At 38.8% G+C, this 144,179-nt stretch overlaps 3 protein-coding genes across 6 annotated transcripts in view; all 3 read right to left on the reverse strand.

The window, feature by feature from the left end:
- The window catches only part of LOC146490087 (uncharacterized), a 6,599-nt gene extending 1,819 nt beyond the window's left edge, over positions 1-4,780 (reverse strand). The window contains exons 1-2 of the mRNA XM_085107580.1: positions 4,733-4,780; positions 468-657 (exon numbers count right to left, since the gene is read on the reverse strand). Of these exons, the coding sequence (XP_084963706.1) occupies positions 468-657; positions 4,733-4,780 (238 nt within the window). The remainder of the gene's footprint in view (positions 1-467; positions 658-4,732) is intronic.
- Positions 4,781-33,714: 28,934 nt separating this feature from the next.
- On the reverse strand, positions 33,715-86,932 carry LOC146490088 (uncharacterized). Of its 4 annotated transcripts, none has more exons than XM_085124218.1 (4): positions 86,854-86,932; positions 79,210-79,402; positions 35,282-35,409; positions 33,715-34,213 (listed from the first exon to the last, which is right to left on the reverse strand). In XM_085124218.1, the coding sequence occupies exons 1-4, from the start codon at positions 86,875-86,877 to the stop codon at positions 33,938-33,940; spliced, it is 621 nt and encodes a 206-aa protein (XP_084980344.1). In that variant the 5' UTR covers positions 86,878-86,932; the 3' UTR covers positions 33,715-33,937. The 4 variants fall into 4 exon arrangements, with proteins under 4 accessions (XP_084980344.1, XP_084979713.1, XP_084981026.1 ...); XM_085123587.1 differs by lacking the exon at positions 86,854-86,932 and adding an exon at positions 85,165-85,257; XM_085124900.1 differs by lacking the exon at positions 86,854-86,932 and adding an exon at positions 82,122-82,175.
- Positions 86,933-102,748: 15,816 nt separating this feature from the next.
- LOC146490089 (uncharacterized) lies at positions 102,749-112,171 on the reverse strand. The gene is made up of 4 exons (XM_085113864.1): positions 112,034-112,171; positions 107,549-107,866; positions 103,565-103,831; positions 102,749-103,196 (listed from the first exon to the last, which is right to left on the reverse strand). Exons 1-4 carry the CDS (start codon positions 112,086-112,088, stop codon positions 102,811-102,813), a joined length of 1,026 nt encoding a protein of 341 aa, XP_084969990.1. The 5' UTR covers positions 112,089-112,171; the 3' UTR covers positions 102,749-102,810.
- Positions 112,172-144,179: the final 32,008 nt, after the last annotated feature.

The following is a 144,179-nucleotide window of genomic DNA, read 5'->3' on the forward strand; positions in this document are numbered from 1 at the left end:
ATTAAGAGGCGGAGTTTGCTTTGGTTTTACTTAACTGCGATCTGCGATTAGCTAGCAATTTCCTTTTTGGAATTCTGAATAACCCTCGTATATAAGATCTACTTCTTCCGCATATTCACAAGTCTTTCAAGGCTTCTATTATACGATAATCGTTTGGAAAAGGAGTTTGGACAATTATATTCTCCGAATCGTTTCATCCTTGTGAGATGGACTCAGGACAGGGTACTATACATTACGTGCGTACTAGAGTGGCTTTCAATTCAGACGCCGGGTTCAGTTGCTTTGGTTTTACTTAACTGCGCTCTGTGATTGGCTGGCAATTTCCTTTTTGGATCCCAATAACCCTCGTAAGATCTACTTTTCCCGCATAGTCATAAACTGTACAAAAATATCTCTTTAAGGAGGCACCGTCCTCAACTTCGAGCACACAAGTTTGTCGGGCTAACCAGTCATGTGCGTGTACTTACCAGTGTTGGTGAATCTTTCCCATTTTAATGTACATTGGCGCTCTCCAGAAGAATCTGTACAAAGTACTCCAAGGGCATTTCCATTTGCGCATTTCAAACGCTCTTCTCTGAAGACGGAGCTAAGATAATACGAGTTCTGAGGTTTAGGGTTGACCTCCAAACAGGCCGTCAACAAAAACATGACCACAGCCTGAGAATAGAAAGATACAACGGCGCGTGTGAAACTTCAAGTCAATTACATTGAGGTTTTTCCTAGTTTCCTGCAAACCACAAAACTCCAAAAATCACGTGACTCCAATCCTGTCGTCCCGTTTGAGGTTTAGGTTTTAACGTCAAGGACACTGTCTAGAGGTAAATGAATTACAGCAGAGTTTTTCGCTGGTTTTAAACCTATAAAGCCACGTTTAAACGTCAAACTTACTGTCTTTAAAGAGTTGTCTCGATGAATGAGAGGATTTTTTGATTCAGTTACGAGATTACAAGAATTAAATTTAAAACAACAACAGCTATCTTAATACTATCCTCCTCGCAGCCGCCATCTTCTTTTCCTAAGAGTAAGCCATGATGCGTATGGGTAAAAAGTAACCCTTAATCTTAAACCCGAATTATGTACATACGGCGAACTCCGAACTGTAAACTGCTGTCGGTCGACGGTTGCGGTTTGCAAAGGAAATCCTTAATCTTAAGGTCCCTACTCACCTCCGGTTGGACGTGTACTTGTTTAGTGCAGAATCTATTCAGATTCAGTGACAGTTGTAAAGTGATTCAACAAAACCAGACAGCCGGAAATACGTCTGCGTTCGCAGCCTGAGTAGACCGTGAATGTATGGACCGCTCGAGCAAATTTCCTGTGACAAGTTTCAGTGACTATCTTTGTTACTCGTGTCCGAATTTTAACTGACAAATGCATTTGCTAATAACAAACGGGCGCACTAGTTTTATGTGTCAAAGAAAAAAATGTCATGCGAAATTTTGTTAGAATTGTTTCCTCTCGGCATTTCGTGCCGTGTTCGGAAAGCTTTAATTTGTTTATCTATTTATTTATTTATTTATTTATTTTTTTCGAAAAAGTTGCCCATCGGGTAACCTTAGCATGAGGCCTTCCTAAGGGGAGGTTGGAGGGAGGCAAAATGGGTAGGAAGGGCTGACTTCTCTCATTCTAAAAAGTGTAAGAGAAAAAGACTTCTGACGAACTGTAATGAATGCATTTATTACAAGAGCTCCTTGGAAAAGGTTGCTTCCGTTGCCTGTAATAGCCGCTGTTCCGGATCCGTAATCATATGAGCTTATCGCGTGCCAGCGAGATAGGCAACGTAAAAGCTGTTTATCTCGAGAAATATTTCTTCGTTCATTTTTTTTAATACTGCTGTCAAAGGAAATGGCATTCGAACTCTAGTGGGGGGTAAGGCTGTCATCATTCGGCGAGGGAATCCGTCAGTTGCAGCTGACAAGATTCAAACGCTTTTAAAACACATTTTTCAATCAAGGCGGTCAAACCCTTATATAGTTTTAATTCTTTGGTAACTACTGAAGAAATTTTTCAGAGCCTGTTGAACTTATCATTGTGGTTGTTGTTCTCGCTTTTGCCGGTTTCGTCGGCGAAGACGACAAACTTGTGTTCATATGTAATATATAATTTATTTTACCTTACATCCTTTACATCATGTATTATCAGGTTTTCACAAAACTCATTTATTTTAAGAGGCAAGGAGATCTCAAGGAAGCTTGTTGAGCTTTTGTAAAGATCCCCCGTAATTAGTTGTTACACAGTAGTTGGCGTCGAGGAAAGAATTGAATTCTTATCATTAAATTAACAAGATTGTCCAAGTTTATAACTTATTACTATTTCTGATACTAATATACAACTTCAGTGACTTTTTTTCAAAAATTCTATATGATTTTGATTCCTTTAGAACAGCCGGTAAGCAGTGTTCCATACGACTGCTCCATAATTTGTCCGTTTGTAAGTAATGTGTACTGATTTGATGCTGATCGTGTATTGTACGTATGAATTTTATCATTGGTTGTGAAATAATCAGTTGCAATTGTAGAACATTAGTAAGCTATCATGAAAATACGAGTACATAAATAGAGCTGTGAAAAACTTGAACTTGAAGCTAGACAAAAATGAGATTGTAGATCCACAGTACTAACGGTGACCGAGAGCAATACGGAGACATAGGGTCGTCTGAGACTTAAGGACGGTGCCTACTTTTGTCTCTGCGCATACGTTCTGCGCATCTGGAGATACTCGGGTTTCCTATGGGTGGTTCCTACTAATACAGCAATGTTTTTGCGCAGTTTAAAACTATATGGAGAAAGTAGAACTTACCAGGTGCTCTTGGTATCCCAAAGGAAAATTGGGGGTAACCATGCATTTTTCAGAGATAATTAAGCTTCAATTTTGGAAAAACTGCCTTACATTGCTTTATATTTTTTCGCTTTTTAGAAATATTGTTGCTTAATTATCTCTGAAAAATGCAGGTCAGTCCTATGGGAGTGTGCAGTGCTGGAACTGACTGATGCATTAAAACAGATTCTCCCAACTTGTGCCTCTAGAAATATACGTAAAACAGTGTGGAGAATATGCATGTCGATATTGGAGCTCAAGAGTTGGCGAACATGTCAGTTTTTTTTTTCCCACGGGTCTTTTCAAACAACTTGTCAACGATCGGAGTCTTGGTATCAGTTAATGAAGGTATTATTTAGTTCCATTTCCTTGTTCTTAGAAGTGGAAGAGACATACTTTCTCAGACAACAATGGATGTGCTCCTCCTGTTGCGTGCAATTGTCACTATTTCGATTGACTTATCGCGACGTCTAAATATTGCGTGCAACTTAAAATCTTGTTATCTCCAAAAACTGATTTCGTGATGTTTTTGTTCTGATATAGTGGAGTAATAGGTTTAGTAATAAGGCTGTAGTGATCTGCCTGAGCCTTGAACCCGTCAGTTGCATCTGACACAATTCCAACGCTTCGCGTGATTAAGGCGCGTGTTTCAATCAAGACGGTCGAACATACTGAAGAAATTGCTTCAGAAGCTGTTCAACACTTCACTAGACTGTCTCAGTGCTGTAGTCCTTTTTTTTTCTTTTTGTTTTTTTATGGAATGTAAACATGCCTTCCAAGCGTGTAGGTCGGTTCTCTTTTCTTTTCTTATTTATTATTTTTTTTTTATCTAATTTTTCTTCTTCTTCTTCTTCTTCTTCTTCTTCTTTTTCTTCTTCTTCTTCTTCTTCTTCTTCTTCTTCTTCTTCTTCTTCTTCTTCTTCTTCTTCTTCTTCTTCTTCTTCTTCTTCTTCTTCTTCTTCTTCTTCTTCTTCTTCTTCTTCTTCCTCTTTTCCTGTTATATTTTTACGAAATCAATAAGCGGATGAGAATTGCTTCGCGCATACGCGCCGCTTACGGGAACAACAAATAATCTCGAAAAGAGACCTGACTATTATTCTGCAAACTGGATAGCTACCGTCAAAAATTCATTTAACTAAAACGAATCGGATTTTTTTTTCCAAATAACATCAAGTGGTCTTTGCCGAGCATTAGCAAATAAGCAAAGACCAATTTCGAAATTATAGTGAACCTACTCCGTGGACTCAGTAAAGAAGTCTTCTAAACACTGGACAGTTGTCATGCAATAAACTTAACTAGAACTGAAAAAGCATTTAAAATACGAAACTAACTTTTTATGGCTTTTTATGCATGCAAGTTTTACAGTAGATAACAAGTTTTTCACATGTTCTGCTGTAGAATGATTAAAAGTTATATCTTTGAATTTTGCCAGTTTATAGTGACCGGAAACCCCGGGAACAAACGGTAGTATTTCCATGACCGTCTACCACATATCATGCCGGACGGCGCAGTCAGTTACTTGACCTAATAGCACGATCAAGGATTGTTAAAACATCTGAAGCTAATCGATAACAAACAACTTTCCTCCTGACCAAAATTTATTATTTGCTTTGGCCCAGCAATCGGAAACAGCAGCATGGCAAAGTTAAAAGGGCAACTGACGGTAGTTTTAACGCCAAGCCACTTCAAACACTTTCTTGAATTAATTTCCGGTATTCTGGCTTCCTTAGAAACTCTGGAACCGAATACTAACGTCACTCGGACTGTCACGAGACTCGAAGAAGTGTGGTCAAAGTGAATTTCTTTGAAAGTCTACCACCCAAGGATTAATTGAAACACGAGAGTGTGGTACGTTAATCAACGAACATGTACTGCCGTTAAACCGCACTCAGTTGAGAAATACACTATATCTCACCTGTTTTCCGCACACCGCAATCCAGCTTCCGATTGTTGATGACCTCATGTCGGCTTATCAGCTTAACGACCGAAAATGGACAAAGCATATCATGATGCACTTATCTACTTATTTTCTAGTGACAAAAAAGTGTCCGCCTCATCCGTTTAGTCAATATCTGCTATATTTACGGTAACTCGGTTGCAGTCGCGTCGGTGCTTAAGCCAAATTGTCCTTCGATTTAAAAAAGAACGGATGAAGTTCCCAGTTCATTTGAATAGGGATAGGTAATAGGGCTAGGTATACAGAACTTTTCATGTGTTGAGCTCCTACATGAAACCTTCCACCTCTTAATCAATTACGTTCGACAAACGGATATGCAGCTTTTCATCTGTCGGATTTAAAACGTAAACCATGAAACTGAGAATTATCAGCCCTGATTTAGTCCAAACTCTAACAACGAGGCCAGGAAAGGGACGCGAATATTGTTTTTCGTTATTAAGAGCTCACATTCGAGTAGTTCATTGCAAAAAGTGCAGAAAAACTTCAGCCTTCTGCTCTTAAATTCATTATGATTCTGCCAGAAAGACAACAGGGCGAATTTAAGGGATCAGTCACCGAATAAACAAAAACAACAACAACAACAAATAAGCAATCAAGATATGATACAGTATAAATCAAATTGTTTTACCCACATGAGTCTTTTCCAACCATTGCGAGATAAAAGAGTTATGTTGTAGGGCGAAATCAGCAACGAAATGAGTTAGTAACCTCTTTTCTTTATTTAGATAATTCTTTCCTTTTAATGCAATGCTCCTAAAAATTATCCAAACCAGATATTGCCTTTAAAAAAATGCCTGTTTTGACTAGCCACTGCGCCTGAGATGTAGGACGTTAGCTTTGGGCCCGGCTTGGAGTTTTCCCGGGAGAGGGGGGGGGGGGTACTCCCTTATATGGGCTATATAAGTATATGCGGCGCCAAAGGGTGTGGTTTTTCGGCTGTTTTGGTCATAAATAGGGTATCGCTTTTAGCCATTTTGCCGCCATTTTGGTAATAAATAGGGTATAGATTTTTGCACTCTAGTCCTGGGTTCGATTTTTTTTAGAAAAAGCTACTTCAGGTCATAAATAGGGTAGGAAAAATCGCAGATTTTAGTCATAAATAGGGAAGGGAAAATCGCAGATTTTAGTCATAAATAGGGTAAGGGTTTTGGGAAGCGGGCCGCACACCCCTACCCAATTTTTTTTGGAGTACCCCCCCCCCCCCCCGGGGGGGTTTCATCTTTTTCGCACAGCAATTGGAAACAACGACTAGACCGCAAAAGGAAGTAGAGAAGGCTTTGTTTCTCCCACTGACAGTCACTGCTTTCTACTGCAAGATCTTTCTTTGTTCAGCGTTCTTTGATCAGATACTGAAGCAAATCAGGATGCAAAGAGCCCAAGCGTTTCCTTCACAAAATTTGTGGCGTCCAGCCCAAATCGTCAGAGAAAAATCACATTCCAATTACGGAGAAAACAGAAAATAAATTTCACTCAAGCATGAGGGCTAAATAACCTCTGTAAACTCCCGAAAATTGTTTGATTAGCAAAAAAAATTTCTCGGGACATTAAGATTATGATGCTTCTGGACACTTTCTCGTTTATTTCAAGGCGTCAGAGAATCCGACGAGAATGAAATTCCTCAATTTTGTTTTATGTTGGTTTTGTGTTGTTTCCCTTTTGCATGTTGTTGAAGTTGTCGTTGTTTTTCAAGTGCGCGCTAATTATAAACTATAAACTAGTATCTGAAAATCTGAAAATACTGAAAATACTTTATGGCGTATGTTCAGTGCTTTGCTGGGCCCAGCTATTCAATTTAGTTAATCGTGGGTTAACGTGAAGTTTGATTTGAGTTTAATTACTTATCAATAAGTATTTTTCCAAAAGACTTTTGGCAATCAGTTTTTACTTAGTCTTTTCTTTACCTTTGGCTTAATAATATCAGCTTTAAAATACATTTCATCGAGCGAAATGAAAACTTCGATTATCTTTAAATCTCCGATTAACGCTAATCGGCTTTCGAACAGCTGAGCCCTTTCCGCAATTGCCTGCCATAAACTCTCAGCAAGGGAAGGAAACGGGAAGCCTTTAAAGCAAAGTCTCGTGCCTTTAAAATAAAACCCGCAGGAAAAGATGCCTAGACAGTCAGCGGATGACACGCCTGTCCAATAAGCAAGAGCTACAGAGTGATGTGGGAGGGTGACGTAGGTACTTATAGTGGCTAGCAGAACGGGGACCTCTTTTTAAAAAGAAGAGAATTTTACAATAAAGCAGGTTTTTTTTTTTTTTTTTTTTTTTTTTTTTTTAACAAGAAACATTCCTACGATCGCGAGCTGGTTTGAAAACTACAAGTGCAAACTATCAGTGATAATTAATAATAAAAGAAAACAATTGTGAAAGGTCAAACGTAGAGCAAGTAGTTAAATTAACCTTCAAAACTAGTAGTTATTGCTGAGATAATGTCTTCATGTCTTATCTAAAATCAAACTTCCCGGGAGGTTCTTACCAGTTTGCGACTAACTGGTCGCTGATAATTAAGGGAGGTCAAAAAAGAAAACAAAAAAAAGATATTCCAGGGTCAGGTTATTGCTAGCCTCCCACGCAGTCGTTTTAGGGTACTCGTATTAAAACTCGTATCAGGGGACTCGTACTAAAATCCCTAGAGGCAGTTGTTAACGCGGAACTGATAAAGGTCAGTGATTGGCTTCATGATAATAAATTAAGCGGATTAATCACCTAGAAATCAAACTATGTTATCTTCCATCCCCACCAAAGAAAGGGTTAATTATCAAGTGCACATCAGTTTATTTGACCCCAATACCACAAGCGTAGCTCACCTGGAACAACAAGATTACCTGAAATATTTGGGGACATTGATTGATAAGAACCTTACTTGGAAATATCACATTGATTATGTCGCTAATCTATTGGTATCATTACAAGACTGAGACATTTTATCCCTCTGAGTACTTTACTAACTATTTATCGATCTCTGGTTGCCCCGTACTTGTCATACGCCATAATCGCCTGAGGACAGGCTGCAAAATCAAATTTGCGTAAAATCCTACTCTTGCAGAAGCGCCCCCTTCGTTTGATGCATTTTTTTCCTAACAGAGATCACACTCTTCCTTCGTTCTTTCCTTCTAATTACTTGCCAATTAATGTGCAGTGCTTTATTTCGAGACGGTTTCGATCTTTATGCTTGACTGTTGCCCATGACTCTGTTCCTTCAAACCTTAAAAATCTCTACCGCGCTTCAAATTAAGTTCACTCGGTTAACACAGGGCGGTTTTCTTCTGCTGGCAATTACTATGTTAAACCATCCAAAACAAACGAAATGCGGGATTCTGTCAATAGATTAGGACTAAATCTATGGAATTCTCTGAATAATACTACACTTGAGATCCCCTGTAGGCGCTTAAAAAAGTAACCCACAATATCTTTCTCTCTTAATTTTCTGGTTTCAGGATGTTTACATTGATTCGCCTACCATTATTATTCAGAAACTAATACGTCAACATTTCCAAATGCTAATTTTGTTGCTATTTTATTATATCTATGCTAAAATTGCGCCACCGACTCTGTTCTTGCATTTGCTCTGTAATGTCTATCCTTGTATTGTATAAGCGATCTATACCTTTCTTACTTTTCTACATGTTTATGTTAATGTCTTAATGGCTACCTTTCATTTTATTTTCTTTTATTTGGTTCAAATTTGAGAAGCCGTTATGACAACCTTCTCTCTATTTCTGTTGCTGCCCTCCTCGGCTCACGGCCAATTCTATTTGCAGGAAGCGACCATTTGTACTTTTTTTTATTATTTTTTGTCAAGTGAAGTTGAAGTATTACCTCCTTCTCTGGGGAGGAGGTAATGAAAGTCCGCTAAAAACGACTGTGTGAGAGGCAGGGATATTGTATACTTCAACGCGTGTTAGTGGTCCAATCCAGGCTTAAGCTATCCAATGAAAAGGTTATCCAGGTGTTTATTTTCCTTTGGAATGTATATGCTATAGACTCCCTTACGTTTGCGGACCGATAACTGCCACGCAACAAATAAACTTAGGACACTCCTTTACTTACGCTTGTCTGAACTTATTAAATGTTTAAGGTATTTTTCATGAATAAAACTTAGGAGATACCCTAGAAAGGTTCTTAATCTTCCTCCTCGAGAAATAACAAAAGTTCGGTTACTGATCTTGAGATATAAGCATGTTAAGCCTTGATAATCACCCAATTTATAATTCTAGGAGATAAATGCTATTCGTATATAGACCTCTCATGTTCTAGTTATTGTACTGACAGTAACCACCTCTTAAATTTTCAAGAAAGCTCTTAACAGGTTCTTTTAAGAAGACCTTCTAGTCTAAGATCTGCCTTTACTTAATTTTTCTCGTTTCTTAGAAGGTGAAAGCAGATATTTTTCACCCGGCAAAACCTAATAGGTCCTGCAAAACAACGAAATAATCGTAAATTCCCAGTAACCAACCCAAACTATAAGCCTTGATTCCGTCGGTAAAATCTAACAGTTAAGCTTTTCAGCTTTACTTACTGGAGAGATGTGTTTTAAATCCATTTAGTTCATCCACTTGTCCTCAGGAACCTCAAATGAATAGCACGGCTCTAATGTTAAATAGGTACGCACACGAAATGCTTTTATAAAGGTCGCCGGGTCGGTATGTTTAAAATGATTCAGATTACCTGTAGCTACGTGACATGAATGATTGTACGAACAGTATTGTCAGAAGATACCGCCTTCCTCAAAATACATCTGAAAACCGGTAACTAAAAAATCCTGACTTGTGCTCACTCTTAAGGTACTGATTTCCGTGTGAATGACAGCTGATAGACTCCTTTACGGTGATTAGGAATACTGAGAGGAGTGATCCACAGACTTGTAGTCCGCTGTCCTAGGAAAATCAAAACAACTTTTGCTTTAATTTTCTCGCCTAGGTGCTTATCCAGTGGAATGAAAACAAATCTTTCGTTTGTTGTTTTTGCCACTGATCGCGCGATGAACAATTCGAACGAAATAAACTGAACTTCATTCGTGTTTTTTTTTTTTAATTTTGTGTGTGATTGTAAATAATTATTCATAAGAGTATGACGTACAAAACGAAGCTCAGCTTGCGAATCAATAACTGTCATACGACAAGTAAACCTAGTTACGCTGGTCATAACTTATTAAATGCGTAAGTTATCGTTCATAAGAGATACTCTAGGAAGGTCCTATATTCCCCTTTCTGTTATCACTTGAGATATAAGCATGTTGAGCCCTGATAATCACCAAAGATATATTTGTAGGAGATAAATCCTATCCTTATATAGACCTCTCATGTTCTAATTATTGTGATAACGGAAAGCACCTCCTAATTCTTTAAGAAGCTCGACAGGTTTTTTTACGAAGACCTCCCACCATTAATTTTTTTTCTTTTTATAGGTCAGCGGATTTTTTTTTTTTTTTTTTTTTTTTTTTCACCTGGCAAAACCTTAAGTACGGCAACACACCAATAACTCGAAAATTCCCAATATAACCAACGTAATTTGCAAGCCTTGATTCTCTTAACAGTTAAGCTATCTAGCTTTAGTTACTGCAAAGATGACTTTTAAATCCATTTAGTTCATCACTTGTCCTCAGGAACCTCAACTGAATAGGTCAATTCGGCTCTTATGTTAACTACGCACGTACACGAAATGTCTTTACTAAAAGATCTCCTGGTTGGTATGTTAAAAATGATTCCGGCAGATTCTCTACAGCTACGAATCACGAATTATATTAAAAGATACCGCCTTCTTCAAAATTCACCTAAAAACCGTTAACTTAAAAATTATGACTCGTGCTCATCTGAAAGTAATTATTTCTGTGTAAATGACACCTGATAGAAGCCTGTTCGGTGTTTAAGAATAATAGAAGAGTGAACCACACACCAGTTGTCCACTGTCCAGCAAAACAAATCAACAACTAGCTTTAATCCTCTCGCCGAGATGTTTATCCAGTGGTGTTTAATTTGTTTGAATGTTTGTTTTTGGTCAGCCTTTGAATCTTTGAAATCGACCCTAAGTAATAACAACTCTAAATTCTTTTTCAGGGACCTGTTAACAAGATTATCTCATCGTTAGCAACATCTCCCGCAATTACCCGTAATTAATTAACAATTATTCACCTCAGTGGAAGTAAAAGCGGTGAGGGTAAAAGGCGGAATGAGTTTGCGGAATGGTATGTGGAATGACGTGCGGAATGGCATAATTATGCGAAATACGAATTACGCGGGGAATAAATTAACTGAAGAGCGCATCCTGTTTTCGGGCCAATTTTATAAGAGCAGCAGTTTTTTCGATGTTGCGGACTATTAAACAACCAAACAACAGATCGAGGATTAGAAAATATACGCCTGGGATAGAACATGTCTGGTCGCTGGTTAGGAAGTGACAGTGAAGAAATCGATGAAGTTTCGCATTCAAGGAACTAAGAATAAATTAAATATCTAGTTGACAAAAAGAACGTGGCAGCGAGTAGCCTAGACAAAAAGCAACACCAGACTGGAGAAATAACATCAGTCCAAGGCCAAAACTATTATGTGAGAAATTTTAAATTTAAACTCGGTCATTTTATCAGACTCTTTGACGGTTACAATTTGTGCAACTCATGGGAAAAATATGTTCTACTTTTTCTCACCTTACATTTTCGTCGAGCGACGAGTACGCAAGTCACTGTTGAGCTGCTGACTTAGCTAGCTAGCTACCTAGCTATTTACACTGTAATACGGCGATTCAGGTAGCTATAGTCAGAGTTTAAAAGTGTTGACGGGCCTGCACGACTCCTGCAGTTCGCTAAAAGATTGGTCTTAAAGTCTTTAAAGCGTATCTCTGCTTCATGAGATGTCAATCTTGATCATGAAGGGAAAAACTCAAATATACTGAATGGAGATTTTCTTTATGATCATTCTGAGCCGTTAGGAGAAGTTCTTCATATGCCATTGGATATGCTAGCTCTGTGGCATTTGTTTAGGTACACCGGCTCGGATTAACTGCAAGATATCAGACAGCGCTAAATAAATGCTATTTATGAAGACATAGCATCCAGAGATTTCTTAACGAGGGGGGTGAATAGGGGTATGTAAATCCGCCGATCCGCTAAAATTAATGGCTGAATCCGTCGATCCGCTCAAAAAATCAACTAAATCCGAATCCGCAAATTGTTTGCCGCGTTAGATGATGCGCGAGATACAAAGCGACTTCAGTTGTTGGAGTTGCCTTTGGTGATATTGTGTTTTAGCGTTGAGGATGACTATCAACGAAATATTTATGTAACCAATGTCTGTATCGAAACAAAATCTTGCAGATACGAGAAAAAAGAGCAAACTTGAACTTCCTAACAACCAAAATCCAGAATCCGGGCCCCAAAACTGGATAAAACCGCGATCCGCAGTGATCATAGGATCCGCAGATCCGTTAAAATTTCGCTCCGAATCCAGAATCCGGGCTAAAATATTTACCAAATCCGCCGATCCGTAGACCTATTCACCCCCCTCCTTAACTGACTCGTGATTTCATGCTTATCTGCAGTGAGATTGCAGGCTGTTCGTTTATCAAGTATATGAGAGTCTAATAGATCCGTGTCTTTAGGAGACAGCGCTAAATATATGTCATCTAGGAAGACATAGGATCCGTGGAATTCGTTACTCGTGATTTCAAGTTGTTGCTATAACCTGCGGTGAGATTGCAGGGTGTTCGTTTATCACGTATATGATATTCTATCAGATCCACGTCTTTACAAAGTTGATTACTGTTGTCTCTCGCTTTCGAGAGCTTTGGCATCTTGCAGTTGTTTTCAGCTCTGTTGCTCAGTTCGTGACTGAAAGACGAGTATTATGTTCTTGGAGCTGACATGTATCTCCATTGTTTTGTGCGTTAGCTCGCATCCGGCAGATATTCAAAGCTAAGACAGTCAGTAACTGTCATGGGAGTCTCTCGGATGCTTCAGCGATTTCTTCTGACAAGTGTTTAGTGTTGTTTCTCAGGCAAGACTGCAGTTTCGATTCTCTATGAATCTCATCAGTTGCCACTGAAAGTTCTGTCAGCGTCGGAGCAAATTATGCTGTTTTGAGTTTATATATCCTCTTTGACCGTTAGGCGGATCGAAATTTTGCGCCTGCTTTCTTATTGGTTCTTGAGTTTGAACCAATGGTGTATCTTTTAAGCGAGCCAATGGCGCAAGAGGATTTTCGATCCTGATGCCAGCTAAGGTCAAAGTGTTTAGTTTCTGACAAAGGCCGGCCACTTTCCAGATATTTGGCTTACTTGCGGTTCTAAAAGAGCATTTTGTGCGTTGAGTATGTGAATCTTTTGCTCTCAGCATTGCTTAAGCCTGTAGTAAAACTGGAAAACATGGTTGTCTCATGCGAGGCAGAACGGGGCCCGTCCATTATTGTCATAATCAGAGTTTAAAAGTGTTGACGGGCCTGTGTTACGCGTTATCGAACTAAACATATCCGTCTTTAATTAAGGTCTTTCAGTGCCAGACGTCCCAACCTAAAATGAGATTTAAAAGCGAAAAAGCCCTAAAGCAAAAAAGCAGATGACAAGTATGGTGTCTAATTATCGACACTGGTTGTTTGAAATGTTGTGAAACTATTCTTATCACAAATGCATTTTGGTCAAATTGTTGTTCATTTCCCGCTCATGATAAATGAATCATCGAGTATACAGGGTACGAGAATTGATCTTTTACCGAGGGTTTAAAAAAAAAGAAAAAAATGTTTATTATTTGCTCTCGGTAAAGGATCAATCTTTGTCCTGAGAAGACTTCACGCTGCCACGTTGATTTTGTCAACCGAAGTCGTATGGAGTAAACTGAACATGAAATTTAATTTACTACGGATTTACTCATAGTTCCTTGAATGCGAAAACTATAAACAGTTTTCATCGCTTTCTCTACCCTCACTTCTTCCAAATCAACAATCAGACGATCAAATCCTTGAATTGTTGTTAATATTTAGCAAGAGTCCGCAGCATCAAAAAAGCTGCTGCTCTTATAAAATTGGCACGAAAACATGACGCGCTCTTCAGTTAATTTATTTCCCACGTAAATCGTATTTCGCATAATTATGCCATTCCGCACGCCATTCCACATACCATTCCGCAAACTCTTTCTGCCTTTTACCCTCACCGAAGTAAAAGACGTGAAAAGTGTCGGATATTTAATCACCGAGCCTCGAAGCGGCGAGGTAAATATCCATTACTTTCACCGACACTGAGGTGAATAATTGATTTAGTATATACCACACAAGCTGAATAACTAGTGGACCAAAAAAATATATTTTACTTCTGACAAGATACCGACAAATGGTATGAAATTTTAAGATCTGGCGCGCCTCGCGCTAAGCGATTTGTTTTCGTAGAAAGTTCCGTCTCGCTTTCCTGCAGACAAATAAAACCTTTGGAGACGATTGTCTAGTTCCCACGGTGTCATTCCTTCAATTTTTCGGTAAAGTTCGTCTTGTTATTAAAACCATGCTAAAAAATATAAGATGTTTCATTGTTTTCATCGTAATTTTAGTGCAGGGCAGTTTTCGTAAACAAGGGATTGTATTTTCATTTTTCGCCTTAAAATACGAGGTTGATTTTTTTTCTTAACACCTACCTCGTCTATCGAAATAATTTCCTCTTAAGGAACCGTGGAGAACGGGGAGCCATCTTATTTCCTGGCCTTCGGCTGCTCGGAGGTGAATTGCACTTGGCTTAAATCACCTCCGAGCTAGCCAATCAGCGCGCCCGAAAATTACTATTCACTTAAGTGGTATATACTAATAAAAATTAACATCATATTGCGCCTTTTAACTTAAAATGATCAAAGACGCATCACAGCATTAAAGTACAATAAAGTAAGATACCGCATTTATCCGATTAACCGCCCTCGTCGTACAAGTGCCCATCCTGCAAGCCCAATAAATTAATAAGCGCATAAAAAGTCCATTAAAAAAGAAGAAAAAAAAAAAAAAAATCTGTACTCAGCCAGCGTGAAGTATAAGAGGGGCGTCAGTTGTTCCAACATTGGTTTTAGAAAATGTAGGCAGTATACTTTTATGTAGTTTATGGCTTGCTCATGTTAGCGTCTGCAATCAGTGTTTTGTTTTGTTACACTTTGTTATTCTCTAAAATTGTCCTCTCTTCTCCAAAATGTTGGGGAAATAATAAGCGCCCAGGGCGGTATATAATCCACTACATACGGTACAAGGCAACAAAAGCTAACTTAAAAATATAACTTTCCAGTGAGGATTAAAATGCTACAGTGATCTAGATTTCCGTATCGCAAGAGGTAAAGCATTCCACAGTGGCGAGAGCCGCAGCGGCAAAACATACACTTATTACCAAATAATTGCCATGATTTTTCCACGAGGGAAGTCTAGTAAAATTCCATCATTTGAGCGTAAGTGATAGGCAGATTGTTTCCTTATTGCGTGTAAACACTTGAGTCATGTATATTACACGGCACTTACCTAAATCATGTAGGCGATCTATGCTTCAGCTCTTTCCGCCTTGTTGACTCTTAAAACGGGAAATAAAATTAACGAAAAATACTGCATAGCACAAAATGTTTTCCAAAACCTGAAATTTGTTGTTGCCATTTTTGCGATTTGCCTTCGATTCTAAAAAAAAAAAAAAAAAACATATCCCAAGGAATACTGATACCTCTCTCAAGATCGTGTTTCCACTAGTACATTGCGAAAAAACAAAACTTTCCAGTGCATGTTAAGGCCTGTGGTTAAATTCACCAATATGTATCCTAAGTATTGTTTGAATAAGTGAACGACCATCGCAGTTATGTAGGTACCTTTTACTTATGCATTTTCGAAAAGAGAGCCTGAACAACTGCCGACTTGAACGCCGGAGATTCGAAACCTGATGACCTCTGCGATACTGGTGCCATGCTTTACAATTTTGTGAATTTGTTCTATACCTGTAGCGGTGATGCGATGAAAGTGACTATGAATTTCGTACATTTGAACTGCGGGTGAAAGAAAAAAATGATTTGCAGCGATCCGGTTTGGTCCTGCTACTCACCATAAATAAGCATCGTTTTCAACTAGTTTAAGTCAAGAGTTGTATTTATTTCAATGTTATTTGATTGGCAGAAACGAGACGTGACTGGGCTTGAAATCATCATGACCGGTAGGGAGAGGAGCTCAATGCAGTGCGCATATTAAAACTGCTTTCCAATTTTCAGGCGAAAAAATGTAATTTTCACGACCCATCGTCAGAATTTAGGAAGCATTCCAAGCCATACCAGCCTAATCTCGTACCCAGATCTCCCACGGTCAGGCGGAGGGGAGATCTGGTAAAGTTCGATTTGAGGCCCGGAATACGGGCCTGCCCATCATCCTTTGTCCACCGTGCTGCTCGTAACTGTGATCATTCCTGGTGAGGTTTTCGCTTTCGAGGGTGCTCTTCGGAACGTTCTTCGGTCGAGAGGACAACAAAACTTGAAACTTAAACCAAAACGAAAAAGGCAACAGGAGAGATTGCAATCAACAAGCGTGGTAAATCACTTTTTTACTAAGATTAGTTCCTACCCTTTGTGACCATCTAGACCATCTTTGTAATGAAAACTGTTCCAAGAACAAATCCATCGTAATTGTGCTTTCTCCACTCAAGATCAACGTGCTTATCGACGATCAATTAAAAAGACTTAAGTCAACCGGAGTAAGCTGTACCAGTTTTCGCCTTAGATGGTAACTGTATTGAAGATACTGTAATTTACAGGCATGGAAATGTCACATAATTTTTGTACACCCCAAGGTAAAGGTAGCAACAGACAGTGCAGAGAGTTTTTGTTGTCGAAGCTTTATCAGAAAAATTTTGTGGTCGTTGTTGTAGATGAGGCACAATAGAGTTACTGATTGGCATCTTGGTGTTAAATTTCGCATTGGAAAGTCAAATGGTTCATGTCATATTTTCATTTGCAAAGTTTCAGAAATTGTGGTCTACCAGTGATACGTAAAAATTATTTCTTCTCTTTGTAGTCTTTCAGCTGATTTGGTCACACAAATTCTCCTTCTTCCATAAGTTAATGGTTTAAATTTCCAAACCAAATGGATTGTGTAAATGCGGCAGGTTTCTTTTACAGACCAAAGGACACAACTCAAGGTCACTGTAATAATATAATTTTATATGAACCAGCTAAACAGGGCCTCCTCCTACCTACAACAACTGTCCACTCCTATAACACCAGAAATTCTGCCAAGCTTAATTTCCACCGACCACAAGTTAGAACTAACATAGGCAAATTTACTTTTAAGTACTCTGCTTCTGTCATATGGGAAACTGTCCCCATGGCATTGAAAAAAAACAAACACTTTTAACAGGTTTAAGAAACTTTATAAGGCCCCACCTGATCTCTTGTCAATCAAATAATATATGTTCTGTTTAATGATCAAATATAACAGTATGTAACTATCTAATAATAATAATAGAGTTAAAAATAATAATAATAATAATAATAATATTAATAATAATAATAATAATAATAATAATAATAATAATAATAATAATAATAATAATAATAATAATAATTATAATAATTGTCTGCTTATATTTTGATCTTCTTTTATTAAGCTTATCCTATTTAGATTTCTTGCTCGGTTCAGTATATCTCGAACATACCTTAATTTACACAATGTAATTCTCTATTGTACATCCTAGGCTCTACAAACATTTCCTACATTTTTTAATATCTCAATAAAGCTCAGTGTCATTTCTTTGTTTACTTAAAAGTAGATGGTGGTCAGCTAGAAAGCCTTTGCTACTTTGACCACCACACACATTTTATAATTTGTACTGTATATATTTTTATCTTGTAATCATTTGTTGTAATACTTTTCATTCTATGTTAATGTTGTGTAAATAGTGTGAAATAAATGAACCATGAACCATCCTAGCCCTAACACCATGCTACTGTCTTGGTTATATACCAGCAAACCAGAAAGACCTGTCCGTGTAAATGGTAGGCGCCCAATTATGTCCAACATTAAAATACCGAGTACACCCTTGCTGTTTTAAAGGGTTTTTTTTTTTCTCAAAAATGGAAGTTTGAATTTCTTTTGGGAAATGGAGGTACCACATCTGGATTTGGGATCTGCAGAATGTTTGGTTACTTGCAACATGTGAGCAAACAGAGCAAGTCCCTATGAGTTTCCCATTAGAGTTTTATTTGGTAGTGATGAGCTTTCCATTTCAGTGGTTCTTGATTCACCTTTATCACATAACACTTGAAAAGTTTTCACCTGAAATTTATGTTAAGTTTAGGGGACATGCCCCCTCGACTGCTTCTTTGATGACAAGTTAATAAAGGTTATAATTTTACACATAGGAGTCCACAGACTCGAAAATTAGAACCACATAATACACAAGTCCAATAATATTTGACTCTTGATATGAAGAACAAAGGTCATTATCTGCATTTGATTTGCAAGGCACAATGAGCTGCTTCAATAATCATTGTTGTACTGAGCATTGCATTATTTGTACATGCATAGAGGATGATACACTAAGAATAATATAAGGTTCTTTAATTATGTCCAAAGCAGCTATCTTGGTGCTTGGACACTCACCTCTGATGGGATCCTTGATTTCAGCAAAAAAAAATAACAATAATAATAGGAAGGTGTGAAGGTCTTTTGGGCTCATAAAAGTAGCAAATGGCAGATAATTAGAAAACAAATAAAAAAAAATATTTCCACTATTTGTTTTCCTGTGCATGTCTGTGTGTTCTAATGAACTGTCACCCATTTCTGCAGCAAAACAACAGCTTTCACAGTAAGCTGATCTTCAGTAACCATGAATTCCTAAGTATTCCTTAACCATGGCCTTCCATAGCCAGGAAACAACATTTAATCAAACTGTCAGACACAAACCCACTGCAAAGAAGTGGTGGGGAAAAGAAACTAATTTGAAAACAGTGTCTGTCTTGGATGAAAATTCCTTGTTGATGCCAATTCCTTGAGCAAAAAAAATTTTCTTGTATTGATATTTGCACCCATGTCAGGTCCTAACTTTTCTTAATATTTAAGACCAGCAACACAAAATTATGTTCAAGGACTTTTCACACAAGTACACAAAAAATATCAGAACATTGAACCTTGAACCTTTAAGCCCCAGTAGTGATCAGTATCAAAATTTCTCCTAATATTTATCAATACACAATCAAGGAGAGGTCATGAGATCACCAGTTGTGAAATTTCTTGATATTTCAACAACCTCCCTATAATGTTACTATGAAAAATGGACATGTAGAGACCAGTAAGGAGAAACTGTATGTTGACACTGAGGCTTAAAGGTTAAAAGCTAATAAATACAGAGCCATATTGTTAGTGATTATCGCAGCTTCTTTTATGCTTCGTCCTTCCACCACCCCATGCGTCAAAAAGGGTTTAGTTACTTGAGAATCCCTTTTTATTCAGCCTTCTCATTATCCATTTTCTGGTAATCATATTGTCTTATTCTAATGGAAAGAATAACAACATCCCAGTGAATGACTACAGTTTTTTCTTAATTAATTGCATCTTTGTTCAGGGGGTACAACTTCAGAGTACAGCAAACGAGGAACACTTTCCTCAGTATTCCCTACAGCGAAGATTGTTGTCATGACAACAACAGCAACAGAAAAACAACCAAACTACAATCATACAAAGTTTGAATATGAAAGATTTATGGAGTACTACAAAGGCCCTCCTATCTTAACACAAAGTAATGTTGACCAGTTTGATTACATATTTTCGCCCATAGCAGATGAACTTATCACCACCAATGTCAAAAATTAAGCCTGTCAGCCTATTATTTACTCATCATTAGTACTGTGTGGATTTGGGGGTGCCTTTTTGAGTGGAAAGCTTGGGGATCACCAGTTCTACCTTACTCCCCAAATTCCTCAAAATGCACTTTTGGCTCAGTCTCATTCTCTACAGACTGACAATGAATATTATTTGCTACAATCTTTGGGAATGGGGTTTGATTCTCATTGTGTTGGAAGGATAATAATTTATTCATTTTGGTCTTCCGCAAACCATGGAAAGTTTTTTCCAAGAAAGTGGAAGAGATGGGAAGCCTGCTACATCAAAACTTTACTTTAACAACAATCATATTGGTGCAAATATTGAAGAAATGCAACCCATCATGACAGATAAGTGTAAATACCCCAGAAATCTGTGCAGGGGAAAATTTTTGCTTATAACCACTTTGGTTTTGGCTTTTGTGTGAGAAATGCAGCTGTTGTGATATCTGTTGTCCGAAATGACTGTCATTGCTCTTAATTATGTGTTGAGCTGTGTCCAGCTGTTTTAGCCCTTGAAGATATTCACATCACTGATAGGAACTTTAGGAACTTGCTTCTCCCTAGAAATCAGGTGGAAGAAATTAAGGCAGAGTTAACAAGAAATAAAGGAGAAACTGAGGCCAGTGATAACTATTTGTATCAAAGAATGTGCTAAGGATTAACAATGGAAGTAGTAAATGAAGTGTGTTTAGTACTTCAAGGACTCCATACTAATGATAAAATAATGGAGAAATTCCCCTATCTTGAAGAAAAGAACAATGGCAAAAAGATTCTAAAAACTATAAGTGATGTCAAATCCAAAGAGGCATGTCCTCCTTTTAAAACTACTTCTTTTCTAAAGCCTATCACAAGCATAGACCTGCAAAACATTAGGTGGTGCAGACATGTAAACCAATGTCCCCATTTTTATTTTAGAGGAAGGCTAGTTTTATATTTTGGATCCAAATTTTTTTTAACTCAGTAGGTGGGAGAGAGGGGATAAAATTAAACTAACTACACTTACATAAAGAGCACTAATCGGTTCAGACAAGGTGTTCTCTGTTGTAGTACGGGTTTCATTACTATTATTTTGGCGGTCATAAGTCGGACATTTTTCATTTCTCTTAGCTGAGGGTTGGGAGGGATATTGATCTCACCAGCAGATGAATAATAATATTGTGTGGACACTCTATCAATTTCTCCAAAGTCCTATGAGAGATGTTGTATGGATCTTGAAGGAATAAGCACACTGGTCTGAAAGGACTAATATTATATTATGAAGTCTCTTACTCAAAGTCCAGTTCAATTTATAGAAGGAAAATAGTCTTTTAGCAGAAGACAAAAACTGAAAATATGCTAGCAAATGCGGCGCGCGTGTTCAGGAACTCAAGGTAAAGTATTTTGGGGAAATTAATTTGCGTTTACTAAATAAATAATCATTTTAAAAAAAATCATTTTTTGTCAAGAAATACCAAAAAAAAATATATGACCTACCTCCATTTTATCCCCAAAAGTAAGCAAGCTTATATCCATCGTGTTGGAAACTTGTGTAATTTGGCAAGGCCGTTTGAACGTTACTGCAAACTCTTTTCGGCTAAAGTCGCTGTTCTCTTCCGAAAAAACAATTTCTCACTGTTCTCTCCCCACACAAAGGGCATGTATGTATTAAACGTCGCATGACAATCTTAATCGGAGCGAAAACTTTTCCGTGTTTTTGTTTCTTCCCCGAACTGAGCGAAAACCAAACACAGAAGGAAAGAGCCAATCACAGAGCAGATTAGAATGAGGCATTTTTAATTCTGGTAACCAACCAGAAATGGCGTTGTATCGAACTTTACCAGATCTCACATTTCGACATTCCCGAACCGACGACTGAGATCGGGGTACGAGATTAATACCAGCCTTCTAAGATCTATGATTATTTTACGAGATCGCTTGTATTTTCAAAACTCCGTATATTATAAGACATGTCTCCAAAGTTAAGACATCAGGCTCATAATTTTTCAGACCAAGGCCGGACGTCCCAAATTTTTAGACACGTAACAACTATTCACAAAACTTCCTATCTCAGGACGTGTTTTTAGTTTTCCCCAAACTTAGGAGGTCAAAATTTGACTTACCAACTGGTAATAAGACCTGTCTTGCTTCTGCCAGAGAGAAATTTGACTGTCTATGTGTTTTCATACCGATTTGCAACGAGGTGATCAATGTGGGGAGATTGCCACAATCTTCTCCACTAAGCAAAGGTAAACTGTTTAAGGCTTTGCTCCGCTCCTTCCCAAGGACAAAATGTCAATTTCCAGTAATTTGAAGCGAAATTTGAAAACAAGTCAATTATAATGAATCAAATATATAGAAGGAATATCGCGGCACAGCTTGAACAAATTAAAACAAATCATTCGTTAGTTATCGTTTTTGCCAATGATTGCTATGAACAATTCGAAGAAAATAAAACCGCTTCATTCATGATATTTATAGATTATTATTCATAAGAGTTCCCTTTACAAAACAATCTTTGCTTGGCCTGGCAAATCTTGCTTGGCCCAGCAAATCCCATTCGTATATAGACCTCTTATGCTCTAATTATTGTGCAACAGAAAAGTAAACACCTCCTAGTTAAGAAGCTCAACAGGTTTTTCACGAAGACCTTCGATTTTAAGATATGCCTTAATTTTTCTTTTTTTTGTTTTTTAGAAGGTGAAAGCTGATATTTTTTTACTTTCAAAACCTTAACCTTAATAGGTCCTGCAACACACCAAAAAATAGAAAATTCCCGATATCACCAACGCAATTTGTAAGCCTTGATTCTTTAAAATCTAACAGTTAAGCTGTCCAGCTTTAGTTACTGCAGAGATGTGTTTTAAATCCATTTAGTTCGTGCACTTGTCCTCAGCAACCTCAACTGAATAGATCAATTCGGCTTTTCCCATGTTAACTAGGTACGTACATGAAATGTTTTTATAAAGGTCTCCGGGTCGGTATGTTAAAAATGATTTCGGCAGATTCTCTACAGCTACGTGTCACGAATTATTGTCAAGAATACAACTTCTTCTAAATACACCTAAAAATCGATAAAGTAAAAATCATGACTCGTGCTCACTCAATCTCGTACCCAGAGTCTTCAGGCTTTTTGGTCAGCGGGGCAACGCCGGGAAGACTCTGGGGACATCAAATTTTATTACCGCAGGATTTCTGCGGTAAAACAATGGAAACCGTTACGGAACAGCCAATCAAAAAAATTGAATTTTTTCGATGTCCCCAGAGTCTTCCCGGCGTTGCCCCGCTGACCAAAAAGCCTGAAGACTCTGGGTACGAGATTGGTGCTCACTCGGAAGTTATATATTTCCGTGTAAATGACCGCTGACAGACGCCTTTTCGGTGTTTAAAGCATCAAAAGCTAATTTAAAAAGATAAGTTTTCAGCGAGGATTTAAAATGCTGCAGTGATCTAGATTTCCGTATTGCAAGAGGTAAAGCATTCCACAGCGCGGGAGCCGAGGCGGCAAAACACTATCACCAAATAGTTGCAACATTTTCCCACGAGGGAAGTCTAGTAGAATTCCATCATTTGAACGCAAGTGATAGGCAGATTGTTTCCTTATTGATATGTATATACATAACAATTGAGTTATGTACTTGCACTTACCTAAATCACGTAGGCGATCAAAGAGTATGCATAACTGACTCACTTAATCGGCCCCGTTGGCTGGCGCAGAGGACTTTAAAAAGGGAAATAAAAACGAAGAGATATATTGCATAGCATGAAATGTTTTGCGAGTTTGCCTTCGATCCTAATAAAAATAAACACATCCCAAGGAATCCTGATACCTCCCTCAAGATTGTGTTTCTACTGGTACATTGCAAAGAATGAAAAACATTTCAGTGCAAAAAGTGAGGATAGCCTGTAAAAATTTCCATATAAAAGCCTGTGGCTAGATTCACCTATATGTATCCTAAGTATTGTTTGAATAAGTGAACGACCATCGCAGTTACGTACGTAACTTATGCAGTTGCTACTCTCCTTGCCAAGGACAAAATGTCTTTTTTCCAGTCATTCGAAGCGAAATTTGAAAACAAGTCAATTAATGAATCAAATTTATAGAAGGAATATCGCGGCGCAGCTTGAACAAAAACAAATCCTTCGTTAGTTATCGATTTTGCCAATGATCGCGATGAACAATTCGATCGAAATAAAATCTTCATTGATGATATTTATAAATTATTACAAAACAATCCCAGATTGGCTAAGCTTTGCGAATCGATCGACAACTGCCAAGTAACTGACGACAAGTGAGCTTCGGAGACGGTTCAGTTCGGCTTGTTATAAGGTATCGTTCATGAATCAGAAGTTAGGATATACCCTATAGGAAGGTTCTAAATTTTCCTCTTTCTATTATGTCTTGGTCTTGAGAATCACCAAAGAAATAATTGAAGGAGATAAATCCCATATATAGACCTCCCGTGCTCTAATTATTGTCCTAACTGTAAGCACCTCCAAAATTTTTAAGAAAGCTCTTAGCAAGCTTTTTACGAAGACTTCCTAGTCTAAGACGTGCCTGCTTTAATTTGTGAAACCAAATATTTTTTTCACCTTGCAAAACCTTAATAGGTCTTGCGAAACACCAAAAAAATCATAACTCCCAATATAACCAACCCAAATTGTAAGCTTGATTCTTTAAAATCTAACAGGTAAGCTGTCTAGCTTTACTTACTTCAGAGATGTGTTTTAAATCCATTTAGTTCGTCCACTTGTTCTCAGGATCCTCGATCAACTGAATAGACCAATTCGGCTCTTGTGTTAAATAGGCACATACATGAAATCTCAGTTTACAAAGGTCGGTTGGTATCAGTTAAAACGGGTTCATATTACCTCCGCAAAGTTCCCCACCCAGAAATCTACTGACAACAAGTTATTGTCGCAGGATTCCACCTTCTTCATCACATCTGCAACCCTTGTTTAGAAAAGAATGCTCACACTGAAGTGCATATTTTTGTGTAAATGCAGCTTGTTGACAGATGCATTCAGTTTAAAAACTAGGATCAAGAACGTGATACACAGAGCAGTACGTGGCTCGCTATCTCCAGGTTAACAAGCTTTCTTTGATTAATTCTCTTACCCTCCTAGTTGATTATCCGGTATTTTATTAATTTGTTTGTTTGTTTGGTTATTTTGAACCTTAACTTTTAAAAGAAATAACAACTGATAAAAAACCGAAAGGATGTTCATACAGGATGAGCTTTAATCTATTCCTGAATAGTACCATCAAAAGAGATTTGATTGATATACTAAATATGTTAAATTTTAAAATAAACATTAAATCAGTACTTTCACTGAAAAGTATGACGGACTACAGACTCAGTTCTCAACTTTTTAATACCCTTGTCACGACGTTCTTTAAAAGTGATGAATTGTTCATTTTCATGTGACGTAATTTCGTAGTCAGATTTTATGACAAATACGTTATTTCTCCGACCCGTTTTCAAGTCTTGCGTATATCATTGATGTCCGTACGTTTTCATCATTTTATCATATCTAATGTATACACTCGATTGAAAAAACGTTATTACGTAAAAGACATAAACTGTGAACGATAAGACCCAACACTTTCCTGGGAAGCGCGTAACTTAATGAGCCTATCTTCATTCTTCTTCTTGTTATAGAAAATAAAGGCATGCACAGCTTTTCGGGTATAAAATTTACACATTTCTCGCGGACACATAGGAAAGAACACGTCTCTTTCTCTCTTTCGAAAGGCGGTCAAAACATCTTGGTTTGTTGTTGGTTCTCGTCCTTTCCCCGAGAGGTTTTTCCCCTGTACTCCGGTTTTCCCCTCTCCACAAAAACCAATACTTCTGAATTCCAATTCGATCAGGAAAGTGTCCCCAATAGTGCTCTGAGCTACTACTATTTTTACTGCGCATACGTTATGCGCATCTCGTGATATTCGCGTTTCCCACGTGTGGTGGATATTTTTGTGCGGTTTAAATCTATTCGGGGAAAGCAGAACTTAGCAAGTGCTTTTAGTATCCAAAAAGGAAATTGGGGTTAACCATGCATTTTTCAGAGGTACTAAATCTTCAATTAAAAAAAAAAAAAAAACATATATTGCCTTGTATTTTAATGTTTTTTAGAATATTGTTGCTTAATTATCTCCGGCTAAAAAATGCGTGGTAACCCCAAATGTTCATTTTGGATTTCCATACTAAGATCGGCTTTTTCCGCATACTCATAAACCTTGCAAAAATGCTTTGGTGTTAATAGGCACCGTCCTTAAATAAAGTGGTTGATTAATTTTATTTTATCAGTACAATCCCTTAAAAAACTAAACCCATGTTTACTAACTGATACGAAGAGCAAAACCATACCCAGTTACACATCGAAATGTTGAGCGGAAGAACCTACAGTACTAGTTAGGTTTGTTGGAGCAAGGAGTAGAATCAACCTGAACAAGTTTAACCCACATATGAATGCGAATCCAGGAATTAAACCCAGGTCACATTGGTGGGAGAAGAGTTGCCTCACCACTGCGTCATCTCTGGTCTCCTCACCGAGCGAATTCTCCCAAGCTCGACTCATAAAGATTGTGTAGTGCAAGCTACTTAATACAATATTTCCTGTTTTTCCTCCCACACTGATATTTTCAAGAATAATATTAAAGCTAGTAAAATTTGTATTTAACACCAGACATTCTTTTATTAGCTTTTTGTAGCAGCCTTCCAGTAATTCGCTTTCTCTGCCAAAACTGACTTGGGTGCATAGTATTGGAACAATTCTGGCTATTTTTATGCGGGTTCAGTTATGACAGAATACACAGAATATCAGTTACCAAAAGAATACAATTCCAGGTCTTCCCATTAAAACGAAAAGCTTTCCAAACGGAATACAACTCCCCCTATTTTAAGCGGACTGTATTCCGTTCATTCCGCTATCAGTTTTCAGCATACTATTCTGTTAATTTCGAAAACCAGAATAGGTCTTGAAAGAACATGAACTCCGTACATTCCGTGTATTCGGCCTATTCCGGAATTACGAGTCTCGAAGAATGCGCCCTTATGCCGACAACAAACCAGGCATAAACCGGAAAGGAAAAACTATTTACCTAGAGCAACACCTGTAAAACTCTGAGTGGATTGATTTTGTTCTTAGATTTCCTCAAATAACAGCCGTCGATCCGCCAACCGGTTTTCTGAAGTACCATTAAAAGGCTAAACTAGTGCTTACGCAGGGATCAGGGATTTGTTTTACAAGTGATACTTGCATGCATACCGAGTGAATCAGTATGCAGAAAACATAAACCATACAACACGTTTACGGATTTACGTAAAGGAAACAAGTTACATGCTTCATCAATGAGTGAATGGGGCGTGATGCACATGCGTAACATTGTAACATTTACATGTAACATTTACATGAGCGTGACGTGTTAATTTTGCGAGAGACAACTAATATGAGAAGTCTACATCAGAGGATATCCCACGGATCTTAATCGATACCACGACTGCGATGTTGGCTCAAGTTCAACTTCCCAGGAGGTTTTTTTTATCCGGAACACCCGTCAATTGCTTCAAAGGATGACAAACTTAAAGCTGACTTTTTGGGTATAACCATCACGCCTGTTACATCAGTGAAGGATTGGGAGACATCATAGATTCTCACTTGACATCTAATGACTGCCATATTTAATAAATTAGTCTCTTCGTGTATGGCTCTGAACTTGTTGAAATAAATCGTGTTAAGCACGTTTTGGATAATTAAACGCGAACGTTAATTCAGTTTACGCTCTTGTAATCTTGTAAACTTGTGTATTGCTAAACCGTGCAGTCTAACACATCTGCTACATGCAAACATAAAGAAACTATACGTATCTTAAAGAATAAGCTTTTGGACAACTTTGTAAATACTTCCTGAACTTCATTTATTTTTAGTATTTTTCTCGATTATAAAGTTTAGACTGAATGTTGTGAATGTTTTCTTAAATTTGATTAATTTTGATTGTGTAGTTATTACTAACTTTAGTATTTAAATTATTATTCTTGAAAACCCCATTGGGGAGGTAACATTAAATGTACGGTATCTAAACTAACTAAGCTGTTCAAAACTCTGCTTGTAACTGATATCTAATATCGAACGTAAGGCACTCCAGCCTTGCACCAGCGTCAGTTGTTGCCAGTCAAATATCTACTAATCTATAAAATCTGGTCAGTTTATTAAACTCCCCCGGGGGGGGGGGGGGGGGGGGTACTTGGGTTTAGTTTTGCTGGGTATGTGCCGCTGGCCTCTCAGAGCCGCTGCCCGATTATAGTCTATTTTGTGGCCAGTTATAGACCCCATCTTGTGATACCAACTAAGTCACTTTCTATTTATGCATCTACTTTATCAATCCTTTAAGTCATCGTAAAATGCCTTGATTGACACATTTTTCAAATTGAATGAAGAACACTTTACTTTTCACATACAGTACAAGCATTCCTAATCTTCCTAGAATTTTCTTACCCCAAAAATCCGAAAATGTGCGACCCCATTCTAGTAACTCTATTGAAAATGCAACCCCATTCTAGTCAATCCAGTTGTGAAAATGCGACCCCGTCCAGCGGCACATCCCCATTAGCCTCTTATAAGGAAGTAACCCCCTGGAATAAAACTGCTGTCAAAAGGGAATTTTACAAACTTTTTATAGCTCCAAAATTTAATCATAGAAAATTTCTATTTTGTTAATTTGTTAGATATTCATTGATAGTGTATTTGAATATGAAATACTAATCATAATTTACAGACTTAAGAGAAACCCTGTAAAAGGGGTACGATTTGTCGATTGAGAGTGAACATCCGATTTCCGATTGCTCTATAATTTTCTGAGTGCTACTATAAAACAACAACAACGACAACAAGAAAAACAATAAAGAAAGAAAGAATGCACGCCCGACTGTATAGGGGGTATACAACAACCATATTCAATTCTGTAACGGCGCCGTTGTCGATTCAAGTTTATATATAACAAACTTCTCGTATCCGCCCTGCGTGGGATGAATCATGATCAGCCGGCTGGCGGGGCGGACGGTGTGACGTCAAAAGAGTAATTAGACTGAGCCGAATAGTTTGAAACTAACGAATAAGTAATTTTGAAGAGTTTCCTTTTGCAATTGCTTAAGCCAAGTATTAGGTTAAAGAATATCATTTTTTCCCAATCCATTCTAGTTTACAAGAAGTAGGGAGCGTGAGAAAGCAGAAATATGAACAAATAATGATGGCGTTCCCTTGATTTACAGTATGATTACTCTAACGCAGGCAAAACTTATTCATTGATTCAATTACCAATTTGAGCTAACCAAAAAAAAAAAAAAAAAACATACGTTATACTTATTTTAATAGACCATTTCCGGTATATTAAAGTTCTAGCTTAGCTACGAGGCTTGGGGGAATAAAACAAAAGCAAAACAAAAAGAAATTTCATAGAATCATGTCTCATGATGGCGTTCCCTTGATTTACAGGACGCTTACTCTAACGCAAGCAAAACTTGTTCACTGATTTATTTGACAATTGAAGCTAAAAAAATAAATGAATAAAAAAACATACGTTATACTCATTTTAATACACCATTTCCGTTGTATTAAAATTCTAGCTAGGCTACAAGGCTCTGGGAAATAAAACAAAAGAAAAACAAAAATAAATTTCATTATATCATATCTTCACGTCTTCATCAACTAAAGAATTCATTTTCTCGATTTGGTGCACGGCTATGGAATTCTTTATCGGATAATATTAGAAAGTCTGACAACAGAAAATTATTCAAAAAACAAATACATGAAATACTAATCAACATTTTAAAAAAAGGAAATCCTTACCTTACACCTTCTTTATTTCTTGAAATAATGAAAAAGCTTGTAACTTTGTAACAATCCTTTAATTTCTATCAGCTAGCGAATCCCTTTTGCGTCACTTGTTTGTTTACTACTTATTTAATTTTTATTTTAGTCAATTTGTAAACACCAAATTTATTTGTGTTAAGTTTAGTACGTATAGACATACCTACCCGCTTCGACTAGTTTCAGCTATTTGCGGGTAGGTATATAACCAGCTTGTAACTGTCTGTTTTAATAAGTGTGTTGTTTTGAGGTTCAGAGATGAATAATTAATTTCTTTTGTTTTATTCCCTGAACCTCGTAGCCAAGCTAGCATTTTAATATACCGGAAATAGTCTATCCACAACCGGTTTCAAAAAAAGAAAATGCGAAACTTTGGTTTACAGTACATAGAAGTTCTTTTACAGCCGTCATGCAACCGATATCCATTGGAGAGAAAGTTCCTCTTTACATCTAAGCTACCAAGCGAACAATGCCCTTCGATCTTCCTAGATAAGTCTAGGAAGATCGAAGGGCCTCTGCTCGCAGGGTACATCTAAGCGGGTCTACCTGCAGTCCAATAACTCGTCAGCTGAGTCCGAGATGTATCACATATTAATATCACTGAAGAGGAACGGTACCATAGTTAAAAGAAGCAAGACTGGAAAGATCTCCTTGGTTCGATACAATCGATACAATTGGAAAGACTGCGCGGCCTGGGTTAAACGTCAAGAAAGACCTTCTTCTTAATCTGCATGGAGGAATATTTTTTGTTACGCTAGTTCAACATGACGGCCGACTGGAGTAACGTATTAACCACAAACAAGAGAAAACAGCTGGTTACACAAACTGGTTACAAGAAAAAAAAAAAAAAAAAAAAAAAATAGCGCATTAATTCAAAGTTTCAAAGACATTTTGCCCTTTGGCTCTAAAAATGCACTCTGAGCTCTTTGAATTTAGAACCTGATTCAGTGACCAATATTTAAAGAACGCGGTAACGTGTGGTGCTAAAATGATACCAGCAATAACAACCAGTTTCTGATTTAATACACCAAATCGTAAGCAAAATATCCAAAGAATCAATCAAGCTCAGAATAATAAAAAAAAAAATAAAATAAAAAAGAACTAACAACTTACCTGCAAAAGGAAACGGTGATTCAGCTAATTTATGGAAGATAAAAATGGCCGTCATCTTGAATTAGGCGTTACTCCTGGCATTTAAGATTGTAACCCAGCGAAATAGCCTTTTATACACGAGTGACAGGTGATGTCACGTGTGCATGTTTGAAAGCTTGAACGTTTGAAGATTCTTGTACTGACACTGAATTAAGAAAATACTATAATAGAAGTCTTTTTGGTAAAGCTGTATTTTTGTTATAAAACATTTGAAATCGCTACAGGTTTATTTTGTAAAATCAGCGATGCGTGCAAGTGAGCGAATTATCACATGGAGTGAAAATAAAAATTTTTAATTCAAAATACCTTTTATTTTCCCTTGATCTGGCTCGGAAATCAATTCAAATTAAGTTTACCTTGTCTTAGTGAGGTAAAATTCTTAGGGTCAGTTTTTAAAAGACAGTTTAGACGGTGTTTAACAAAACCAGGTTCTAAGCCATTTTCAATTTTGCCAACAGTCATATCTAAACATTTTCTGCTGCTGACGGTAACAAGAGGGCTTCCATCCCAAACATTAAAAACTGTTTATCTACGTAAAATAAACCACTTATAAACAGATTTGGAGGTCCACTGATTGTCTTAAGCCGCGGCCTAAGTTAGCCGGGTTACCTTCGAATTTTATCAGAGTTCAAAATATTTCAACAGCTTTTCTTTGATTGACGTCCACGAAAAAGCAACTTTATCCTACTCTTTTGAAGGCGGTAGGTCGCGTGTTATTGGTAACCGCTGTGACTAAAGCGATAGATTTATGATTGTCAATCGCTTCAGTTTTAGTATGCATTACATTTGAAAATTCATAGCAACAAAAGTGTTTTGCAAAAGTTCAGGCTTTCAACTACACTGGCTTTAAACATGGTTTTATTCGAGAATACTGTTAGTATTATGCGAAACTCAAAACATCAAAACTTAAACGTGGATTGTTTTGACGAACTGAGTTTCTTTGTACTTATGGAATAATATATTGATTATTGTAAATCAAAACTTGACTTTAACGTATTATATTTTTAAAAAGAAACATTGATGTACGGGCTGTGCTATTCAGAAGTCAGAACATTTGACATGTCAGACTCGATAAATGAAAAGGCGGTATACAAACTTAGTACTTTAGATGTAAATTTAAGCTAACGTCCCTGCCCTGTCCTTTATATAGAGGTAAAAAAAGATGTAATTAAGATTTGTTTCAAAAAAATTAAATCTGGTTTAAATTGTACTTATAACATTTATGTCTTGTTGCTGTAGCTCACACAAATAGATAAATATACATTTCACAGTAACACTGTGTAAAAGGAGGGTCTCAATGGGGTTAACTGTCAGCCGTCAAACCACCTAAAATTTAGCCAACTGTAACCATCAACCGTAAAAAAACCCAGTTATTATTAGCCGTCAAATGGTTTTGAGGTGTTTCAAATATCACTATCTCAACTATTCATCCCTTCCGGACTAGTTGGCTCTCAAAGAATCGTTTTAACCATTTTCTATGTCCCCAAATATATTCACTTGATGATGCGGCTTTTCCACTTAATTATCGTCCAAACTGACATCACATCTATCTTCGGTTTGGAAGTACTTCAGGGCCCGGTTTTTTCGAAAGCCGATTAAAGTTAATCCACGGTTAAAAGATAACAGAGGTTTCCTGCTCGGTCGTTAAAATTGTTTTTCAACTCTAATTTTAAGCTAGTGGTAAAGAAAAGTCACCGTCAAAACTGTGGGACAAAACTCTTTTTGAAAAATCTTTATTGTCGTGTAATTAAACTCGAACCAAAGTTGCTGTTAATCCAGCATTACCTTAATCAGGCTTTTGAATAACTGGGCCGTAGTTTCAAAATATTAATGATTAACTACATTAATAACGTGTTTCTGACCAAAACTCAACCTCCAGACAACATTTTACAATAACTGCAGAAATTCTCACTCGCGCATTGGGTAATTTTCATTGTCAAATAAGCAAACAGACAGATAAATACATAATTTATGCGATGTTGATGCTGACGTAACGAACGGGATTTTGAAGAAATCCAAACGTCAATCTGTCACTTTTCAGCTAATAGAAAGTCCCCCCTTTTTCCATTAACCAATAAGAGAGCGAGACAAGTTTATAATTTTGGTCGCGTCAGATTTTGAAATGTAAGTTCCTCGCATTTTTAATCCGCGTTTTAACTTCATTTTGTCCCTTCTGGCTCCTTGTTATAGCAAAAAAACAAATTGACGCCAGTTTTTCATGCGTCTATTTTTAAAACATTGTCAAAGTAGTGTGCGGATCCACTCTGCGTAACAGGACAGACGCATAAAAAAACTGACGTCAATTTATTAATTTGTCAATATTAACTGACGCAAAAGTTCGTATTAACTTTAACTCATGGAAGAAAATTCCCCTTCATAATCGTCAACCATCGAAATCGGTAAAATGTAACCGTCAACCTTCAAAATTGTCCCCCCCCCCCCCCCCATTGAGAATCTCACACGTGACTTTCGACACACGCCTCACATGACAAGAAAAATATGTTGTCCTGAACGGGAATTAAGCCGAGGCAACCACGCTTAGCCACTTCACCGGGGAGGTGAGTAGAATCATCCGCTTGCCATTCCACGGGAGGGTTTTTTTTTCCGACGTAGCTCACAAGGTTGAAAAACGCTTAAAATAGCTAGCGGTTCATAAACGCTTGCTCTTAACCGTCAGTCAGTAAAAGGTAGAAATTTCCACAGAAGTTTCGGTTTTGTATTTCTGAAATAGGTGGGATAATTTCCGGGTTGATACGGAAACATTACTGTTCCAATGATTGTGACGGAAGAAAGGTTCAAAAATCAAAGTGACAAACTTTTATGGCATGTCTTTATGTTCCGGTGATGAGCAATAGTCGGTAATAGTTTCAGGCGAAAAATTGTAACGGACTTTAACCCCGAGGACTAAGCAAAACAGTTCCAACGACGACAAGTAAATAAGTCACAGTATTGAGAAAACGTGATACATGAAGGTTTGACTGAAATTAACCTGAAACACCTATTGCATTTAAAGAAAAGTTGTCAATTCAAGTAGACACCGCGCAGTTAAAGAAAACCAGTTAAGGCAGACTAATCTAAGTGCAGTATTATTTTAGAAATAGTGTAAAACTCGCTTGGCTAAACAAAGAGGAGGCACCAGGAATCTCTTTAGCTCTTCTTTATTCTTTAAGGAACTGGTCCTTCCCTACGTCAACTCTACATCAATTTTACTTTATTCTACATCTTTTCTACGAGTATCACTCAAATTACGCCTTACTTTATTTTACAGTATGCTGTAAACATGTTTAGGAGGCCAGATATTCCAAACCAGAGTTGAGAACTGGTTTTGGCAAAGTACATTAACAGGAAAGAACAACACAACTATTCTAAGAAAATAGATAGAAAGGGAAACCAATCAGGCTGATAAAATCCTTAAGTGTCTTGCTTGATTTCAACCTTATAAATCTACAAGATCTTTCTGAATGAATATCATCTGTCTCTATAAGAGATAAGTTTTCATTGCAGTCACGGGTTACTCCAATACACATCGTTTCGTTAACAAGAGTGGGTTGGTATACGAATCGTCGCAGACCTTGTTTCTTGCCGGTCCTAACAAACTTGAACGCAAAAGCCTGGTCACTTGTATTTCTGCATTGGTGTTGCTGTGAATGGAAGTGGAAATGTTATTAAACGTACTTAAGAAATGTTAGAAACAAATCAGTGCTCTTCTAGGTACTCTTCTAGTGACTGAGGTGTTAACTAGTCAACCATCAAACGAATAGAAATTTCACCGTCAAGGGCGATATGTTACTGTGAATTCGATATCTGAGGGTATTTTAACCGGTAATATTTAATCCACTCGAACTTATTAATTACTACCGTGAAGGAAGTTTGGAAATGTGACCTTAATTATCATAAAATTGGCGAGCTCTTACTTTGAATTTACCCAAGAGTTATTTTATGTTTTGAGAAGATATATCACACACTCCAAAGACTGTTTTTTTCCAAGCGCCAAAAAGTTGGTTAAGAAACTTTTTTTCCACCCACTTCTCAATGTCTGGAAATCTGATGAAACACCCTCTCTCGTGTTTTATATTTTACGAGACCGTTTGGCCAAATGTTCCCCATAGGGTCTGGAAGAGGTTTGAATCACTGATCCATGAATTAGCCAAAACTGAGCGCTTAATTTGTGAAATCAGATGCAACCAAGTGGTGCAGATTCCTGGCATTTCACATTAGCTGTCGGTGGTGACTTGTAGTCACAGCCAATATGCCCCAAACTTTTCAAAAGTAACCAGATCAGGCAAATCTTACCTGATTTGTTTTGAATAACCAAAAAAGTTGAACACTGAATGAGCTCACACTGTCCTCTGTGACATTGACATTAGCTTAACTAAGGCTTGCAGTTTACTGTCTTTACTGCCGCTTTCACCCAAAAGCTACGGGGCCCAAGGGCCAATTATTCGAAGCCCTCGTCTTCCTAAATTAAGATGTTTTAAACGTATTGTTTCTTAATAATGGTATTTTGCTGGAATGACTATCGGCTATTGTTAAGAAACATTCCTTAAGATACCCCTTAATATTGGAGGGCTCCGTCAATCTGGACCCAGGCTAAAAAGAATTAAAAAACGTCAGATTTTATTTATTTTTCTTTTTTTTTTTTTTTTTCTTTTTAGAGCTTAACAGTAAAGTAGAAAGGAACAGTGTTTTCGTTCATGAGCGTTACTCACCTCAAACACAAGTTTCCAATCTTGATTTTCTTTAGCTGCTTTCAGTGCGTACTGAATTCCGCTGCGTGGGTCAGTAAATTGAATACACTTTGATCCCGGCCTTCCTTCGAAATTCATTATCTGAAATCCTTAATGAAATAGTATTTAATTGTTATTAAAAAAACATCTTCCAACTAGGTTTCTATTACACCATAATCTTTTGGAGACGGAGGTTGGACAATTATATTCTCCGAATCGTTTAATACCCTTGTGAGATGATCTCAGGACGGGGTGCTGTACATTACGTGCGCACTAGAGCTTTTTTCAATTTTAGGCGGAGTCAGTTGCCTTGGTTTTACTTAACTGCGCTCTGTGATTAGCTGACAATTAATTATTTCCTTATAGGATCCCAATAAATTTCGTAAGATCTACTTTTCCCTGATAGTCATAAACTGTACAAATATATCTCTTTAAGGAGGCACCGTCTTCAACTTCAAGCACACAAGTTTGTCGGGCTAACCAGTCATGTGCGTGTACTTACCAGTGTTGGTGAATCTTTCCCATTTTAATGTACATCGGCGATCTCCAGAAGAATCTGTACAAAGTACTCCAAGGGCATTTCCATTTGTGCAATTTAAAGCCTCTGCTCTGAAGACGGAGCTAAGATAAAACGAGGTCTGACGTTTAGGGTTGACCTCCAAACAGGCCGTCAACAAAAACACGACCACAGCCTGAGAATAGAAAAATACAACGGCGCGTGTGAAACTTCAAGTCAATTAAAGGACCCTAGTCAGCCTCCGCCATTTTCGATGCCATCGAAATTATTGATATTGCATGGTGAAGCGAAATCTTATGTGCTTTACTGTAAGTTGTGTTCCTGAAAGTATGTTTCATTATCTTCAGTAGTTTCACAGTGATTTCGTTCATTTCGACATGCTCCGATTAAAATATAAAAGCCAAACTCTCGCATATAAACAAAAACAAAGGTGTGGCTGACTAGGGCCCCTTAAGATTGATGCTTTTCCTAGTTTCCCGCAAATTGCAAAACTCTAAAAGTCACGTGACTCCGATCCTGCCGTCCCTTTTGAGGTTCAGGTTTCATCGTCAAGGACAAAGTCTAGAAGTAAGTGAATTACGGCAGAGTTTTTCGCGGGTTTTAAAACTATCAAGCCACGTTTAAACGTCAAATTTCCTGTCTTTAAAGAGTTTTCTCGATGAATTAGAGATTTGTTTGATTCAGTTACAAGATAACAATAATTAAATTTAAAACAACAACAGCTACCTCAGAATAATATCCTCCTCGCAGCCGCCATCTTGCTTTCCTAAGAGTAAGCCTACAGACTGTTTACAGTCCCCCTGTTTTTCCGTCGGATTCTCGAGACCGGTACGCTTTGATGGAATCGCCGCCATCTTGGTTTGTAAAAGCGAGCGCGATCTGGGGAGAGTGTCTAAACTACCGAGGGGAGCGGGAGTGGCAATTAGTATAGTGAGGGAGGGGAAACTCCCTTCCCCTCGGTAGTTTAGACACTCTCCCCAGATCTCGCTCGCTTTTACAAACCAAGATAGCGGCAGTTCCATCGAAGCGTACCGGTCTCTAGAATCCCACGGGAAAATAGGGGGGCTGTGAACAGTCTAGAGTAAGCCATGCGTATAGGTAGAAAGTAACCCTTAATCTTAAACCCTGATTGATGTACATACGGCAAACTCCGAACTGTAAACTGCCGCGGGTCGACGGTTGCGATTTACAAAGGAAACCATAGGCCTTAATCTTAAAGTCCCTAATATTCACTTCCGGTTGGACGTGTACTTGTTTAGTGCAGAATCTATTCAGTCACAGTTGTAAAGTGATTCAACAAAACCACACAGCCGGAAATACGTCTGCGTTCGCAGCCTGAGTAGATCGTGAATGTATGGACCGCTCGAGCAAATTTCCTGTGACAAGTTTCAGTGACTGTCTTTGTTACTCGTGTCCGAATTTTAACTGACAAATGCATTTGCTAATAACAAACGGGCGCACTAGTTTTATGTGTCAAAGAAAAAAATGTCATGCGAAATTTTGTTAGAATTGTTTCCTCTTGGCACTTCGTGCCGTGTTCGGAAAGCTTTAATTTGCTTTCCCAAAAAAGTTGCCCAACGGGTTACCTTAGCATGAGGCCTTCCTAAGGGTAGGGTGGAGGGGGGCAAAATGGACAGGAAGGGCTGACTTCTTTCTTTCTAAGAAGTGTAAGAAACAAAGACTTCTGACGAACTGTCATAAATGCATTTATTAACAAGAGCGAGATAGGCAACGTAAAAGCTGCTTACCTGCAGAAATATTTCCTATTTTTTTTTTTTTTTCTGATACTGCTGTCAAAAGAAATGGCATTCAAACTCTAGTGGGGGGTAAGGCTGTCATCATCCGGCGAGGAAATCCGTCAGTTGCAGCTGCTGACAAGATTCCGGCAATCGCTTTTAAAACTTATTTTTTAATTAAGACCGGTCAAACCTTAAATTGTTATAGTTCTTTGGTAACCACTGAAGAAATTGTTTCAGAGCCTGTTGAACTCATCATTGTTGTTGTTGCTTCCGTTTTTGTTTTGTCGGTAAAGGCGACAAACTTGTGTTAACTATATCTAGGGAGGACAAAAATGAGATGGTAGATGCACAGTACTAACGGTGACTAGAGCAATACCGGCGGAGACATATGACCGTCTGAGACTTAGCTTGGCCTTGTGTTTGCTGTACCGTGCCGGGCATTTAAACAGCTCTTCAGTCCCAGCCGTGGGGCATTAGCCGACCTAGTTTTACAAAAATCCGAATAACGGGGCCGGTCAGCCCTGGGGGAGTGTGCAGTGCTGGAAATGACTGATGCATTAAAACAGACTCTCCCAACTAGTGCCTCTAAAAATATACGGAAAACAGTTAGGAGAATTTACTTTTGGATATTGGAACTCAAGAGTTTGCGAACATTTTTTTTTTTTTTTTTTTTGCCACGGGTCTTTTCAAATAACTTTTCAACGATCGTAGTCTTGGTCGGCAGTTAATGAAGCTATTACTAACATTTTCTTGTTCTTAGAAGTGGAAGAAGCATACTTCTCAGACAACAATGGATGTGCTCCTTCCGTTGCATGCAATTGTCACTGTTCCGGTGAAGTTATTGCGAGTCTAAATATTGCGTGTGTTGTGAAGCTAATGTAAGTGTGTGTTTTAACTTTAATTTTAGAATACAGTTGTTATTTCCTTTCGATAATTTTGATGGACATTTTCCAGATTGTTTGACACTTTTCTGTTTTTCAAAGATTAGAGTTAAAAGCTGTGCTGTGGACAGGTTTGCCTACTTCCTTTAACCTTGGCTTGGGCCTCCTCGAAGGGTGAAATCAAAGCAAAACAGTTAAGGAGAACTGAGTTGAGTACAGTATGTAGTATTGTGAAGAATCACCGTCAAAGAATAAAAAAAGAACTACTTAGATTCCTGTTGCCTCTCCGCTGTGTTAAGCGAGTGTCCAACACGAGCAACTTAAAATCTAGTTATCTCCAAAATCATTTCATGATGTTTTTGTCTTTATATAGTGGGGTAATAAAATTGTAGTTATCTGCCCCATCAGTTGCATCTGACACGATCCCAACGCTTCGCGTGATTAAGGCGTATGTTTTAATCAAGACGGTCGAACAGGAGATAGTTATTGTTCTTTGGTAACTACTGAAGCCGTTGAACTCCTCACTAGACTGCCTCAGTGCTGTAATCCATCTTTTTATGGAATGAAAACACGCCTTCCAAGAGTATAGGTGGGTTTTCTTTTCCTCTCTTATCTTCGTCTTCTTCTTCTTCTTCTTCTTCTTCTTCTTCTTCTTCTTCTTCTTCTTCTTCTTCTTCTTCTTCTTCTTCTTCTTCTTCTTCTTCTTCTTCTTCTTCTTCTTCTTCTTCTTCTTCTTCGTCAGTGCAAGCATTTGCGAGAATCGGTGAACATAGCGTTTTCTCTCTTGTTAAGAGTACGAGCATTGTTCAAATTTGTTTTGCGACTCCACCTACTTAAAGACGAGCATGTAGCACTTTTGAGAATTACGTACCTTATCAAAGAGGTCTTTTTCCGGTTCAATTTGGCGAGTGGTCTAGTGTGCTTAGTGGAGTTTCTCACTTTTTATGTTCCCCAGCTGAATTTATCTAACGGACTCCACATCCGAGTGAAGTGAAGTTAACAAAAATTACCGCAACTAGCGCAAGCTTACGCTGAGTGAAGCCAGAAAGCTTTTCTCGCAAGGGAGATAATTAAATCTAAAGAACCTCTCGTCTAAAAAAGGGGCTTCGGAAATATCCCCATGCATATGATTAGCTTCCTTGCAAAACTTAAGTCATGTTCACTTACCGAAGTATTAAGCTGTGTATGCATTTAGTCTGCACTCTTGTTTCCCACGTCGACTGGGAAGATCACTGCGGTTGTAATGCTAAATACATCCCTGTTTAACGGATATTCATTTCCGCTCCATGAAGGCCTCAGTTCAGATCACTTCACAGCTCCTTTAACAAACTAAGGTTGCTACTGCAAGGTATTTTGGTGGGTTAATGGGCTTCTCCACAACCTTTACAGCAATTTTCGATTTCAGTTAAGTGCGTGGCAGAGAGTAGCGACTATTTTTCAACATGCCACCAGCTATGTCAACAGCTAAAGGGCCGTTTAAACTAACAAGCTGGATAACTTTGCGAGTATTGGCAAGAGAAACGGAAAATAAACTAAAATTACTGACCCGAGACTCAGTGGTTGGAGAGAGGTGTTAACCTTACTCGGCTCTTAATTAAAAGGAAAATAAACATTTTTAATGCTTTCGATTGCTCTCCATGAATGATCCATGACTTCTGGTAGAAGTCCGCCACTCACTCTGTTTGCAAGTTTTTCACCTGTCTTAAAGTACATAATAAGAGGGGTTCTCCTGTAGAATGCTTGAAAGTTATATCTTTGAATTTTGCCAGGATATAGTGACCGGAAACCCCGGAAACAAACAGTCAGGTATTTCCCTGACCGTTGAGACATATCAAACCGGACGGCGCAGTCAGTGACTTGACCTAATAGCACGATAAAAGATTTCTAAAACATCTGAAGCTAATTAATAACAAATAACCTTCCTCCTGACCAAAAGTTAATATTTGTTTTGGCCCAGCAATCGGAAACAGTAGTTTTAATGCCAAGCCACTTCAAGCACTTTCTTGAATTAATTTCCGGTATTCTGACTTCAGGGGCACCCAACGACAGTTTTCTCTCAAATCCTTCGAAACGCTATCTGGAGTGCCTTTAAGGCTCTGTAAGTTCATTTTAGGGCGCGCTATACTATTTTTGTCTGTTCGGTCATTCTAGGGCAACTTGAGTCTTTTCGAAATTAGTATGGCATCTTTGTCCATTTCCCGAAAACTTTAGGTCTTTTTTCCTTTCCGAAAATCTTAGGTGACCTTTTTTCGGTACCCGAAACGACATTTTAACAATCCGAAAACACTAGGCCTTAAATTTACCATATCACGAAAGTTCGTGGTAAAATTTCCCTTTAGAAAATTGTAGGGGATTAAGGGCCTTCCGAACAGATAATTTACCGAAACGATCTGTTGGCTTCCTTAGAAACTCGGGATCTAATACAAACGTCACTCGGACTGTCACGAAACTCGATGTAGCCTGGTCAAAGTGAGTTTCTTTTAAAGTTTAGCACGCGAGAATTAACAAGATGCCTGCTATACTGGCATTACGCGTGATGCTGGGGCTGATTCATTTATTCCAACTGTATGCTTCACCGATTGATAAAACTATCCTTGCCAATGGAATAGTTTGAGTCACGACGATCGCGTTACGTTGTTTCCGTTGTGTTACGCTACTCTGGGTTTCAAGGGAAATTGCGGGAATTCCATTGCGATAACGTAAGCTTCTCAATGACCTCTTTTCAGTCTCGCGTCGTGGTCTAAGACTGTCAAACAAAGCACGATTCCTTCGCCAGGAATTTACCAATTTCCACCGTTTTAAATGTCGGGTGCTTCTTAGAAGTTATTCTTTCGATTTGCCGCTTCAAAATGGTGAAATTTCCGTTTGAAAACGGCACACTTGAGTCCAGAACACGTTAACAATATGGTGCCAAATTTAATCTGTTTTTAATAAATAGATCAAATGATGCGTTGACGTCACACAGGTAGGGGTGAGTGGGTCCCCTCCATCGCGATGTAAGCGACAAGAATGGATTTTGATTGGCCTGCTTCTGCTGAAGACAATCAGAACAATACACCCCGAGTAGGAGAGGGGTGAGTTTAATGAATAAACAAGATGCCTGCTACACTGGCATTACGCGTGATGCTGGGGCTGATTCATTTATTCCAACTGTATGCTTCGCCGATTGATAAATCTATCCTTGCTAATGGAATAGTTTGAGTCACGACGATCGCGTTACGTTGTTTTCCTTGTGTTACGCGACTCAGACTTTCACCGGAAATTTTTGAAATTCTATTACGATAACATAAGCTTCTCAATGACCTCTTTTCAGTCTCGCGTCGTGGTCTAAGACTGTCAAACAAAGCACGATTCCTTCGCCAGGAATTTACCAATTTCCACCGTTTTAAATGTCGAATGCTTCTTAGAAGTTATTCTTTCGATCTGCCGCTTCAAAATGGTGAAATTTCCGTTTGAAAACGGCACACTTGAGTCCAGAACATGTTAACAATATGGTGCCAAATTTAATCTGTTTTTTATAAATAGATCAAATGATGCGTTGACGTCACACAGGTAGGGGTGAGTGGGTCCCCTCCCTCGCGATGTAAGCGACAAGAATGGATTTTGATTGGGCTGCTTCTGTTGAAGACAATCAGAACAATACACCCCGAGTAGGAGAGGGGTGAGTTTAATGAATAAATTAATGTACCGATTTGTAGCTACGAGGAAGAAAAAAAAAAAAAGAAATCGACCCGTTTTTAGACACGGTATGCCCCCTCAGGGCATCCCGCGTAATTAATGTACCGATTTGTAGCTACGAGGAAGAAAAAAAAAATCGACCTGTTTTTAGACACGGTATGCCCCCTCAGGGCATCCCGCGTAATTAAAACACAATAGGTTGTACGTTAATCAACGAACATGAAGTACCGATTGTAAAACGGCAATCAGTTGAGAAATACCTGCTTTACGTAAACCACAATCCGGCTTCCGGTTGTTGACCGACATGTCGTCTTATCAGCTAATTAAACGACCGTAAATGGGATTTACAATATGAAGCATATCATGATGCACTAATCTACTTTCTTTGTAGTGCCAAAAAGGTGCCGGCCTCATCCGTTTAGTCAATATTTGCTATATTTATGGTGAAGTTGTAGTAGGTGGGCCGAATTGTTCTTCGATTTTACAAAAAAAGAATGACGTTCGCAATTCTTTTAGATAGGGCTAGGTATACGCAACTTTTCATATGTTGAGCATAATAATTAGACTCGGCTCATGCATGGAGGCTTCCACCTCTGAATCAATTAAGTTTGACAAATAAATATACAACTTTCCATCTGTCGGATCTAACGTGAACTATGAAACTGAGAATTATGAGCCCTGATTAGGTCCAAAGTCTAACAACGGGGCCACGAAACCAGGACGAATATGTGTTTTTCCTAAGCACTTACATTGCAGAAAGTGCAGAAAATTTTCAGCTTTCTGGTCTGAAATTCATTATGACTCCCTCCAGAAAGACAACAGGGCGAATTTAAGTGATCAGTCACCGAAAAAACAACAACAACAAATAAGCAATCCGGAAAGATATGATACAGTATAAATCAAATTGTTTTACCTACGTGAGTCTTTTCGAACATGCACACGATAAAAGAGTTATGTTGTAGGGCAAAATCAGCAACGAAATGAGTTAGCAACCTCTTTTTTTTAATTTAGATTTTTCTTTCCTTTTATTGTAATGCTCTTAAAAATTATCCAAGCCAGAAATTGCCTTAAACAATACCTGTTTTGACTAGGCACTGCGCCTGAGAAGTGGGACGTTACCTTTAGGCCCGGCTTGGGGTTTTCATTTTTTTTTTTTTTTTCGCGCTGCAATTGGAAACAGCGACTACATCGCAAAAGGAAGTAGAGAAGGCCAGACCGCTTTTATTAAGCTTAGATTACTTTTAAATATTTTACAATGTTCTAAAAAACGGCCGATATCAAGCAATTTACCAGCTTATATTCTTGGCATTTCATGTATGGGCTCTATGAACCTACTGACGCAGATATCACGTATTGTTTCTCCCACTGACAGTCACTGCTTTCTATTGCAAGATATTCCTTTGTTCAGCTTTATTTGATCAGATACTGAAGTAAATCAAAATGCAAATTAAGAGCTCAAGGGGTTCCTTCACAAAATTGGTGACGTCCAGCCCAAATCGTCAGAGAAAAAAAAAACACATTCCAATTACAGAGAAAACAGAAAATAAATTACACTCAAGAAGGCTAAGCTCTGTAAACTTCCGAAAATGGTTTGATTGGTAAAACAGTTTCTCGGGACATTAAGATAATGATGCTTCTGGACACTTTCTCGTTTATTTCAAGGCGTCAAAGAATCCGACGAGAATGAAATCCCTCAATTTTAGTTTCATATTGGTTTTGTGTTGTTTTCCTTTTGCGATGTTATTGAAGTTGTCGTTGTTTTTTAAGAGCGCGCTAATTATAACCTATAAACTAGTATCTGAAAATCTAAAAAAAATTAAATGGCGCATGTCTAGTGCTCTGCTGGGCCCAGTTTCTCAAAGCACGATTTAGCTAATCCTTGGTTAACGTGAAGTTTGATTTGAGTTTAATTACTTATCAATAAGTATTTTCGAAAGGACTTTTGGCCATCAGTTTTGACTTAGACTTTTCTATACCTTTGGCTTAATAATATCGGCTTTTAAATACATTTTCATCGAGCGAGATGAAAACCTCCATTAACTGTTTATCGGAGATTAGCGTTTAAATCGGCTTTCGAACAACCGTGCCCTCTCCGCAATTGCATGCCATAAACTCTCAGCGCGGGAAGGAAACGGGAAGACTATGTAGCAAAGTTTCGTGCCTTTACTATAAGACCCGCGGAAAAAGATGACTAAGCAAGAGCTACAGAGTGATATGGGAGAGTGACGTAGGCACTTATAGAGGCTAGCAGAACAGGAAACTCTTTTCAAAAAGAAGAGGATTTCACAATAAATCATTTTTTTTTTAAACATGTAACAGTCCTACAAGTGCAAAACTAGAAGTGCAAACTATAATTAATAATAAAAGAAACAATTGTGAAAGGTCAGACGTAGTGTAAGAAGTTAAATTAAAACTCGTATAATGGGACTCGTACTAAAATTATAGTTGTTAACACGGGCAGTTGTTAACACGGAATTGATAAAGGTCAGTAATTGGCTTCATGCTAATAAATTAACATTTTAAAAACACCAAGAAATCAAACTTTGTTATATTCCATCCCTACCAAAAAAAAAAAAAAACATTAATTATCAAGTGCAAGTCCATTCATTTGATCCCAACACCAATAGCGTAGCTCAGCTGGCCTTAACGACTTGCAGGATTACGTAAAATATATGGGGACATTGATTGATAAGAACCTTACTTGGAAATATCACATTGATTATGTTGCCTCTAAGATTAGCAGAACTATTGGTATCATTGCGAGACTGAGACATTTTATCCCTCTAAGTACTTTACTAAATATTTATCGATCTCTGGTTGCCCCGTACTTGTCATACGGCATAATCGCCTGGAGACAGGCTGCGAAATGAAATTTGCGTAAAATCTCACTCTTATAGAAGCGCACCCTTCGTCTGATGCCATTTTTTCCCTAACAGAGATCACAATCTTCCTTTGTTTATTTCGTCTAATATCTTGCCAAATAATTTGCTTTACTTACTTCGAGACGGTTTCGATCTTTATACACATGTTGCCTATGACTCTGTACCTTTATAAACCTTAAAAATCTCTACTGCCCTTCAAATCAAATTCACTCTCATGACACAAGGTCCTCCTCTGCTGGTAATTACTATGTTAAACCATTCAGTCAGAACAAACGTAGTGCGGGATTCTATCAGTAGATTAGGACCAAATCTATGAAAATCTCTGAATAATACTACACGCGAGATCCCCCGTAAGCGTTTTAAAAAAGTAACCCACAATATGTTTCTGTATTTTCTGGCTTCAGAATGTTTACATTGATTCGCCTACCATTATTATTCAGAAACTAGTACATCAACATTTTCACAATGACTTCCAAATGCTAATTTTGTTTTTATTTTATTATATCTATGCTAAAATTGCACCATCGACACTGTTCTTGCATTTGCTCTGTAATGTCTACCCTTGTATTGTATAAGCGATTTATACTTTTCTACATGTATACGTTAATGTCTTAATGGCTACCTTTCATTTTATTTTATAATTTATTTTATTTTGTTCCAATTTGACAAGCTGTTATGACAACCATCTCTCCAGTTCTGTCGCTTCCCGCCTCGACTAGCCAATTCTATTTGCGGGAAGCGACCATTTTTTTATTTTTTTATTTTTTTATTTTTTTATTTATTTATTTATTTTTTTTTTGTCAAGTGAAGTTGAAGTATTACCTCCTTCTCTGGGGAGGAGGTAATGCAAGTCCGCTAAAAACGACTGTGTGAGAGGCAGGGATATTGCATACTTCAATGCGTGTTACTCCAATCCAGACTTAAGCTATCCAATTGTTATCCAGGTGTTTATTTTCCTTTGGAATGTATATGCTGCCACGGAACAAATAAACTTGGGACACTCCTTAACTTACGCTTGTCTTAAATCGCTCAAGAATAAAATTAGGAGACACCCTAGAAAGGTTCTAAATCTTCATCCTCGAGATATAACAAAAGTTCGGTTATATCTTAAGATATGAATATGTTAAGCCTTGAGAATCCCCAAAGATATAATTCTAGGGGATAAATCCTATTCGTATATAGACCTCTCTTGTTCTAATTATTGTACTAACAGCAACTACCTCCTAAATTTTCAAGAAAGCTCTTAACAGGTTTTTTTAAGAAGACCTTCTAGTCTAAGATCTGCCTTTATTTAATTTTTCTCTTTTCTTAGAAGGTGAAAGCAGATATTTTTCACCCCGGCAAAACCTAATAGCTCCTGCAAAACACCAAAAGATAATAAATTCCCAGTAACCAACCCAAACTATAAGCCCTGATTCCGTAAAATCTAACAGTTAAGCTGTTCAGCCTTACTTACTGTAGAGATGAGTTTTTAATCCATTTATTCCGTCCAGTTGTCCCCAGGAACCTCAACTGAATAGGTCGATACGGCTGTAATTTTAAATAAGCACGTACACGAAATGTTTTTATAGAAGTTTCCGTGTCGGTTTGTTAAAAATGATCCAGATTACCTGTAGCTACGTGACATGAATGATTCTCAGAAGATACCGCCTTCAAAGAAAACCGATGACTAAAAAATCCTGACTTGTGCTCACTCTAAAGGGGCTGATTTCCGTGTGAATGACAGCTGATAGACTCCTTTACGGTGATTAAGAATACTGAGAGGAGTGATCCACAGACTTTTAGTCCACTCTCCGAGGAAAATCAAAACAACTGTTGCTTTAATTCTCTCGCCTAGCTGCTTATCCAGTGGAATTTAAACAAATCTTTCGTTTATTGGTTTTGCCACTGATCGTGGTGAACAATTTGAACGAAATAAACTGAACTTCATTCATGTTTTTTGGGTGTGTGTGTGTGTGAATTATTATTCATAAGAGTATGCCGTACAAAACGTAGCTCAGTTTGCGAATCGATAACTTTCATACGACAAGTAAACTTAGGAGTCTCCTAGTTACGCTGGTCTTCACTTATTAACGTGCTTAAGTTATCGTTCATAAGAGATATCTTGAGATATAAGCATGTTAAGTCTTGAGAATCACCAAATATATAATTGTAGGAGATAAATCCTATTCTTATGTAGACCTCTCATGTTCTAATTATTGTGCTAGCGGTAAACACCTCCTAATTCTTTAAAACGCTCGAAAGGTTTTTTTACGAAGACCTCCTAGCCTTAATTTTTTTTTTTTTTTTTTTTTAGGTCGAAGCGGATTTTTCTTTTCACCTGGCAAAACCTTAAGAAAATTCTAATTCTACTCGAAAATTCCCAATATAACCAACGCAATTTGTAAGCCTTGATTCTTTAAACAGTTAAGCTGTCTGGCTAGCTTTACTTACGGCAGAGATGAGTTTTGATGATCCATTTAGTTCGTCCGCTTGTCCCCAGGAACCTCAACTGAATAGGTCAATTCGGCTCTAATGTTAACTACGCACGTACACGAAGCGGTCTTTACTGAAAGATCTCCGGGTTGGTATGTTAAAAATGATTCCTGCAGATTCTCTACAGCTACGTATCACGAGTTATTGTCAAAGATACCGCCTTCTTCAAAATTCATCTAAAAACCGATAACTTGAAAATCATGACTCGCGCTCATCTGAAAGTAAATATTTCCGAGTAAATGACACCTGATAGAAGCCTTTTCGGTGTTTAAGAATCATAGAAGAGTGATCCACAGACCAGTTGTCTACTGTCCAGCAAAACAAATCAACAACTTGCTTTAATCCTCTCGCCGAGGTGTTTATCCAGTGGTGTTTAATTTGTTTGAATGTTTTTACTTGGTCAACCTTTGAATCTTTGAAAGTAACGACTCTAAGTAACGACTCTAAATATTCTTTTTCAGTGCCCTGTTAACAAGCTTATCTCATCGTTAGCAACATCTCCCCCAATCGCCCGCAATTAATTAACAACAAGACGCATATGTGCGTGAACTTGGGCTTCTTTCCTGGCATATCCAGCTGTAAACGACAGGAAAATGACATGATAAAATCTCAGTTGTCATTTGTCGATTGTTTTACAGCATAGTACAAGCAAGTATATTGAAAGCAATGTATATTCCTGGTCTAAATTGTACCCTCTGTCCGTTTTTTACGCCCGGTCTGTAGTCTGCGTTTTACACTGACCGATTAAGTAATAAATTTCAGAATCTAATAAAGGTTCTGACAGTAAAATCCGAGCTTTCAACCTATGTGTGCATCTATCTGACCAACAGGATTTAGCAAAGTGGGCAGGGATATCTTGTGTTGGCTTCATCCTCCCCTCGCAAAAGTTTTTGATTTTTGAAATGAGGGAATTCTGATTGAAATTGGTGTTTCGTGGAAATTTCTGTATGTCAGTATCTTTAACCCATTAATCGATGAAATTTGTCCTCGCGTCAAATAGGCGAAATTTGAGCCGTCTCCAGTGCATGCGTTTGTTTACGCAAGATTACGCAGTTGTCACGTTTTGGCAATTAAAATAGAGAGAAAAACAGACAGAATGCTTTCCTAAAGGAAAAATTTCTTCAGAAAAGTCTTCGTTTACGCCTAAGAAAGAAACGCTTATAACTCTAAATGCGAGACGAGAGACGCGAAAGCGATTTGAAGGAACTATCAGTCCATTTCGAAGCGAATTTATCAACCCGTGCGTGCGTGGCACGTTTTTCAAATTTTTGCTAAAACTGTTCAGAATATAAACAATCGGTCAATTAGAATAGTATTTCAGTACAAATTCACGATCAAACCTGTAATTTTTCAGCCGTTGAATTCCCAGAAGTACTAAAAAATTTTGTAGAAAGTCCGTGGCCTGAATAAGGATTTGAGATGTCCGCGCTCCGCTAACAGGCTAACTCGTCGCCTGGATAAAACAACAATTTGTACTCGACGCACAGTTTCTTCGCCGTTATTTCTCGGATTTCCACTATCGAAACTGTTGAGTATTCCTACGTAGTTCTTCTTTCGATGTACCATTCCGAAAAGTTGTGTTTTCCTTCGGAAAACGCGAAAATCGTCGACTAAAAAATGGCCGACCCATGCAAACCCATGCAGCGACATGATTACCTGCGCATGCGTTGTAAGGCCCAGACGGCGATTTGTGACTGAATGAGGAAAACAAAAACAAAAAAAAAAAAACGAAGGGCAATTTTCAACTTGGTCTCCCTTTGAGAAGCCCAAGTAATTATTCACCTCAGTAGAGGTGAAAAGAGACGGATAAAACCTTTGGAAACGATTGTTTAGTTCCTGCGGAGTCACTTCTGCAGTTTTTCTGTGAAATTCGTCTTGTTGTTGAAACGATGCTGAAAAATATTAAATGTTTCATTGTTTTCAGTGCAATTTTAGTGCACGGCAGTTTTCGTAAACAAGGGATTGTAGTTTCCCTTTAGAATATGTGGTTGAATTTTTTTTCTTTCTATCACCCGCCTCGTTTATCGAAATAATTTCCTCTTAAGCAACCGTGGCGAACAGGGAGCCATCTTGTTTCTCTTCGGCTGCTCGGAGGTGAATTCGATTGGCTTAAATCACCTCCGAGCTAGCCAATCAGCGCGCGCGAAAAGTACTATTCACTTAAGTGGTATATACTAATAATTATTAATATCATATTGCGCCTTTTAACTTAAAATGATCAAAGACGCATCACAGCATGAAAACTAAAGTACGATAAATTAAGGTACCGTATTTATTCGATTAAGCGCCCACGTCGGACAAGCGCCCACCCTGAAAGTCCATAAACTTAAAAAGGCGCCTACTCAACCTCCTTTCCAAAAAACAAAAACACATTTCTGTACTAGTCCAGCGTGAAGTGTAAAAAGGATCGTCAGTTGTGTTCCAAAACTGGTTTTAGATACGGTAGTCAGTGAACTTTCATGTTGTTTATGGCTTGCTCATGTTAGCGTTTGCAATTTGTTTTGTCTTGTTGAAGCGAAATAAACTTGTTTTCCTTTGGTTTGTTCTTCTCTAAAATTGTCCTCGCTTCTTGAAAATGTTGGGAAAATAATAAGCGCCCAAAGCGGTTTATAATCCAATACAAACGGTACAAGGCAACAAAAGCTAATTCCAGTAAGGATTAAATGCTACAGTGATTAGATTTCCGTATCGCAAGAGGTAAAGCATTCCACACAGGCTAAAGCCGCGGCGGCAAAACGTACACTTATCACCAAATGATTGACATGATTTTTCCACGAAGCAAGTCTGGTAAAATTCCATCATTTAAGCGTAAGTGATAGGCAGGTTGTTTCCTTATTGCGTGTAAACACTTGAGTTATGTATATGCACTTACCCAAATCACGTAGCCGATCTATGCTTTAGTTCTTTCCGCCTTGTTGACTTTTAAAACGGGAAATAAAATTAACGAAAAATACTGCATAGCACGAAATGTTTTCCAAAACCTGAAATTTGTTTATGCCATTTCTTCGATTTGCCTTCGATTCTAATAATAATAATAATAATAATAATAATAATAATAATAATAATAATAATAATAATAATAATAATAATATTAATAATAATAATAATAATAATAATAATAATAATAATAATAATAATAATAATAATAATAATAATAATAATAATAATAATAATAAAATCCCAAGGAATACTGATACCTCTCTCAAGACCGTGTTTCCACCGGTACATTGCGAAGAAAAAAAACTTTTCAGTGCAAAAAGTGAGGACAGCCTGTAAAAACGTTCCATATTAAAGCCTGTGGCTAGATCCATCAAGATGTATCCTAAGTATTGTTTGAATAAGTGAACGACCATCGCAGTAATGTAGGTACTTTTTACTTGTGAAGTTGCGAAAAGAAAGCCTGAACAACTGCCGGCTTAAAAGCCGGAGATTCGAACCCTGATAACCGCCGTGATACTGGTACCATGGTCTACAATTTTGTGAATTCATTCTATACTTGTAGCGGTGATGCGATCGAAGTGACTATGAAATTCATACATTTGAACTGCGGGTGAAAGAAGAAGAAGAAGAAGAAGAAGAAGAAGAAGAAGAAGAAGAAAAAAAAAAAAGATTTGCAGTGATCCGGTATGTTTCTGCTACTCGCCATAAATAAGTAGAGTTTTCGACTAGTTTAAGTCAAGAGTTGTATTTATTTCAATGTTATTTGACTGGCAGAAACGAGACATGACCGGGCTTGAAATCATCATGACCGGTGGGGAGAGGAGCTGCATGCAGTCCGAATATTAAAACTGCCTTCCAATTTTCAGGCGAAAACATTTAGTTTTCACTGCCCATTGCCATAATTTAGGAAGCATTCCAAGCCATACCATGGCCAGCCTTCTAAGATCTATGATTATTTTACGAGATGGCTTGTATTTTAAAAACCCTGTATATTATAAGACATGGCTCCAATGTTAAGACATCAGGCTCATAATTTTTCACACTAATATTTCAGACTGATATTTTCTCACTTTCAAAACCTTATCCATAATAGGTCCTACAACTCAGCAAAACAATCGAAAATTCCCGGATATAACCCACGCAATTTGTAGGCCTTAATTCTTTAAAATCTACCAGTTAAGCTGTCCAGCTTTAGTTACTGTAGAGATGTGTTTTAAATCTATTTAGTTCGTGCACTTGTCCTCAGCAACCTCAACTGAATAGGTCAATTCGGCTTTTCCCATGTTAACTAGGCACGTACATGAAATTTTTTTATAAAGGTCTCCGGGTTGGTATGTTAAAAATGATTTCGGAATATTCACTACAGCTACGTGTCACGAATTATTGTCAAGAATACGACTTCTTCTAAATACACCTAAAAATCGATAAAGTAAAAATCATGACTCGTGCTCACTCAGAAGGTACATATTTCCGTGTAAATGACCGCTGACAGACGCCTTTTCGGTGTTTAAGGCATCAAAAGCTAATTTAAATAGATAAGTTTTCAGTGATGATTTAAAATGCTGCAGTGATCTAGATTTCCCTATCGCAAGAGGTAAAGCATTCCATGCGGGAGCCGTGGCGGCAAAACACCTATCGCCAAATAATCGCAACATTTTCCCACGAGGAAAGTCTAGTCTTATTGATATGTATATACATAACAATTGAGTTATGTACTTGCACTTACCTAAATCACGTAGGCGATCAAAGAGTATGCATAACTGACTCACTTGATCTGCCTCGTTGGCTGGCGCAGAGAACTTTAAAACGGGAAATAAAAACGAAGAGATATATTGCATAGCATGAAATGTTTTGCGAGTTTGCCTTTGATCCCAATAAAAATAACCATATCCAGTGGAATACTGATACCTCTCTCAAGATCGTGTTTCTACTGGTACATTGCAAAGAAAGAAAAACTTTCCGGTGCAAAAAGTGAGGACAGCCTGTAAAAATTTCCATATAAAAGCCTGGGGCTAGATTCACCAATATGTATCCTAAGTATTGTTTGAATAAGTGAACGACCATCGCAGTCATGTACGTAACTTATGCAGTTGCTGCTCTCCTTGCCAAGGACAAAATGTCAATTTCCAGTCATTCAAAGCGCAATTTGAAAACAAGTCAATTAATGAATCAAATTTATAAAAGGAATATCGCGGCGCAGCTTGAACAAAAACAAATCCTTCATTAGTTAACGGTTTTGCCAATGATCGCGATGAACAATTCGATCCAAGTAAAATCTTCATTGATGATATTTATAAATTATTACAAAACAATCCCTGATTGGCTAAGCTTTGCGAATCGATCACTAACTGCCAAGTAAACGACAAGTAAGCTTAGGAGACTCTTCAGTTCGGCTTGTTATAAGGTATCGTTCATGAATCAGAAGTTAGGATATACCCTATAGGAAGGTTCTAAATTTTCCTCTTTCTATTATGTCTTGGTCTTGAGAATCACCAAAGATATAATTGTAGGAGATAAATCCCATATATAGACCTCCCATGCTCCAATTATTGTGCTAACTGTAAGCACCTCCTAAATTTTTGACAAAGCTCTTAGTAAGCTTTTGACGAAGACTTCCCAGTCTAAGACGAGCCTGCTTTAATTTGTGAAAGCAAATATTTTTTTCACCTTGCAAAACCTTAATAGGTCTTGCGAAACACAAAAAAAATCATAACTCCTAATATAACCAACCCAAATTGTAAGCCTTGATTCTTTAAAATAAAACAGTTAAGCTGTCTAGCCGTTTACTTACTACAGAGATGCGTTTTAAATCCATTTAGTTCGTCCACTTGTCCTCAGGATCCTCGATCAACTGAATAGATCAATTCGGCTCTTATGTTAAATAGGCACATACACGAAATCTCAGTTTACAAAGGTCGGTTGGTATCAGTTAAAACGGGTTCATATTACTTCCGCAAATTCTCCACCCAGAAATCTACTGACAACGAGTTATTGTCGCAGGATTTAACCTTCTTCAACACATCTAGAATCCATGTTTAGAAAAGAATGCTCTCACTGAAAGTGCATGTTTTTGTGTAAATGCAGCTTGTTGACAGATGCCTTCATTTTAAGAATTAGGATCAAGAACGTGATCTACAGAGCAGTACGTGGCTGGCTAGCTCCAGGATAACATGCTTTCTTTGTTTAATTCTCTTACCCTCCTAGTTGCTTATCCGGTAGTTTATTAATTTGTTTGTTTGTTTGTTTGTTTGGTTATTTTAAACCTTAAATTTCAACAGAAATATCAACCGATAAAAAACTGCAAGGATGCTCGTACAGGATGAGCTTTAATCTATTCCTGAATAGTACTATCAAAAGAGATTTGATTGATATACTAAATAAGTCAAATTAAAATAAACATTAAATCAGTACTTTCACTGAAAAGTATGACGGACTACGGACTCAGTTCTCTACTTTTTAATACCCTTGTCACGACGTTCTTTAAAAGTCATGAATTGTTCATTTTCATGTGACGTAATTTCGTAGTCAGATTTTATGACAAATACGTTATTTCTCCGACCCGTTTTCAAGTCTTGCCTTCATCATTGATGTCTGTACGTTTTCATCATTTTATCATATCGAATGTATACGCTCGAGTGAAAAAACTTTGTCACGTAAAAGGTATAAACTGTAAACGATAAGACTCAACACCTTCCTGGGAAGTGCGTAACCTAATGAGCCTATTTTCATTCTTCTTCTTGTAGAAAATAAAGGCATGCATGGCTTTTCGGGTATAACATTTACACATTTCTCGCGGACACATAGGAAACAACACGTCTCTTTCTCTCTTTCGAAAAGCAGTCAAAACATCTTGGTTTGTTGTTGGTTCTCGTCCTTGCTCCGAGAGGTTTTTCCCCGGTACTCCAGTTTTCCCCTCTCCTCAAAAAGCAATATACTTATAAATTCCAATTCGATCAGGAAAGTGTCCCCAATTAGTGCTCTGAGCTACTACTATTGTTACTGCGCATACGTTACGCGCATCTCGTGTTATTCGGGTTTCCCATGTGTGGTGGATATTTTTTGCGTGGTTTAAATCTATTCGGGGAAAGCAGATCTTAGCAAGTGCTTTTGTTATCCAAAAAGAAAATTGGGGTTAACCATGCATTTTTCAGAGATGATAAAGCCTCACTTTGGAAAAAAAGATACCATATACTGCCTTGTATTTTGCTGCTTTTTAGAATATTGTTGCCTAATTATCGTTCTAGCAGACAAATAAAACCTTTGGAGACGATTGTTTAGTCCCTACGGTGTCACTTCTTCAGTTTTTCTGTGAAATTCGTCTTGTTGTTGAAACCATGCTAAAAAATATTAGAGGTTTCATTGTTTTCATTTCAATTTTAGTGCAGGACAGTTTTCGTAAACAAGGGATTGTATTTTCATTTTTCACCTTAGAATATGTGGTTAATTTTTTTTTTTTTTTTTTTTTTTTTTACATTCGCCTCGTTTATCGAAATAATTTCCTTTTAGGCGACCGTGGCGAACGGAGAGCCATCTTGTTTCTCTTCGGCTGCTCGGAGGTGAATTGCACTTGGCTTAAATCACCTCCGAGCTAGCGAACCAGTGCGCGCGAAAAGTACTATTCACTTAAGTGGTATATACTAATAATTATTAATATCATCATGTACCTTTTAACTTAAAACTAACAGAAAATTTACAGGGAGCACCGCTCTTTTCATAGAGAAAACGGTGTTCTCTGGAAGACACACCCGTGAAGGCAAAACTCTTATTTAGGCTAAACACGCACATGAGAGTCGCGCAGGCCTGTCAACCCCATTATGCCATGTTGATTGTTAACAGGTCGTGAAAGACGCACTGTACATGAAATCCGTAAAAACAAAGACGATAAACGTACTTCTCGCGGTGTATACAGCTTTATACAGTCTCCATAGTGAGTTCCATATATGCTGCAAAACGTATGCACAGCTCTACGGAAACACTTATCCGCGAAAAAAATGGCAGTTCATGTACAAAACTTAGTTAACGCTTTAGCCATCATAGAAAACACAGCGTCAAGCTTAGCCCTACCATGGATCGAACTCGCACCCACCAGATTGGCTAAAACCAAGGAGCCAATTGAATTGCAGGGTTTTCGATCCGAACCATGGGTTTATAATTTGACAAGAGAGCGCGTTTGTTGAAATGATACCGAGAACTCATCTCTATCATTTCTAAAGAATCGGCAACTGAAGAGATCCACAAGATTAGGATCGAAACCGCAGTCTTGCCTGACCATTGCCTTAAATTCTACAGAATTTACTAACGGCCGAAGGACTAGAAGCAGCCACGTAAACACAGGAGGAAAATACTAAGCTCCCGCAACACAAACCTCACAGTTACAGACCTTAGCGGAGCGACAACAAAACAAACAGCCGTAACTTAAGCGGCCTTTAGCCCTCAATTTAACGCATTGCATAGCTTTCAAAGAAGCTACAATGTTTAAGAACGGATTAAGGGACAAATAACCGTGATAAAAAGCACAGCATCTTGCAACAAAGCTGCAAGATAATAGTTATTACACGGTTCAAATCCTATCCTTACAACGATAAAAAGAGAGGCTATACTGTCACCAGACGCACTGAAATGAGCCGTACCAAGCCTAAACTAAAAGCAACAAACGGCCTAAGAACGACAGTCCCTAAACAGAAACGTAACAACAAGAGGTCAAAATGATCTTTGAGATCAATTACAACACAGGCGACAGTTAAACACATGGCTTTGTTCAGTGTCTATCGCGCAAACCCTCCTAATCATAGATGGCATTTAACAAGAAGAAAATCCAGCGCTCACAGAAAATTTACAGGGAGCACCGGTCTTTTCATAGAGAAAACGGTGTTCTCTGGAAGACATACCCGTGAGGGCAAAACTCTTATTTAGGCTAAACACGCACATGAGAATCGCGCAGGCCTGTCAACCCCATTATGTTATGTAAAATGATCAAAGACGCATCACAGCAATGAAACTAAAGTACGATAAATTAAGGTACCGTATTTATTCGAAACTAAAGTACGATAAATTAAGGTACCGTATTTATTCGATTAACCGCCCACGTCGGGCAAGCGCCCACCCTACCCTACCTCCTTTCCAAAAAAACAAAAACACATTTCTGTACTAGTCCAGCGTGAAGTATAAGAGGAGCGTCAGTTGTGTTCCAAAACTGGTTTTAGATACGGTAGTCAGTGAACTTTTATGTTGTTTATGGCTTGCTCATGTTAGCGTTTGCAATTTGTTTTGTCTTGTTGAAGCGAAATAAACTTGTTATCCTTTGTTTTGTTATTCTCTAAAATTGTCCTCGCTTCTTGAAAATGTTGGGAAAACAATGACCGCCCAGAGCGGTTAATGATCCAATACATACGTTACAAGTTAACAAAAGCTAATTTAAAAAGATAGGTTTCCAGGAAGGATTAAAATGCTACAGTGATCTAGATTTCCGTATCGGAAGAGGTAAAGCATTCCACAGTGGCGGAAGCCGCGGCGGCAAAACGTACACTTATCACCAAATGATTGACATGATTTTTCCAAGAGGAAAGTCTCGTGAAATTCCATCATTTAAGCGTAAGTGATAGGCAGGTTGTTTCCTTATTGCGTGTAAACACTTGAGGTATGTATATACACTTACCTAAATCACACAGGTGATCTATGCATTAACTTATTCCGCCTCCTAGACGCTAGACGACAGGACTTTAAAACGGAAAATAGAATTAACGAAATATATTGCATACTACGAAATGTTTTCCAAATCCTGAAACTTTGTTTTGCCATTTTTTACGATTTTGCCTTTGGTCCTAATAAAAAATATATATATCCCAAGGAATACTGATACCTCTCTCAAGACAGTGTTTCCAATGGTACATGTACATTGCGAGCTGAAGAAAACTTTCTACCGCAAAAAGTGAGGACAGCCTGTAAAAAATTTCCATATAAAAGCCTGGAGATAGATTTACACCAAGACGTATCCTAAGTATTGTTTAAGTAACTTCGGCTTGAACGCCGGAAATTCGAACCCTGATAACCTCTGCGATACTGGTGGCATGGTCTACAATTTTGTGAATTCGTTCTATACCACATAGCGGTGATGCGATGAAAGTGACTATGGAAATCATACATTTGAACTGCGGGTAAAGGAAAAAAAAAGATTTGCAGCGATCCGGTTCGGTTTTGCTACTCGCCATAAATAACCAGCGTTTTCAACTAGTTTAAGAGTTAAATTTATTTCAGTGTCATTTGACTGGCCAGAAACGAGGCATGACCGGGCTTGAAGTCATCATGACACGTGGGAGAGGAGCTGCACGCAGCGCGGATGTTAATACTGCTTTCCAATTTTCAGTCGAAAACATGTAGTTTTCACTGCCCATTGTCAGAATTTAGGAAGCATTCCAAGCCATGCCAGCCTTCTAAGATTTATGATTATTTTACAAGATCACTTGTATTTTAAAAACCACGTATATTTTAAGACATGTCTCCAATGCTAAGACATCAGGCTCATAATTTTTCAGAGCAAGGCCGGACGTCACAGATTTTTTGACACGTAACAACTATTCACAAAGACTTCCTATCTCAGGACGTATCTTTAGTTTTCTCTCAAACTTAGGAGGTCAAAATTGACTTACCAACTGGTAATAAGACCTGTCTTGCTTCTGCCGGAGAGAAATTCGATTGTCTATGAGTTTTCATACCGATTTGCGACGAGGTGATCAATATATGGAGATTGCCACAATCTTCTCCACTGAGCAAAGATAAACTGTTTAAAGCATTGCTGCTCTCCCTCCAAAGGACAAAATGTCAATTTCCAGTAATTTGAAGCGAAATTTGAAAACAAGTCAATTAATGAATCAAATTAAATTTTTTATAGAAGGAATATCGCGGCGTAGCTTGAACAAAAACAAATCCTTCATTAGTTATCGGTTTTGCCAATGATCGCGATGAACAATTCGATCAAAATAAATTCTTCATCGATGATATTTATAAATTATTACAGAATAATCTCTGATGGGCTATGCTTTGCGAATCGATCGATAACTGCCTAGTAAACGACAATTAAGCTTGGGAGACTCTTCAGTTCGGCTTGTTATAATGTATCGTTCATGAATCAGAAGTTAGGATATACCCTAGGAAGGTCCTAAATTTTTCCACATATGAATTCGAATCCAGGAATTGGACACAGCTCACACTGATGGGAGAAGAGTGCTCTCACCACTGCGTCATCTCTGGTCTCCTTACCGAGCGAATTCTCCCAAGCTCGACTCACTTAAGTAGTAGTGCCTGCTACTTAATGCAGTATTTCTTGTTTTTCCTCTCACATTGATATTTACAAGCCTTATATTTAGTCTAGTAAAATAAGTATTTAACACAAGGCATTCTTTGATTGGCGTAGCAGCCTTCTAGCAATTCGCTTTCTCTGCTCAAATTGACTTGGGTGGATAGTATTGGAACAGTTCTGGCTATTTTTTATCCGGGCTCAGTTATGACAGAATACACAGAATAATACACAGAACATCAGTTACAGAATACAATTCCAGGTCTTCCCGTTAAAACGACAAGCTTCCCAAACGGAATACAATTCCTCTTATTTTGAGCGGACTGTATCACGTTCATTCCGCTATCAGTTTTCAGCATACTATTCTGTTAATTTCGAAAACCAGAATAGGTCTTAAAAGAACACGAACACCGTGCATTCTGTGTATTTGGCCTATTCCGGAATCACGAGTCTCGAAGGACATGAAGCCGATTGTGCCCTTCTCCCGCCAACTGATCAGGCATAAACCGGAAAAGAAAAACTATTTACCTAGAGCAACACCTGTAACTCTGCGTGGATTGACTTTGTTTAACAGCCGTCGATCCGCCATCCGGTTTTCTGAAGTATCATTAAAAGACTTAACTAGTGCTTACGCAATGATCAGGGATTTGTTTTACAAGTGATAGTTGTATGCATAACTGGTGAATATACAGCTATTTCAATTAACGTTGTCGGATTAAAATAAAGCTAAAAGACAAGACCGCAATGTTTTGTGGGATTATTTTTTATGAATAATTTCATCAAAATCATCCCTGCACGTGCAGGTCATTGCACAGCTAATTACAACCTATTGTTTTCTCCAGGCATGACTGATTTTGATGAATTTATTCATAAAAATCCCACGTAAGCTTTCGGTCTTGTCTTTTAGCTCCATGCTTTGAGCCGACAACGTTAATTGAAATAGCTGTATACACAAAGCATAAACCATACAAGACGTTTACAGATTTACGTAAAGGAAACAAGTTACATGCTTCAGCAAGGAGTGAATGGGACATGAAGCACTTGCGTAACATATTTGTAACATTTACATGAGCGTGACGTGTTAATTTCGCGAGAGACAACTAATATGAGAAGTCTGCATCAGAGGATATTCCACGGATCTTAATCGATACCACGACTGCGATGTTGGATCAAGTTCAACTTCCCTGAACACCCGTCAATTGCTTCATTAAGGATGACAAACCTAAAGCTGACTTTTCTGGGTAAAACCATTAAGCCTGTTACATCAGTGAAGGACTGGGGAGATATCGTGGAATCCCACTTGACATCTAATGACTGCCATATTTAATAAATTAGTCTCTTCGTGTATGGCTTTGAATTTGTTGAAATAAATCGCGTTAAGCACTTTTTTGATAATTAAACGCGAACATTACTTCAGCTTACGCCTTTGTAATCTTGTAAACTTGTGTATTGCTCAACCGTGCAGTCTAACACATCTGCTACATGCAGACATAAAGAAACTGGCCAAGCAGTTTAAAACTCTGCTTGTAACTGATATCTAATAACGAACGTAAGCCACCCCAACCTTGCACCAGCGTGAGTGGTTGCCAGTCAAATATCTACTAATCTGTAAAATCGGGTCAGTTTATAAAACTGCTGTCACACGGAATTTTACAAACTTTTTATAGCTCCAAAATTTAATCATAGAAAATTTTTATTTTGTTGATTTGTTAGATATCCATTGCTGGTGTCAGTTTGAATATGAAATACTAATCATAATTTACAGACTTAAAAGAAACCCTGTAAAAAGGGTACGATTTGTAGATTAAAAACGAAAATCCGATTTCCGATTGTTCTATGATTTTCTGAGTGCTACTATAAAACAACAACAACAACAACAACAACAAAGAAGGAAGAACGAATGCACGCCCTACTGTTTAGGGGGTATACAACAACCATATTCTATTCCGTAATGGCGCCGTTGTCGATTCAAGTTTATATAACAAACTTCCCGTATCCACCCTGCGCGGGGTGAATCATGATTAGCCGGCTGGCGGAGCGGCCGGTGTGACGTCAAAAGAGTAATTGAACTGAGCCGAATAGTTTGAAACTAACGAAGAATTAATTTTGAAGAGTTTCCTTTCGCAATTTCTTACTGAGCCAAGTATTAAGTTAAAGAATATATATTTTTTACCACTCTATTCTAGTTTTCAAGAAGTAGGGAGCGTAAGAAAGCAGAAATGTGAACAAATAATGATGGCGTTCCCTTGATTTACAGGACGCTTACTCTAACGCAAGCAAAACTTGTTCACTGATTTATTTGACAATTTAAGCTAAAAAAATGAATGAATAAAAAAACATACGTTATACTCATTTTAATACACCATTTCCGTTGTATTAAAATTCTAGCTTGGCTACAAGGCTCTGGGAAATAAAACAAAAGAAAAACAAAAATAAATTTCATTATATCATATCTTCACGTCTTCATCAACTAAAGAATTCATTTTCTCGATTTGGTGCACGGCTATGGAATTCTTTATCGATAATATTAGAAAGTCTGACAACAGAAAATTATTCAAAAAACAAATACATGAAATACTAATCAACATTTAAAAAAAAGAAAATGCTTACCTTACACCTTCTTTAATTCTTGAAATAATGAAAAGCTTGTAACTTTGTAACAATCCTTTAGTTTCTATCAGCTGGCGAATCCCTTTTGCGTCACTTGTTTGTTTACTACTTATTTAATTTTTATTTTAGTCAATTTGTAAACACCAAATTTATTTGTATTTAGTTTAGTACGTATAGACATACCTACCCGCTTCGACTAGTTTCAGCTATTTGCGGGTAGGTATATAACCTGCTTGTAACTGTCTGTTTTAATAAAGTGTGTTGTTTTGAGGTTCAGAGATGAATAATTAATTTCTTTTGTTTTATTCCCTGAACCTCGTAGCCAAGCTACCATTTTAATGTACCGGAAATGGTCTATTCACAACCGGTTTTAAAATAAGAAAAAATGCGAAACTTTGGTTTACAGCCGTCATGCAACCGTTATCCATTGGAGAGAAAGTTTCTCTTTAAAACTAAGCTACCCTGCGAGCAGTTGCCCTTCGATCTTCCTAGATAAGTCAAGGAAGATCGAAGGGCCTCTGCTCGCAGGGTACATCTAAGCGGGTCTACCTGTCCAATAACACGTCAGCTGAGTCCGGGATGTATCACATATTAATATCACTGAGGAAGAACGGTACCATAGTTAAAAGCAGCAAGACTGGAAAGATCTCCCTGGTTCGATACAATCGATACAATTTGAGAGACTGCGGGGCCTGGGTTAAACGTGAAGAAAGATATCCTTCTTAATCTACATGGAGGAATATTTTTTGTTACGCCTAGTTCAACATGACGGCCGACTTACTTAATGTATCAACCACAAACGATTGGTTACCCAAATTAAAAATAATAATAATAATAAAAAAAATAGCGCATTAATTCAAAGTCTCAAAGACATTTTACCCTTTTGCTCTAAAAGTGCACTCTGAGCTGTTTGAATTTTGAACCCGATTCAGTGACCAATATTTAACGAACGCGGTAACGTGTGGTGCTAAAATGATACCAGCAATAACTACCAGTTTCTGATTTAATGCACCAAATCGTAGGCAAAATATCCAAAGAATCAATCAAGCTCAGAATAATGAATAACAATAAAAAAGAAATAACAACTTACCTGCAAAACGAAACGGTCATTCAGCTAATTTTTGGAAGATAAAAATGGCCGTCATCTTGAATTGGCGTTACTCCTGGCATTTAAGATTGTAACCCAGCGAAACAGCCTTTTATACACGAGTGACAGGTGATGTCACGTGTGCATGTTTGAAAGCTTGAACGTTTGAAGATTCTTGTACTGACACTGAATTAAGAAAATACTATAATAGAAGTCTTTTTGGTAAAGCTGTATTTTTGTTATAAAACATTTGAAATCGCTACAGGTTTATTTTGTAAAATCAGCGATGCGTGCAAGTGAGCGAATTATCACATGGAGTGAAAATGAAAATTTTTATTTCAAAATACCTTTTATTAAGTTTACCTTGTCTTAGTGAGGTAAAATTCTTAGGGTCAGTTTTTAAAAGACAGTTTAGACGGTGTTTAACAAAACCAGGTTCTAAGCCATTTTCAATTTTGCCAACAGTCATATCTAAACATTTTCTGCTGCTCACGGTAACCGGTTAGAGGGCTTGCATCTCAGACATTAAAAACTATTTATCTACGTAAAATAAACCACTTATAAACAGATTTGGAAGTCCACTGATTGTCTTAAGCCGCGGCCTAAGTTAGCTGGGTTACCTAGGAATTTTATCAGAGTTCAAAATAATTTCAACAGCTTTTCTTTCATTGACGTCCACGAAAAAGCAACTTTATCCTACTCTTTTGAAGGCGGTAGGTCGCGTGTTATTGGTAACCGCTGTGACTAAAGCGATAGATTTATGTGATTGTCAATCGCTTCGGTTTTAGGATGCATTACATTTGAAAATTCATAGCAACAAAAGTGTTTTGCAAAAGTTCAGGCTTTCAACTACACTGGCTTTAAACATGGTTTTATTCGAGAATACTGTTAGTATTATGCGAAACTCAAAACATCAAAATTTAAACGTGGTTTGTTTTGACGAACTGAGTTTCTTTGTACTTATGGAATTATATATTGATTATTGTAAATCAAAACTTGACTTTAACGTATTATATTTTTAAAAAGAAACATTGATGTACGGGCTGTGCTATTCAGAAGTCAGCGCATTTGACATGTCAGACTCGATAAATGAAAAGGCGGTATACAAACTTAGTACTTTAGATGTAAATTTAAGCTAACGTCCCTGCCCCGTCCCGTATATAGAGGTAAAAAATTTTGTAATTAAGATTTGTTACAAAGAAATAAAACCTGGTTTAATTTGTACTTATAACATTTACGTCTTGTTGCTGTAGCTCAAACAAATGGATAAATGTACATTTCACAGTAATATTGTGTAAAAGGAGGGTCTCAATGGGGTTAACTGTCAGCCGTCAAACCACCTAAAATTTAGCCAACTGTAACCATCAACCGTGAAAAAACCCAGTTATTATTAGCCGTCAAATGGTTTTGAGGTGTTTCAAATATCACTATCTCAACTATTCATCCCTTCCGGACTTTTAGTTGGCTCGCAAAGAATCGTTTTAACCATTTTCTATGTCCCCAAATATATTCACTTTATGATGCGGCTTTTCCACTTAATTATCGTCCAAACTGACATCACATCTATCTTCGGTTTGGCAGTACTTCAGGGCCCGGTTTTTTCGAAAGCCGATTAAAGTTAATCCACGATTAAAAGTTAACAGAGGTTTCTTGCTCGGTCGTTAAAATTGTTTTTCAACTCTAATTTTAAGCTAGTGGTAAAGAAAAGTCACCGTCAAAACTGTGGGACAAAACTCTTTTTGAAAAATCTTTATTGTCGTGTATTTAAACTCGAACCAAAGTTGCTGTTAATCCAGCATTACCTTAATCAGGCTTTTGAATAACTGGGCCGTAGTTTCAAAATATTAATGATTAACTACATTAATAACGTGTTTCTGACCAAAACTCAACCTCCAGACAACATTTTACAATAACTGCAGAAATTCCAAACGTCAATCTGTCACATTTCAGCTAATAGAAAGTCCCCCCTTTTTCCATTAACCAATAAGAGAGCGAGACAAGTTTATAATTTTGGTCGCGTCAGATTTTGAAATGTAAGTTCCTCGCATTTTTAATCCGCGTTTTAACTTCATTTTGTCCCTTCTGACTTCTTGTTATAGCAAAAAAACAAATTGACGCCAGTTTTTCATGCGTCTATTTCTATAACATTGTCAAAGTAGTCTGCGGATCCACTCGGCGTAACAGGACAGACGCATGAAAAAACTGACGTCAATTTATTAATTTGTTAATATAAACTGACGCAAAAGTTCGTATTAACTTTAACTCATGGAAGAAATTTCCCCTTCATAATCGTAAACCGTCAAAATCGGTAAAATGTAACTGTCAAGCTTCAAAATTGTCCCCCCCCCCCCCCCCCCCCCCCATTGAGACTCTCATACGTGACTTTCCACACACGCCTAACGTGAAAAGAAAAATATGTTGTCCTGAACGGGAATTAGGCCGAGGCAACCTCGCTTAGCCACTTCACCGGGGAGGTGAGTAGAATCATCTGCTTGCCATTCCACGAAAGGTTTTTTTTTTTTTTTTTTTTTTTCCGACGTAGCTCAAAATATTAAAAAAACGCTTAAAATAGCTAGCGGTTCATAAACGCTTGCTCTTAACCGTCAGTCAGTAAAAGGTGGAAATTTCCACAGAAGTTTCGGTTTTGTATTTCTGAAATAGGTGGGATAATTTTTGGCTTGATACGGAAACAATACTCTCCCAATGAGTGTGACAGAAGAAAGGTTCAAAAATCAAAATGACGAACTTTTATGGCATGTCTTTATGTTCCGGTGGTCAGCGATAGTCGGTAATAGTTTCAGGCGAAAATTGTAAAGGACTTTAACCCCGATGATTAAGCAAAACAGTTCCAACGACGACATTAGTAAATAAGTCACAGTATTGAGAAAACGTGATGCATGAAGGTTTGACTGAAATTAACCTGAAACACTTATTGCATATAACGACAAGGTGTCAATAGGCCTTATCACGGTCTTTGACGCCATTTTGAAGAGTAGGCAAACACGTCTGAAACAACAGTGTTTGTATGGAAATCCGATGTCAAATAATTTTCATAAAAAAAGTCGCTTCTGAAAAATTGATGAATTGGAAACTTTTGGTACTAGGAAAACAATTTTAAGAAAAAGAAAAAAAAAAATCGCAGTGATGAAGCTTTGCCGGAAAGCGTCCAGTCGTGTTTTGAAATTTCCATACATTTGTCTGTATTTTTTTCCGCGAACTATTTTTAGTAGCAGTTCACGGCTGATTCGCTATATAGACAAATGTATGGAAATTTCAAAACACGACTGGACGCTTTCTGGCACAGTTGCATGCCTCCAAGTTTTTTCTTAAAATCCTTTTCCTAGTGCCAAAAGTTTCCAATTCACGAATTTTTCAGAAGCGATGTTACGGAAGCTCATAAGGGACACATCTTTGCTACTAATATTACTCCATATAACAAGAAATTACACATTTCAAAAAAAAAAAAAATGCACTGCAAACTAAATAAATCCGCACACTGCGAACAAAATAATTCCGCACGCTGCAAACAAAAAAGTCAGCACGCTACAAACAAACAAACAAAAAAAATCTGCACGCTACAAACAAAATAAATCCGCACGCTGCAAACAAAATAAATTCGCACGCTGCAAACAAAAAAGTCCGCACGCTACAAACAAACAAAAAAAATCTGCACGCTACAAACAAAATAAATCCGCACGCTGCAAACAAAACAAATCCGCACGCTACAAACAAAAAAAAAAAAAAATCCGCACGCTGCAAACAAAATAAAAAGTTCTGCGCACGCAGGTAGACGCAAAGTACTGGGACTGAGTGTTGCATTTGAAAAACTTGGCAACCAGTGAAGCGATGGTGAAGAAAGCTGAGTGATGAAATTGTGCTCGACAATTTGCCCTGTGGATCTGATGGAGAGCTATTTCAACAGAGGCCTAATGTACAGCCATATAACCCTGTTGTTGGGAAGATATCATCATATAGATGTCGTGAATGAACAAACATTGAAGCGAAGACCTTAAAACTGCGGTCTTTAAAGAGGGCGAGATGCATGCTGTAAATGATGATCTAGTTGAACACGTACCGGATTTGATTTTGCTTTAAAATTTTACTGGTCCAGGCAGTTTTCTACCATTTACATCATGAAAAGAAATGCATATATAGTCGTGTAAATGACAACTGGAAAACTCAGGGAATTTCATTATAAAAGTGATGGGGTGTTAGTCATAGTTTTGGCACCTGTTGGGGTGTCCATTTTCGAAAGGTCCACATGCACATTTGTACCTTTTGAGGTACTCTTCAGGGTATAAGTAAAGTAAAGGCTTATGACAGTCCTTTCTAACACCTTTAAAAGAATAAAAAGTTTGCAATGTAACTAAATGTATGTTATCGCATATGTCAATTACTACTAACAGGTCAGGTTATTTATTTATTTATTTATTTATTTATTTTATTTTGGTACCTCTGATAGGTACAATTTATGTGGAACAATACCATGAAACAAAATCTTAGGAACTTATAGGGTTTTCTTATATACCCAGTGAGCACCACTGTCACTTTTGAGTGGGAGTTCTGCGATCTCCAGGGTAGAAACCCTGAAACCGTTTCAGGCGATTGGACTTAACTTTCAGCTGAAACAACTGCAATTGGTCTGCAAGCAATTGCATACATGTAACATTTAAAGTTGTTGAATGGGGTGAGTGGAAGCCAGTTATTAAGGTGAGTGCATTCTTCAAGTCACTTGCCCAGGTGGTGAGTGTTCTCAAAATTACATGTATGTTTACATGTACAGTCCTGTTTATATTTAGTTGTGTTGGACATGACCTTGACATTCAGCTGTTTGTAAACCATCACCCACTCACCCTTACAACCTAGTGTTCCAGTGCTAACTTCAATAAAAGTTTTGATAAAATTCTGTAACTTGTCTCTTTTATTATGCATTTCTTATGGGAGATTGTATTTTTCCAAGCTTTAAAACATATCTGAGATACTAATTCAGGAATGAAAACATGTTCAATATTCAATGAAATTACTTTACACCGGGAGTCCTGCTTCCTAACAGTGGAAATTGCAACGATTTTAAATAGTATAGCAAAATTGTGTAACGACTAGGGATGATCTCAGGTTAAACTTTATAACTTATTTTTGGACAATCAGTTTTTTAATTTCATCTTGTCTCCAATGTACTAATCTCCAGATCTCCAGTTCCACCTTCCACCTACACCATTTTTGATATTTTGAATACTTTTTGACAATCTGTTTAAAGAGCCTGTATAAGTTAATTTAGTGCTATTTATACCCTGTAAGTCATTGTACCCTTGTTCTAGAAACATGAGAATGCAAGGGTGGTTATTCAAGGGAACAGGGGTCCTTACTGCAAAAGCTTTATTTAACCCCCGCTTCCCTAGTAGAGGGGATTTATTAAAGAAAGAAGGAAGGGGGGGGGGGGGGGGGACTGGGGGCATATTTTCTTAAAATGCCGTTTACCAGTAAGAATTACTTCTGTTGAAGAGACAGTTACCATGGCGACAAAATATAGATTATGCAATTCTGCAATTCACGGACATATGTCACGTGACGTCACGCAATACACTACATCTTCCCCGCACCTAGTTTACAAAACGCAGTTCCTACAAGGGTAACTGATTGTTCCGTAATATCTGTACTTGACAATCTCATAATGATCACTAAACATAACTTTAATCCACGTTCAAACAGTTACATAGTCCTTGAAATACCTTGGGGTTCTTCTTGTGCGCTAAGACCTCCTTGCCACGGATCTTGCGTTTGACTCCTCCATGCTAATGGAGACGGGCTCTGTGGATGCATCCTTTTGTTCCTCTACTGCCGTGAGAGGTACCGGATTTTGCTCAGCGTGCACTGCTGATTCGAGTAGGTCGTCCTCCTCCCTCGAGGGTACGTCATGTCGTTTGAGAATGTGATCGACATGCCTACGGGTTACCACATCATCTTCACTCTTGATCGTATATGACAGTGGGCCAGTTCTGCTTTCAATGTGTGCCTTCTTCCATTTGGGTCCCAAACTTAAATTCTTAACCAGAACCTTGTCCCCCTCAGCAAACTGTCGTGCTGTCCTCGTGTTGTCATGCTGCTGTTTCTGGGATAATTGTTGGCCTTCCACGTGCTGCCTTACATCAGGTCGAATAAGATCCAGTCGGGTTCGCAGGTGGCGGTTGAACAGCAGCTATGCTGGTGTAACTCCAGTTGTTGTCTGAGGCGTTGATCTATATGCCAACAAGAATCTGCTGAGTTTGGTGTGCACTGTACCTTCCGATCCTTCCAACTTTTTCATCCCATCTTTGAAAGTACGGACTAATCTCTCAACAAGACCATTAGACGAAGGTTGTCTAGGGGCAGTTTCCACATGTAAAATTCAATTTTTCGCCATAAAGTTGCCAAATTCTTTACTCGCGAATCCCGTGCCATTGTCTGGAACTAACATGTCAGGCAACCCATGAGTGGCAAAAGCTCTTCTAAGCAGCTCTATGGTAGCTGTCGCACTGATACTGGATGTTGGATACACCTCCATCCACTTGCTATATGCATCAATCACAATAAGAAATAATTGTCCCATAAATGGCCCTGTATGGTCTATGTGTATGCGGGACCAAGGCTTCTCAGGCCATTCCCACGGATGAAGGGGAGCAGCGGCCGGTGCTGCGCTATGTAACTGGCATACTTCACACGACTTGACCTTAGCTTCAATGTCATCATCCAACCCCGGCCACCAAAGGTAGCAACGCGCCAGACTTTTCATTCTGACTATCCCTGGATGAGTGTTGTGCAAGTCCTCCAGAAGCTGATGTTGGCCCCTTGCTGGAGCGACCACACGGTTTCCCCACAAAATACATCCATTGTGTGTGCTTAGTTCGTCTTTTCTCAAATAATAAGGCTCCAGGCTTTTATCCGGACATTTATCTCCCCAGCAATGGTGGACTCGTCTTAAGACTTGCTGTAACACTGGGTCTGAGGCTGTCCAATCCGCAATGTGATCGGCACCCATTAGCAAGGTTTACAACCGGTCCATTAAGAGTATTGTTTCCCAAAGAGTGGGGACCCTCGCTATGGTAACCGGCAAAGGTAGCCGACTAAGGCCATCAGCGTTGCCGTGGTTTTGTCCCTCTTTGTAGACCAGTTCATAGTCATAGGCTGTTAGAAGTAGGGCCCATCTTTCAATTCTTGGTGATGCCATGGTTGGAACAGCTTTATCTGCCTTAAACAGACCCAAAAGCGGCTTGTCGTCTGTAACAATCTTGAATTTCTGTTCGTACAGATACTGATGGAACTTCTTGAGTCCAGATATCACTGCAGCTCCCTCCTTATCCAGTTGGGCATAATTTCGTTCAGCAGGAGATAGGGTCCTCGAGGAGTACGAGATGGGCCTTTCTTTCCCATCAATGATGTGGGAGAGAACTGCTCTAAGGCCGTAAGGCGAGGCATCACAAGATAACACAAGTTCTTTACTGGGGTCATGATGGACTAAGAGATCTGAGGAATTGAACATGTCCTTAGCTCGGTTAAAAGCTTCCACCTGTCTTTTACCCGATGTCCATTTGCAGTCCTTGGCAAGCAGCTCATGCAAAGGGGCCAAAATAGTCGACAAATTTGGCAAATAACAAGCGTAATAGTTCAACATCCCCAGAAAGGCCTGAAGTTCCTTGACATTACTTGATGCGGGTGCCTCGTGGATGGCTCTCACTTTGCCTTCTATGGGTTTTATACTATCTCTGTTTATGCGATGCCCCAAATAAATCATTTGGTTTTGGAAGAATACACACTTCTTCAGCTTAAGGCGGATGCCTGCCTTGTCTAATCGAGTCAACACTTTCTTTAGATTCTCCAGGTGTTTGTCTCTTGTCTTGCCAGTGACAAGAATATCATCAATACGGACAACAACTTGCGGAATTCCTTGAAGGAGACTTTCAATCGTGCGCTGGAAAATACCAGGAGCTGATGCAATGCCATATGGGAGGCGATTGTATCTAAAGAGGCCTTTGTAGGTGTTGATGGTTGTGTACTTCTTTGATTCCTCATCCAGCTCCAACTGTTGGTACGCCTGGCTTAAATACAGCTTTGTGAACTCCATACCTCCCCCCATGGTTGCATACAAATCTTCAATCTTGGTAATGGGGTAGTTGTCTAACTTGGCTGCTTGATTAATCGTTTGCTTGTGGAAAAGAAATTGACCTTTTAGAAGGCATATGAAATCGCAACCGCCATGGAAGTCAAAATGAAAAATATGACAGTGCTTCAGGAATCGAAGGAGTCGGAGTCGGTAAACAAGGTAACGGTACAGTCAGAAGGGACGGACGGCCGTCGCATACCGCGAAGATCGGTTTCTTTTCGGTGTGGTGGGAACCATAGTGCATAAACATGCAGGTTTAAGGACCTGAACTGTTACTATTGCAAACAAAAAGGCCACATTGAAGACAGGTGTCCAAATCGCAGCAAAAATCAGTCGAGAGGTGAAAAGCAAGATCTGCAACCGAACAAAAGTGATCAGAGGGGATATTCTGGCAAGCAGAGGTCAGGTAACTTACACCAGTTAGAGGATGTTGTTAATGTTTTTGATGAGGATGCTGGGGAGGAGGGAGATGTGTATGGCGAGCTGTTTTGTGTGAATTCAAGTAGAGGCCACAACCCTTACAAAGTGACAGTGTTAGTAAATGGAGTGAATGTTACAATGAAAATTGATACTCAACAACTGTTGTTGATGAGAAAACCCTCCACATTTTGTCTCAGCCGGGTAGAGTGCTGGAACTGAACGCTGTAAATACTGGACTGCGTACCCAGGGAGGAAGTAAGGCCATTCCTATGATGCATTGCTTCCAACTATATTATCACCGGTCGGTGCTCATGTGATCTCACATTTCGAGTCAAACACAATGAAAGCAGTACGCACTGTCGAGCGCTCCGACCGTCCCTTTGAAGGTCTTTGAAGTAAACAAGCTAGTTTATCTTCACTTTATCGATGAGAGGACCAAGAAATTTGTACCAATTACAAGTTTCCCTTGTATGGAAATCTTATATGTTTTTTGGGCATGTTAGTTTTCCGAGCGAGCTTGCTGTTCAACGCATTTGTTGTGTTGTGTGGAAGGCGGAGTCTGAAGGGAAGCTGTCGGCTGCTCGAAGTCCAGTACCTCTAAATGTGAAATCATCCTGTTTAATATTTAACGGTAAGTAATAATATTTCCTTTATCTTATACATTATTTATTCGCCATTTACCCGTACCGCTGCAGTTCGATTCTTACTGTAATGTTGCTTGCGTTTGTTCTACATATTCTTCAATCGTTTCACCACTGAGCTTTTAATAAAAGTTATTGCACCTATAATAATTTGCTTGTTCTCCCGACTCTTCAATAGGAATCTACTGGAAGAAAAATTTCATTTATTGTCGATTTCGACATTGTGTCCTCCACAAGCGCCCCCCCAAGATTGCCTCAACCAAAATCGATGGAAGAGTTGGAAAATTCTTCAGCGGAAGATCCCCTGGCCGATTGCTGTCCGTGGCTCGAATTTACGACATGCCAGTGTAAATTTCCTGCACTAGGAAGTGTCCTCATAAATTCAGTTAGGCCTGATATTGACAGTGTGTGTGAAGACGGATCATCAGAGGACGGATCGGAGCATTCAGATGAGGAACACGGCCGTGAAGAACACAAAGAAAGTAATGTAGCTGAGCTAGACGACGAGTATGGTGACGAGGAGGAGGATTCAGGTCCAGTGTTTACAGAGTATGTCGGATTACGTGGCAGTTCTTGATACGAAGAATACCAGAGCACTCTTATGAAGTGCCGAGATAAACTCTGCAGTAAAGATCACCATAAGCCCATGACTCCTGAGATCTCATGTAACCTTTCCCGCGCACAGCGCGCAAGCTATGGTGTTTATTTCCGTGTGATTGACACTTGTGATTAACAAATATTTTGCTGAGTCTCAGTGCGCCCACGCTTGAAAAATTGAAAATTTGGCAGAGACCAATTTTGTCGAGATTTTTGGAAGGGCCAAACAAATTTTGTCAGTCCAGTGCGTCCGGATCCTTGGAAAGAATTATTTTGTTTACTCTTGAAATTAACTATTTGAGCGTGTTGCTATACTAATAGCCAATTATAAACGAGTTCCACGCAAAAAGTTTGGAATTTTCCCACGGAACTTTCTTACTCAGAGTGACGAGCTTTGTAAAGCTAGCTAGTTTTCTTGTATTGTGCAGCACTGCAATGGCGTTTTCGCAGTTTTCGTGCTCTTTTCAGAGTATAACTGAAACAGCCTGCTCGTATGACAGGTTAGATAAAAGAAGGAGCCTTGAAATAATAAGTTTACGCAATTGCTCCAAGAATATTACGGATCATTGCTCTTACTGGTCATTTTGGGGTAAACACGGAGAGGGAACCGCTACTTGCTAGAGTGGGTTTTTTCAAGGAGAAAGAGACTTCAGCACGGAAATTGGATACCGTTTGCCCATATCACAGGCGTTAAGTGCTGTGTACCTCAAATCCTATCCAAACATGGAATAAATAGAAAAGCAGATCGGAGTATTTCCAAAGTAGGACGAATTGTTAATACAACGGGAAAGTTTGTCCCAGATGGACGCTTAAATAATTGCCCTCTTTTGGTGTGGAAAAAAATCGCCCCGGCTATTGTTCGAGGAAATACGGCATTTATACACAACTAGCTGAAATTTTGTTGCCAATCAATGATGTCAAAAGTCGGCAATAATAGCATTTATTGCCATGATCAGATCTCATGCTAAATGAAACGAGTGAGTTAGTAGTTCTCACAACCGAATAGAATAAAGACAAATTATCTCATACGCAACAAAGAAATAGATAACTTCGAAAGGGAACTACAGTTAAAGGATTGAGGGGTCGGAGACAAGAACACCTCCCGATGTCTCGCGATGTCATAACTTTTTTTTCTTGAGTGTTATGAATTTGTTTACACAAGGTACGAACGAAGTTTCATATAATACGAGAAAACCATTACATTCTCAAAAGAGAATGCTGTTGTTTTTGAACAGCATTAATATCGAGTTCGGGCTTAAATATCCGTAAAACACAACTGTAACCTCTGTCACGATCTGTCACGTAATCTCTTATTTGACTGTATTTCAGTGGTAATAATAACTATAGGAGCTGAATTGACACAGTTTTGAATTTCCACTCATTTTCCCCCGGGCCGGTAGCTTGCTCTTACACACACACACACACACAAAAAAAAATATTATCGTGACGTGTAATTCGACGGTCGTTTACAAATCATTTGTAAACGAAAATTCTTCCTTCCAGTACATGTATATATATTTCCTTAGATTGGTTCTCGCAACCGTTAAACAGAGATCTCGACTCGTCTTGAAGAGATGAGGAAAACTGCCTGAGAAAATCCGAGCTCTTACTGATGTGCCTCGAGAAATTTTAGCTATCTGGCAGACAAAAAGATAGACGGAACTCGTACAGAGTAATTGTTCTCAGAAACATAAGATCTAGAGCCGCTTGAAAAACCGTTTAGTTTCATAAAAGATCCAGAGTTCTTGCAAGCATAAGGCACTAGATGCGTTTGTAAAAACACTGAGAAAAGATCGTGAAATTGCTTGCGTAGTAAACAAATAAAAACACTTACCCGAGAAATCGTTGAAAAGAATTTCCAGTCTTTCAGCTCGGCCCAGCTGACACAACAAATCCTTCGCAGCTTCAAAATAATGCTTGGCTTTAGCTTTTGGTGCTAGAAATTTGTAGAAAATCTTGCCGGAGCGATTGGCCCACAAGACGAGTACTCAATTTTTTACTGAGCTTAATGCAAAACGCTCTCGATTTCATTCAAACTTGAACAAAGCTGCCACTTTCATTCATGCCGGTCCGCGCGCGGGAACATGTTTCAAGTTTTTTTTTTTTGACAAATAAAGTTCAGCTTTTCTGCTATAAATCTGTGCTTTGTCATCAATGTGTTGAATAATAAAACAATTATCCTGCTCAATCTTGCGAAATATCGCCTGATTTTAGCCAACTCGGCCTACTGCCTCGTCGGCTAAGTATCAGGCAATACTTGTTCCGCGCGATTTCGCAGGATAATTGCTAATTGTAAGAAGAAGTAGTGAGTTGAAAGCACTTGCATGAACGCCATGACTGATTTCAGTTTCTCAACTGAACAAATGTCAATCCTATCCAAGTTTTTAGCTTTGACACAAATAATCCGGCTTTTGCTGATTCCTGTAAGAAACACGAAAACCAACGTTTAGGAATTCCCTTTCTAGCTGCAGCACTTGATTTCCATGTATTTGTGGTACAAACAACCCGGCTTAAACAGTCGAACTCCAAAGAACTTGTAAGAAGTCGTTGTTTTTGGACACAAAATTAAGAAACCAACGGAATGTAGAACTGGCGTGTTCAGCCAGCCTCCATTGTAACAAATCAGCATTCAAAAAAAATTGCCCTCTGCATTGCATTGTTATTGTCTGGGCAGTTTGCTGCATATGCACTAAAAATATAACTGCAGAAAGGATGAGGAACTGGTCAGGTTATTACGTTCATACACTAAGCAGATTTTTATAAATGCTATGAAAAAAATTGGAGCTCCGCTTTTAGGCTTGGCTAAATATATATATGTGTCTTTATTTTTATTTTATTTTATTTATTATTATTATTTTTTTTTTTTGTCCTTTTCAATTTTCGAGGACTCTTTTGTAAATCACTTATTAGTAACATTGATTTCCTCAATAAAGATTAAAAACAAAAAACATTATTCATAACTAAAGCCTGTATATTATTAGAAAATAGGTCACGTGAAAAAGATCGACTTAGCATTCATCTAAACAACAAATATCTTTCTGGAGGTTTGTAATAAGATATTCCCTTTTTATTCTAGAGAGAAAGAGATGATGATGCCAGATGCTCAAAGATTCTGGACTACTACAAGATCTTAAACAATACGTATTTTCAGCAACAGGCCAGCCAATGTGCATGTATTGAGACCTTGCCTACCCCCTAAGGGTTCATCTGGAGGGCCCCTTTGGAGATGCTTACCTCACCCCTCAGAAGCAGCTTTACAACCAGTCAATTAAAAGGTGGACTAAGCTAAGTACAGTATTATTTGAGAAATAGCGTAGAACACTTGCTTGGAACAGCAGAGAGTAACCAGAAATCTCTGCAGCTCCTCTTTATTCTTTAAGGAACAGGATCTTCCGTATGTCAACTCTACAACAATTCTAATCTATTTTACGAGTATCATGACTCAAATCATGCCTTGCTTTATAGTGTACTGTAAACATGTTTACGACCGTAATTCAACCAAGGCCAAATGGTCCCAACCAGATATAAGAACTGTTTTTTTTTTTCAAAATACACTAACCAGAAAGAACAACACAACTATTCTAAGAAAATAGACAGAAAGGGAAACCAATCAGGCTGATAAAATCCTTGAGTGTTTTGCCTTGATTTCAATATTCGAGGAGGCCCAAGACAATGTTAAATGAAGTAGCAAACCTTTCCACAGCACAAATGTTAACTCTAATCTTTGAACAACAGGAAAATGTGAAATAATCGGGAAAATATCTATCAAAACTACCAAAAGGAAATAACAACTGAATTCTAAAATTAAAGTCGAAAATGCACCCTTACGTTAGCTTCACAAAAATAGTATTTCTAGTATAAGAATACCAAGCAATACCTTTACACTAAATCAACACTTCGGATAGGAAAGCGCTTAGGATACATGTATCTATGCTGTCTATGTCAACAATATTCAAATTTCGGTCACAGAGGTATTTTCCCGTAAGTCTTGCTGGGATATTGGCACTTAACAAGATGTCTTGAGCATTTTCAATGCTCAACAGTTGTTCAATTTTCGTGAAAATTAATAATTAATAGCTCCGTTTGACTGCCGTATACAGTAAAAATAGTAAATTGTTTTCTCTATTTCATTAGCAACTTGAAGAACTTGAAACGTTTTGCAGGAGTTAGTTATTCATCCGGGTCCAGTTGTTCAAAGCCCGATTAACCTAATCCTGGGTTAACGTGAACTTTGATTCAAGTTTAATTATTAATGAGTAAGGATGTTCCCAAAGGAATTTTGGTCCCTTACATTTGACTTATACTTTTCCCAAGCCCCTTGAATTAGCTTTTAAAAACATTTTTAACAGTTAGTAAAATGAAAGTTTAAGCATGCACGGATGATTAGCGTTAATCGGCTTTTGGACAACTGGGCCCCGGTTAGTATGCGATGTTTTTCTCGTATGCTAATTTCCAACGTTCACAAAAGCATAATTGTTATCAACTCTGTTGACACACTCTTTTCCAGGAATGTTTTTGAAGCCGTTCAAAAAACTCGCAGCACGTGCTTTATCGGGTCTAAAAACCACTCGGCCGTACCTCGTGGTTTTGACACGACAAAACACTCCTGCCCGTCTTTTAAACATTACTTAGTCTACAGTCGTTTATTAGCCTAGCTGCCACGAGTTTGTATACCTCAGCCGTAGAGCATCTGAACTAGTAACAGGGTGGTCAAAAGTTCGACTCCTGTGTCACTGACTGAGACAAAATACCTCTATCATTTACTCACCAGACAAAACATAACATCACTTTTTTCTCAAACAAATATCTAGTTAGCCTTTCATGGATAAAAGTTTCTAACTGTTTATATTTGAAAAGCGAACGGTCAGCAAATGTTTTCTTAATTGAAAGCGATGAGTCATCATCTAAAATAGACTAAAAAAATAATAAAATAAAAGAACGGCCTATCAAACTTGACTTATTTGAAAAGAAACAGGAACATAAAAACACAAGGCCGGTATTACCTATCTGTTGTGGGGTTGAGAGAGACCCTCCTTAATCCGTCATCTACAAGGCTAGCATGAACCTTTTCTAGCATAAGAGCCCATTCCAAAGGCAACTCGGAAATGGCATGGCCTCTCACTAACAATTTAACTAAATAAGCACCTAAGGGGATTACGAAATTATAATTTTTGTAATATGCGGGAAAATATGACTCATTAAGAATGTTCCATAATTATAAACTGTTCAATAGCTTCCCTGGGCCTTCACGAACCAATTCTTAGGATAACTAACGTCTCTGCCTTATAAATCTACAAGATATTTCTGAACTAATATTATCTGTCCCTATAAGAGATACGTTTTCACTGCAGTCACGGGTTACTCCAATGCACATCGTTACGTTAACAAGAGTGGGTTGGTATACGAATCGTCCTTTGTTGCCGTCCCTGACAGGCTTCTCTATGAACACAAAAGCCTGGTCACTTGTACTTCCAGTACTTCTGCATTGGTGTTGCTGTGAATGCAAGTGAAAATGTTATTAAACGTACTTAAGAAATGTTAGAAACAAATCAGTGCTCTTCTAGGTACTCTTCTAGTGACCGAAGTGTTGACTTGTCAACCATCAAACGAATAAAAAATTCACCGTAAAGGAATATATTACCGTGAATTCGAAGACAGAGGGTATACGTATTTTAACCGTCAATATCTAATCCCCTCGAAGTCATTAATAATTCGTGACGAAAAAACAGTAGATTACTACCGTGAAGAAAGTTTGGAAATGTGATCTTAATTATCATGAAGTTGGTGAGCTTTTACTTTGAATTTCTCCAAGAATTATTTTATGTTTTGAAAAAATATATCACACACTCCAAAGACTGTTTCTTTCAAGCACTAAAAAGTTGGTTGAAAAAACGTTTATTAACCCCCTTCTCGGTGTGTGGAAATTTGATGATACACCCTCCCTTGTGTTTTATATTTTACGAGAACGTCTGGCCAAAAGTTCCCAATAGTGTCTGGAAAAGGTTTGTATCACTGATCCATGAATAAACCAAAACTAAGCGCTCAATTTGTGAAATCAGATGCAACCAAGTAGTGCTGATTCCTGCATTTCACATTAGCTGTCAGTGGTGACTTAAAGTCACACCCAATATGCCCCAAACTTTTCAAAGTAACCAGATCAGGCAAATCTTGCCTGATTTGTTTTGAATAACCGAAAAAGTTTAACACTGAACGATGAGCTCACACTGCCCTCTGTGACATTGACAGTAGCTTAACCAAGGCTCGCAGTTTACTGTCACTTTCGCCTAAAAGCCACAGGGCCAATGGGCCTAATACGCGAAGCCCCCCTCTCCTAAATTAAGATGTTTTCAACGTATTATTCCTTATAATAGTCTTTTACTGGAATAACTATAGACTATTGTTAAGAAAAATTCCTTAAGATACCCCTTAAATTAGGAGGGCTCCGTCAGATTTTTTTTTTTTAGAACTTAACGGTAAAGTAGAAAAGAACAGAGTTTTTGTTCATGAGCGTGACTCACCTCAAACACAAGTTTCCAATCTTGATTTTCTTTTGCTGCTTTCAGTGCGTACTGAATTCCGCTGCGTGGGTCAGTAAATTGAATACACCGCCTTCCTTTGAAATTCATTATCTGAAATCCTTAATGAAATAGTATTTAATTGTTGTTAAAAACATCTTTCAAAGCTTCAATTACACCATAATCGTTTGGAGACGGTGGTTGATTATGTTCTCCGAATCGTTTCATCCTTGTGAGATGAACTCAGGACGGGGTACTGTACATTACGTGCGCACTAGAGCGGTTTTCAATTGAGAGGCGGAGTCAGTTGCTTTGGTTTTACTTAACTGCGCTCTCTGATTGGCTGACAATTTCCTTTTAGGATCCCCATAACCCTCGTAAGATCTACTTTTCACGCATAGTCATAAGCTGTACAAAAATATCTCTTTATAGGAGGTGCCGTCCTCAACTTCGAGCACACAAGTTCGTCGGGCTTACTAGTCATGTGCGTGTACTTACCAGTGTAATTGGTGTCTCTTTCCCATTTTAATGTACATCGGCGCTCTCCAGAAGAAGCTGTACAAAGTACTCCAAGGGCATTTCCATTTTCGCAATTCAAACGCTCTTCTCTGAAGACAGAGCTAAGATAATATGAGGTCTGAAGTTTAGGGTTGACCTCCAAACAGGCCGTCAACAAAAACACGACCACAGCCTGAGAATAGAAAAATACCACGGCGCGTGTGAAATTTCAAGTCAATAGGGACCTTAAGATTGAGGTTTGTTTTCGTTTCCCACAAACCGCAAAATTCTAAAAGTCACGTGACTCCGATCCTGCCGTCCCGTTTGAGGTTTAGGTTTCATCGTCAAGGACACTGTTTAGAGGTAAGTGAATTACGGCAGAGTTTTTCGCTGGTTTTAAAACTTCAAAGCGACGGTTAAACGTCAAATTTACTGTTTTTAAAGAGTTATGTCGATGATTTTAGAGATTTGTTTGATTTAGTTACGACAAAAATTAAATTTAAAACAACAACAGCTAGCTCGATACTATCCTCCTTGCAGCAGCCATCTTGTTTTCCTGAAAGTAAGCCATGATGCGTACGTAAAAAGTACCCCTCGATCTTAAGGCTCGGATTATGTACATACAGCGAACTCCGAACTGCCAACTGCTGGTCGAGGTTTGCGTTTTGCGGTTTACAAAGGAAACTCTTAATCTTAAGGTCCCTAATATTCACTTCCAGTTGGACGTGTACTTGTTTAGTGCAGAATCTATTCATTGACAGTTGTAAAGTGAACAAAACCAGACAGCCAAAAATACGCCTGCGTTCGCAGGCAGAGTAGACCATGATTGTATGGACCGCTCGAGCAAATTTCCTGTGACAAGTTTAAGTGACTATCTTTGTTACTCGTGTCCGAATTTTAGCTGACAAATGCATATTTTAGTGACAAACTGGCGCACTAGTTTTATGTGTAAAAGGAAAAAAATGTCATGCGAAATTTTGATACAATTGTTTCCTCTCGGCACTTTGTGCCGTGTTCGGAAAGCTTTTTTTTTTGTTTTCCGAAAAAGTTTCCCATCATGTAACCTTAGCATGAGGCCTTCCTGAGGGGAGGGTGGAGGGGGACAAAATGGGTAGGAAAGACTGACTTCTTTCATTCTAAGAAGTATTAGAGACAAACACTTCTGACGAGCTGTAATGAATGCATTTATAAACAAGAGCTCCTTGGAAAAGATGGCCTGCAATAGCCACTGTTCCGTAATGAGTTTATTGCGTGCCTGCGAGATAGGCAACGTAAAAGGTGCTTATCTCCAGAAATATTTCTTCGTGCATTTTTTTTAATACCCCTGTCAAAACGCTTTTAAAACACATTTTTCAATCAAGGCGGTGAAACCTTATATAGTTATAGTTATAGAGCAATACGGAGACATAGGACAATCTGAGATTTAGCTTGGCCTTGTTTAGCTTTGACCACAACATAGGTAAGCCATAAGCCAAGAAAGAATCAAACTTTTTCTTCCTGTACTGTGCCGGGCAATTGAACAGCTCGTTCAATCCCAGACATGGGGCATTAGCCGACCTAGTTTTACAAAAAATCCGAATGCCCTCGGAGCCGGTTAGTCCTGGTGGAGTGTGCAGTGCTGGAAATGACTGATGCATTAAAACAGACTCTCCCAACTTGAGCCTCTAGAAATATACATAAAACAGTGTGGAGAATATACGTTTCGATAATGGAGCTCAAGAGTTGGCGCACATGTCAGTTTTTTTTTTTTTTTTCCCACGGGTCTTTTCAAACAGCTTGTCAATGATCGTACAGTTAATAAAGGTATTACTTACATTTCCCTGTTTTTAGAATTGGAAGAGGCAGACTTTCTTAGACAGCAATGGATGTGCTCCTTCCGTTGCGTGTAATGGTCACTGCTCGGGTGAACTTATATTGCGACGTCTAAATATTGCGTGCAACGTAAAATCTTGTTATCTCCAAAAACATTTCGTGATATTTTTGTTCTGATAAAGTGGAGGACAATAAGGCTGTAGTTATCTGGCTGAGCCTTGAACCCTTCAGTTTGCATCTGACGCGATTCCAACGCCTCGCGTGATTAAGGTGCGTGTTTCAATCAAGACGGTCGAACCATAGTTCTTTGGTAACTAAAGAAATTGTTTCAGAGGCTGATGAATTCAACACGAGAATGTCTCAGTGCTGGTATCCTTTTTTATGGAATGACAAGTTGCCTTCCAAGCACGGTTTTCTTTTCTTTTCTTTTCTCCTCTTAACTTGTTATATTTTTAAAATCGATATAAAAGCGGAAAAAAAAAATCTCGAAATGAGACCTCACTATTATTCTGCAAACTGGATAGCTGCCACCAAAAAATTCAATAAACTAAAAAGGATTGGATTTTTTATTCAAATAACATCAAATGGTTTTTGCCGAGAATTTTCAAATTAGCAAAGTATAATTTCGAAATGATAGTGAACCTAACCGCGGACTAGAAAAGTTTTCTGAACACTGCAAACATTATAGATGGTCTTCAGTGCAAGAATTTGCAAGAATCGACAAGCATAGCGTTTGAATCTCTCTTGTTACGAGTACGAGCATTGTTCAAATTTGTTTTCCGACTCCACCTACTTAAAGACGAGCAGGTAGCACTTTTGAGAATTACGCATCTTATCAAAGAGGTCTTTTTCCGGTTCAACTTGGCGAGCTTAGTGGAGTTTCTCGCTCGTGATTTATCTAACGGACTCCGCATCCGAGTGAGGTGAAGTTAACAAAAATTACTGCAACTAGCGCAAGTTCACGCCGAGTGAAGCCAGAAAACGTTTCTCGCAACGGAGAAAATTAAATTCAAAGAACCTATCGTCTAAAAAAAGGGCTTCGGAAATATCCCCATGCCCGTGAAAAGCTTCCTTGCAAAACTTAAGGAATCTTCACTTACCGAAAAATTAAGCTGTGCATGCATTTAGTCTACACTCTTGTTTCCCACGTCGACTGGGAAGATCACTACGGTTCTAGTGTTAAATACATCCCTTTTTAACGGATATCAATTTCCGCTCCATGAAGGCCTCGGTTCAGATTACTTCGCAGCTCCTTTAACAAAGGTTACCACCTAGGTTGCTACTGCAAGGTATTTTGGTGGATTAATGGGCTTTTGTTCACAACGCTAACAGCGATTTTCAGTGTTACGTGCGTTGCAGAGAATAGCGACTATCTTTCAACATGCCACCAGTTGACATGCTATGTCAACAGCTAAAGGACCGTTTAAACTAACAAGCTGATAACTTTGCGAGTATTGGCAAGAGAAAAGGTAAATAAACTAAAATCACTGACCAGAGACTTAATGGTTGGAGAGAGGTGTTAACATTACTCGGGTCTCAATTAAAAAGAAAATAAACATTTTTTTTTATGCTTTCGATTGCTCTCCATAGATGATCCATGACTTCCGGTAGAATTCTGCCACTTCTGTTCGCAAGGAGTTGACATTCAAAACAGCCGATTTATCGATCTCGGATTGACTTCTTGATATTTCCGACGTCATTTTCGTGATACGAAAACCTTTCTTCATCACCGAAATTCGATTTCAACTGTACATTACAGCAATCACTACTCAATACGCTGAATTCTTGAGTGGAACTCTTCAGCTACCGAGCACAAATTTTCTCCCAAACTCTTACCTCCGTAGCTGTGAAAGGTCAGACGTAAAGCCAGACGTAGTGCAAGTAGTTAAATTAACCTTCAAAACTGGCAGTTATTGCTGAGATAATCTGTCTTCGTGTCTTATCTAAAATCAACTTCCCGGGAGGTTCTTACCAGTTTGTGATTAACTGGTCGCTGATAATTAAGCGAGGTCAAAAACAAAATAAGAAGATATTCCAGGGTCAGGTTATTGCTAGCCTCCCACGCTGTCGTTTTAGGGTACTCGTATTAAAACTCGTATCAGGGGATTCGTACTAAAATCCCTAGAGACAGTTGTTAATACGGAATTGATAAAGGTCAGTGATTGGTTTCATTTTAATAAATTAAACATTACACACCAAGAAATCAAACTATGTTATCTTCCATCCCCACCAAAAAACAAAAAACAAAAAAAAAAAAAACATTGATTATCAAGTGCAAGTCAATTTATTTGATCCCAACACGACTAGCGTAGCTCACCTGGAACGACATGCAGGATTACGTAAAATATAAGGGGACACTGATCGATACTGAAATTTACTTGGAAATATCATATTGATTATGTTGCCTCTAAAACTAGCAGAATTATTGGTATTATAGCGAGACTGAGACATTTTATCCCTCTGAGTACTTTACTAACTATTTATCGATCTCTGGTTGCCCCGTACTTGTCATACGGAATTATCGCCTGCAGAATCAAATTTGTGTAAAATCTTACTCTTGCAGAAGCGCGCTTTTCGTTTCACGCATTTCTTTCCTAACAAAGATCACACTCTTCCTTCGTTCTTTTCTTGTAATATCTTGCCGATTTAATTTGCTTTACTTCGAGACGGTTTTGATCTTTATGCATGATGTTGCCTATGACGCTGTTCCTTTAAACGTTAAAAATCTCTACCGCCCTTCAAATAAAATTCACTCGAATAACACAAGGTTCTCCTCGGCTGATAATTACCATGTTAAACCATCCAGAACAAACGTAATACGGGATTCTATCAATAGATTAGGACCAAATCTATGGAATTCTCTGTATAATACTACACTTGAGATCCCCCGTAAGCGTTTTAAAAAAGTAACCCACACTATATTTCTGTCTTTTCTGGCTTCAGGATGTTTACATTGATTCGCCTATCATTATTATTCAGAAACTAATACGTCAACATTTCCAAATGCTAATTTTGTTGCTATTTTATTATATCTATACTAAAATTGCACCATCGACACTATTCTTGCATTTGCTCTGTAATATCTACCCTTGTATTGTATAAGCGATCTATACCTTTCTTACTTTTCTCAGCATGTTTATGTTAATATCTTCATGGCTACCTTCGGCATTTTATTTTATTTTATTTTGTGCAAATTTGACAAGCTGTTATGACAACCTTCTCTCCAGTGCTGTCGCTTTCCGCCTCGACTAGCCAATTCTATTTGCGGGAAGCGACCATTTGCACTTTTTTTTTTTTGTCAAGTGAAGTTAAAGTATTACCTCCTTCTCTGGGGAGGAGGTAATGCAAGTCCGCTAAAAACGACTGTGTGAGAGGCAGGGATATTGCATACTTCGACGCGTGTTAGTGGTCCAATCCGGGCTTAAGCTATCCAATGAAAATGTTATCCAAGTGTTTATTTTCCTTTGGAATGTGGATGCCGTAGACTCCCTTCATTTGCAAATCGATAACTGCCACGCAACAAATAAACTAAGGACACTCCTCAACTTACGCTTATCTTAACTTATTAAATGTTTAAGGTGTTATTCATGAATAAAACCTAGGAGATACTCTAGAAATGGTCTAAATTTTCCTCTTTGAGATATAACAAAAGCTCCGTTATGTCTTGAGGCAAATGCATGTTAAGCCTTAAGAATCACCAAAGATATAATTGTTGGAGATAAATCCTATTCGACTATACACCTCTCATGCTCTAAGTATTGTGCTAACTGTAAACACCTCCTAAATATCGAAATAATTTCCTCTTAAGCAACTGTGAGAGAAATGCATGTTAAGCCTTGAGAATTACCACAGATGTATTTGTAGGAGATAAATCCCATTCGTATATAGACCTCTTATGCTCTAATTTTTGTGAAACAGAAAAGAAAACACCTCATAGTTAAAAAGCTCAACAGGTTTTTTTACGAAGACATCCTAGCTTAAGACATGCATTAATTTTTCTTTTTTTTTTTAGGAGGTGAAAGCTGGCACTTTCAAAACCATAATAGGTTCTACAACATACCAAAAAAAAATCGAAAATTCCCGATATTACCGACGCAATTTGTAAGCATTGATTCCTAAAAGTCTATGTCCAGCTTTCCTTACTGCAGAGATGAGTTTTAAATCCATTTAGTTCGTCCACTTGTCCTTAGGAACCTCAACTGAATAGGTCACTTCGGCTCTAATGTTAACTAGGCACGTACATAAAATGTTTTATAAAGGTCTCCGAGTTGGTATGTTAAAAATGATTCCGGCAGATTGTCTACACTTACGTATCACAAATTATTGTCACGGGTACCGTCTTCTTTTAAATACACCTAAAAACCAGTAAGGTAAAAATCATGACTCGTGCTCACTCAGAAGGTATATATTTCGATGTAAATGACAGCTTACGGACGCCTTTTCGGTGTTTAAGGCATCAAAAGCTAATTTAAAAAGATAAGTTTTCAGCGAGGATTTGATTAAAATGCTGCAGTGATCTAGATTTCCGTACTCAAGAGGTAAAGCATTCAACAGTGCGGGAGCCGTGGCGGCATAAGACCCATCACCAAATGATCGCAACATTTTCCCACGAGGGAAGTCTAGTAGAATTCCATCACAGTTTGAGCGTAAGTGATAGGCACATTGTTTCCTTATTGATATGTAAACACTTGAGTTTTGTATATGCACTTAACTGAACTGATCTTGTAGGCGATCTAACAGTATGCATAACTGAGCATGACTCACTTGATACGCCTCGTTGGCTGGCGCAGAGGACTTCAAAACGGGAAATAAAAATGACGAGGATATACTGCATAGCATGAAATGTTTTGCAGAACCTGTATTTTGCTCTTGCCATTTTTGCAATTTTGCCTTCGACCCTAATAAAAATAAACATATCCCAAGGAATGCTGATACCTCTCTCAAGACAATGTTTCCACTGGTACATTGCGAAGAAAGAAAACTTTCCATTGCAAAAAGTGAGGACAGGCTATAAAAATTTCCATATAAAAGCCTGTAGCTAGATTCACCAACACGTATCCTAAGTATTGTTTGAATAAGTGAACGACCATCGCAGTTATGTGCGTAAATTATGCAGTTGTTGCTCTCTTTCCCAAGGACAAAATGTCAATTTCCAGTAAATGGAAGCGAAATTTGAAAACAAGTCAATTAATGAATCAAATTTATAGAAGGAATATCCCGGCGCAACTTAAGCAAAAACAAATCCTTCGTTAGTTATCGGTTTTGCCAATGATCGCGATGAACAATTTGATCAAAATAAAATCTTCATGGATGATATTTATAAATTATTACAAAACAATCCCCAATTGGCTAAGCTTTGCAAATCGATCGATAACTACCACACGACAAGTAAGCTTGGGAGACTCTTCAGTTCGGCTTGTCATAAGGTATGGTTCAATGATCAGAAGTTAGGATATACCCTAGGAAGGTTCTAAATTTTCTTCTTTCTGTTATATCTTGACAGAAATGCATGTTAAACCTTGACAATCACCAAAGATATAATTTTAGGAGATAAATCCCATTCGTATATAGACCTCTCATGCTCTAATTATTGTGCTAACTGTAAGCACCTCCTAAATTTTTAAGAAAGCTCTTAGCAAGCTTTTTACGAAGACTTCCTAGTCTAAGACGTGCCCGCTTTAATTTGTGAAAGTAAATATTTTTTTCACCTTGCAAAACCTTAATAGGTCCTGCGAAACACCAAAAAAATCATAACTCCCAATATAACCAACCTAAATTGTAAGCTTTGATTCTTTAAAATCTATCAGTTAAGCTGTCTAGCCGTTTACTTACTGCAGAGATGTGTTTTAAATCCATTTAGTTCGTCCACTTGTCCTCAGGATCCTAGATCAACTGAATAGATCAATTCGGCTCTAATGTTAAATAGGCACATACTTGAAACGTAAGTTTATAAAGGTCGGTTGGCATTAGATTTCCTATTCAAAGAGTTATTGTTACTGAGAGGACTCCACCTTCTTCAACATGTCTAAATTCCGTTTTTAGAAAAGAAATGTCCCCACTGAAAGTATATTTGTGCAAATGTAGCTTGTTGACTGATTCCTTCCGTTTTAGGAAAAACCAGGATTGTGAAGGATTATTAAGAACGTGATCCACAGAACAGTTCTTGGCTCACTGTCCAGGATAACAAACAACTATTTTTGTTTAACGCTTATCCGGTATTTTATTAATTTGTTTGTTCGTTAGTATATTTTGAATCTTAACTTTCAACGGAAATAACAGCTGATAAAAGCCTTCAGGAAACAATATATCTACAGCAACTACTAAATCTGTATCTCTATTTTTGACCTTACATGCTATTTTTTTTCTCAAATGTTTATAGGTCGTTTCCCGTCTAATAGTTTCAACCGTAATTTCATAAACCGTCTCACAGTCTTCAAACATTATATGTAGCAACTGTGTACTGAGGAAGCCTTATTCTATAAACCCTAAGGCTTCCTCACCACTTTCTCTGTAATATATATCTTTTTGACACTTATTTTGCTTTTTCTGTCTCGGTAAATAAACAAACTTGAACTTGAACTTGAACATTTCTCGCAGACAAACGGAAAAAATACGTCTCTTCTCTCTTTCGAAAAGCGATCAAAATATCTTGGTTTGTTGTTGGTTCTCGTCTTTGCCCCGAGAGGTTTTTCTCCAGTACTTTGGTTTTCCCCTCCCCTCAAAAAGCAGCATTTCTTAATTCCAATTCGATCTGGAAAGTGCCCCTAATTAGCGCTCTGCGCTAAATACATGCATTGACACTTTAATAAAGTGATTGATTTATTTTATTTTCTCTGTACACTCCCTTAAAAACTAAACCCAGGGTCACTGCATGACTGATACGAAGAGCAAAACCATACCCGGTTACACACCAAAATGTTCGATGGAAGCATCTACAATACTGGTTAGGTCAGTTGGAGCAAGGAGTAGAATCAACCTGAAAAAGTTCAACACACATATGAATGCGAATCCATGAATTGAACCCAGGTCATATTGGTGGGAGAAGAGTGCTGACTCACCACTGCGTCATCTCTGGTCTCCTCATCGAGCGAATTCTCCCAAGCTCGACTCATAAAGATTGTGTAATACAGTATTTCCCGTTTTTCCTCTCACATTGATATTTACAAGCGTTATATTAAAGCTAGTAAAATTAGTATTCAACACAAGACATTCTTTTATTAGCTTTTTGTAGCAGTCTTCCAGTAATTCGCTTTCTCTGCTCAAATTGACTTGGGTGCATACTACCAGTGGACCAATTCTGGCTATTTTTGTCCGGGTTCAGTTAGAATAGAATACACAGAATATCAGTTACCAAAAGAATACAATTCCAGGTTTTCCCATTAAAACGAAAAGCTTCCCAAACCGTGAATACAATTCCCCTTATATTGAGCGAACTGTATTCCGTTCATTCCGCTGTCGGTTTTCAGCATACTACTCTATTCATTTCGAAAACCAGAATAGGTCATCGTGCATTTCGTGTATTCGGCCTATTCCGGATTCACGAGTCTCGAAGAATGCGCCCTTATGCCGCCGATACCAGGCATAAACCGGAAACAAAAACCCATTAACCTAGAGCAACACCTGTGAAAAATTCCGCTTGGACTAATTTTGTTCTTAGATTTCCTCAAATAACAGCCGTCGATTCGCCATCTAGTTTTCTGAAGTGTCATTAAAAGGCTAAACTAGTGCTTAAGCAGGGATCAGGGATTCGTTTTACAAGTGATAGTTGGATGTTTGCCTTTTTTATATATGCACAAAACATTAACCATATAACACGGATTTACGTGAAGGAAACAAGTTACATGCTTCAGCAAGGAGTAAATAGTACGTAAAGCACATGCGTAACAATTATTTGTAACATTTACATGTGCGTGATGAGATAATTTCGCGAGAGAACTAATATGGGAAGTCTGCATCAGAGGATATCCCACAGGTCTTAATCGATACCATGACTGCGATGTTGGCTCAAGTTCAACTTCACAGCATGCAGGTGTTTTTTTCCGGAACAACCATCAATTACTTCAAAGGATGACAAACTTGAAGCTGACTTTTCTGGGTAAAAGCATCACGCCTGTTACATCAGTGAAGAACTTGGGAGACATCATAGATTCCCACTTGACATCTAATGACTGGCATATTTATTAAATTAGTCTCTTCGTGTATGGCTCTGAACATGTTTTATAAATCGTGTTAAGCACATTTTTGATAATGAAACACGAACATTACTTCAGTTTACGCCCTTGTAATCAGTAATATTGTGTATTGCTCAACCATGCGGTCTAACACATCTCAGTGCTACATGCAAACATGTTCAAATGGTCAGGCTGTTCAAAACTCTACTTGTAACTGATAATAACGAACGTAAGGCACTCCAGCCTTACACCAGCTTCAGTGGCTGCCAGTCAAATATCTACTATTCTATAAAATCTGGTCAATTTATAAAATTGCTGTCAATCGGAATTTTAAAAACTTTTTATAGCTCCAAAATTTATTCATAGAAAAATTTTATTTTGTTAATTTGTTAGATATTCATTGCTAGTGTATTTGAATATGAAACCCTAATCATAAGTTTACAGACTTAACAGAAAAGCTGTAAAAGGGGTATGATTTGTCGATTTACAGCGAACATCCGATTTACCGATTGTTCTATAGTTTCTGTGTGCTGCTATAAAAAAAAGGAGAAGAAGAAGAAAGAAAGGATGCACGCCCGGCTGTATAGGGAGTTTGGAGCAACCATATTCCATTGTGTAATGTCGCCTTTGTCGATTCAAGTTTATGTAACAAACCGAAAAGGCGTCTGTTCTGTGATTGTACAGTCCTGATTTATCAAGAAAGTAAATACTGTACCACCTCATGGTGTTGTCACAAACACTCTTTTCTTTTTATACTGATACATTGTTTTTCCGGCCAAGACTGATATTCTTATTTTTCTAAAGATGCTAGGCTAAAAATATTCTTATGACTATTCTTAGATTAAAGAGCGTATGACATTTTCTTTTTAGAATGTATTGGTGTATCGATTACAAGTGTTTGGTGTCCAGATCTGTATCGAACTATCATTAGCCTCGAATTTTGGTTAGTGCAGGTTTTTATCGTTTTATTGGTTAGTTTTGCCGTTTAGAGAAAGGAAGATTTTTATAGTTTAGTTCAAACAAGTAATTGTAAATTGTATTGACAAATTTTCAACACACAAAAATATATTCTTTTTAAAATCTCAGCCTAGGTTTATTCTTAAAATATTCTTAAATATTCTCATTGACGTATTTTTATACATGTATTCAAACTTAATTGCATGCTATAATTTTGAAATTCATTCCATGTCTTTAGCGAGGAAATGCGAACAACAATCTTCTTATATGCAGGCTTAAATTATTCTGATGGGAGGAAAACTCAGTAAGAGTTGTCGTGTCCTCCTTACGAAAGAGCGATACTACTCAAGGGAATTTTGTCCAAACAACTCGGTGGATTTTTGTAACAGTACGATTTTAAAACGGTTGTAAAATCCTCTTTAAACAAGGTGTACAACAGAGGATTGATAAGAGAGGTGCCAAGCCTCATAAAGAGAAAAATCGTATTAACAATCCGGGTAAAACTTGGATCTCAACATTCTCGTCATAAAAAAATTCCACATAGAAAGTATGAAAACTAACCTAAGATAAAGGCAAGAATCATTGAGCCAAAAATGATCATCGCTCGCTGTTGCCCGGGTTTTTGCCTCACACGCCTCTCTGTAATATGAGAGAGCTGTCGACGAATTTTCTTTAGTTGTTATCGGAGGACAAGGAAAATGCAAACGTAGACGATTGCAAAGAGGATAACAGGAAGCACCACGAGGAATACGAAACAACAGTAGCTGTAAATAGCGTCCATACGTCGCTCGTGTTTCAGCGTTTGGGTGGAGTCTAAGCTGATCCAAAACAGCTCAATAAATGACAAACTCAGTGCAAAAATCCAGATGAGGATCATTGAAGCCACTGTTGTTTGCTTGGAAATGATCTTGCGGTACTGCATCGGGTGGATTATCATCACATAACGCTCAAAAGTGACAATCGCCAGATGCAGTATTGTGGAGAAGGCGAAAAACCGAGATGCAAGATCCATGGCATACATACATACATGCAATGCAAGCAGCAATGTTGTCTGCAAATAGCATGAGATTGCAGGCAAATATCAAAGGAATTGCAATCAATCGTTATAGTAGATCAGACAAGGCCAGATATGCTAGATATAAGTTAGTAGTTGTTCGCAATCACTTGTTGCTGTAAACCAAAACAATGACCAGTGAACTGGCCGTAATGATGAGACAGGCAAAGACGCCCAAAAACACAAGAGGGAGATGGATGTCACTCGAAAATGGAATATGTTTGTTTGTGGTATTGGATTCATTTCCCGACAGGTGGATTGTTTTGTTATCATCATAATAATTTGGAAAGCTACCGTTGAATAATGTGTTGTTCATGATTGACTTCTATGCATTCGTCGTTTTGGATATGATAGCGTCCGTTTTATAACTAGCCCCTATGCTCCTTGATAAATTAATCGTCTTGAGGCTAGGGCTTTTTTCCTGTGCCCGTAGAGACCTTTGTTTACGTTAAACCAATGTTTCTGAGTCGTGTAACAAAGGTTGGTACTTTGTTAAAACGAGCCGTATTGCAGTTTCGAATTAGGCTTGTTATCTTCGTTTACACTAAAGGAAAATCATATCTCTGCACGTTTCCAGGGACCAGTGATAAACCTGTTAAATAGCCAAAAAATTAATCAGTAGTCATTAATAATTGTGCATTCTATTTATCATGTGCCATTTTCATTTTAAGTGTTTTTAATAATTTAAATGTCTCTGAATTCCGTGAGAGATGATTGAAATCATCCCGGGAAATGAATATGTCATCACGTTTAGCTTTAAAAAAATAAATAAATAAATAAACGACATATTTCATACCCCAAAGCAGCAAAAAACACTTTTGTTTAGCTGACAGAAACTACTGTTCTAGTTTTCTAACCTTGTATCAAAGCTGTCTTTGGGCATGGAATCCCAGCATGTTATTGGGTTGCGATTTGACAGAAAAAAACATCTTGTGATTGTGTGTTGGAAACTCGTTAAAACCTTTAATTTAATGTGCGGGTCTGCCATCCATTAGAAAAAAAGAAAAAAAAAAAAAAAAAAGATCACTTGATATCTTTCCATTGTTGCTATAAGAGCACTTCGTGTATAGGTAATAGCTACTTACTTTGATTTCAGAACAAATTTTGACAGAAAACCTTTAAAAAATTTCTACCACATAGCGCCTTTAAGAAATGTTCCCTACGGCGTGGGAAGTGGTTGATCAATCATCGAATGCAGAAGCTATTGATACTTAAAAATGTATAAAATTAGAGAAAGACGACACCCGACAGATGGTCAAATTGGCTTATCTGATAGTTAATATCTGTTTATCTCTCGCGGTTTCCTCTTTGGCAAACCTTTTGGGAGAGAACTCTCATTCATTAGGCGATGAAAAAATTCTCGAATGAACATATAATCTGCAGACTTTATCCATCGTCCTGAACTTCTCATCATTTTTTCTGATTATTTTGCCACTCGTGCTTTTCCTTATTATTAACAGCATGAGTGGGAGTACATTCGATACGAACTGGGTGAGAAAAAACTGGCGCGGTTTAAAGTTCTTTAATCAAGTACGAGGATAAAAAGTTTCTTCCAACGCAATCTCGTATATTTAAAGAGTGCATCTTTATAAATTTTGTATAACTCTGGAAATTTCTTGCTTGAATTTTCAATCTTGTCCTCTAGGGTGTTGACAAGAGTCTTTGTAACCAATGATGACGTTCTTATAGAGCTGTTAATTTCAATCGACGAAAGCATACCAATGGGCGAAAATACCCGCAATGAGTTATAAATAATTTATTAATAAATTTACCAAACTCGACTATGGCTCACCACTACAGTAAATTAATCACAAAGGGAAATGTTTATGGTCTTTTCTCTTGTCCTATGCAACCAACAACTGTGAAATTACTTCCGATTTACAAAGGATTTACAGCAATTCATATTGTCGCGTAGGTCCAAGGGTTAAAAATCAGACAACGTTTGTTGACATAATAATTTAAATGGCCATGTATTTCCTCCGCGTCGGTTCGCCCCAATAGGTTTAGGGCATTCAGTGATCACTGGTTTAAGAGTACACCTTTTTAATGAGAACCTTTTTTATAAGAATGTTGAGGCTGAGATAAACCAAAATAGAGCGTGCTAAGAACATTACCCAGGCTGGGAGTCAGTTAAGAACATTTTTATTTTTTACGAAAGGTTTTTGTTGTTTTTGATACATAAAAATACATGTGAAGCTCTGTCTATATTGTCCAATTAACCCAACAATAAGTGTCATGTTCATGTCCTTGTTAAAAAAAAACAAAAAAACAAAAAAAAAAATCGGTGTAGGCCAGTCACAAAATTCACTGTTACTGAGCCTCAAGCTTGGAATTTAATCGGTCAGGAACTTAGCGTGTGAGACCCGGATTTAACCTTGTCAGACTTTTTACAGCTTCAAAATTTACAGCTTGTATTCAGAGTTTGTTAATAATAAAATGTTTTAAAAATGTATATTTTACAGACACTTCATAGGAGATTTTATTTTGTTAATTTGTTAGATATCCATCAGCAGTTTGATTTGAGTATGAAATACTGATCAAAATGTACAGACTCAACAGAGACGCTGTAAAAGGGGTACGATTTGTCGATTTACAGCGAAAATCCGATTTACAGATTGTTCTATAATTTTCTGCGTAGTTCTGTAAAAAAAGAAGGAAAAATTAATGCACGCCCGGCTGGTTTGGGAGTACAGAGCAGTCATATTCTATTCTGTAATGTCGCCGTTGTACAGTTTTGATTTATGACGTTGTTACATAGGCTGGGTTCAACCTCAACGGTAAGTTTCAAGCGTTGTCATTGAGGTATTTTTATACGTGCATATATTCAAACTTTATTTGCCTGCTATAATCTTGAAATTCCTTCCATATTTTTAACAAGGTTATACAAAAAACCAATATTGTTATATGCAGGATTAAATTATTCTGATGGGAGGAAAACTCAGTAAGAGATATCGTGTCCTTCTTACGAAAGAGCGATACTACTCAAGAGAATTTTGACCAAGCAACTCGGTAGATTTTTGTAAAAGTACGATTTTAAAACGGTTTTAAAAGCCACTTTAGACAACGTGGAGGAGAGGATTGACAAGAGAGGTGCCAAACCTCATAAAGACAAGAATGGTATTAACAATCGGTGGAACATGGAGTGCAACATTCTCGTCATCGAAAATTCCACTTAGAAAGAACGAAAACCAACCTAAGATAAAGGCAAGGATCATTGAGCCAAAAATGATCACTGCTCGCTTTTGGCCGCGTTTTTGCCTCACACGCCTAAAGCGTGTAATATGTGAGAGCTGCCGACGAATTTTCTTTAGCTGTGATCGGAGGACTAGGAAAATGCGAACGTAGACCGGCGATTGCAAGGAGGATCACAGGAAGCACCACGAGGAATACGAAACAACAGTAGCTGTAGGATTGATATAGCTTATGATTGACTTTTTTTTTTTTTAAGTCTTCGTTTTGAATATGATAATAACGACCGTTTTATAACTATCCCCTATGCTCCTTTATAACTTAATCGTCTTGAGGCTAGGGCTTTTTTCCTGTGCCCGTAAAGACCTTTGTTTATGTTAAACCAATGTTTCTGAGTCGTGTAGCAAAGGTTTGTACTTTGTTAAAACGAGCCGTATTGCAATTCCGAATTAGCCTTGTTATCGTCCTTTACACTGAACGAAAAACGTATCACTGCAAGTTTCCAGGGACCAGTGATAAACCTGTTAAATAGCCAAAAAATTAATCAGTTGTCATTAATAATTTTTCAAACGGGAACTATGGATCGAAATGCAAAATCGACCATATGGCATCAGTGCAGTGCAGTGGAGCCCACTCTATTGATCATGTGCCATTTTGAAGTGTTTTTTAATAATCGATATGTCTCAACACCGTTGGGGATATTGAAATCATCTCGGAAATGAATATGTCATCAAGTTTAGTTAAAAAAAAAAAAAAAAAAAAAAAAAAAAAAAAAAAATGAAATTTTTCATATTTGGATTAAAGGAGACCCCAAGCAGCAAAATTAACTTTTGTTTAGCTGACTGAAATTACGGTTCTAGTTTTGTAAACTGATAACAAAGCTGTCTTTGGGCATGGAATCCCTGGATGCCATTGGGTTGTAATTTGAAAGAAAAAAAACATCTTCTGATTGTGTGTTGGAAAATTCGTTAATACCTTTTATTTATTATGCGGGTCTGTCATCCTCTTCAAAAACGATCACTTGATATCTTTCCATTGTTGCTCTAAGAGCACTTCGTGTATGGGTGAAAGCTACTTACTTTGATCTCAGAACAAATTTTGACCGAAAACCTTTAATTATAAAAAATTTCCACCATATTGCGTCTTTAAGAAATGTTCCCTATACGGCGTGGGGAAGTGATTAACCAATCATCGAATACAGAAGGTATGTTAAAAGGTTTTCATAGATACTTAAATGCATAAAATTAGAGAATGTATGTGAAGAAAACACCCGACAAAAATGGTCAATAATCGGCTTATCTGATAGTTAATATCTGCTTATCTCTCGCGGTTTTCCTCTTTGGCAACCGTTTTGGGAGAGAACACTCATTCATTAGGCGATGAAAAAATTGTCAAAAGAAGATATAATTTGCAGACTTTATCCATCGTCCTGAACTTCTTGTCTTTTTTTCTGATTATTTTGCCACTCGTACAATTTTTCCCTTATTAGTAACAGCATGAGTGGGAGTACATTCCATATAAACTGGGTGAGAAAAAACTGGCGCGGTTTAAAGTTCTTTAATCAAGTACGAGGATAAAAAGTTTCTTCCAACGCAAAATCGTATCTTTAAGTAGTGCGTCATTATAAATTTGATATAACTCTGGATATTTCTTGCTTGAATTTTCAATCTTGTCCTCTATGGTGTTGACTAGAGTCTTGGTAACCCATGATGACGTTTTTATACAGCTGTTAATTTCAATCAACGAAAGCATACCGATAGGCGAAAATACGCCCAATGAGTTGTGAATAATTTATTAAAGATTTTACCAAACTCGACTATGGCTCACCACTACAGTAAATGAGTCACAGAGGGAAATGTTTATGGTCTTTTCTCTTATCGCTTGCCACCAACAACTGTGAAATTGCTTCCGAATTACAAAGGATTGACAGCAATCCATACGACATTTCAGTTTTGTCGCGTAGGTCCAAGGGTTGAAAATCCGATACCGTTCATAATAATTGAAATGCCCATGTATTTCCTCCGCGTCGGTTCGTCCCAATAAGTTTAGAGCATTCAGTGATCAGTGTTTAAAAGTACACTTCCTTTTATAAGATCCTTTTTTACAAGAACGTTGAGGTTGAGACTAAATTTTAAGAACATACTAAGAACATTACACAGGCTAATAGTCACTTAAGAACATTTTTATTTCGACCAATTGTTTTTAAAATGAACAGTATAAATACGGAAAACACAACAGTCTATACTTTGATTGTCCAATAAACCCAAATAATTGATTTCTTGGTCACGTCCGCATATATTTATTGAAATACTAGAGAAGGTAGCTTACAACATCTTAAGAACTTTCCAGGTTCAAATTTTAAAACGCTCAATCTCACTCCCAAAATGAGACGTTCTTATGAAAAACATAATAATAACTAGGTAAATAAATAAATAAATAAATAAATAAATAAATAAATAAATAAATAAATAAATGTAGTCCATTGACGAAATTTCCTGATATTGAGCGGTCTCAAGCTTGGAATTCAATATTGGTCAGGAACTTAGCGTATGTGACCTCAATAGTCCAACCTCAGTTGTTCCGTTGGAGTAATGGCTTCAACAAGTTTTCAATAATCTGTCCACAAAATCCTGCAATTTCTGATTCAATAATCTGTCCACAAAATCCTGCAATTTCTGATTTTTGTCCGTCTTGCTATTTCAGCTGTTTTACAGTTTGTACTGTGGCTATTAGAAGTTTATAAAATCGCCCTTGCATAAAAAAAAAACCACAATATTCTCCCTGTAAATATATTCTTCTAGAGAAAAGCCGATGGGAAAATAGAGGCAACCTGAAATTATTGAAATGACAAGTCATGCAAAATGTGTTCGTCAAGTTAATAGCTCAACGAGCGAGAGAAATCGAAGCGAATCTGATCATGATTCAAGAAAGTATGCTATCTTGAAATTAAAACTGTAAAACACTTCCTTGCGCCATCTGGTTATGAAGATTTCCCTAGCCGTAGCCTCAAGCGATATTCCAATTAAAATCAAAATAGCAAAGGAAGACACTTAGAAAATTCATTCCGCGAGTTCTAGGAGTCATAGACACGAATTTAAATTAAAACAAATGCGCGGGTTCGCCAAACGTTTCTTCGTTTCAACTGTAACACTGTCGGACTAGAAAGTCCAAATCCATAAACTGAAAGACAAGGTCATTTACGAAGAAAATGTATCACAACTTACCTTCTTTATTTGGATCTTGCATTACCAATGTAACTTAAAATAAATGTTAAAACATTTCCAACGTCAATTAAAGGCTGCTTTGCTTCTTGCTAGTGGCTTGTTCAGCTAGAGGTTCGACACTACTGTCATTTGCTTCAAAAATTAGTGCTCTCTAGCATGCTAGCCAACCTTGCATCTTATGTTTCTTTGAAAATACAACTGAAGTGAAGTTTTGTCAGCTTTCATACTAGCGTGCGGTTTCTTTTAATTGTAAAGAAATTGTAAAGAAGCTGACTTTTTTAAACTCCTTCGGTGAAAAAAAGAAACCAAGCTTTTATACATTATCTGAGTGGTCTTTGCAAATGCATGCATTGAAAATCAGATGCTTGATTCTGATTGGATAACAGGTTTATCGGTGACAGCAGTGGATTGAAGTTAGTTGGGGCTTTTATAAAGGGAATACATATTCAAGGTGAATGACTGGGGTGTGTTTTTATTTCATTCAAAGCCCTTGTACAATCTTGTCTGAGGTCCTTATTTATTCCCTGACAACCTTTTCTTAAAATTAACATTCGGCTTTGCAGTATAAATAAATATTCATGCTGTTTTTTCTCTATTTTATTGTCTTCTTCCCATGCCCATGAACCTCATTAAGAAGGAAATATTATCTTTGGAATCAAAATATTAGCGTGCTATCCATAATTAAACGCCAAAACAATGGCATCGCACGGGAAAAGCGAGACCCTTGCACTTCTGTACTATAAAAACATGATCGGTCATTTTTCTTTACCACGTAGATGTATAAACTGGAACTATGGAAAGAAAATATAAAAATACAAATAATAATTGCTGAAGAATGTGAGCAAACGCCGTTCAATTTCTCTCTAAACGAGAATCACACTTGAAAGGCACGAAGGCACTATTAACCATGTTTAAATTCGTCCGGCTAAGTGAAACACTATTTCATTTGGTCATGGATCGGAATTGGTCACTTGAGAGAATCTAACTGTGTTCATATTCGTAAAAATATCCATAGGACATTAAGAAAATAACAAAATAACAAACTCATGTTCTGAATTTTATTAAATTTTGTAAATTAAAATTTATATTTCTTCGATCGACGATTTTACGTCTGCCGAATTTGCGGATAGTGTCATTGGAGATTAGTATATGAATAAAACTAAAAATAGCGCAGATTTCTCCTGCCACGGTCGTAATAATTATAAAGAAAGAGCCGAGAATAGAACCTTTTATTTTCCTTTATAGGGTGAGTCAAATCAAATTTTAGTTACGAAGTAAGAGGGGTATCGAATGGCCTCATTTAATTTAAAAGTGCTCGCAAAATTTGGCCTTTGCTCGAACTGATCGCAAAAATTACATGGGTGCTCGCTTGCTCGTGCTCGCAAATTTTTTATAACTGCTCGCATGCTCGCATTCTCGTTAACAATTGCTCGAAATTTTGTTAATCCTCCTTTGTAGTTATTTTCTATTATTTTATACATATTTAAACCATAAATCAGTTATGATAGAGTTAAAACAAAAAAAAGTTTAAACATCCTTACCTCTGACTTCAGACTTTCTTCAACAGTTCAGCCTTCAACTATTGTTCTGTTTTGTAGGTGTCAGATTATTGGCTATTACTTGGCGCAAAACATTTATCCTATTATAAAAAAAGATTTCGAATTCCGGAAAATTTACGAAGTACTCGAAGTGCTCGCTGCTCGCCATCTGTATTTTTCTCAAGTGCTCGCTGCTCTCAAGAAGAATTTGACAACTGCTCGTGCTTGCAAAAATAAAAACACTGCTCGCATGATCGCAAAAGCTCGCAAAGACCATTGGATGCTTCATAAATGAATTACTTTATCTGTATCAGTCTCCAAATAATAACCGATCTCGAAAGTTTAAAAAAAGACGGCACAATTGACCAGTCTTTTATTGAAATAAACTGGCTTCGCCAAGTTTTTATCCGAACTCTCACATGAAAGAAGGTATTATTACAAAACTCTACAAGTGACTCGGGTTAAATTAAAGTATCATTTTAGGAAATCCACAGGGTACTACACGAATACATGACCCCAAGTTGTGAGAGTCGCCATTTTCCTCAGGGAATCTTACAGCTGTTTCAACTGTACTTTTGCCAGGTTCATATCATTATCTTCGTTGCACGTTGGACACAGCCGTCTTCTTTACAATGAAAGTAAAGAAAAAAAGCAAATGTATACTTAATTTATTCATTAGTTTCAAAAATGGTATTAGGTATGTCAAAATGAACTACTGTTTGCGCTTTCAAGTAAAAATGCATTCAAAAATAGTGTCTTCGAGCCAGCGAGAATTTCGCGAGACTTTCGCTCTTTCAACACTCATAAAAAACTGGCTTGAATAGCCCTTTTCACGGTTAACTCTGCTCATTTGAATTACAATGAAATCTAGCATGTATGTGAGGCAATTTCGGGCTATTTTGCAGTTTTAGCCCAAAATTGCCTCTCATCCAGGTTGAATAACATTGTAATGCAAATGAGAAAAATGAACCATGAAAAGGGCTATTGTATACAAGTTTCGTCGTTGTTTTTATTATTATTATTACTATCATCATCATCATCATCATCATCATCATCATTATTAGTATTACTATTATTATTCTCGGTTTTCACATGACGTCACCAAATTCTAAAATTCAAAACTGGGAGGCCTACAAATTTTTTTACCTTCTTTCAAGGAAAGATTACCTAAAAATATGTCTGTTCACAATTTCTTAGCTCGATGTCGAGCTTCCTTTTGAGAATAGAACGGTTTCAATTTCTGAGTTTCCATCGGGCGTGACATAAGGAGGACGGCCGTGACAGAGCTTTTCCGTATCTTAAAAATGACTCTTCGGGTGATTTTCAGCATTCTAAACAATTTAAGTTTGAGGAGAAATATTAATCTAAACATTCGAAAATTCACAAGGGCAAACAAACCTCTTTTCTGGCAAAAGTGAACTCCAGATGTTTTTTCGCATTTCCGGCCGCCATGTTTGTGGCCCTCAGAGGGACACAAACATGGCGTCTCCATACTAAGCTCCATAAATTTATGTGGAACATTTTGTCAAATAACTCGAGTACAGAATGCTGCACAGACCTGACACTTGGACATATGCCTTATTTATTTATCCTCTATACCATGTCAATTTCTTGACGTCATTCATGGAATGGTTTTGATTTTTTTTTTTCAATGGCGTGACAGTGAAAACCGAGAATTATTGTTTTTTCACGGTACCAAGCGTCCGGTAGGTAGATTTAACCTTCTCTCGTCTTGTGCTCTCTTTCAACACTGCTTTTCACTACTGAAGTTTTGGTAGCCATTTCTGATTTTATGACACTAAAAAAGTGTCCATTTGACATAGATTCCTTGGTAAACATTATGAATAAAAATTGGTTTAATTTTCCGGTCAGTCAACAATATTAAGGTGTCATCTGTTTTTAGAAACGCTTTGAAAATCCGAAGGAAAATTATCCATCAATGGAGAACGAAAACAATGGCCATATCGTCCTTAAAAGGGCTATTATAATCCACAGAAAGTATTCATTTAATGTTTTGGGGTGCGGATGGCAAGATGGAAATGGATATCAGCTTTCGTTGTGTCTAGTATTGGATGAAATTGCTAATAACATATTGTGGCTCATTTTTTCTTTAAAAATTCGATTTATTTCACCTCATTGGTGATTTAACAGCAATTTATGTATGAGCAAGGTGTTTCATATAAATTAAGGCAACTTTTGGCAAGGAGACGCTGGCTACATTTTGAACAGTTTATTATTCATGATAGTAATATGCAGAGTATCCAACATTCTCGTTCCTTAAAAAATTGAACGTTCGAAATCTCGAACTGTTTTCACGTTCCATACTTCTGTAAATATCTTCAGTCAGATTGGTTTATGTACATGGTCGGTAATGTCTCCACAGCGTGTAAAAAGGCATTTATTCGTTTATAAAACAGTCTTTGACAGACTAAAATGTCGTCTGTACTTATGAAACTTATGCACAATTGTTTTCTCATAAACTTATAAAGATACAATCATTATAACTACATGACATTTATACAACATAAATCACATTGCATGCTAGAATACAGTCAACTCTCGTTACAGCGGACACCCTCGGGACGTCCTTTAGTGTCCGTAATAGCGAGAGTCTGTAATAACGGGGTGTGAGGATCAACAGAGGTGGTGGCCTTGGGCTTGAGATTCCAGTTATTTGTGAGTTACGTGGCGACCCAAAATATCTTGTAAGAACAAGCTTATCGACAGTAGTGAATCTGCTGAGCAGTCGTTAAGAATGGAGGATGAGGGCTTGGTCTCCACTAAAGAATCTGTAAGAAAAAGGCGCAAGAGTGAAAAAAGCAGAGTCTGTTGTACAACCACTAATGAATTTTACTCGAAAATAAAAATTCTAGAAGTCTTTTGAAGTACGTTTTGACAAATGACGCACATCAGACTGCAATTCATGTTACATGCGAAGTTGATGGTGTCCGCTTCATCGAGAGTCAATACAATAAAATTATGTTTGTACCACGAAAGTGTCCGTAATTCCGTAATAGCGGGAGTCAGTTTGAGTCAAACCCCTATAGCTTTCGCAAGGATCTGGATTTTGTCCGTAATTGCGGGGTGTCCGCAAGGCGAGAGTTGACAGTAATACTAATGAGGTGACAACTTAACAAAGTGCGAAAAAAGGTGTAGAATTAGTAGATTTAGGATTGGGTTTTTTGCTACATGTACATGGCTCCCATTAACACAATTTAAAAAGTTATTTGTGTTAGCAGAGTCTTTAATAGTGAAGCAATTCACAGAACATACAACATGACAAGCCGGGCGTGTGAATATGTAATCTTGTTAATGTTTCTGAACCTGTTAAGAAATATAAGTCATGGTTTTAACTAAGCTGGCTTTTGTTATATATTGTATGTTATGTATTGTAGTTATTTGTGGAATTGTAACGTAGCAGCACATCTTCTAATATTTCCTCGCTTGACCTTCTGACTTCGCATCCCAGTGTAACCTCTAGTCTATGCTATGTTACAGAGTTGTTATTAAAGTCATTGTTATTATTAAAGAGGGATACGCTTGCTGTTTTGTTGCAGCAGAAGGCATTGGTTGGTTTATTTACAAGTTTAAGGAAAGTCCTTTAATGATCAAGAGATCCACTGAAAAAAAAAAAAAACTGCCACTGTGGTATATGTTCAATTTTCCCCTTTGATTTCCTTAAATATCGGGGAAGATCTGTACTCGGAGTAATAGCAGAAGTAAAGTTTAATGTCTTTGGCAACCAATGATTCAGGTAAGTTACCAGACCACACGTTTTTGTTTTTCTTGTCTTCACAATCCCAGAACAACCATTCCTCTGTAACGCGCATGCCCATGACAGCTTGACATTTACTGGAGTGTTTTAACAGAAAGAAAGGATCACGCGTGGGCAGTTCGATAGGCGCTTCCGCTGACCCATCTGATATACAACAAAAATACACTACAGTATCCCTGCCATAAGTACCGTCCGGGAGAATACCAGTGTGCGCGTTATCATTCTTCGTGTCTTCATCGTCCCACTTGATCCAGCCTTCACTGAAACCTGTTGTCATGGAAACCAAAAGGACAATTTACAGTCATTCAACTTTCTGTCTATAGGAGCCTTTCTTCACTTGCAATAATCATCCATGTCTTTTGTTAAACTTATCCTGTCGATGAGGATCATTCATCCTTTTCATGAATTATTTGAGTAAAAATCATTGAAAACAATGATGTGCCTTTTGGGGATGATTGGTACTGAGTTGAAAGTAACTCCATTAGCGGGCCTAGAACATAACTCCATGTAAATAAATTTAATAGGCCAGACTACAGACAACAGAAATTAGCTTTGAAAAACTCAAATGAGTCAATAAAGAAGGCCCGCGTTGCTTAACATCCATCAAGACCAACACATTTTTAGCTTATTCTTACCGTGTGGGCATTTCCCCTTTTTGTATATACAGTACTTTCCCGCCGGCCAGTCTCTGGATCCACCTTTGTTTTCTTTCACACAAAAATGCTGGGTGATCTCATTGTTTTTCTGGCGACCTTTTAAGTGAATTGGCCGTGACCAGTTACTCAGTGGACTGGTGTCCTCCGTGTTTTGCTGTAGAGATCCCTCTGACCAGCTGACCCTCCTTGATCGTGGGCACCCACTGTCCGGCATTGGTAAAGCGTAGGTCCCTCCCGGCCATCTTACTATATGAGTCAAAGAAAGAAAGTATAGTTACAATGAAGTTTTTGCAAGTGTTAAAGCGATCTCAAAGATGCTTTCTCGAACTCATTAAAGAATTGTTAAGCCAAAACAAAACAAATCACTACCGTGAAGGAGATTTAGAAATGCGATCTTAACAGACCATTCCTTAGCTGCTTTGAACCTCATTATGAAAGCGAGGGTAAGTGCAAAGGTTTTGGTATGAAAATTAGTTTTCATTTATATGCAAACAAAACTAATTTTCATATGAAAAACTTTGCAATTAGCCTCGCTTTCATAGTAAGGTTCACAGCAACTCGGAAATGGCCTATTATCATAAAATTCTTTGAACTTTGAAATTTCTCCAAGAATTATCAATAGTTTGAGAAGCTATATCAAACACTCGAAAGAGTGTTTTTACCTATTTACAAATACCTCGAAGTTGGCTGCACCTCGTTTTTCTAATCTACTTCTCGGTGTTTCGAAATCGGAGGAAACACTCTTCCTCGTGTTTGATATATTACGTAATTTATGTTGGAAGTAATTCATGCGTGTACCAAGTTATGTTACTTGTACAGGCACGTGCTTCCCAACGGATATATAACGAAATCTTTATTTTAACAGTGGTACCGTTATCACTGGTTTCGTGCTCTTCTAAGGAGCCGAGCAGTTCAATCTAAATTTCAATAAATTACAATAAAAATTATATAATAGGTTACCTGGTGCCTTATGTTAATAAGCTGTTTTAGATGTAATGTTTCCAACAGAAGATTAGCTAGTAGCTTGCTTTGCTTCAAGCTTGCTAGTGACAAACTGTTCCACCAAAATATTTAGGTACTTGTGTATTTATAGTTTTCTACAGTTTATAAAATCGGTTTTCTCGTCTCTCACCTAAGCTTGGCCAGTTAAGATCACGAAGAATCTGCGAAAATCTATGGTATTTTTTCAACTTTTCCTATCTGTTTCATATCAAAAACGAACCTTACAGTTGCAACGGTTTAACTTTGTAGAAAAAAGTACTAGAACGATTACATTAGCTGCTGAAATTTACAGACGTCAAGAAGAGAAAGGGCTATGACAAATTAGCAAAAACAACAAAAAAACAGAACAAAAATAGTTCAACTCGGGTATCTCTGGTACTTCTCTTTTTATTTCAATTTTTCAGCTGAAGATGGCCGCCATTGACAAACTAGAAGATATGTTCACCAACCGAACATCGCAGAAGCCGGGGTATGTACCTCACCAACATTTCTAGTCCCAATAGCTTAAAAACAGTAATGTTAGTTCAGTTATGTATGAAAAATCTCTTTTCCAATTTTACAGGACCCTATGGCTGCCACCAACATTTTACCTCGATCCTCCACCTTCAATGGACCCTTACGGCTTGGAAGGGAAATAGTAAGTATATAATTAAGCAAACCTTAGCACCATTTGTGTGGCTTATGTTATTTAAGGTAACCCAGAGGTTGTCTTCAAAACGAATACATTTTTTTTTTCTGTAGCTATATAATGGAGGTCCTTACCGAAGAAGTAGTTACAATCTTAATAATGGAGCGAGAAAACTGCGGTTATGAGACTGCTACGGGTGTAGCGTTTGGACATGACCAGCCTGTACTATGAGAAGTGGTACGAACTTCTTCCTAGAGCAAGAGTACCGTCCATGGCAGATGTGCAGGTGTGAGCAACGTATGACGTGAAAGTCATATTACTACTACTACTACTACTACTACTACCACTACCACTACCACTACCACTACCACTACCACTACCACTACCACTACCACTACCACTACCACTACCACTACCACTACCACTACCAGGTAGGCATAATAACCTACCGTCGATTGCATCTACCCATGAACGCACGCGCCCAAAACATGTTTTCACGTGACGTCAAACGTCTGAGTTTCAGGTGTCAAACTTTGAAGTTTTCCCGCCCAAATGTGAAGTTTTACTTCTCGACACTGATCAGTGCCACTGCTCAAAGGGAAGATGTTTTCAATCAACAAGAAAGGACGAAATTGTCAGAAAGGCGTCCCACTTTCAAGCAATTTACGTAATCAAGTGAAAGAACTTGCGCAGGGATATTCTTTTTCAGAAGTTGGGAGGAGATTACGCATCAGCAAGGGTGCAGTTTCAAAAATCGTTAAGCCGTACATCTTGACTGGAAGCACGGCTCCCAAACAGTCGAATCACGTTCGAACAGTTCCTAGGTGTACTTTCCAAGACTCTATTCTGTTCAGTGGAGACCATGGTGCAAGCAAGTGGTTGGTCCTTTGACTCCTGTCGTGTTTCCATAGGTTTTGCAGAGATTGAAAATTTTCTTCCAAGACCGTTAAAATTCACCAAACTGCGCAGTAGGTAAATGATAGTGTTGGCTTCCAAAATTAACCGCATATTAAACTGAAATGATTAAAGCTAAGCAAGCTAATCAACATCGGAAAACATCATTTACCGTGTTGTTGCCATTGTCCTGGTCTTGTAAAGTCCGTTTGCAGCCCGACCTTTGATTTTGATTTTGAGCCGTATAATTTTCGGTGGCGGTGTGGAAATTGCGCTCGCTGTTGCGTAAAACCATTGCTTCGTAATTCACCAGCATATATCAAAAACTCTTCATCTACGTCTCTGAGAAGGTCCTCGATACTTTTTCGGCTCTCCATATCAGTGAAGAGATTTTCGCTGATTTCTTGACCACGCTGACAGTGAACGGTCAAGAGAACAGAGTGAACCACACATTTGGGCGGGAAAACTTCAAAGTTTGACACCTGAAACTCAGACGTTTGACGTCACGTGAAACATGTTTTTGGCGCGTGCGTTCGCGGGTAGATGCAATCGACGGTTTTTAATTGAGAAAATGTTCATGACTTCTTTGCCAATGATTTGACATTTATTTCATACCATCACTGTTGTATTAACTGGTAAAGAGTGATAGTGTTGATCTGTCAAAATCTAAAGGCCCAATTAATTAAACGGTTTCAACATTTGCCCAACATTCGTTCAACAAAAGTTGAACGGATGTTGGGAAAATGTTGGATGAACGTCGAACAAAGTGTTGAACAGTGTTCAAATGACTTCAATACCATTCAATATTTCCAAGAACAAAGGAAATATTGTATAGATGTTGGATGAAAGTTTAAACCAATTTAAATTTGGTTCACCACGCTTTCAACAAGCTATCAACATTTTTGTGCACTTTTAACAGTGTTGAACGACCCGGTCAAACGCCCCCAACATTTGTTTCAACAACGTGTTGAACGCATGTTGACGCAAAAGATTAAACCATTTAAACGGCTTTCAAGTTATTAAAAGTGTCTGAAACCGGTGCCAGCAACTTTAAACCTAGGGAGTCGGAAGGAAAGAAGGTTATGTTATGTTATGTTATGTTATGTTATGTTATGTTATGTTATGTTATGTTATGTTATGTTATGTTATGTTATGTTATGTTATGTTATGTTATGTTATGTTTAATTTAAATATAAGCAAGGGCATAGTATTTTCGTGGGTTATATATTTGTCGGTGTGTCCTACTGGGGATTTTAATGTATAAGGACGTGCACCTTCAGCTTTTAAATGCGGCTACCTCTCCCGGAATCTGAATGAGTTCCCTCCAGGTTCACCTGGGACGATCACACCGACTGTTACTCATATCTCTTGTTGTCAATATTAATTACTGTTCTGATGTATTATGCGGAGATGAATAACAGATCCCAGCATTTACGTACCGCTCTCATATAACTGTAACTCTATCGAAGCTTCAGTGACGTCTGGAGGTTCCACGCCTTCAGGCACCATTGCAACGCAATCATATTCACCAATATCCTTCTCAGACACATTTGTGATATGCAGATAGAAATTTGCTTTCTCTTCTGTTGGCCACTCAGAATCGCCTCTACTGATTTCCTTCCCGTTGAAGTTCCAATAGATATAGGTATCGAATTTACTCACGTCACTTCCAAGACAAACTAAGGTCACATTGGAGCCCCGCCTTGCCACTACTTTGCCAGGAACTGGGACGAGTTTAGCTCTTTTACCGCTGACACCTGTTCAAAACATTACAATAGATATTCTGTAAATGAATAAAAACAGGAACCTAGTTTGGCTACCTTTTGATTTGATTTGATTTGATTTGATTTATTATTTTATTTCGTCAGCTTTATTGGACACATCAATTTCAATACAAAGATCAAGACAGAAATGCATGAAACAAAATGAATGGTGTAAAGGGTATTACGCAAAAAGGGACAACGAGACCCATGCGAGGTACAACCAACATTAAAACATATAAGAAACATCAGAAAAGAGTGTTAACCTTAAGCACGGTTGCAGGAGCAGTCTCTTGCAAGAGACCATGTGCAAGGTATGTCAATATCATAGGTGGAGTCCAGCAACAAAGTACATTAAGGGTTGATGCTCACTTTGGCTCTGCTTGTGGCTCAAAATAGGGTGCCCAGGTTTTTGCAGCAGCTTTGGACATAGGCGTACGGGCCTGGGGGACTGCAGCCTCCACAAATTCTGGGCAGCTCAGAATTTTTGGGCAGAAAGATAAAATTGTGCAAAGCCAGTTTTAAAAAAAAATCTTTTTTTTTTTTTGGAAGAGACAGATAATTTCTATTTTAACATGAAGTCGGCGTGAAAGCCAGTTAAATTCACGCAAGACAGTTGTTGCCTAACACTTGATGAGTTTCTGGTTATTCAATAGAATAAAGTTCCTCGCAGCTAGTACGCAACTTAAGCAGTTGCGAAAACAAATCCCGTAAAAAATTCAAGCTTGAACGGGAATCAAACCCATAACCTCTGCGATGCCGATGCAGTATTCTACTAACTGAGCTACCAAGCCAGCTGGTCATATTGTGAGTTCGTAATATACCCATGAAAGAAGGATGTATAAATGACTGTAAATATATGACGCATATATTTTGAACTGCGGATGAAAGATCAAATAGAAAAAAAGATCATCGCAGTTCTTAAGCAGTTGCGAAGAAGCTGCGATCTTCTATTTGATCTTTTATTCATCAGGGCATCCAGACAAACGCCATCGCGTTACCTTCAAGCCCTTGTAGGTGAACACGCCCAAAGACAAACGCAGCTGAAACCGGAATCGCACCGCCGTATTAACGCTTACTATGCGTCCACCGACAAGCTGCTATCCGAGCTTGAACTCAGGACCAGGAAATACTCTGTCCTTTGGGAAATATCCGGCTGTCACAGTGAAACACCTGATAAAGAAAGCTTTTCCCGCGTCGCTAAATTTTACAAAATCGACGGCGAGTTTCTGGAAGCCGAGCAGAAAATGTAGGCGAATTTTCGTCGTGTTCGCTGATTAGGCTACATGGCCGTTTCAGAAATACTGGAGACAATGCACGAGAATGATCAATTTGATATGTTTCCAGGGTTTTCTTATATGGTACGTATCCTTGCCGAGTGATACCTACTACATCGTGTTCTGCAGAACGATCATTCAGTGGGTTGCGCAGATTGAAAAATTACCTCCGCAGCACCATGGGGCAACAACATGTCAGTAACAGCGTACTTATTAACACTGAAAGGACAAATGCCAACTCATTGATATCTTCGGCCGTCGAAATGGCAGAGACAGCTATTCTTTTCACGTGTTTCGTGAGCTCATATGATAGATTCATATGTAAGAATATTTTCAATTCATATGTTGGCCTGTGTTGGTACGTCGTGTCACCCCCGTTCCTTTTCAACTGTTTCGTAAAAATTTGCCGGGCAACGTGCAAAAAAATGTTTTGGGGCAAATGGTTCACCGCCCCCCTGGCAAAAAAAATTGCCCGTACGCCTATGGCTTTGGATGATGTTTGAAAGATTTTAGGGTTATTGCACTGAAGTAAAAGGTTTCTTTCAAAGTCAATCGAACATTTTATATTTGGTCGGAAAGTGTTCTAAGCATAGGTGAATGAACGAAAATATGGCTAGAAAATTGTATTGTACATGCCCGACTTACGCAAAGTTTAAAATATGCGTTGTTGGAAAGAAAATCCTGAAACTTTTACACATGTAAATTATTTCTTGAGAAATGCAGGTCTTTGAGGTTCCTTTGCATCATAGTAATTATGGTCGCATTTACATGTATATTGCATAGGATGTAAAAAGAGTTTTAAAACGACAACACAGGTGGATGTATTTTAAAGATCAATCTGACTTGAAAATTGTCAAATAACAGAATAAATTTCGACCAAGAAATCCCGACATGCGGTGAAGAGAACGAGAAACGTTGTGACGCCGAGAAGGTTTACTGTCAACCGTCGACAGTCAAACCTTCTCGGCGTTACAATGTTTTCGTATCAAGTCAACCTTGCGTGTTCAGGAGCCATTTAGGTTGTTATCCAACACGTGGTTTTCTCGTGTGTTTTCACCGCAGTAATGGTCAATTAAATTCATTTTTGATTCTTTTGGAATTCTGTTTGTGAAGGGTCAAGACGGTAAGTCTATAAAAGTTGTCGATAATTAAAAGACAGGTGCGTAGCAAGAAAAATGATAATCGACTTTTTTGGTGTAAAATGTTGAAAAGCAAATAATTTCAAAGAAACGAACAGTTAACCAGCTTTCATTTGATTGAATATTTGGCAGAATTTCAGATGATGTTAATTCAGCCACCGTTAAGAGATTCGAGAGTTCCAGACAAATTATACAGTGGAGCAAAAAGCACCGTAATAGCCTTCATTCCTTAGTATATCACCCGGGGAATCAAACGTTAGTGATGTTTACCTCTGGGATTAAGGGGGTGAAATCTGTGAAGGCACCGGATAATAGTTCTTAGGCTGCTGGGATTTACAGTAGCTATAATAAGTTGTACGGTATAGGAGAACGCCGACGGAGAAATTCACCAAACGCAGACTAACTTACACTAGCTAAAGGATTTCATCTAAAGTGTTTAACCCTTTTAGCCCAAAGGGTGACAAGCACGTAATTTCTCCTCAAAATATCACAACCTGATCAAGCATTCAGCTTATGAGATAAAAGGACATCATCACCAAAGACAAAAGGTCTTGATGTTTTAACAAATACTCCTATCTAGCTCCATAAGAAAAATAAGGAAAACAGTGACAAGAATATGTAGGTTGATATTCGAGCTTAAAGGGTTAAAACGACTTTGTGCCATCTCGTACAGTATAATAAACAGTACCACCTGAAATTTGAAGTGCTGCAAAATGTGACAATTCAATGAAAACACTTGTGAACTTAGGTCCGCGGACCGTGGAAGATTCAGTTAGAAGCAGATATTGAAATAATTTGAGATTTGACTCAAATAAATTGGATGAGTAATTTACACTTTTTTTATAAATTTGCCTCGTCCAAGCGAAGGCTCCGGTAATGTTTGTGAGCGCAGTTATGCCCAAAAAAGGATTTAGGTTTGAAGTGGGCAAGGAATCTTTTGTAACGGTGGAGATGTACAGTATAAGTCTACGCCGAACGCATAAACCCTATGCCAATGGCCTCGGAAACACAACCATGAGTGTGCAAATTGATTGTCCTTTCAACAGTAGTCATTCCACTATAGCACTTTCTGTTGCTAAAGAATGCTGGAGGAAGAGAAAAGCTTTTTAAGGTAATTGTTACCTCAGAAATTTAAATGGGGTGGGCGCGGAAATCCAATTCGCAGATTTCCAACAATTTATTTTAGAACATACCCACTTTCCTTCTAATATCCGTTACCAGTTATCACCGGAGAAAGTGATTCGGAATTTCCCAAATATTAAAATCCTAACCACACGAAAACAAAACTTCTCTCTGCCAAATTCTGGAGATGGATCAAGCCGGCTAGATTCTCTGTTTCCCCGTTTGGTAACATTGTGTGCGACACGCGAAGTTTAGCTTGCAGAAACTCGCTGCTTCGTAATTTTGCTATCCTGAATCTTACCTGGTATAAATAGCAGAGATGCAAATAGCACAGCTACTACTACTGCAAAATAGCATTCCATCCCTTCTTTCCAACAATTAATTTTAGAACATACGCATATTCCTTTCAATATCCGTTACCAGTTATCACCGGAGAAAGTGATTCGGAATTTCCCGAATATTAAAACCCTAACCACATGAAAAACAAAACTTCCTTCTGCCAGATTTCGGAGATGGGTCAAGCCGGCTAGATTCTCTGTTTCCCCGTTTGGTAACATTGTGTGCGACACGCGAACTTTTACTTGCGGAAACTCGCACGTTCGTAATTTTTCTATCCTGAATCTTACCTGGTATGAATAGCAGAGATGCAAGTAGCAAAGCTTTTGCAAAATACCATTCCATCACTTCTTTCTTGAATTTGGAGATATCTGCTTCAACCTCTGCTTCTGCTTCAACCACCTCCGCGATGTTCTCGATTTGGGCACGAGTTTTAGAATGACGTTCTAATTAATTTATATGGCTTATTTGACTTGTTTCGCTTTCGGAGAAAAGGTCAAGAAAACAAGAACAAAGGGAGTGAACCCAAGAGAAGGTGGAGGGTTGGGGGAGGGGGTGTTGAGCAAAGAAAAGCAGAATTCAGTGAACAACCTATACATGCATGCTTGAGTGAAAATCGACATCTTTTTTCGCCTTGGGTAAGATGTTAAAAAAGGCTCAAAATTTACGTAATAATTTTCCAAAATTTGTATTCCAATTTTACTTTTTATTTTTCGCTTTCCTCAAAATGAGAAAGGGTTAAAAACAACAAGGCAAGGAAATAAGCAGAGCAGATCAATAGTCAGTGAGTTTACTTGTCGAGCGAAATGTAAAGGTGTTTAACGTTGCCGGTGTAGATCTTTCAATAAGGAACCACTTTAATTTGATAAAGCACTTGTAGCTAACCTACTATGCCCTTGACATTACAGTCTGTAATGAGGATTCTACAACTCGTATATAAACTCCTCATTGTTTTTTTTTTTTTTTTTTTTTTTTTTTTTTTTTTTTTTTTTTGTTCTCTGTAGCTTGCTCTGCCTCCCCCGGTTTCTATGACCCAATTCCGGGAATTTAAACCCGCCACCCGCAGAAAATTTAAATTCTTGAGCTCTTGAGTCGCACTTAATCAGCCGATAATACCGTTGCTGAGGTTTTTAACACCCAAGGGAGTGGTCTTAGGAACTTTATTCAGCCAATTGAACGATAACCTTTTTAATTTTCTCTGATAAACTTGATGTAAGAATGGCCGGTGGTTAATTTTTTCACCTCTGCAGGCAGAAGGGAAGCACATACACAAGTTTCGTTTTCTGTCAATTAAAGAACAGGAAAGATGGAAGTGAACCCTTCTCAAAGCATTGTTAACACAGAATTGTACAAAGTTATTACAACGTTGCGTATGCATATGGGGAAGCATTGATGCTAAAGAAATGAAAGGGTTCATTTTGAAATACTTTTGTTCTCATGCTAAAACGTGGTTCATTTAACGGTAATATTCAGGCACTTGAGTTATCTCGTGATAATCAATCATTCAAAGTGATGGCGTTAGAAACAAAAAGCACACATGCTCGCCTCACAGATGCGAATCACGTGAAAAACAGGAAGAATAAACATATTCGAAATATGTGCTCCAAAGGTTCGATCTCAACCATTCTTACCTGTACGTGACAATGTTTTCGAACCTTCCAAACATTTGGGACAAAGGTTCGATCTTAATTTTCAAAACATATTCTTGTCTGTACGACAATATTCCTGAACCTCGAGATAAAATAGTACATATAAATCTTATTGAATTATCTTAGCTAATGACATTGTTTCTCAACGTAGTGTGGCACCGAGAAAAAAAAAAAAAAAACAGGGAATTGTTGACAATATCAACCTTCCTTTTATTCGTATGAAAATATTTCATTCGAGATGCGAACTACAGGAACCGACAACAAATCTTATCAAAATATTTGTGACAAAGGTTCGAACCAGCCTTAATCCCCTATGACTCAAAGGGGTTCATCTGCGTGAAGGATCGAAAGTTAGTTACCTATTGGTAGAGGATTTTAAACCTCAACCAATCAGGCGGATTTCGATGACTTTTTACCTTCGTGAACCAGCGGACCATGTGCCTTTGTATAAATCCGTCGCGTCAAAACTTCAGCCGGAGATGACAGGAATAGCACGCCAAAGTAGCTCCCTTCGAAATAAATTTGTTTCCGTGTTCATTTTTTTCCCTCAATTACAGTAAATGTTAATGGAAAAAACATCATGTGGTCTATGTTCAATGACATTGAATTGAACTGCACTGTGGTAAGGAGAGTTAAAGAGGACATTTATCAAGTGCAAGGGCAATTTGCGTCGTTGTGGAGCAATGAACAATTATTCCATTAAATCACCTAATTTACCTCTGCAGCCATTTCTCCTGCAAAAAAATGCGAGCGATGAGTTTATAACCTGAAAATTCTAATATCTCTTACCGCACTCAAAAGTGGCACATAGCACTAAAATGATGTAGCGCCAGATTTATTTACGCTGATAAAACCGGTTCGACACTTACGTCAGAGTATGCTCTTGTCATTCAAATCTTCTCCTGGTAAAAGAGACTTAATATCGGAAAGGTTCAAGCCACACTTGAGCGTTCGCTCTTGCGTATCACCATGCATTGCCTCTGCGAACTACTGGTTCACCTATAGAAAAAGGGATTGGAACGATGGCGTAAGAAGCGCGTTTCCTAAATCTTTTAAATGATTCCACTCCTATTCACCTGATTTATCGTTTTACTTTCACACCGTTTCCAAAAAGGGAGATCTTTTTTTCTCTCCTGGAAAGAAGAAGAAAAATAAAGGGATGAGTGTCTCGAGAAGGAAAAACAAGGAAGTCCATTATATCCGCAGCTTGTAAACGAGAATTACCTTCACAGTGCCTGCAGATGAAAGAAATCTCAGCCTGGCCCTCAAATCCTACGCAGGCAGTGTGGAACACGTTTTGACAACCAGGATATCTTAACTGACACTCAATTGAGTCATCTTCGCATAAAAAAGGGGGCACGCCATGTAATGTCACTGAGTCTTGTGGTAACACCCAGACCAACAGAAGTGATATACTACCTCTATGTTGCAGGTAAACCACAGATGCAAAAGCTTTGCCTTAAACCTTTCTGTTCTTTTTTCATCCGCTGGAGAAAAAGAAAATACAATTTTTGGAATATAAATTAAAAGAATGCTATTTGTTATACATGCCACTTGTATGTTTTTATATTAATAGTCATGACTGCATTTGCAAAACTTTCCCATTAGAAAAACGTCCATTGTCGCATTTTCTCTTCCCCTTATTTTCCTCCTATTTTTTTTTTCTCGGTTAGCCTTTTATCTAAATAAGTTTAATTTTTTCTTTTTATTATTATTATTATTATTATTATTATTATTGGTGGTTACAATTATACCTTGAGCATTGCTTCCAAACGCTTGAACAGTTATTTTTTTTTTTATTTTTTTTTTTTAACAAATTCAGTACATTTATCTACTATTTCTGTTTTTTTTATTATTATTATTATTATTTTTTTTTTTTGGGGGGGGGGGGGGAGGGGATTGTTAGCACCCTATATTGAGATCCTATTTCTGGGAATTTTACACATGTATTCACTTACCACAGAACAGGACAGGTATGAGTTTCCTGATTATGATTTGTATTATGGCCATTTTTGCCATTCTTTCTTGAGTTTCTTTGCTCAAGTACATATTCACTTGGATTGTAAACTCCCTGAAAAAAATTATAAACGCAGAGCTAAACCTACAACCATTAGCTAAAGTTTGAAATAAGAACCTCCATCTCAAGTCCAAAGGCAAGATTAGAGATTTCTGGTCACGAAGAGTTACAGCTTTCTATGAGGTCCAATTGACGCATTTTAACTCCAAGTGTAACCAGAACCAACCAACGTCCACAAGCAAGGGATAAGAGAGCGAGGGGAGGAAATAATTCAGTAATTTCGAAATCGGACTTCTACACCACTGTTCTTGATACAAACGGCAGAATGGGGTGAGAAACTATCAGAAAGGATGGGAACCACGCACCATATTGATCACGTAATTAAAAGCAAGCTTGCCCATCAATGAACGTAGCGACCTGCAAGGCACATGTTTTCAACTATGGCCAAAATAAGGCTATTTCAGGATTTGTGTATCCTGAAAATAGGTTAAGGTTTTCTTTTTTATCTAAATAAAAAACAACAATAAAGTACAGGCTGATGAAATAAGCAATTTAAATAAGAAATAGGCAAATAAGCAATGACGCAGCCTGCTGTCTATTCTCTTTCTTTGAAGTCGTCAGACTCTTCGTTGTCAATCTGTTGTAGACACGGGGGAATTAAACAAATTATATAGACTTCTGTAATTTATCTTATCGGTTCGCGCAGTTTTTTCAAAAATTGCCTTATGTTTTCTCTGTCTCCCTGGTGTGACAAATTTTCCTCTCCTTTGTTGTTACTCTATTAGGGATTGCTTGTTGTTGGGCCTTTAAAAAATACCCAGTTCACTGTAGATTATCCATAAACAGAATTAATTCCCAAGGAGTAGGGGGTGGGGGTGGGATGTACTAGAATTGATAAACTGAACAGTATGTCGTAAAAATCTAAGTATCTTGTCCAGGAAATCAAAGAAGCTTTGAAATGTATATTGTAGCGAAAGCAGAAAGCTCGTTCCTAGTCCTTTAAGAGTTTTCGCAGTTGTAGCGGTCGGTTCGGGGTGGAAATAGACAACAACGTTTATAGTCTGATTTGAACGTCTATTCAGTGCCTGTTAACCCAGGAATGAAACCGTTACATTGGTGGCAGTGGTGCTTGACTCCAGCTAAGTCAGCGAATGCGTTTAAGGAAGATTGTGAACCAGTCATCCCGTTTTTCGTACGGTTGGAGGTCGGAGATTCTACTTTGACGAAAAGTGAAACACCACGTGCAACATCTGCAGATCCATTCCGAAAGGAAATCGACGATTGTACTCGCTCCCTGAATCCAGAGCGGATGACAGCCTTTACACCACTCACGGAGCCAACTTATTCCCTCAAAACACCTTCAGAATTGGGAAATATTTTTCCTCTGGGAAGCTCAAGACCGTTTGTGAAGTCCAAAAATCCATTCTGTCGTGAAAGTAACCTTTGCACCTTCAAAAAGAGCACAGACCAGGAGAACGCAAAATCAAAAAGCCGGTCAAACTGCCGGATGATTAAGATAACAAACAACCTTTAAAAGAGTACTTGATGCATTTCGAGCGATGTTCGATTATTAATGGATGGGATAGTGAAGAAAAAGCGATGGTTTTGACAGCCAGTCTTCGAGGCGACAACAGGAAATTGATAAATGGACTGACGGATGCCGAATATTAGAGCTACGAGAAAATTGTAGAAAGATTGCAACTGCGATTTGGTGTTGAGAATCAAGCGGAGTTACACCAGGCGAGGCTTCACAAATATTGGCCACTGATATTCGTTCTATGATTGATCTTGCTTACCAAAATCTGGGTACGGCCGCACAGGAACCCTTTGCTGTGCAACATTTTACTGATGCTTGGATTGATAAGGACGATAGATTACATATTAGGAGGGTTAAACCCGCGACTCTAGACCAAGCCCTTTCTCTTCCAAGAGAATTAGACTCTCTTCGTTTTATAGACAGCAATAATTCCTTCAGACGGGCGGCTAGTAGAGTTCGATCGTTGAAAAGAAAACGAACAACATTGGAAACACAAGTAGATGGACTTAGGCGTCAGATCAAGCAACAGCAGAAGCAATTAGAAGCTCAATAGAACATTATTAAACAACTAAATGAGTTTTGTGTGAGAGTCAAGCAACCACAGGGGAAGCAGCGAAAGGGAGTGGGAATATTGCACCTGTGGAAAAAGGGGACACTTCAGCAGGGAATGCCCAAATTCAATAACAACTCAGGAAACTCGCTAGTCTTCGGGAAACGAGAACGGGGTCTTCTCAGAGGATGTCCAGTTAATTGTATGCAGGGGCCAGAAAGTTTTGTCCACGTTGATGGCAAGGATGAAACGACTCGGCATATCACTTCACGGAGTACGAAATCTCGACCACATGGACTGTATGTTTCAGGTTTTATTGGGCAGTCTAAGGTAAATTGGCTGGTTGAAACTGGAGCTTTGCGAAATATTCTGCCTTAAAATTGTTTTATAAGGTTGCCAGAAGCTTTGAAGTTCTCTTTGTAGGAAGATGGTTCCCAAGTGTTTGTTGCAGGTGGACGGAGAACCTATACGTATGGTGCAGGGGATTTGATTGTAAGAATCGGAAGTCGGGCTATCAGCTTAAGAGTGTTGGTCGCCGATATCGAGGACACGGCCATATTAGGATTGGGATTCTTGTCAGGAGTGAATGCAAAAATTGATTTAGTTCAGCAGCAACTTGTCATCAACGGGGAGAAGATTTACGGTTGTAGTGAGGATGGCAAATCTCTGAGTCTTTGGTGTGTGACACGTCGTGTTGTGACAATCGAACCGCATTGTGAGACAGTAATACCAATTCACCTCATCAATTGTCAAGCAGCAGCTCAGTCCGGAAGTGCCAATCAAGGATTACACCTCTTCGAACCTTGTGGGGCTCGTTTGGAAAAGAAAGGTCTGTACGTTGGAAGTTATCTAGTCTCTGTAGGGGCGACTGGCCCTGTGCCCGTGAGGATCTTGAATAACACAGACAAGACACAAACAATTGGTGCCCAAACTGTTGTTGCTGTGGCTAAGCCTGTGACCGGTGTGGTAGAGTTGGAGCTTCCGGAAGTTTCAGAACAGTGCACCCCTAGTGAAGTGGAGCATCCCAGAGGAGGGAGGAGTTTAATGGAGACACATTACCAGATCCACTCAGAGACCTCTGGCACCGTAGCACTAGTGAGCTAGCTGAACCTCAACGCAGGGAAGTTGCAGATCTGCTTCACCGATATGAAGGCGTTTCCTCGTTGTCAGAGAAAGATCTGGGGAGAACTAATTTGGTAACCCACCACATAAATACGGGGACTGCAAAATCCAATACACAGCAACTTCGACAAGCATCACCATCAAAACATTCTGCAATCGACAGACAGGCTTACGACTTATTGGACACTGGCTCGGTAAAAAAGTCTAGCATGTCCCTGGTACTATCCGGTGGTATTGGTAACCAAGAAGGATGGCACCCAGAGTTTCCCCGTGGACAGGTCAGTGCAGTCACAGTTAAAGACGCCTACCCTCTTCATTGCATAGATGACTCCCTTTTTGCTCTTTCTGGAGCGAGATGGTTCTAAACGTTAGATCTAGCTTTTGGATATTGGCAGGTTCTCATGGAGTCAACCAGTAGTGACAAAGCTGCTTTTGTGAGTGGACTGTCACGCCTTTTAGTCTGACTTCCTCCCCATTCACTGTAAGAGATCAATCAAACTGTTCTTACTAGGACAAAGATTTGAAACTTGCTTAATCTACTTGGATGATTTGATTGCGTATGGGAGGTCATTTGAAGAACTGAATTGCTCAGAGGAGGTGTTCAGTCGCCTTGCCTCCGCCAGTCTTAAATTGAAGCTCAGCAAGTGTGTGTTGTTTTAGAGGAGAGTTCCCTACCTGGTATCAGAAGATGGCATTTAAACGGATCCATCGAAAGTTTAACGAGTCCATAAATGGCCAGTGCCTGTGAATTCAACGGAAGTAAAACGTTTTTTGGGACTTGCAAGTTATTACAGGAGACTTGTGCCCAACTTTGCAAGAGTGGCCAGACCTCTCCACAAGCTGACTGAGGCAAATGTTGCGTTTTTCTAGACATCCGAGTGCAAGTCTTTATTTGACACGTGAAAGAAGCTGTTATCCACCGCCCCTGTCTTGTCTTACTCTGACTTCACCGTTGAGTTCATACTGGACACAGACGCTTACAATCACGGCGTTGGAGCTGTCCTCAGTCGGGTGAAGGATGGAGTGGAACACCCTGTTGCTTTTGCGATCCGAGCCTTGGGTAAAGCAGCGAGAAACTATTGCGTCGCACGGAAAGAATTGCTCGACTTTGTGGAATTTGTTAGGCAGTTTCGTCATTATTTGTTTGGACCCAAGTTTCGCATCAGAACGTACCAACCATGCACCTCTTCGTTCAGTATTGAAAACCAAAGAATTAGAGGCACAGTTAGCAAGATGGATAGAGTTACTGAGCTCGTTTGAATATGAGATCAAATACCGGGAAGGCCAGCGACAACACAATGCTGATGCCATGTCACGAAGACCTTGTGGTGAGGGCTGCAAACGGTGTAAGAAGTGGAAGAAAGCTGAACAAGTGATCGGTGTTGCTGTTCACACCAATGCTTCATTTGCTAAACCTGTTGAGTTTGTTGAAGAACGAACGCAGGGTCCTCAGGCTGAGCAGAATAAGGCCGAAGGTACTACTAAACATTGCTTGTCAAACGATCCACTCAGCCCCTGGTTCAACACAATCAAATTGGAGCCAACTTGGACTCGAGGGTTCCTGACAGAGCAAAAAGTAGCAGACGCCAGTACTTCAGTTAAAAGAAACAACGGCAGTCAGACCAAAATAGGAAGACGTCTTCTCCTATGACCAGACCGTAAAGTCACTCTGGGCTCAGTGGGATCAACTGGAAATCCGTGATCGAGTACTCTGCAGGAGATGGGAGAAAGGAGATGGTAACAGTGTTAAGTATCAGATTATACTTCCACTGAACTTGTGCAAGACTGCCGTTAAGGTGCATCATAACCACACTACCGCTAGCCATCGCGGAATGAACAAGAAACTTGCATCAATTAGGGCACGTTATTACTGTCCAGGATTAACTTCACAAGTTAAGAAATGGGTCAGGATCTGTCATGAATGGGGTGCTAAGAAAAGCTGGGGGAAGAAGCGCCGTTCACCGCTGCAGCTGTACATGGTTGGTGCACCTATGGAGCGTCCGGCGATGGACATATTAGGGCTCCTGCGTCTGAATTCCCGTGAGAACAGGTACGTGCTTGTCGTAACTGATTACTTCTCAAAGTGGACTGAGAGTTACGCCTTACCTAATCAAGAGGCAGCTAGTGTGCCTGAAAAGTTGGTGTCTGAATTTGTTTCGATTTGTAGTTCCTCGTTTGCTACACAGTGACCAAGGGACCAACTTTGAGTTCAAAGTCATTGGCGAAGTTTGTAAGCTCCTGGACATTGAGAAAACTAGAACATCTTCGCTGCACCCACAGTCAGATGGTCAGGTGGAACGGTTCAATCGCACATTGATCGAAATGTTTCGAGGCAAACTGAAAGCAACCAAGGGGACTGGGATTTTTAACTTCAACCCGGTATTATGGTGTACAGAAGTTTAGTCCATGAATCCACTAGTGAAATCCCGAACATGTTTATGCTTGGTCGAGAGATTGAAGTCCCATTGTATGTGACCACTGAGTCATCTCCAGACGCGCCATCACTGACCACTGAGTACACAGTGGCTCTCCAGTTGCGACTAGCAAGTGCCCATGAAGTAGTGCACCGACATCTTGGATAAGCGGTAAACGCCAGAAGCGAAATCACGACCAGCGCGTGTCCAGCAAACCATTTCAGGCTGGACACATTGTTTGGCTCCGCAACGTTCGGCGAAGGAAAAGGGTGGAACCCTAAGTTGGATAGCCCTTAGGAAGAACCTTACCTAGTGGTGTCTGTGTTGTAGGACGTTACGTATTGAATACAAAGAAACCGCAGAGCGAAACCTGGGGTGGTCCACGCCTATCGCCTCAAGCCGTATTTTGATCCGGCATGAGAAAGCTGGGCTTTAAAGGAAGGAGAGACTGTGGTTCCCGTTGCATACCCAGCTTTGAGTGCTGAAAGAAGTGAGCCTGTTATTGCCGACAGCGCTGTGTCAGCTCATTTGATGGGACAGTTTGGAAACCCTGCTATGGAAAAGAGTCTCTACAATACTCCGGCGATGTTGCGGGGGATTGGTTCAGATTCAGACAGCGTGATCGACGAGGGTCAAGATAACCTTGCTAATTCTGGTATAAGCGAGGATACCAGAAACCGACACGGAAGAGAGCTGAGAAAGTCGCAACGTTATGAGTAATGGGTGTATCCCTTTTACCCAGGAGAAACGCTAAACAGTTGAAATTTTAAAGTGTTCATGTTAGACACTCTGGTTACGTCTTTATGTAAACTTTACCGGTTCGGTGTGGAAATAAACAACTACGTTTATAGTCGGATTTGAACGTTTTTTGAATGCTTGTTCCCCCAGGGATGGAACCACTACAATATTGTTGTACACACGCTGACTACATGAAATGTATCTACTCGTTATTATGCAGAAATTTAGCTCTACAGATAAAGGGGGTAGTTATTTTCCCTTCGATATCACCCTACTTACCGTCATTGCTGTCAGCTGTCTATTCTGCTCCAAACTCACGTAGTGTTTGTCTGCAACATAACCAAGAAGGAGAGGTTCCAGACGAGCATTTCCCGACTCAACAACTATATGTTCACCTCTTCGCTCTCCACAGCACCAAATGATCCAAGTGTTTCTCCGCAAGGCGTTCGCCAATGCTAGTATTTTTAGCTGACCTCCCGATGTTCGGCTTCTGCTCATTTTTTTTTAGTTAATTTGCAAAATCATTGCCATCAAAAAATTTCGATATTTCTTCAGGAGAAATCTGTGGTGAAAAAAATAATAAATATGGTTAAGAATATCGACTCACAAGGTGATATGTCATCTAATACTACTAGCAACAGTAGGCTAGAAAACCAGGAATCGCACTGCAACAATTGACAGTTTTTACTTACCGCAATGTTTGTTGGATTTTTTTCAAATTTCGACTGCCAACGTCCTTAGCTCCACGTGAGGTTTTGGCGTTTCGGTAACGCGGGTTAACATCTCGCTGATTGGATGGAACAGGCAATTCTCATCTCCCGGTATGTTTACTGATCGCACTTAGAGCCCAGAGTCAGTGATATTTTGCAGGAGCATTTCCTTCTGATGTAATACGTATCGCATCTCCCTGATTGAAACCCTTTGAGTACCAGCAATATCATCTTCAGAGAATCCATACGTCACATTTGTCTGAGAGCCTGTTTATTTTTTTTTTTTTTTTTTTTTTTTTTTTTTTTTTAACAAAGAAAAAATAAATATAAAAAAGAAGCCATTACCAAGTTGCTCTTAAACGCTCAATTTAAAAGCTACATACACACATTTACCAGTTTTAGTACTGCTCGGAGAGGGCTGAGTTTGTTTATCGGAGGCTACGTCACTTAACGGCAACGGGGTCTTGATCTCTTTTTTGAGGTATACTAATAAATAGCATATTCAAGATTTTCCCCTCTGGAACCTGCTACAATCAGGATACTTCTTTCTTTGACGAAAAATGCTGTTAGCGTTTCTGTTACGGTAGGGAGTGGCTTATGCCCATGAGCAGCGCTGAATTAAAAAGCTACACACACCTTTACCAGTTTTAGTACTTCTCGAAGAGGTCTGGGGTTGTTCATCGGCGGCTACTTTATTTTTCTGCAACGGGGTCTCCTTGTCTTTTTGATCCATACAAATAAATAGCATATACAAGACCTTGCCCGCTGGCACCTGCTACAATCATTTTATTTCTTCCACGAAAAAATTGTTTGTGTTATGTTACGGTAGGGAGTGGTGTACGCCTAGTACTTTTCTTTCCTAAAAAATAAGTTTAAGCTAGTTTACCTCTCCAAGAACACAAAAATAAGATATGGTGCTGGCTTCTGCTTGTTAAGATTCTGTTCCACGTTTTGTCGTCTTAGTGTCCTGAGCTGGTTTTATTTTTCTTTCTAGGAATGTTTGGTAACGGTAGTTATTATCATTCCTTTTTATGTATATTTATATGTAAACTGGGGTGTTTTCTTTCTAGGCATCGAAAAAAAAAAAATCTTGATTACCTGTCGGTTTTCCTTCACAATAAAGCAGGTCACAGGCGTCATCAATCTGATCTGCGGGCGAGTAATCGAAGATTGATTCAGGACAGGTTGGACATTCGTTCTTTTCAGCACTGCGATGGTCGATATCGTCGTCTTCTTGAAGCAGTCCTACATGGTGGCCAACGTCAAGAATTCAGTCATGAAAGCAGGGGTGATTGCAGGCATCAGCTGCAAGACAGGTGGCGCAGTCTCCGTCATGATGTTTGGAGATAATGGTTTCTGTTTCATACAAAACTTCCAAGGTTATTTCAGGACAATGTCTTCTTTCCCATAAGACCGAGCCGATCAAAAAGAACTCCAAGTTCCTTTCTGTTAAGCTTGAAATGCCTCTTTCATATTTACTCTGATACCTTGCGAACTCGTCGTCATCACCTTTTTCGCCGGATAAAATGCAGCCAGTTACTCCGAAGTCTAACGCCAACCACAGCTCTTTCATATCCTCTTCTATTTGTTCGAGCACTAGCATTTTTTTCTGACGGTTAGTTTTGTGTTTCAAGCGAAACGAGTAAGCAAACGATGACACTTCGTCTACAACGTCCCGATGGGAAATGTTATATATTGGTTTATGATTTTTTTTTTTTCGTCTTGTGATTTTGTGTCTTCAAGGTATTTTTTTAGCATATCTGCGTACAAATTGGACAGTTGGGGTTTCCCATTCTTCTCCCAGTGCACTCAATAAAATTCCACAGCTGTTCTCTATTTCACACGCCCAAAACGTTTCTCGCCTTGAAAGGATCTTATAATAAGGCTTTATTCAATCTGATCAATGTAAACATCGATACCATGAACAGGAGATACCAGAGGTTCTCCCTATCGAGGGTATCCCCTTTTAAATCAAAGCAATTTAAATCAACTCAACTAAACACAACACAAATCAAATCAAATGTTAGTTTTTGAGGAGAGGGGAAAACCGGAGTACCCGGAAAAAAAAAACCCTCCGGGCAGAATAGAGAACCAACAAACTCGGCCCACTTATGACGCCGGGTCCGGGAATCGAACCCGGGCCACATTGGTAGAATGCGAGTGCTCTATCACTGCGCCAACCCTGCGCACATATACACGCACTGGGATACCGATAATTACAATACGTTTCTCCAAGGATCTCATTGCAGACTGTAGTCTCTGTTCGGCACGCTCTAGAATACCAAGTCATATATGCATTATATTAAAAAAAAAAATACTGCGGTCTGTTGTGTTAACTTAGTCTCTACTTCGTCGGCTCTATTCGGCACGCTCTAGAATACCGACATATACAGTATATTTCTAAAAAAACATTACTGCGGACTGTTGATTTAACTTAGTCTCTATCTCGAAATCTATTCGGCATGCTCTAGAATACCCACATATACAGTACATTATAAAAAAAAAATACTGCGGACTGTTGTGTTAACTTAGGGTGCTTACCATTTACATGGAAAACCCAGAAATTTCAGTTCGAAAATCAAATGGATTTTCATTATTCCTTTTGGAATTTACAGCTGATGTTCATACATTTTGCATGTTATCCATCTTCTGTTAAGCCAAGCTAAATCAATTCCTATTTATGTCGAAAATTTCAATTCAGGTGGTTTGCATAAATGGCAAGCACCCTTTAAGTCTCTATCTAGTACTCTATTCGGCACGCTCTAGAATACCCACATATACAATATATTTAAAAAAAAAATTACTGCGGACTGTTGTGTTATCTTAGTCTCTATCTCGCACTCTATTCAGCACGCTCGAGAATACCGACATATACAGTATATTTTTCAAAAAAAAAATTACTGCGGACTGTTGTGTTATCTTAGTCTCTATCTCGCACTCTATTCAGCACGCTCGAGAATACCGACATATACAGTATATTTTTCAAAAAAAAAATTACTGCGGACTGTTGAGTTATCTTAGTCCGTATCTCGTTCTCTATTTGGCATGCTCTAGAATACTGACATATACAGCAAATTTTTCAAAAAAAATTACTGCCGACTGTTGAGTTAACTTAGTCTCTATCTCGTACTCTATTCGGCATGCTCTAGAACACCGACATATACAGTATATTAAAAAAAAAATTACTGGGGACTGTTGTGTTAACTTATGCTCTATCTCGTACTCTATTCGGCAAGCTCGACAATACCGACATATACAGTATATGTTTCAAAAAAATTACTGCAGACTGTTGTTTAACTTATGCTCTATCTCGTACTCTATTCGGCACGCTCTAGAATACCGACATATACAGTATATTTAAAAAAAAAAATACTGGGGACTGTTGTGTTAACTTAGTCTCTAGCTCGTACTCTATTCGATAAGCTCGACAATACCGACATATACAGTATATGTTTCAAAAAAATTACTGCGGACTGTTGTGTTAACTTATGCTCTATCTCGTACTCTATTCGGCACCCTCGAGAATACCGACATATACAGCATATTTTTCAAAAAGAAAATTACTCCCAATAATACTGACAACCGCAAAGGAACTAAACACCACCACAAAGTACAGGCGTCCCATTTCTCCTTCGCTCTCCGCAATTAAATCGCCATATTCCACCGCTTTCTGTGCCTCATACGCAGACTTTTTGTTCTTCCAGATCGACCGTCGATTCGGCTCGGTTGTTAATTCTACACTAAGCCTACTAGGAGGAATCTCCGCGAGGAAGAATTCAGCAAAAAAATTGTTTCCATCACGGGGTGAGTCTAAACGGGCACAAAGTATTACATGTATTATTATATGGTTAAGGCTAGTGCCCGATATAACGCGTGCTCTGATTAGCTAAGAGTTAGATCAGAGCAGGGCGTTACGCACCCGTAAGGCCCACGGGCCGATTATGGATTATGCAATTTGGATTATACTTGAATTGAATTTTTTTTTTTTTTTTCATAAAGAAAGCCGTACAATAAATAACTTAAAAACATCGACCATGTAGTCGTTACTGGAAAATCTCAAACCTCGGCGAGCAATGGAGATTTTTATTTTTTTTTGAGATTTTCCCGTAACGACCTCACTATCAGCTATTAAGTAGTTAATAATAATAAAATTAAATTATTTTCTGCCATCATCATTCGCTCATGACTGATTTTCTAAATTTTATCATGCTTGTTATAAGGAGCATATAACAGCATCTTACTTTATAGAAAGTCCCGCAAACGTTAACACTATAACGCTGCCATTATTTTCTAGTTGTCAGTTGAATGCATGGTACCTCGGTCTCTCTCATTCTTGTGTGGAGACAAATTTCGTCACTTTCAAACACTGTCTCTAGATCTCCCGTGAACCCCAGAAAGGGAATGCAAAGGTTTTATTGGGGACCATACCATAATAACAAATTTAGGCGAGTGATGTTACCCACAAGGAGCCCTGCAGTTTATGCCATGCTTAGCCTTAGAGTCAACCTTTTCCCAAGTAGATCTATTTTTAGAATGGATCTTCAGGGGACCCTTGGAACGCCAACAGTTCCGACCCCCAATCAAAGAAGAGCAATGGCTATTAAATTTAATTTGCATACGTCATACCTGTGGCTACAGGATTTCCTACGTTTCATCCAAACAACTCTGTAAAGTTTATTTCTTTCTAGAACCCATGGCTACATTTTTTTCAGACTGTTAAATACCATCTACTAGCTCTCTAACAAAAGATCGATAATAAAATATGTTTCTTTTATATTTGTCCATTTACAAACACGTTAGTAGGTTTAGAACGCAGCTACGCATACCCACATGATGAACTGAAAATTGACATTTTGATGGTTACTTATTTCATTTTTAATTTCTCTATTTTTCGCCCATGTGTAGTCTTCCTGGATATAATAGATGTGGAATGGGTAGTAACTTTGTTTTGGGAAAATTTACAGCCGCCGAGTGTGGAACTGCAGCTGTGAGATTTGTTGACAGGGCACCTATTTTAACGGTAAGCCTGATTCAGTATCCCGCTACCTCGACCGATATTTAGTCTTAGCCGAGATAGAGCAGTATAACCAGCAAAGCCAATCTTGACAGAACTAAACTCATTTATTGATCGAAATCGTGATCATGAACGTGGTAAAAACGGAAAGTACTTACGTGGCTGAGGTTGATTGAAACTGAGGGAAATAGTTACAATGAAAGTTAAATATGCGAGGATGCTCTTGTCTAACAAAATCGTCCAATAATACGACACTTGCGGGTAGATAATATCTAAAAAACTGCAAAAATGTATGCGGAGTCAGGGGCGGGTGTAACAAAAAAATCATTCTTGTGCGATGATTGTTCATAAATCATGTTCCTTGGCGTGACGGCACACTCCTCACCTGTTATTTGTAAAATACCAATACTCGCTAAATATTTGAAACGATGTTAAAAAAAAGGAAGGAAAAGAAACAAGATCAAATATCAAGTGCTCTTATCAGTGACACTATACTAGTCCTCTGCCTTCAGCATGATGGCTTCTTTGACTGGCATCTGGTAGTGTCTCATAGAGCCTTCCTTGGCGGTCACCATCCCTATTATGCGTACTTCCGCGCCCCGGTCTACCTGTGCTTTGGTTGTTCTTGCGACGAGCCAATCGTTTCTGCGTCCTTCGGCGGAGGAGGACAAGATAGTCCTTCCCACTAACAAAGTTACATTTTTCAGTTCAGTTCCTTCCTTGTCCTTGAAGACTTCTCCAGGCACAAACAAACTGCTACTTCAACCACTCGCATAAACAAACCGTACCAACAACCGTTTGCACAAACCTCCCCTTCATCTCTTCTGGCGCCTTCCTTTTCTCTTCTTTGCTCCCGTCTTGTTTGACTCCTTCGCACTCACTTTTAACTTCTATGCACACGTCTTGAACTCCTGTTCACTCGCCCTCTCTCATCTCCCACGTTTTAATAAACGTAGGTTTTTTAACGCAGCCTTGTTGTCTTCCAGCTTCTCTGACAGCAGGCAATTTTGTGTAGGCGGAGGTTCGCGGTGGCCATAAAAACTTGAAAGTAAAAATCAAAGGCGAAGAACGATTATCCCAGCAGAGAAATATACCAGCTCGCAGAAACACGACGCAATACAAAAACTTAAGACAGAAAATAAACCCACGCTGAAAAACATTCAGCATTTATACCGACGCGGTATGTAAATGTATATGTAATAAACACTGAAATAGTTCTGTGCTAAACTCCCTAAGGAATAAATTGAATTCTAGGCGCAACATTCCGGCCCCTGAACTTAAAGCGTTAAGTTCACTTAAACTTTTAAACGACTAGAAAAGAAACGACAATTAAATAAATAAATGTTCTGTCTTAAGAACATTTGAAAGTTCAAGTTCACAAAAATTGATCGGCTATTCCTTGAAAAGTCCTTCTTTAATGTCAGTTTTCATTTAAGGTCCTGCTTATGAAAGCACAGCTTCGTTATTGGTCTTGTCAAAGTACATTTCTTGGTAGCAATCTTTGCTGATCTAACGAGACTATCTCTTCCAGTATGCACTACAATGATCCGACTCAAAGGTCATTGTCCACGTGGGAATCTTTCTTCAACAACCAAAACCAAGTCGCCAACACAAAAATTCCGTGACGGTCTTGTCCATTTTTGGCGTTCTTGAAGGGCAGGTAAATAACTTGACAGCCATCTTTTCCAAAATACATCCGCTAAGTACTGAATTTGTCTCCAACGGCGCCTGCAATATAGATCATCTTTAGAAAAAAACACCTGGTGGCATACTACCATTTGGTCGCAGGAGCAATAACTGGTTGGGCGTCAAAGCTTCGAAATCTGTAGGGCTGTCGCTATTTAGCGTTAAAGGACGACTTTTCAAAACGCGTTTCACTTCAGTCATAACGGTGCGAGGAGCCTCTCCAGACACCAGCTGATCCCTCAACAAACTTCCAAGGACCTTGCGCGCAGACCGGGTTACACGCTCCCAAACACCGCCGATTTGGGAAGCTCCTGCTCCAATCATTTATGGCTTCTCAAATTTCTCTCTCTCCTGCGCATAAATTAGTGCCGTTGTCACTTCTTATGATCTTTGGATGACCTCTGTGATTAATGAATCTCCGAAGTGCATTAACGAATGAATCTGTATCCAAAGACTCAGTCACCTCTACGTGAGCGGCTCTCATGGTTAAGCATGTAAAAAGGCATCCATAGCGTTTTACAATACTCCTACGCTGTTTGACGTACAATGGCCCGAAGAAATCAATACCAACGGAAGCGAACGGTGGCTGATCAGGGGTCAGGCGATCTTGTGGTAAACTCGCCACCAGTTGTTGTCCACGAACAGCATTCTGTCTTCGACAAGTAAGGCATCTCGTAATCACTATTCGAACAGCAGCACGACCCTTAACAATCCAGAATCTTTGACGCAAGCTAGCCAACACGTATTCCTTGCCAAAATGCCCAACAAGCTCATGATGTTCCATGATGATAAGGCTGCTAGGTAACAAAATCCGATGCTATGCTTTGAAATTTATTGAGACATATTCAAGTCTGCCTCCTACTCTAAGAATTCCCCTCTGATCCAGCCAAGGCCACAACTTGTAAATTGAGTCACTCGAGCCTGAACATCTCAGTGCATGCTTCTGCCGAACCAAAGAACTTGACCTCTTTTGAGCATATAAAACTTGAGGAAATGACACTCTCTGCACGTATTTGATTAGCTCAACTTCTGCGGTTCTTATTTCTTCCAAAGAAAGTTTCTTGGGTAGCAGACAGGCGTCCAAAAGATTACTAAGTGCCCTACGTGAATAAAACTCGTTCTTTATGAATTCTTTGAAGCAGATGAGCCAAGCGACACCCCTCTTCAGCTTGTACCAAGAAGAATAACGTTGGATCATCGAATTCAATGTTGTTCCTGGAAAGGCCAAAAGATGAACTTGAATTTCCCTTTTGATTTCCGGATCCTCTTCTGAAGACTCGTGGAAGGGTTTTGGGAAAGTAGGCCAGAAGCGTTCATCCTTCCATCCTATTTTCATTAAAATAAAATTGTTTCTGGTATGTCATTTTCTCTAAATTAAATCTCATATCTCGAAACACGAAGAAAAGAACCTTTTTTGTTCCAAGTTTCAAGCTCTGATTCAAACTCTTTCCCACTCAAGGAAGATCGAATATGCGTGCGATACTTGCGGCTCGCAATTCACGTCACGAATTATGCGATCAGAACCGATTCACGAAGAGTTGACATCTGGAGCCCGTGAATGTTTTTAAACATCACATATTGGTCCCTAAAACTAATCAGACTGACTAACGACAGCCATTCAATGTTTTCTGATCCCAGATTTCTTTCCTATTCTGCTTTAATGAAAATAGGCATTAGTTTCAAGGCCATTTTGAGTAGCGTACACAAATCTGCACGCTTTAGAAAACAGGCAGCGAGTTGGGGATGTTTATTGTATTAATTTGCTTGTGAGATTGTTGGTCTAGGTTTGTGTAACGTTTCAAGTTCATTGAGTTATTTTACACCGTGAACGAGGCTTTGTCCTTTGACCTAAATTTTCGCGGTTTTCATCGGCCCATGACCGCACCTAGGCCGCAATTCAAATTCGTGCAATTTTCTCAAAAAATAAAATACCTTGGAACTTCAAAATACGATTTTCGAAAATAGTTAATTCAAGGATATCTTCAAACGAAATATCGGAAATTCCACCGAGTGGTCGCTGAAATGCAGTTCTTGATTCTTACAGGCAGCCGCCCTTAAACCTGCTGGGTTATCGGACGTCGGCACGTATCCCCACTGGACGGGCTAATAACCATCATGTGATTACTGCAAGTCTATTGACGACCAAGGTATGAAACCTCTTGTCCACATTCCTAATATATTGCAGCACAGCAGTAGAGTCTGACCAGAAAAATTGTTTTGTCGATAGCAAACTCCAACTCTTCTCGAAGTACTCGGTCAATCTTGACTGCAAAGACAGCTGCCGACAGCTCCAGCCTCGGTATGGTCATCGGTTTTACATGGGCTAGACGAGATTTTGCCAGAAGAAAGTTGCATGAACCAGCTCGTCGGCATTTTCAAATCTTACATGTGCAACTGCCCTAAACTCCACTTGGGATGCATCGGCAAAGTGGTGAAGCTGAGAGGACAATATTTCCTCAAAGTTTCCTGGCTTAAAACTGCTGCGACACGACGACTCTAGAAAGCTTAGGCAGGTTTGCAAGCCATGTCCTCCAGTGCATAGCTTCCTCTCATGCAATTGCATCATCCCATCCTAATTTCTTCCGACAAAGGACTTGCAAAAGCTTCTTGGTAGACACGACAACAGGTGACACCAGCCCAAAACGATCATAAACCGAGCTTGTTACGGATAAAATCCGTGTTCGAGGGAATGGTTTGTCCTTTGGTACAACCTTGAAAGTGAATGTGTCTGCGTCCACATTCCATTGAACTCCAAGTGTTCTCTCGAGGGGAAGATTGTCGTTAAACAAATCCAAATCCAACACCGACGGAGCTCTTTCGTACTTCGGAATGGTCTCTAGGACGTCTTTATCATCACTTAGCCACTTGGTTAATCGAAAACCACCTCTGGACAACATAACACAAAGCTCAACCCTTAAGCGCACAGCAACAGCCCTTGAAGAAACCGACTTAGGACAATTGTTAACGTAAAAATTCTTGAGCACAGTTTCGATCACTTCATGTCCAAAATCGCCGTCGTTGTCCTGGGCAGTCTCCTTAAAGCAAAACTCGCGACGCTAGGCGAAGAGGTCCTACCAAAAAGATGAACCTCCATTCTATACTCGACTGGTTGGTGTCTCACATCGTCACCAGGCCACCACAAGAAACGACGAGCGTCGTGATCCCTTGGGTCGACTCTCACTTGATGAAACATGGCCTCAATATCTGAGACAAGGGCAATCGATTCTTGACGAAATCTGTTGAGGACACCAAACAGGTTGTTGGTCAAATCAGGACCATGTAACAGTTGATTATTCAACAACGTTCCTCGAAACTTTGCCGCATAGTCGAACACCACCCTCAGTTTATCTGGTTTGTAGAGGTGGAAAACTGCATGATGCAGAAGATACCACATAGGCTTGCCAGTGGGGTTGAGTTCCTCATCAGGCACCCGATGGGCGTACTCCTTGGTGATGTAATCGTTGATTGTTCCCTTGTACCTTTGAAAGAACTCTTCATCGCGCAGAAACCGTTTCCTCAATAACTGCAACCTCTGCTCGGCCACCAATCGATTGTTTGGAAGATAAGGTGGAGGATTTCTCCAGGGAAGAGCTACTTGGTAATGGCCAGAGACGATCTTAACTGAATCCTTAATCGTTTTTAGTGCCTTCTGATCTTCCACGGACATAGCCACTTTAGAAGTGCATAACGCATCAACGAAATCTGTACTCTAAAACGTTTCTACTTGCTGCAATAAAGTCTCATCACAATCACTTCTATCGCTCTCCAGACGTACAAAGTTCACATTGAAATTGGAATCTCTACCGAACCTCTGAACAGGTCCCATTAAAGTTCAGCCAAGTAATGATCGAACAACTACAGGTTCTCCTCTTGCACCACGTCTCTCTTCCAACACCCAAAAAGCCTCTGGAGCATTGCATCCAATGAGCAGCCTGACATCTTTGCCTTGGATATCTGGAAGCTCAATGTCACTCAGATGAGGCCATCCTTTCACATCTTCAGGCACTGGAATACTTCGACTTGAGATATTTAAGCAGTCAACGGACCACACTCTTGGTATTTCCAATGTTGAAGTACCATCCAAGGAACTAACAGTAAGCTTCAGCTCCAAGCCGGACTTAGCACTGTCCTTCTTCTCTTGTGTGGTCAGGAAGAAATCTCGCCGTTTACCCTGAAGACCTAATTCCTTCACCAGCTCAGAATCACAGAGAGAATCATCTGAACCATTATCCAGGAGAGTGTGCGTTTCTTGCATACGACCAGACAAACTGTCACGCACTTTGACCGGAACAACTCTGAGGCGTATTCTCTTCTCGGTTGACTGGCAACTGTTGTTTTGGTTTCTTTGATTTCTTGCACCGGCCCCAATCGCATAACCCTGCATTTCGTGATGTGCACCGGAAGCTGAACCAACGCCAGTCGTGTGACTCTGCGTGACACGATCTCCATTGGAAGTTATATCAGCCCCAGTTGCGTGACTCAGGAAATCGCTATATGGCCCGGACGTTGTACCAGCTCTAATGGCGTGACGCTGAGTAACACCATCACCACCGGAAGTTGCACCGATTGTCATTGTGTGACTCTGGCTAACGCGATCTTCAACCAAGCGGGGACAAAGAACACCTCCACGAAAGCGATTCACGTAAATGTTGCGGTTCGCTGACAGCTCTGTAGGGGGATGAATCACCGTCATATACTTCCAGTTACAACCTTCGACATAACAGGCACTCTTTTGCAGGCATCCCCTGGCTATGTGTCCCTTCTTGAAGCAATTGTCACACAATCTGTGTTCTCGCAACGTGTTTATGCGATCTGCATGCGATTTTCTTTTGAAATCCTCACAGTTCCATAACTGATGTAGCCCTGCACATACAACACACTTCCCGGACCCAACACCAATACCTTGGTTCACAGCAGAACGGCTGTTATCATTAAATGCGCTACTCTTCACATTGGGGGAAACAGCCTTGACGGAGCCTCCTTGAGCCGCAAAGGTTGTTCCCCTTGATGAGCTGCTGGGCTTGTTAGTCTTTTTGGTTTCTCTCTGTTACCAGCAACGATGTTTCCAAATACGGGATCGTTCACTGCTCGGGCTCTCTTTGACACAAACTCGGAGATGTGGTGGATTCTAGGTCTCAACCCTGACTCTTACAAACGGTCAGCAACCTCTAGCCACTTGATTCTAAGATGAAACGGAAGTCTTTCCAGGACGCTCCTCAGGTTGTCGGCGCTATTGATCTCGTTCAGGTATCCAATAGATTCCAATACGTTTTGACAGTCTCTTAATTGATCCGCAAAGATCAGCAAACCATTCTGGTCGTGCGGCTTTAACGGAGGCCGCGAACTACCGTATTGAGGTGCGCAGTAGCAATCTTGTATGGATGTCCAAAACGTTCCTCAAGCAACACTCTAGCTGTCTGATATCCAACAGCAGGGTCCAAAGACGAACAGCTGCTAATGGCGTCCTTTGCAGTCCCTGTGCAGAACTGCAACAAATACGAGAGGCGTTCTCTGTCATTCGACGCGTTTCTTGCGATGCTGTTCTCAAACGAGCGAACAAATTTCCAGAAATAGAGTAGATCTCCGTCAAACTTGCTAATGTCAGGTTTTGGCAAGGAGAATCCTTGTTTAATCGTGGACACCATTGACTGGAAGGTCTTCTGTTGAAATCCAATCATTTGTTGCTGCTGATGCAATAATTGTTCAAGGATTCACGGTAATAAGGGTTTACACGGTCAAGGCTAGCATTAGGCTCACCGTAAGCAGTTCACGTTTCCCTTGAGAAACAGAATCTAAATCGGAACGCGCGCGTAACGTGTTCGTCTCGACTCTCGATGGAAAAGGCGTGTGTGTAAGTGCAGACTTCGCCTCAAAACCGGTGTCCGGGAAAGTAGCAGTTCGCGGGTCGTCGCCCTTGGCTCGTGGAACACCGGATGTCTGAGGTGGATCCAAGGAATACGCAAAATGATCCTTGTAACCTTCTCCTTCCTCTAAAATTTGCACTCTAAGACGCGCTTGTTCGATTTTTTTTTTTTAACCTCCAATAACTCCTCCTCGCGCTGTACTACCACACGTCTTTGCTGCAAATCGAATTTATTCTTGAGTTGCTGCAACTTTAACTCAACGAGAAGCTCTTCTACCTTGGACTCTTTGACCTTCACCGTTAAACGCGAAATTGCTTGACCGAACTCGGCGATTTTCTGAACACCGAAGAAGAGCCATGCTGGCTGGCTGAATCATTTGCATCCAACGAAGGCAACCTCTCAGAGCCATCAAGCCACTGCTCAACGTGCTCAACAAACCGGCAATTCTTGTCGCTCAGATCTTCGAACCACGTTATTACTTCAAAAATTTCTTCCAGATCGTCAAGACACTGCACGTAAGCTTCATGAACACGCCGAAAGTTTGTGAATGCTGGTTCCAGGTTAGCCAACTTGCCACGAACACATTCATACTCTCGTGAAACCATTAACGCTTCAATCTCATTTCGAATCCTAAATGTTACGTGACCCGTATATCCTTTCCGTGACGTTTTCAAATTTTGTTTCAACTTCAAGCGAGGAGTACCACTCCCTGGGCGGTCGTCAACTTGACGGTCCTGTGAGAACATGTGGCCAAAGCCACCACGATCGCTGACATAAACTTCCACACAATTTTTTGAATAAATGTGGTAGGCCGAAGCCGTCGCCGCCACGAACACAAAAATTAAATACCACAGCTTGAATGCACTTCGAATGTTTAATGCAAAAAAAAAAAAAAAACGGCGAAATACGAAGATAACGTATAACCAGTAACATGTGTGCGAGTGAGTGATTCACCTGAAATAAAATAAAACCGGAGTTATAAATTTACAAACTGAAAAAAGAAACAAGAACTACGCAAAATAAACAAACCGAAATATACAAGTAGACAACTAAGAGAAATACTTACAAAACTGTGGCCATAAAAGTAAAAATCAAAGGCGAAGAACGCTTATCCCAGCAGAGAAATATACCAGCTCACAGAAATACGACGCAATACAAAAACTTAAGACGGAAAATAAACCCACGCTGAAAAACATTCAGCATTTATACCGACGCGGTATATAAATGTTTATGTAATAAACACTGAAATAGTTCCGTGCTAAACTCCCTGAGGAATAAATTGAATTCTAGGCGCAACACCCTCTAACAACTTTCATCACGGGTAATATTTTTTTTTTTCAGCTTCATTTTTGAAGAGCTTTAATTTCTCTCTGGCCTACTTTTGTTAGTCACCGCAACAAAATCGGTTTATGTTATGAACATTACATCTTATAGGCGTATAAAAATCGCCGGCATTTGCCAAGTGTGCCCGTTCCCGCGATTTTCTACTTTCATTGCTGCGAATTGCTAGTTAAGTCAATCAATCAGGTTGGGCGATTTGATCACATGGACAATGTTTTTAAAGTGCCACATCGCCGCGTTGGGTGAAAAAAATCGCCAGGTGTGTCCGCATCAATCGGTGGCGACGATCAAATTCGCCGCGGTCGGCGTATAAAATCGCAAAGTTTGTTGCCGGCTTAACTAAGCAGCCGGCCGAACCCAAGAAATTAATTTAAAATTCTTCTCTCTCTCTCCTTTTCTTTGTTTTTGTTTCTGGTGTTTGTTTTTTATTCATTTTTCTTTTTTTTTTTTTTATTTTATTTTTTATGGGGTGAAGGAGAGGGGTATAACAGATAGAAGATCCACGAGCGCGCGCGTTTGTTTAACTATTGTATCTAACAATGTATTTTTTTCGGTGCCTGCAGGTAGACAAGAGTTCATTACGCTAGTTTAAGGTTGCCATTTCGGGCTTACATTTTATAAAGAATTTCTCTGCGATGCAGAGATTGCATCGCTTTGAAATGTTAGTGTAGGCTCTGGCTTTTTCAATAATTTTCCATGTGATGGTAAACTCCTTCTTCTGTTCTTTTAAAGGCTGGTTTCCATATGATGGCAGATCGCAGATCGCAATAAGGTCGATTGTCTGCGATCATATGGAAACACACTTCTGCGATCGTCTGCGATCCTGCGATCGTGATCGCAGACAATCGCAGAAGGTAGAACCATGTTCTATCTAAAGGCTGGTTTCCATATGATCGCGGATCGCAGATCGCAGATCGCAATAAGATCTGCGATCTGCGTCAGCGATCATATGGAAACCAGCCTTAACTGCCACAGGTATTTACGATTTGGGGACTTGGGTTTGTTGAGGCTGGTCGGCTTTCTTCAAGATATTTTTGTTGTGTCCGTCTATTATTTGTTTTAAGTTTGGAATGCAGCTGTAGCTTAATTTGATGGTGTTTCTATTAAATATCTTCCTTAATTTGTGATTAGCTGGAAAGCACCTGCCGATCAGGCTAATAAACGTTCTTCCTATGTTGGTTTTCACATTCTTGTTGTACGGTGGGTTGAACCATATGATATTTCGACGTCTACTCCTTCGATCTGGTGTTCTTTGCGATGCCTGTTGGTACTTAAAGTTGTAGGAATAACCGCTCTTTAGTAATGCTTCCTGATATGGGGGTGCTGCTTCTTTGAATACATCTTCATCATACGAGATTTCGGACAGCCTTCTATTTATTGATTCCGGGATATTTCTGATTATATTCGGCGGGTGGTTAGACTTGCTGTGTACATAGAGTGGGGTGTTTGCTGGTTTTGAATATGGCTTAAACTTTTCAGTGTTCAAATCGAGGGTCACGTCGAGGAAGTTGACGACTTTCTTGCTCGCTTCAATAGTAATTCTTAGTTCGTTTTTGGCGAATATTTTGCATATTTCTTTCTTCACATTCTCTATTTCCCGTGGGGTCTGTTTGAGTATAGCAAGTCCGTCGTCGCGGTAAAGGCCGATAACAGTGCCAGTTGTTTTTTGGGATTCGATTGTTTAAGCCGGATTGTTTGTACCACAAATACATGGAAAACAAGTGCTGCAGCTTGAACGAAAATTCCTAAACGTTAAGTTTTCGTGTGTCTCACAAGAAAAAGTGAAAGATTATTTGTGTCAAAGCTAAAAACTTGGATCGGATTGACATTTCTTTTGTTGAGAAACTGAAATCAGCTCATGGCGACCAAGTGCTTTCACCTCGCTACTTCTTCTTACATCGAATGAGAACCAAGCATAACAGTGTCCTTTTGATGGGAGGAAGGAGCAGGTCAAATTGAATGCAATAAATCACTCCGTAAGTTCCTTCTTTAGATCCACTGTTTGCTATTTTTATCGATCTATTTTCGCGGAGTTTCAAGCGGTATAGAAAACTTCACCGCGCAGGTGAACAATTAATTGATGCCTGACATTAAGTTTTATAGTTGTTAGTTTACTACTGAATTAAACTTATATTGTCTACTCATTCAATATTGCTCCTACTGAAATCTAAATAAACGTCAAGAAATTAGGAGAACACGGGGAAATCACTCTTGGTTGGTTGGCACAGATCTTTAAATCTGTTTACAACTGAATGAGAGCCGTGCGGTGCCAACGAAACTGCCCCGAAACAGAATGTTAAAAAATTAGTTTCTCCACGAACATTTGTCCTATCGAAACAATTGAAGTATATTTGTAAAGCTTGAAACACGTACAATAAGGAATAAGAAGATGATTTAAGATCGTAAGTCGGGCTATAGGCAGACGTGCAATGGTTCTAAAAAGAAATACCAACAGGTACCAAGGTCCTGGTTTGTGGACGTGGCCTGAAAATGTTTTTCACCCCTAGGAAGTACGAAATCTAAAACAACACACTGTCATATATTTTTGGCTCAATAAACTTTTTTTTTTTTTTTACCATGAGCATATTTATTGACATAGAGCACATATAACATAACAGTACTTGCAGACTTACAATACCCCAAATTCTACTTACAATATAACGCCACTAACTCATTGACTAATAATTGAAAACTTATTGACAAGAATACTTACAGCCTTACTATACAACAATACCTACAATACAACACTACTAATTTAGATACTAATTGAAAAATGGAAATCTTATTGCTATGTCTATAAAAATTCAATTACAATCTATATTCTTACTGTATTTAATATAGTATCGGTATTCCGGTAGTCAGCAAATTATGTTTAACTAAGGCCTGGGGCAAACGTCGAATCTTAGTCGAACTTAATTCGTCGAACCTATTAATTTTGAAATAAGCGCATGAATGGTGCGACGTTTGCCGCAATTAAGTTCGACTCAAATTAATTGGTTCGACTCCAGCATAAGTTCGACTTGCCAAGTCGGATAATGCGACAGTGGTTCGGCGTTGCAGCAAACGCCGTTCTAAACACGGGCTGAACTCAATTCATAAATCATGCAAATTACAAAATAATTGATTCAAATGTGATGGACTGCGCAAACGTCACAAAAATACCGACTCCCCCATCTGCCAAACGCTACTTCCCCCCCCTGACGAGCATGCGCTGTACAGAGACAATTTCGCGACCAGAAATGGCGAGCTATCGAAAGCCATTGCTGACGTCGCACAGCGTGATGGAAATGTGTTTTTCGTGTTTCATGAACACTAAATATAAATGATTGAAACGCGAATTGCCTATTTACAATAAATGCTCAGTGTTTGAGTCTTCTCTTTCTATTTTTCGCAATTAATTGCCAAAGAAAAGCCCGACGAGCACTGTATTTCGGCATTTCGCTAGCAAGTCCTAGCAATAACTAGCCGCGCATCAAGTGAATAGGGACTTTACGAATGCAAGACGGTGACGCCAACGAAAAAGTCATTTGAAAGTATAACTTTGTTTCACTTGTGCTACTTCGCGATTATTTTAACTCATTCAACTTGTACACAAACGACAAACTAAACCGTTCAAGTTAAGGAAGAGAATAAAAAATTCACTGTGGTGTGTTCACGTTCTCCACAAAACCTTGAATCTGGTCATTTCACGTTGTTGTTTTGCAGGGGACGACAAAGAAATGCACCAAAATGTAAAACCCACGTGCAGAGCGATTGTTTTTGCTCATTAAGCCTTTTGTGTTGTGGCGTTGTCGTCGCCGTCGCCGCGGTGTTTTCGTAAGGTCCCTAATAGCACGGGGACACGTGCTTATTCCCGTGTTTCACAAAGTGCAACTTGTGAATTAGGGTCTACGCAGGTTCGACGTTTGCTACCACACTGGAATTAAGTCGACTCTTTGTCGAACCAATTTTTAATAAATTCGACGCGACTTAGATTCGACGTTTGCCCTAGGCCTAACTCTAGCTACTATAAATGAAGTTCCATTTATCATAAAATTCTTAAGGAGAGTGTTGTTCTTGGTACTAGTGTATTTTTCTGTTTGTAATTTGATGTTTACTTTTGCTAGAAAGTTCGTTAAGTTGGGAAGAATTCCATTCCTTCTGCAATCCCACAGATTTAATTTGCCAATGATTATCAAACAATCTCAATACCCTAAATGGTATCACAGAAGCTGTTGCTGTGGACTTTTTGAGGCTGAACAGCCCAAGAGGTACCAAGCCCGCTTTTTTAACCCCTAAAACGTACGACGAGCACCCCACTCCTTTTTATTTATAGAGTCCCCCCTTCCCAGGAGTGATATGTACATGCCAACAGATGCATGTGTGAAAAAGATATATATATAATGAAACTGTAATCTCACTGATATGAATGCAGGGATGTATATTTCATACATCGTAAAAACATCTAAGCTTTTCTGTTTTCTTTTCTCTCTTTTTTAATCGTTCCACGTTTGTCAACATATCCAACGAATAGATAAAAATTGACTTTGCATTTTGTTCTCTTTAGCATTTCTGTTATAAACGCATCTCGCCTTGCTACTTCCCGCCAAACAAACACGGGCGCATTAGCATTGTAGGATTGCGTATGGACGGACGGTCAGACGGACAAAAGTGACGTCATAACCAAACCAAAATTTTTCGCATTCATGGGTTTCTTAAATTTTCTTAGGCTATGGGGCTTCGCGCGCGCGCCAAGCTCCACTATTATGCTACTAACTAATCTATGATTTTAAATGCCAATTCTAAAATTAATATCTAAAAATACACAATGGCTTTCTTTAAGCCGAAAAGAGTTGATCTTTAGAAATTTATTTTTTTCCAAACTTTTAGGGATAAATCGAGGAGACAGTCAAATTCAAGTTTCAGCATCTTTATAAATGCTCCAGCTTCATTCCAAGCGAACGTAAAAACTTCAGCTCGATAGTCGACTTATCATGCTGTATTAGACTTACCAGGTTTCAACTCTGTGAAACTTCATCGACTCACCAAAACCTTCGTCCGGTGAAGATTGCCACACCGTAATGCCTTTTTCCATCGATCACTCAGCCATTGTTCAGCATTGCGGTAAACAATGTCGACGTTCCCTGTCTCAATTTCTCCGGTCGACCTTGACGGATTCCCCAATTGTCGCAGTAGTGATTCCACAATCCTCTTTTTTAATATTTTGGACTCACAACAACAAATGTTGCAACCACTAGAAGGATGCAATTTTTCCATCCTGACTTTTGGAATAAAATGATATACGACACACTTTAAATGCCAAATACTGTTGGAAGTACGGCTAAACTGAACATCTTATAAGCAAACTTCGTTTGGATGCACTCTGTCTGCTCGACATTTAACGATTTGTGGATAAAGTCTTGAAGAGACGAAGTGAGGGCAGTGAAAAAACTCGGTCTTCGCATCTCCGTCGGCGGCCGCCATACTTAGGGAGTTTATTACAGGAAGCTACTATGGCGACGGCAACGAAGACGTCACAAAACAATAGGATAGAATGAGAAAAACAAAGGCCCTGCACGTGCGTTATGAATTTTGGTACATTTCTTCACCGTGCTCGGCCAAACCACAACGTGAAATGACTAAATTTAAGGCTTTGTGGAGAGCGTGAGCACATGACGGTAAATTTTTCAATCTCTCTCTCAACTTGAACGCTGTTCCCACATGTTCTGTTACTGGATAGTTCGGCCACATTGTACAAGTTGAATCGAACGAATTGGAATAATCGCGAAGTAGTACTAGTGAAGCGAACTTATATTTTCAACCAACGATTTCGTTGGCGTTGCCATTGTTTTTTCTTGAAGAACCTAATTTTGAAACGGAAGCCAGAAATGCAATCATGTAACCATTTGGAACGTGGCTCAAAGAATCTTTGTTTTTCGACCAATTAGACAAACGTCCAGAATCTGGACTTGCGGCAGACGACTCGTGTAGTAATTGTTTCTGGCGCTCCTTTTTTTCCCCCTTCTCCCGACCGCCGTCTGAAAAAGAAAACAAAAAAAAAAAAAGCCTGATTGCAGGTTTTTTAAACTTAAGTTGACCAGACGCTACAAACTGAAGCAGCCAGCAAATAATGTGAGGAAATACATTGAAATATTTTATTAACAGAACATTGCATTACAGTGAAATCGAGAAGAAAATAGTTATTTAAAGGATAATGCTTAACATACATGTCAACCCGGGCATGTTTATAACAATCGAATCACCGGAAAGTAGCTACAAGGAGGTTTATTTTTTAAAAGTTATGACAACTTGGCCAGATCGTGGATCCTATCACTTGCCCGGGATTACTTGACACCAGTTACACCAGTGACACCACGAGCTTTGATTCTGTGGTACGTTTCTTCGCTTCCCCTGGAGCAAGCAGCAATACCAGAGATACTGGCACGTTAATCCCTCCACCTTTTTTCTATCGACCTTTTCACCGTAATGTAAGGATGCATTCTGTAGTTATGACAGCACATTATGCAACCTGCGTTATAGTGTGGAACTCTGAGCTCGAAGCTCTGCACATGCAGTCTTGACCTACCTAATAAAAGCAGACAAATATTGCCTTAAACATTGGTCTGAACTAAGGAAATAATTATGAGGCAGGTCTGAAACAGGCTATTGATTTAAGGGTCAGGTCATAAATAGTGTAGAGAAAAACAGACGATGAGAAATCCAAAGACTACTACACGGCTGATATAACGTAATATATTTCAAGACAATATTTCGGCTGGCCAAACCAGCCTTCTTCAGGTTTAGATGTTACTATAAAATTATATGAATGAAATTACGATATTATATTATGGAGGATGTTATACTATAGGGAAAAACGCAGATTTCGGTGATAAATAGGGTAAGGCTTTTGGGAAGAGGGCCGCACACCCCTAACCAATATTTTTGAGAGTAAACCACACCCCCACCAACTCTCCGGGGCTGGCTAGCCTGCGAACGCAGTTGTATTTCCGAGCCGGAAATACGTCTGTGTTCGCAGGTACAGGCTGGCGAGCTACCTAGCGTTTCTTTGTCCGGATATTTAGGAGGCAGTGAACAGCTGTTGAATTGGAGGGGTTCATCGGGGAATAAGAGCACAGCTGGGATTATATGTGGAAGGAGAAGTGAAGTCAAAGACACAGAACAACAGATAATACGATTTAATGGTCAATTTATTCCTGTCCAAATAAACAGTCAGCGTTTTGCCCCCCCCCCCCCCCCCCCGGCAACGAGATGTCACAAAACAATAGCTAAACTGAACATCTTCTAAGCAAATGTCGTTTGGATGCACTCTGTCTGCTCGACATTTAACGATTAAATCGTATTAAATCGTATTATCCATTAGCGGGTATAGGGGTGCCGCTCGGGGTTTAAACCCTGACCCTGTTTAGGACGAAAATAAGCTTAAATACCTTCCCTGTTTAGGACGGACCCCTCTATTTTAAAACCCAATTTAGGACAAAGGACAGCATCTATCTCTTGTGTTACACAAGTGTTTATTGGCAATAGTAATAACATTTAAAGGCTCACTGTCACTTACCGAACGTGACATTGGTTCCACGCATTGAAACGCGAATAACAATAACAACAAATAAAATAATGCACTTCCTAGAAGTGATGGCGAAAAATCCCAAAATTTGGCATAAACAGCGGTGAACCTTAAGTGGAAACTTAATTGACGTGAAGTATTGTTCACTAAGATAAATACAGACTAACGTCTCTGATTTCGGATTGCCAAATAAAAGACGCAACCAAACCCTGTCTAGGACGGGTCCCTTG

Source organism: Pavona decussata, unplaced genomic scaffold (genome assembly GCF_977016875.1).
Source record: "Pavona decussata unplaced genomic scaffold, jaPavDecu1.1 SCAFFOLD_1, whole genome shotgun sequence".
NCBI classification, from domain to species: domain Eukaryota; kingdom Metazoa; phylum Cnidaria; class Anthozoa; order Scleractinia; family Agariciidae; genus Pavona; species Pavona decussata.

Excerpts from the sequence above, each read along its gene's own strand:
- LOC146490089 (XM_085113864.1), bottom strand. The coding sequence starts at position 112,088 with ATGGAATGGTATTTTGCAAAAGCTTTGCTACTTGCATCTCTGCTATTC. Across the intron at positions 107,867-112,033 it reads ATCTCTGCTATTCATACCAG|GTGTCAGCGGTAAAAGAGCT; the intron begins GTAAGATTCAGG and ends TGTTTTGAACAG. Across the intron at positions 103,832-107,548 it reads GTTACAGTTATATGAGAGCG|TAAGATGGCCGGGAGGGACC; the intron begins GTACGTAAATGC and ends TGACTCATATAG.
- LOC146490088 (XM_085124218.1), bottom strand. The coding sequence starts at position 86,877 with ATGGATTTAAAACACATCTCTGCA. Across the intron at positions 79,403-86,853 it reads ATTTAAAACACATCTCTGCA|GCTGTGGTCGTGTTTTTGTT; the intron begins GTAAGTAAACGG and ends TTCTATTCTCAG. Across the intron at positions 35,410-79,209 it reads AAGAGACACCAATTACACTG|GATTTCAGATAATGAATTTC; the intron begins GTAAGTACACGC and ends TATTTCATTAAG.